This window comes from Coregonus lavaretus (genome assembly GCF_964263955.1).
Source record: "Coregonus lavaretus genome assembly, contig: HAP1_SCAFFOLD_340, whole genome shotgun sequence".
In the NCBI taxonomy this organism is placed as follows: Eukaryota; Metazoa; Chordata; class Actinopteri; order Salmoniformes; family Salmonidae; genus Coregonus; species Coregonus lavaretus.
The window spans coordinates 86,045-225,054 of record NW_028166140.1 but is presented as its reverse complement, the minus strand read 5'-3'; the positions used below and the strand labels follow the sequence as shown (position 1 = coordinate 225,054).

At 45.1% G+C, this 139,010-nt stretch overlaps 2 protein-coding genes and 1 pseudogene across 3 annotated transcripts; all 3 read left to right on the top strand.

Annotated features, from left to right (window-relative positions):
- The first annotated feature begins 5,782 nt into the window (after nt 1–5,782).
- LOC311115022 (uncharacterized protein) lies at nt 5,783–28,589 on the top strand. The gene is made up of 7 exons (XM_084190239.1): nt 5,783–5,858; nt 15,461–15,663; nt 16,071–16,175; nt 23,162–23,257; nt 23,398–23,508; nt 23,897–24,029; nt 24,126–28,589. The coding sequence occupies exons 1-7, from the start codon at nt 5,831–5,833 to the stop codon at nt 26,813–26,815; spliced, it is 3,366 nt and encodes a 1,121-aa protein (XP_084046365.1). The 5' UTR covers nt 5,783–5,830; the 3' UTR covers nt 26,816–28,589.
- A 15,876-nt stretch (nt 28,590–44,465) lies between these two features.
- On the top strand, nt 44,466–67,778 carry LOC311115019 (annotated as a pseudogene). The gene is made up of 11 exons: nt 44,466–44,675; nt 48,584–49,433; nt 55,380–55,559; nt 55,690–55,883; nt 61,049–61,313; nt 61,439–61,596; nt 61,817–61,986; nt 65,989–66,109; nt 67,073–67,144; nt 67,238–67,415; nt 67,467–67,778. The product of its transcript is annotated as an uncharacterized misc_RNA (transcript).
- An 8,751-nt stretch (nt 67,779–76,529) lies between these two features.
- On the top strand, nt 76,530–132,198 carry LOC311115026 (sorting nexin-30-like). The gene is made up of 8 exons (XM_084190243.1): nt 76,530–76,822; nt 101,013–101,201; nt 107,492–107,602; nt 108,515–108,673; nt 120,344–120,533; nt 121,128–121,327; nt 126,809–126,901; nt 131,997–132,198. The coding sequence occupies exons 1-8, from the start codon at nt 76,670–76,672 to the stop codon at nt 132,180–132,182; spliced, it is 1,281 nt and encodes a 426-aa protein (XP_084046369.1). The 5' UTR covers nt 76,530–76,669; the 3' UTR covers nt 132,183–132,198.
- Nucleotides 132,199–139,010: the final 6,812 nt, after the last annotated feature.

The following is a 139,010-nucleotide window of genomic DNA, read 5'->3' as shown; positions in this document are numbered from 1 at the left end:
CAGACAGATGGAGACATAGCTAGCCAGTAACTAGCTAACACCAGACAGATGAAGACCTAGCTAGCCAGTAACTAGCTAACACCAGATACAGATGAAGACCTAGCTAGCCAGTAACTAGCTAACACCAGACAGATGAAGACCTAGCTAGCCAGTAACTAGCTAACACCAGACAGATGGAGACATAGCTAGCCAGTAACTAGCTAACACCAGACAGATGAAGACCTAGCTAGCCAGTAACTAGCTAACACCAGATACAGATGAAGACCTAGCTAGCCAGTAACTAGCTAACACCAGATACAGATGAAGACCTAGCTAGCCAGTAACTAGCTAACACCAGATACAGATGAAGACCTAGCTAGCCAGTAACTAGCTAACACCAGACAGATGAAGACCTAGCTAGCCAGTAACTAGCTAACACCAGATACAGATGAAGACCTAGCTAGCCAGTAACTAGCTAACACCAGATACAGATGAAGACCTAGCTAGCCAGTAACTAGCTAACACCAGACACAGATGAAGACCTAGCTAGCCAGTAACTAGCTAACACCAGACAGATGAAGACCTAGCTAGCCAGTAACTAGCTAACACCAGACACAGATGAAGACCTAGCTAGCCAGTAACTAGCTAACACCAGACACAGATGAAGACCTAGCTAGCCAGTAACTAGCTAACACCAGACAGATGAAGACCTAGCTAGCCAGTAACTAGCTAACACCAGACAGATGAAGACCTAGCTAGCCAGTAACTAGCTAACACCAGACAGATGAAGACCTAGCTAGCCAGTAACTAGCTAACACCAGATACAGATGAAGACCTAGCTAGCCAGTAACTAGCTAACACCAGACAGATGAAAACCTAGCTAGCCAGTAACTAGCTAACACCAGAGACAGATGAAGACCTAGCTAGCCAGTAACTAGCTAACACCAGATACAGATGAAGACCTAGCTAGCCAGTAACTAGCTAACACCAGACATATGAAGACCTAGCTAGCCAGTAACTAGCTAACACCAGACACAGATGAAGACCTAGCTAGCCAGTAACTAGCTAACACCAGACAGATGAAGACCTAGCTAGCCAGTAACTAGCTAACACCAGACAGATGAAGACCTAGCTAGCCAGTAACTAGCTAACACCAGACAGATGAAGACCTAGCTAGCCAGTAACTAGCTAACACCAGACACAGATGAAAGTGGAAACATAAGTATCTTTGCCATAGATGAGTAGGGTAAACTTTTAATCATATTTGCTGACACCCTACAGTCAAGTTGTGGCACCAGTAGAGTAGCTATCTAGTTCAGTGCATTCAGAAAGTATTCAGACCCCTTCCCTCCTTCCACATTTTGTTAATTTCAATCTACACACAATACCCCATAATGACAAAATGAAAACAGGTTTTTAGAAATGTTTGCACATTTATAAAAAATAGGGAAAAAATAGCTTATTTACATAAGTATTCCGACGTAACGTAACAAAATGCAGAGAAAGTCATGGGGTCTGAATACTTTCTGAATGCACTGTATAAACCACGCCCCGCTGCAAACATGCCTTCTCTGATGTTGGTTACAAGGTGGTACTTATTTCAATTAGGTAAGAGAATATCAAAGTAACCAATGTGTTACCTGACTGTGTAGACATCACGTGTAAAGGAACCAATGTGTTACCTGACTGTGTAGACATCACGTGTAAAGGAGACAATGTGTTACCTGACTCTGTGTAGACATCACGTGTAAAGGAACCAGAGTCAGGAAACACATTGTCTCCTTTACATGTGACGTATACACAGTCAGGTAACACATTGTGTAGACATCACGTGTATAGGAGACAGAGTCAAGTAACACATTGGTTCCTTTACACGTGATGTCCACACAGAGTCAGGTAACACATTGGTTCCTCCGTGGTGTCATCTGCTTCATGGCCCTCATACAACTCCACCAGCTCCATCCCAGGGCTGAGATTTGACGGGGGTGTCGCTATACAAGATGAACCTCCAGCAGAGGATAATCTAATAAGTAATCTAGGTAATTTAAATGGATTTTTATTTGGATTTCATGTAATGGACATTCACAAAATAGTCAAAATTGGTGAAGTGAAATGAAAAAAATACCTAGTTTCAAAAAATTATACAAAATAAATAACGGAAAAGTGGTGCGTGCATATGTATTCACCTCCTTTGCTATGAAGCCCCTAAATAAGATCTGGTGCAACCAATTACCTTCAGAAGTCACATAATTAGCTAAATAAAGTCCACCTGTGTGCAATCTAAGTGTCACATGATCTGTCACATGATCTCAGTATATATACACCTGTTCTGAAAGGCCCCAGAGTCTGCAACACCACTAAGCAAGGGGCACCACCAAGCAAGCGGCACCATGAAGTCCAAGGAGATCTCCAAACAGGTCAGGGACAAAGTTGTTGAGAAGTACAGATCAGGGTTGGGTTATAAAAAAAATATCAGAAACTTTGAACATCCCACGGAGCACCATTAAATCCATTATTAAAAAATGGAAAGAATATGGCACCACAACAAACCTGCCAAGAAAGGCCGCCCACCAAAACTCACGGACCAGGCAAGGAGGGCATTAATCAGAGAGGCAACAAAGAGACCAAAGATAACCCTGAAGGAGCTGCAAAGCTCCACAGCGGAGATTGGAGTATCTGTCCATAGGACTACTTTAAGCCATACACTCCACAGAGCTGCGCTTTACGGAAGAGTGGCCAGAAAAAAGACATTGCTTAAAGAAAGAAATAAGAAAACATTTTTGGTGTTCGCCAAAAGCCATGTGGGAGACTCCCCAAACATATGGAAGAAGGTACTCTGGTCAGATGAGACTAAAATTTAGCTTTTTGGCCATCAAGGACAACGCTATGTCTGGCGCAAACCCAACACCTCTCATCACCCCGAGAACACCATCCCCACAGTGAAGCATGGTGGTGGCAGCATCATGCTGTGGGGATGTTTTTCATCGGCAGGGACTGGGAAACTGGTCAGAATTGAAGGAATGATGAATGGCGCTAAATACAGGGAAATTCTTGAGGGAAACCTGTTTCAGTCTTCCAGAGATACCTTCACCCTCCAGCAGAGGATCATCTCCATACGGTCAACATTCACCCTCCAGCAGAGGATCATCTCCATACGGTCTACCTTCACCCTCCAGCAGAGGATCATCTCCATACGGTCTACCTTCACCCTCCAGCAGAGGATCATCTGCATACGGTCTACCTTCACCCTCCAGCAGAGGATCATCTCCATACGGTCAACCTTCACCCTCCAGCAGAGGATCATCTCCATACGGTCAACCTTCACCCTCCAGCAGAGGATCATCTGCATACGGTCTACCTTCACCCTCCAGCAGAGGATCATCTCCATACGGTCAACCTTCACCCTCCAGCAGTGGATCATCTCCATACGGTCAACCTTCACCCTCCAGCAGAGGATCATCTCCATACAGTCTACCTTCACCCTCCAGCAGAAGATCATCTCCATACAGTCTACCTTCACCTGTCACTTCCTCTCTGGGTTTTGCTGCTCTCCAGCTGCTTGTGGTTGAGGCCTCTTCTCTTCCTATCCTTCCTCCTCTTCTTCCTGTCCTTTCTCGTTCCAGTGTCCAGGGACTGGAGGAGTTATCAGGTCATATTGACTAGGCTCATTCACTACAAATGGACACGGTGCAACCTTTGGTTGGTAGGTAGGCTGCTGGCAGGCTTCGGCTGCGGTAAAGCAAAGCAAAGTCAGCCAGTGCTCATGGTTCTCAAAGGGGAAGTGAAATGATAGGATACAATGACTTTGTTCATGATCATGCGTGCCGCAAATGACATGTAACTAGACTGAACAAAAATATAAACGCAACATGTGAAGTGTTGGTTCCATGTCTCATGAGCTGAAATAAAAGATCCCAGAAATGTTCCATACGCACAAAAAGCTTATTACTCTCAAATGTTGTGCACAAATGTGTTTACATCCCTGTTATTGAGCATTTCTCCTTTGCCAAGATAATACACCTGACAGGTGTGGCATATCAAGAAGCTGATTAAACACCATGATCATTACACAGGTGCACCTTGTGCTGGGGACAATAAAAGGCAACTCTAAAATGTGCAGTTTTGTCACAACACAATGCCACAGATATCTCAAGTTGAGGGAGTGTGCAATTGGCATGCTGACTACAGGAATGTCCACTAGAGCTGTTGCCAGAGAATTCAATGTTCATTTCTCTACCATAAGCCGCATCTAACGTCGTTTTAGAGAATTTGGCAGTACGTCCAACTGGCCTCACAAATGCATTTTGTTTGTTAGGGGTGCCAGGTAGGTTGTGCCTACCAGAGAAAATATTGGTTTCTCCTTTTTGTTTGAGAGTGAGTCCCGTCCGTTCTACACCAATACAAAGGACTCATGTAAAAGTCAGAATGGAGATACAAGTTTCATAAACCCTTAAAACATTGGAAATAACTTCCAAACCACTGTTCTTTTGCGTTTGTTGGATTATCACAATAAACACACAATCAATGTCACAAAACAATAAAATAACCTTGGTTCACTGGTAAATGAGTGCAGTGAACTCAAATGACCTTAATCGCGCAGTGTTTGTCCGTTCATAAAGTGTAGTCAGTCTCAGTCATACAATCAAAATCTCAAACTCTTTTACCACACAACCATAAAGAGCATCAACTCTCAGTAGTCTTCAACTACAACTCACCACATAAATCAACACGGTATAAATCACACCAACAAAAAAAATAGATACCGTATGCAAAAGGATGGTGGGGGTTCTTGCAGGAACCTAACTGCCCAACTGCAACATTTGGATTTGAATTTGAGATGACAGCAGGTGCAGACGCTTAACTGAAAAATGGAAAGATCTCAATGTAAGGTAAGGTTTCTCCCTTGTATGATCTAAATTTAACATTTACATAATTTAGCAGACGCTCTTATCCAGAGTGACTTACATTACATTTACCAGGCACGAGCTACAGGACATTTACCAGTGAACCAAGGATGTTATTGTTTTGTGACATTGATTGTGTGATAATCCCCCTATTGATGAGGGGATTGGCGGTTTTGTATTCCCTGGACTCTAGTGAGTAGACTGGACCCTGGTTTTATGGACACACAATCAATCGTTTTGCCTGTACTGTGTAATATTTGTACCGTATATAGTGTCCAATGGCTTCATTTTAAGTCGTTTGACGTTATTTGTCAGGCCAAAATGCATTTTTTTGGCATAGGTCAAGGCTGGCCTTGGGCTGATTTAAATATGTAAAAGGCAACAACTGGCTCTTCATCATTAGGTTAATCTAGGTCGTTAACAGGTATGCCAGTCCATCACCTATAGGCCTACAGTGTATTGCATTGGGACCAATGGAGTGGGTGGAGTAGAAAGTGTTGCTGGGCAAATATAGACCTCAGTCCCCCAAGAAATAACACCATATGTGGATTCTACAGACCCTAGTGAGTAATCCCAACCCCACTTTTCCTTCAGCACCTACCTACAATAGTATTCTCTCTATAAACCAATATATACTTAATAAACAGTGTATTGCATTGGGGGCATTTATTTGACCTAGGAAGATGTTTTAAAACCCACATTTAAATGTCACTTAAATATGAACAAATATGAACAAATATGATAATTGTTGATGTTTAGACAATCGTTTTTCAAAATCCATAATTGTAATAAAGGTTAATGACACTCTTTCTACTATTAAAAAGGGGGGACTTTTATTTAGAACATTTTCGAAATTCCGTGACCCGGAAGTACCTTTTCTTAGTGTTGCTGATGAGACGCTGGTGCTGACCAGACGCCAGTAATATTAAATAGTAACAAAGGTCGAAATGGAACAGCAACATCTGAAGGAAGAAGGTAATTAGCTCATATATTTACTAGCTAATGTTTCACTCTTTGGCCTTTCGTCCCATGGTTAGCTAGCTAACTAGCTAAAGTTTACTAGCTATTAAGCTAAGTTGCCTTCAAGTGATAGCTAGCGAGGCTAACGTTAGCTATATAAACCAGACTACATTATGAATTTGGCAGGAAAACGTGGTAACGTTAGTCTAGAATCTGTTCCAAATGTTTAAATTGCCAACGCTCAGATTATTCATCAAGTATGCTAACTTGCTAATGGCCTAGAAGATATTAATACAAATAATATTCTGGTGCATTAAAGCATTAAAGTTGCAATATGTAACTTTTTGGGCGACCTGACCAAATTCACATAGAAATGTGAGTTATAAATCGGTAATTCTCATTGAAAGCAAGTCTAAAGGTCTTTTCACTTATAGTTGTCTTTAAAATAACCAATCTCAGTCCTCTTTAAAGTGAACTCAGGGGTAAAGCAGCAAAATAACTCGGTTCTCACTGCATTCACACTGCCCTTGAATGAGGACTCAACTCTTTTGCCAGTTCACTTCACCTATTTTGAGATCCGAGTCTTTGCATTCACATTGTTATGTGGCACCAGTGTGAGGGGTTTATGGCAGGGGAAACGGTGTTGCAGTAGTCTAGTGTGTGGTGCGGAATTAATGACAAGCGAACCTGGGGAGCTTTGTGTTCACTTTGTCCTAAAAAAGGGAACCAGACCGCGGAATTCAAGCGAACCGAACTCAGACCACCTCTCCAGATTGTCTCAGTTTGGTTCGCTCCGGGGGCTCTTGAGGGTTCTGAGTTCCTTTGGAGTGTTCACACAGGTCAAAAAAATTAAGTGAACCACACTGTGTTCACAAAAATGGTCTTAAAGGGACCAAGTGTGAGAACATCCAGAGAAAGCGGTAGATCTGTTCTATGCGCAATATTTCTATATTTCCCATTCTTACATTTCGTTTTTGCGTCTTTTACTTTTGGTTTTGTACACCAGCTTCAAACACAATATTTTGGGTTATGGAAAATATATTTCACAGTGGTTTAGATGGTACAATGATTCTCCACGTTATAGTTGCATGTTTTGTCACATAAACTGAAATTAGGTGAACTTTTAGAATTTTTGTAACCAGGAAATGTATCTTTAAGGCTAAGTTCATCTATAGAACCTTAGTAGAAGCATCGTTAAATCTCAGAGCTGTTTCCCAAAACCATCTTTATTAACGTTGCACTTGAAAACGCGCCTGTTTTAACGGCTGTGTGGGTACGATTATTAAAAAATATATATATTGAAGGTTTTCAATTTTGATTTAATTTTTCAAAACATTAAATGTACTATGCATTATGTGGGTTGAATGCTATAACACAGAATAAAACGATTAATAAAAGTCCCATGAATGTAGTGACTGCCCATAACTGCATATCACTTACTAACATTAATACAATATTTCAGTTGTTGTGTATATTACATTTGTTTATTAGATGACTTTATTATTTCATTCCAAGTCATCATCTCATCTCTATAGAGCTGCTGCCTGTACTGTCTGACAAAATCACAATTTTAGTAGTTCTTCAAAGTAAATGAGGCATACTTGTATGACTGCTGAATATCAATCACTTAGATCATGTATTTTCAGGTAGAGATACATCGGGAAGCAACAGCTGCTTTACGGTTGCGCATTCTTCGGGTCTCTTCCGTAGCAGGCGTAAAAGACCGGACAAGTAGATGCGCAATGGATTATGGTCATTGTAGTTAATTACCATGTTTTAATGCGCTAAACTATGTAGAATATTGGCCTGTTGGAAACTACAACTCCCTACTACATCTCACAGTTCCGGCTGGATCTGATTAATCTCTAGAGAAACTGTGAGATGTGCGCGTTGAGCTCACAGAAGAAAAAACCAGAACGAAATGGCATTCAAATAATTGAACCAATGTTGGTCAATTAGTTGTTTAAAAGCCCCCAAAATAACTGACATTTCAGATCATCTCTCAGCACTAGATGTGTTTTTTTTGCCCTCCCGCATCACTTTATACACAGAAGATCTCTGCTAAACATAGGTGGTGTATATTCAGTATAGCTGACAAGACGATGCTTCGATGGGGCAGAAGTCGGCGAGTTGTGATTCTGGATGGCCAGATAGCTACCAACGATGACAGGAAACTGCCATGTGGGGAATCGTAACTCACTCGTTTCATCTTGTTCTTGATACCATGTCTTGTTTTGATGTGTTTTTGACTGATTTCATGTCAATGCTAATATGGCAAAATTCACTAGCTGGCTAACGAACAACTGTAACTATGTATTTGAGACAAGTGCGCATTGTGCAAATATATTTGTTTTCAACAAACATTGGAGACTAAATACAGTTTACATGTTGTCAACAATCTAAGCCAACCTTGTCTATGTTGAGCACAAGTCGGTGTTGTTGCTGAACAACCACCCCTCTATAGAATCACATGGTTTATCCGTCTCTCTGTGACCACTGATCACTTCAGAACAAAGTGGACTACAAATACAAAGTTGCCAATGTCCTTGCAATTGATACAAACAAGTGACATGAAATTATGCTTCAAATGAAAACTGAGATGACTGCAGTATAAACAGTAGGCTATAGACCTATTTCAATCATTGAAATACATTTCATGTTCAATAAATTGAGTTATATTTACCTACTTGTAGGCTACTATCTGTAATTTGTCTCAATATATTTCATGTGTAGCCTAACGTGCGCAATATTGTGCCAAATCTGTGATTAAGTGAATTTTTATTGGGTAAGCATTAGAATAAGCCGCCTCAATATTTGCAGCCGTAGGTGGTAATATCTCTCTAGGACCTGGTCTGCCTTCAGTATTGTGAAATAATTCTAATGTTGGTAAGATTTGAATGGAGAAAGTCGATCCGAGAGCAGCGCTCCCTTTCTTCCGATCCTCTCAGTATCGACACATGCTCCAACGACGCACTTAGCGACCGTTCTCGGCGTGGTGTTTTGGGAAACGCATGTTACAACTTCGGCCGTTGTAGGAAAGATGCATCGTTAAAACGCTCGTAAGCCTAAGTTCCATCGCTATGGGAAACCACCGGGCCCAGGTCACCAAACACTGGAGTATGCATCCCTTTAGCTAGCTCATTCATAGACCTTTAGCTAGCTCATTCATAGACATTTAGCTAACTCGTTCATAGACATTTAGCTAGCTCATTCATAGACATTTAGCTAACTCGTTCATAGACATTTAGCTAGCTCATTCATAGACATTTAGCTAACTCGTTCATAGACATTTAGCTAGCTCGTTCATAGACATTTAGCTAGCTCGTTCATAGACATTTAGCTAGCTCGTTCATAGACCTTTAGCTAGCTCGTTCATAGACCTAAAGCTAGCTCATTCATAGACCTTAACATGCATCGCTTGAGGTAAGGTTTTGGAAACGTATCTTTCATATCAGCGAGAATTAATTTCCCAAAAACAAAAGGTTAAATTACTACACACCTTTACAGGACCTGGTTGGCCAACTGTTGAAGATACTGTAGCCTGGAGTGAGATTTCCTATCGTGAATGTCATTGGCTCCACCCCGTGGTCACACTCCCCCATGAAAAAAAAAAAAAAATCAGTTTTAAAGCTAATTTCCTGCAATTCTACATATTGTCACATGGCTTAGGCCCATGACCAGGGCAGAATGAAAATGTTAAAAAATCACAGGTCCGGTGTATTCAGGATTGTTTTAAAGTTGAATACACTCAACTCGACAACTTGGTTTGAAGTTACTTTTAGATTATGGGCATGGAATTTAGGTATGCTAACTGATTTTTTTGGGGTTAGAAAATGCTCATAACCATAGGATGGATTGCAGTCTCTCAAACTTTGGGTGAACTAACCCTCTAAAATAGGACCGTAGAAAATCCTGCCTAGAGGTTGGCCTCCAAGAGTGTTGGCCTCCAAGAGTGTTGGCCTCCAAGAGTGTTGGCCTCCAAGAGTGTTGGCCACCTCTGATCTATGTTTCCCAAATACTGAGGGGTTTGAATATGTTCATGTGACATTCTACGAATTACCCCACATTTTAAGAAAATTCTAATAAATATCAATCATCAGGTGGTTGAGGCTGATCTTACTCAACAAAGGCAAGATCTTTCGCATTTCTGCCTAACGTTTCTGGCTAGCAGCTTGTGCACAATACTAAAATGACAAAACGGGATATTTGAGGCAAGGGGCATTTCAATGTAGCCTGTTCTCATTTTATGACTTGGCCTATATTCAACACTGTCCGTAAAATGCTTACAAAAATACATAGCCCTCATTGAACTTTTTAATTGTATTTATTTTGAAAGGCACAAGTTGGCATATCAGATTTCAAATAGCCTAATTACACCAGCAACATGGGTAAGAAGTTAAATAATCAAAGTATGGGGAATAACAGTAGTGTTCTTGCTGAGATAAGCACACTAAGTAATTATTGTATATTTTAGCCCATTGACTTACATCAGCTATTGTGAAAGACCAAATAAACTAAAGAGAGAAAATAGCCTAAATCTGCCCCTACACCCAACCCAAATTATCTTTCAATGTATTGTCCCCCCACTACAACCAGTTAGACATTTGGGTTCACAATCTGTTTTGGGGTACAATAAGGTTCATAATGCGGTGACATAAATCAGGTCACCAGAATCCCTGCTGAACGTTGCCTTTTCATTGCTACAGTTATCAGGTCACCAGAATCCCTGCTGAACGTTGCCTTTTCATTGCTACAGCCTTATGAATGTAGTGCTAAATTGCCAAATGACCAAAGGAGGTGAATAATAATGGATCTGGGCTCATGCAAGTCAATCACTAGTAGTAGACTATATTATCACATGATGTCATAATCACTAGTAGTAGACTATATTATCACATAATGTCATAATCACTAGTAGTAGACTATATTATCATTATGATGTCATAATCACTAGTAGTAGACTATATTATCATTATGATGTCATAATCACTAGTAGTAGACTATATTATCATTATGATGTCATAATCACTAGTAGTAGACTATATTATCATTATGATGTCATAATCATTAGTAGTAGACTATATTATCATTATGATGTCATAATCACTAGTAGTAGACTATATTATCACATGATGTCATAATCACTAGTAGTAGACTATATTATCACATGATGTCATAATCACTAGTAGTAGACTATATTATCATTATGATGTCATAATCACTAGTAGTAGACTATATTATCACATGATGTCATAATCACTAGTAGTAAACTATATTATCATTATGATGTCATAATCACTAGTAGTAGACTACATTATCACATGATGTCATAATCACTAGTAGTAGACTATATTATCACATGATGTCATAATCACTAGTAGTAGACTATATTATCATTATGATGTCATAATCACTAGTAGTAGACTACATTATCACATGATGTCATAATCACTAGTAGTAGACTATATTATCACATGATGTCATAATCACTAGTAGTAGACTATATTATCATTATGATGTCATAATCACTAGTAGTAGACTACATTATCACATGATGTCATAATCACTAGTAGTAGACTATATTATCACATGATGTCATAATCACTAGTAGTAGACTATATTATAATTATGATGTCATAATCACTAGTAGTAGACTACATTATCACATGATGTCATAATCACTAGTAGTAGACTATATTATCACATGATGTCATAATCACTAGTAGTAGACTATATTATCATTATGATGTCATAATCACTAGTAGTAGACTACATTATCACATGATGTCATAATCACTAGTAGTAGACTATATTATCACATGATGTCATAATCACTAGTAGTAGACTACATTATCACATGATGTCATAATCACTAGTAGTAGACTATATTATCACATTATGTCATAATCACTAGTAGTAGACTATATTATCATTATGATGTCATAATCACTAGTAGTAGACTACATTATCACATGATGTCATAATCACTAGTAGTAGACTATATTATCACATGATGTCATAATCACTAGTAGTAGACTATATTATCACATGATGTCATAATCACTAGTAGTAGACTACATTATCACATGATGTCATAATCACTAGTAGTAGACTATATTATCACATGATGTCATAATCACTAGTAGTAGACTACATTATCACATGATGTCATAATCACTAGTAGTAGACTATATTATCACATGATGTCATAATCACTAGTAGTAGACTATATTATCACATTATGTCATAATCACTAGTAGTAGACTATATTATCATTATGATGTCATAATCACTAGTAGTAGACTACATTATCACATGATGTCATAATCACTAGTAGTAGACTATATTATCACATGATGTCATAATCACTAGTAGTAGACTATATTATCACATTATGTCATAATCACTAGTAGTAGACTATATTATCACATGATGTCATAATCACTAGTAGTAGACTATATTATCACATGATGTCATAATCACTAGTAGTAGACTATATTATCACATTATGTCATAATCACTAGTAGTAGACTATATTATCACATGATGTCATAATCACTAGTAGTAGACTATATTATCACATGATGTCATAATCACTGGTAGTAGACTATATTATCACATGATGTCATAAGGAAGATTTTTGTGACAGGGACAGGAGTGACCGCAAATTAATTTGATGACAATTATGTGTACAAAACAGCTCTACAAGTCGCGGTGCTCAGCGGAGAACGGACGTGCCGGTCCAGTCTGCCGTGCTCAGCGGAGAACGAAAGGGCCGGTCCAGTCTGCCGTGCTCAGCGGAGAACGAAAGGGCCGGTCCAGTCTGCCGTGCTCAGCGGAGAACGAAAGGGCCGGTCCAGTCTGCCGTGGTGCACTCCACTCTAGCCTTTTCGGTAGAAATGGGCTTCCAATCTCCTTGGTCCCCGACCTTTACTAAACTAATCACAAGCTTCAGTCTGCTGTGGTTCACAGCGCGGTTGCAGGAAAATTATGGATCTCCTGTGCTTGACTTAGGCAGGAGCTCACCAGGACTGAGTACCGGCACCTCAAATTTTCTACTGCTTGAGTTCCTTTTATAGAATATTAGCTCAAAAAAATGCGTGGAGTTCCTGCCCCTAAATATAAACAGTATCGGGACCCAAAATGAGTACTGGCACCTATTTCAGTCTAAGTCAAGCACTGTGAATCTCCCCGGTGAAGCTGTTACAATGCTTGTGATGTAGAATTGCAAGCGCATCAGGGTTTCCGTTAGGAAAATGTGTTTCCAGACATTTGAACGGCAACATTTTAATTTACCGGACATTCGAGAAATTTACCGGACCAATATGCATTGGGTGCGTGACCTGATTAGGGTGTCCACCCACGGCGCTCAGGACAGAAATCACGTTTTAGAATATGGTAATTCATATTAACAGAACATGCAAGTCGAGGATATAACGATGTGCGGTCATTCTTACAGAATTCTGATGCGCACTTTGAACATGTTAGAATAACAGTCCCCATTTACTTTCCCTCCTCCAACAAGACGAGTAACGAACAGCTAAATCACCAGCCTATTGTCAATCTACTATAGTAGAAACGTTTAGACCACCTATTCTATTGGTCAGCTTGTCAAGAAAGAAATGGCCTATTCCAAACCGACTCTGGGACAGTTGTGGGACGATAGATCCCTAATTCATACAACCAGTCGGCCTCGGCTACGTAATAAAAAATAAAATAAAAAAAACGTTAAAAAGCAACGAGTCTGAATCAACAGATCAGAACGTTTAGCGTAAAATGTTGATCAACTATTATTTCTTCGCATTATAAGCGCAGCAATGCGCACAAGCAGTAGACTACACGTGAATGTCCGTCCCATAATGCAGTTAGCTGGAAAACACTGTTGTCAAAAGGCCGCTGCACATGCCAGCAGTTTCATGTGACAAATATCCGTTAGAAATGTTGAGAGGAGATCTAATAGGCTACTTGGAAGCAAGGTAAGACATGCCTCATAATATGAAGGAAAACGTTCAGGTTTGAAACGTGTTAAGTATGTTTTCAAAATGCATACTGCCTCCAGCTCGTTGCAAAGTGGTGTGTGTGAAGCGCTGATGAAGCCTGCCTTCCGTTGCCGTTTGATGCCAGATTTAAAACACCTGGGAACTCGGAAAATCTCCGACTTCCGACATCAGTACGTTCAAGACATCCTCGAAACTGGGGGAAAAAAATAGCTCAGACTGGGGAAAAAAACATATTTTGAACGTTCATCCAACTCGGAATTCCAACTCGGGAACTCTGGCCTCTTTCTAGAGCTCCGACCTGAAGATCCGTGACGTCGTGATTTGACCTGGTATTTTCCCAGTTGTCTTTGAAAGCACCACAAGATGAATGATGCAGCAGATCTCCTGCTGTCTGACAGGTTTTCCACTCCAAGGCTCTGTATCTGTATGCTTTTATGTATGTGATAAATAAGAGACGAAGTGAATATACTGGACATGAGCTTTAATTCCACTACATTATGCAAATGAACCTATAGACCGATAAGCATGACCAGTCAAATGTATTTCTATTGGCTGGTATTTCCATCAGTCAAGAGGCAATAAGGTATTATTTCACAATGGGATTTTCTCTTCTCCCAGATAATTGGCCTGTGGCAATTTTATTTATCGGCTTTTCATTTATTTTTTTATCTGACAGAAGCCGGCTATTACCAGCTAACGGCCAAAGAGCCGTATTTTCATGTCATCCAACAAGTCTAAACGACCTGGCGTTTGTTTAATGGCATTGGGTTGTGGGTTGTAACCGGTGCTATGATCAGATGGCATGGAAATACAGCTCTCTGGCTATGCACACCAGTGGTGCGTTTTGCTTCAAATTAAAGATGGCATCTGCAGAAAAATATGGTGGTAGATCTTTGATGTGATGGGGCTATTTTGCTTCCACTGGGGGCCCTTGTTAAGGTCAACGGCATCATGAACTTGACCCAGTACCGGGACAGTTTTAGCCATAAACCTGGTTGCCTCTGCCAGGAGGCTGAAACTTGGCCGCAAGTGGATCTTCCAGAAAGACAATAACACCAAGCACACATAAAAATGAACGAAGAAATGGTTAATTGACCACAACATTTTACATTTGACAATAGCCAAGTCTCCAGACTTGAACCCCATTTAAAACCTGTAGTTTGAATTGAAGAGGGCAGTCGATGGATATAAAGGATCTGAAGGGATTCTAGAATGGTCTAAAATCCGCCTAGATGGGGGGCCTCTTCATTATTTTTTAAAATTCCGCCATGCCTGGCTGACCGCGCCCATTGCCACGCCCCACCCTGCCACGCCCACCACCTAAGCCCCTTTTTGAACCAGGAAAAACCCTGCTATTGAAAACGGGTGGCCCAAAATTTTTTGCCTATCTTTTTTTTTTAGAAATAAATATATTACTTCTTAAACAAAATATTTTTCTCTGATCAATTGTATTAGTGTAATTGTCCCTTGTTTGGAGCATACAGCAGGATTTGGATGATTTATTATGATTTGGATGATGATTATTATTATAATTTTTTTGCTCATCGTTATCAAAGGTGCCAATCATTTTGGACCTGAGCATGGATGTCTCCTTTTCAGAATGGGTGTCTCCTCTAGGTCGTCCTCTGCCCCCAGCGTCTCTGCGTCTTTTGGTTCCTCCACTGCGGCTGGTGTCTGCAGCTCTATGGCAGGTGGTTCAGCGGAGAGACGTCGTGGACTACGGCTTGGTGGAGGAGTTTGTCACCACTGTGTTGGACATAGTCCCAGATCTGATGAGTTACAGAGAGAAAGTCCAACTCCTCATGGGTCTGAGAGCACAGGTGAGCGATATGGGGGGGGGGGGGGCTGATGGGTGGAGAGTGTGAAGGGAGGGATGAGACTCAGGAGAACGTCTTGTTTCAACACCGGGGGGGTCACTTCATTAGATGCATGTCGTTTGGTTATAATCTGGGTAATTCTATATGACATAATTAGCCTGTCAACTAGGCTATACAGTGTTGTATTGCTATAGAAATTGGTATAGTCCCATGAAAAAGTATTCTCCCACTTGCACATTTGTCATATTTTCTGAAACATGATGCGTCTACCACCATGATTGAAATTAGGAATGGTTCCATAGGAAAAGGTTAATCTCTGCTGCAGTCAATATGCTGTTTATTTTTTGCTGGCCCACCCACCAGTCTAATTTGATTGAATTCTTAAAAATCTTTTACTTTTACTCCATCAGTTGGTTCTGGAGTTGTGTCGCTCAGATCAACTAGCCGACCGTGACACCGTCCAGCCGCACCTGAACAGGATGAAGACCTGTATCATCACTCATGGGGACAACAAGGTGAGTGCCACTCGGGTGACAGAACTTGGATCTGATCTGTGGAGAACGGAAACCAAATTTAGAACGGATAAATGGTTGGTTACGTGCGCTTGTGGAGCGTGTAATTGGCTAACGCATCCCATTGGCCCGTCAAAAGTTCAACTCACCTGAACTTTTCGTCTGTGAAAATGGGTGGAAATTGAATGGATAAGGACGTGTCATCTCCGCTGACCATCACCATAGGACTCCCATTGAGAAAGCATCGGAAATCCCAGATACGGATAAAATCACCGGGCCAGTTTGGCTGCGGCCTAACTCTGCTGGTGTTCTATATGGTGGTTAATACCAAACCATAGAGAGAGAACGAGGCCTTATCTGGGCCATGATGCAGGTTGAGGTTTATTGTCATGGGTCTTGTCCTGGAGGCAGAGCTGAGTGATTTCCCCTTAGATAGGCCAGCTGCAAAGTCAAAATTGAAAACAAAAAATTTGCTTTTTGGGCATAATTGAAGGTTAGGTATTAGGAGTGTGGTTAGATTGTATGACTTTATGGCTGTTCCAGCCAGTGAGCTCTCCGCAGAGCTGCCTCCAGACCAAGAGGTTAATGTTTACCGCTATCTGCAGTGCTAGAGTCCTGAACTAGCTATTGTGTCATTCATTTGTTGTGGTCAGCAGATTGGCGTTGAGAAGGGCTGTGCTTTTACACCGGTCGGTTTTTCCTCTGTATCTCTCTGCTTCAAACACCTGCACAGAGCCTCTGAGCGCCGCCCTCTGCTTTACAGCTGTTCGTTTTCAACATAGAGGAAGAGGCTCATTTTTGTATTTGTTTAAATGGTTGAGTCCTGAACTAAATTGTGTGCGTGAAAGAGGCCACTAGATGGCAGTGATAAAATGGCTTAAAGCCATTATCGAACCATAGACAACCCAGTTTGAAGAAGACAATGCTCTGATCATCGGCTGGTAGCGATCAATCCATAGGAATCCACACCCAGTTGGCTACTTAAAAATGGTGGAAGCCTTCAAATAGCATTATCCAGGTTATATCCATCCAGAGCCCTCTTTGTCTCTATGGTTTTTCAAATCAAAACAGCAGTCTCAACCCCTCAGGTGGAAAAGTATTGTGATAACCAGTGATGTAATGGTCAAACAAATAGGTGGGTCAATGGTAAGGTAATGCTCCCTTTACATTCAAGGCATTGTTCCACAAAAGTTGGGTGAAGGCTTGTGCAAAATTAGAGAGGTGGGTCAACCTCGTTCACACGGCTCACGTCATACTCCACAGTCTGATAAAGACCTCGTTCACACGGCTCACGTCGTACTCCACAGTCTGATAAAGACCTCGTTCACACGGCTCACGTCGTACTCCATAGTCTGATAAAGACCTCGTTCACACGGCTCACGTCGTACTCCATAGTCTGATAAAGACCTCGTTCACACGGCTCACGTCGTACTCCATAGTCTGATAAAGACCTCGTTCACACGGCTCACGTCGTACTCCATAGTCTGATAAAGACCTCGTTCACACGGCTCACGTCGTACTCCACAGTCTGATAAAGACCTCGTTCACACGGCTCACGTCGTACTCCATAGTCTGATAAAGACCTCGTTCACACGGCTCACGTCGTACTCCACAGTCTGATAAAGAGGAAGGTTGCAGAATTTAAAGGTTGGTGTTAAACATTCTGATTGGTTTCATCCTTCCAACTAAAAGTCCCAGTACGACATATCACTTTACATTTGGATTTGGGGATTTGAGTAAAAGTAAAGATACCTTTTAATAGAAAATGACTCAAGTAAAAGTGAAAGTCACCCAGTAAAATACTACTTGAGTAAAAGTAAAAGTATTTGGTTTTAAAACTACTTAAGTATCAAAAGTAAATGTAATTGCTCAAATATACTTAAGTATAAAAAGTAATAATTCCTTATATTAAGCAAACCAGACGGCACCATTACATATTTATTTATTGTTAGTTACGGATAGCCAGGGGCACACTCCAACACTCAGGCATAATTTACAAACGTGTGTTTAGTGAGTCCGCCAGATCAGAGGCAGTAGGGATGACCAGGGATGTTCTCTTGATTAGTGCGTGAATTCAACTATTTTCCTGTCCCGCTAAGCATTCAAAATGTAACGAGTACTTTTGGGTGTCAGGGGAAAATGTATGGAGTAAAAAGTACATTATTTTCTTTAAGAATGTAGTGAAGTAAAAGTAAAAGTTGTCAAAAATATAAATAGTAAAGTACAGATACCACAAAAAAACTACTTAAGTAGTACTTTAAAGTATTTTTACTTAAGTACTTTACATCACTGCATGTTGGAAAATGTTAAGAGGAGCACTACAGGAGAAGAGGAGCACTACAGGAGAAGAGGAGCACTACAGGAGAAGAGGAGCACTACAGGAGAAGAGGAGCACTACAGGAGTAAAGCCACTGTCCACATTGTATTACTTCGTTGGTTACAGCGAGCAAAGACGACTGTCACCATCAATCATAGTTAACAAGTTTTAATGTTCTTTCGCCATTACCACACATACACCACAGGTGTTGTAAAAGAGTGTCGTAAAACATTAGTCAAAACCACATCAATACATCTTCCTTTTTTTCACAGACGTGTATATACACATTTCATCAACAAGCAATGTCCATTCACAAATACCAATTCAAACATCCTCACTACTGTCAGACTCCCAGTACCTGGTGTCAGAGAAACATCCCCACTTGTTCTCCTTTCTTTGTCCTGTGTGTCCAGTGGCAGCATGACTGTGTGTCCAGTGGCAGCATGACTGTGTGTCCAGTGGCAGCATGACTGTGTGTCCAGTGGCAGCATGACTGTGTGTCCAGTGGCAGCATGACTGTGTGTCCAGTGGCAGTATGACTGTGTGTCCAGTGGCAGCATGACTGTGTGTCCAGTGGCAGCATGACTGTGTGTCCAGTGGCAGTATGACTGTGTGTCCAGCATGACTGTGTGTCCAGTGGCAGCATGACTGTGTGTCCAGTGGCAGCATGACTGTGTGTCCAGTGGCAGCATGACTGTGTGTCCAGTGGCAGCATGACTGTGTGTCCAGCATGACTGTGTGTCCAGTGGCAGCATGACTGTGTGTCCAGTGGCAGCATGACTGTGTGTCCAGTGGCAGCATGACTGTGTGTCCAGTGGCAGCATGACTGTGTGTCCAGTGGCAGCATGACTGTGTGTCCAGTGGCAGTATGACTGTGTGTCCAGTGGCAGCATGACTGTGTGTCCAGTGGCAGCATGACTGTGTGTCCAGTGGCAGTATGACTGTGTGTCCAGCATGACTGTGTGTCCAGTGGCAGCATGACTGTGTGTCCAGTGGCAGCATGACTGTGTGTCCAGTGGCAGCATGACTGTGTGTCCAGTGGCAGTATGACTGTGTGTCCAGCATGACTGTGTGTCCAGTGGCAGCATGACTGTGTGTCCAGTGGCAGTATGACTGTGTGTCCAGTGGCAGCATGACTGTGTGTCCAGTGGCAGCATGACTGTGTGTCCAGTGGCAGCATGACTGTGTGTCCAGTGGCAGCATGACTGTGTGTCCAGTGGCAGCATGACTGTGTGTCCAGTGGCAGCATGACTGTGTGTCCAGCATGACTGTGTGTCCAGTGGCAGCATGACTGTGTGTCTAGTGGCAGTATGACTGTGTGTCCAGTGGCAGTATGACTGTGTGTCCAGTGGCAGCATGACTGTGTGTCCAGTGGCAGCATGACTGTGTGTCCAGTGGCAGTATGACTGTGTGTCCAGTGGCAGCATGACTGTGTCTCCAGTGGCAGTATGACTGTGTGTCCAGTGGCAGTATGACTGTGTGTCCAGTGGCAGTATGACTGTGTGTCCAGTGGCAGTATGACTGTGTGTCCAGTGGCAGTATGACTGTGTGTCCAGTGGCAGTATGACTGTGTGTCCAGTGGCAGCATGACTGTGTGTCCAGTGGCAGCATGACTGTGTGTCCCGTGGCAGTATGACTGTGTGTGTCCAGTGGCAGTATGACTGTGTGTCCAGTGGCAGCATGACTGTGTGTCCAGTGGCAGCATGACTGTGTGTCCAGTGGCAGTATGACTGTGTGTCCAGTGGCAGTATGACTGTGTGTCCAGTGGCAGCATGACTGTGTGTCCAGTGGCAGCATGACTGTGTGTCCAGTGGCAGCATGACTGTGTGTCCAGTGGCAGCATGACTGTGTGTCCAGTGGCAGCATGACTGTGTGTCCAGTGGCAGCATGACTGTGTGTCCAGTGGCAGCATGACTGTGTGTCCAGTGGCAGCATGACTGTGTGTCCAGTGGCAGCATGACTGTGTGTCCAGCATGACTGTGTGTCCAGTGGCAGCATGACTGTGTGTCTAGTGGCAGTATGACTGTGTGTCCAGTGGCAGTATGACTGTGTGTCCAGTGGCAGCATGACTGTGTGTCCAGTGGCAGCATGACTGTGTGTCCAGTGGCAGCATGACTGTGTCTCCAGTGGCAGTATGACTGTGTGTCCAGTGGCAGTATGACTGTGTGTCCAGTGGCAGTATGACTGTGTGTCCAGTGGCAGTATGACTGTGTGTCCAGTGGCAGTATGACTGTGTGTCCAGTGGCAGTATGACTGTGTGTCCAGTGGCAGCATGACTGTGTGTCCAGTGGCAGCATGACTGTGTGTCCCGTGGCAGTATGACTGTGTGTGTCCAGTGGCAGTATGACTGTGTGTCCAGTGGCAGCATGACTGTGTGTCCAGTGGCAGCATGACTGTGTGTCCAGTGGCAGTATGACTGTGTGTCCAGTGGCAGTATGACTGTGTGTCCAGTGGCAGCATGACTGTGTGTCCAGTGGCAGCATGACTGTGTGTCCAGTGGCAGCATGACTGTGTGTCCAGTGGCAGCATGACTGTGTGTCCAGTGGCAGCATGACTGTGTGTCCAGTGGCAGCATGACTGTGTGTCCAGTGGCAGCATGACTGTGTGTCCAGTGGCAGTATGACTGTCCTGAGTGTCCTCAAACTTCTCCTGTGTCAAAAGGCTTTGTCTATTGCGCCAATACACAGCCCCATCTTCTGTTCTGACTGTATATGACCGAGGCACAACCTCCAAGACAGTAACCTTTCTATCCCATGAATCCAGACTCCGAAATCTAACCACATTCTTAGCTGCCAATGGTGGCAACACTGTAGGAGTTTTATCATAGTAGATTTTAGTTTTGCCTTCAACTGCAGGGCCCTGTCCTGCACAGCTGACGGGCAGTCATTCCTGCAGAGGCCAGGCCACATTTCAAGGGCGCTGCTCTGTAAGACAATACAGTCAAGTATGGATCAGTCCGACTGTGTGCTGCCTTGTTTAAGAGTCTCTTCACGATTTGCACCTTTTTCAGCCTTTCTGTTACTTTTAGGATATAGAGGATATGTCTGAAGTCATAATGCTCTGCAAAATCACTGCAAGCAAACTGGGGTGCATTATCAGAAACCGAAAAAGTAAAAATAATTTAAAGTACTACTTAAGTATTTGTTTTTGGTATCTGTACTTTACTATTTATATTTTTGACAACTTTTACTTCACTACATTGCTAAACGATATATACATATTCCCTGACATTTTTTATGCTTAGCAGGACAGGAAAATTGTCAAATTCACGCACTTATCAAGAGAACATCCCTGGTCATCCCTACTGCCTCTGATCTGGACTCACTAAACACACAAGCTTAATTTATAAATGATGTCTGAGTGTTGGAGCGTGCTCCTGGCTATCAGTAAATTAAATAAAAGCAAAGAAATGGTGCAGTGTGGTTTGCTTAATATAAGAAATGAGAAATGCTTTATACTTTAACTTTTGATACTTAAGTATATTTTAGCAATTACATTTACTTTTGATACTTAAGTATATTTAAAACCAAATACTTTTAGACTTTTACTCAAGTAGTATTTTCTGGGTGACTCACTTTTACTTGAGTCATTTTCTATTAAGGTATCTTTACTTTTACTCAAGTATGACAATTTTGTACTATCCTTACTTTCACTCAAGTATGACAATTTAGTACTATCATTACTTTCACTCAAGTATGACAATTTAGTACTATCCTTACTTTCACTCAAGTATGAGAATGTAGTACTTTTTCCACCTCTGACTATGGTTGCTCAATGTCAGAATGTATATTTTGCCAATAAAGATCAGGCTGTTCAGCTAAAATAAAGACATACCTTGAAATGAACAATGACATTAATCTGAATTGGTATTTGACCATTTTTATTTCTGTGAAAACGCTTGCTTCTGTAGATCGCTTGCTAGCTAGCTAGCTAGCGTATTCCATTCCCAAACACCATGCTAGATCCGTGTGAGCGGGCCACTTAGTTTTGCATTGCCCAGTGCACTTAGATAGCCGGCTACCTTTTTTGTTTTGTATCATCTACTAGCAACATATGATAACTCTTTTGGGCGCTAGTACCTACTGAACCTGATTGACCTCCATCACTGAAGCGGGCCACTGCCATGTCGTAGTAACACAGTGGACTTGGAGCCTACATTCACTGGGGGCACGGAACCGATTTTTTTTAAATATTTTTTTTAGCCTCAGCTTCATGGTGAATCAACTCTTCCGCTGTTGGTAGCCATCGTAGTCATTTGGGACCAAACGAAAACCGTCTGTCCGCCACATCCTCACGAAGCGGTCCCACTTTCTTCTCGCATTTCGGCCAAAACATGCTACAGTTGCTGTAGTGCCTCCGGCAGGCCGTTCCCTACTTGATGTCAAAGCTGCAATGTATCGTTGGTTTAGGAGTTTTTCATAAACGTAATTTTAAAATTGTGAAAATATTGAAATATTAACTTTTGCATAAAATACCATTTTAGGTGGAATATCATCAATCTACGTTGTTAGATTTGTGGAAATATATCGTGCAACCTGCCCTTTTAACCTCGCAAGCCGCCTGATCTTGCTGCAAGCTCGTGAGATCAGGCGGCTTGCGAGGCTGTGGTTAACCAGGCAAGGTTTTATATGCTGGTTTCGTTGATTCGTTGTGTTATCCATACTTGCTGTAGATTTCTGATCCTGAGGTGGAGGCATCAGAATCAAACTTCCTGAAGCTGATTCAAACGCTGCTGGAAGACCCCTTTGAGAGAGAACACTTCTTTCAGGTCAGTAGCTGATGATGATGATGATGATGATGAACAAGGAGGATGATGAAGCCAAAGGAATTGAATGACAAGGCAGTATTCAATGTTTTAGATTTAAAAGCACTGACATTCTCGACTTGTTTGGTTGGTTGTTTTCTTAGAAAGTGTTTCCAGAGGAATTTGGGCCGAAGTATGACTCAGCACTGAAGACTCTGGTGTGGGAGTTCCTCTCCAGCCTGGAGAAGCTGCTTCCAACACCAACCCTTCAACAGGTACCACCGTGACCTCAGACTGAGGGTAACCTTTATACGTCAGGGTTATACCAAACAGGGTTATACCAAACAGGGTTATACCAAACAGGGTTATACCAAACAGGGACTTTGCACAAATGCAAAAATGTCCATTCATTGGCTGAATAGATGCATAAATACATATTTTAATCTATACTATTATGTGTTTTATACCAGTCATGCATATTGTCAGCATCCTGGAAAAACTATATTTTCATAATCTTATTAATGAAAGTTCATTAGGTGTTTTGAAATACTTTTTATTTTTTGTCCAAGAGTCATAAAGTGAGAAACAAGGTTTTTTCTAGGACAACAAGGTTGTGATATTTTAGAACTGGGATCCATTGTCGTGCCGTTCTCTTTCTATCAGACTGCATCGTGTTTCCTACCTGACCCCTCTGTCCTGATGGAGTGTGTGCAGTCTGTGAGTCACCCTCAGTCTTTGAGGACCCTTCTCCAGTACCACACCAAGCCTTCTCCAGGACCACATGTAGAGGCCAATGGTAGGCGAAGTAGACTTTGAAAATGAAGTGAAGTTAATTTTAGAATGTCAATGGTTTTTATGGTTGACTGACTTTTCCTCTTCTCCCCGACCTCAGCTCTGTCTGGAGACGACCACATCCTCTCCTCGCCGCCTCCCTCTCCCCTAGAGACCGTGGAATCATCCACTGACCAAGCTGACCCAGAGATCCAATCAGAACCCGTACAGGGATTCATGACCATTCAAAGGCCTGCATCATCTGACATTGAGTCAGAAATGACACCGTCGTTGGAATACAGGGAGAGCGGACGGGGGATGAATTTAGACCGCTCTGCAAATGTTGACATTTTGCCTTTGAATGAAGCGGTGGAGCCTGCTTTTGTAAACAAGGAAACTGCAGAGAGAAACGTTAATGATGGGACACTTGACAAAGAGTCAGCAGAAGAGTGGAAAATGGATGAAGCTTTTCTCCGCCTTCATACTGACAGTGGGCTGAAAATCCAAGGAAGAGTTTGCAGCCAACCGGAGGTGCAAGACATTTCTAGTTTATCTACTTCCGGTCGGCTCCGTCAGCCCATAGTGCTGCTGCAGAGACTTGACGTGACTGATATGCTGTTACCAGAGGTCTCTTCAACACAGAGGAGAGAGAGGCTTCAGCTTGACAAAGTGGGATCCCAAGGACCGAGAGGAGGACGGGTCATATCACAAAAGAGTGAGAGGAATGTCAACGGAGAGCCCTCGGATAGTAAGCCTCAGTGTTCTCTGGTCCCTGGCCCGTCACATACGAAGGGTCAGCCTAAAATAAGCAAGCGTGTCAAAATATGCTCCTTTTGTGGGAAAACTTTCAGGGAAGCAAAAGATTTGACAGCACACATGAGAACTCACACGGAGCAGAGCCCTCGCCTGATTGGACAAGACTTTGACTTACAGGATGGGGTGGCAGTTCAACCAGAAGAGGATAACATGTCCGCCGCATCTTCGGAGGATTGGACGGAGACGCCCCAAGACACTTTACCCCAGAGAAGACGCGTGAAAAGCCAACATGGTAAACCAAGACAGTCTTCCAAAGTCAGCAAATGCTCCCTGTGTGACCGGACCTTCAGTAAGGTGGCACACTCGAGACAGCACATGAGATACACTCATGGTAAGCTCCTGTGCCTCAACTGTGGGGAAGGTTTTGAGAACTCAGATTTTGAGAAACATAAAGAAGAGTGCTTGAAGACAAAGAAACGTCTCTCTTGCCCTCTGTGCGGTGACACCTTTGAACTCTCTGAGCCAAACGAGGACGTGAACCAACAGAGACTTCCAAGAGAGGCTCACCCAGACGCAAGCACGCTTTTAGCAGCAGTAGAAAATGTGGAGATGGAGATACCTCTTCCCTCAAACGCTACACCCCAGAACCCAACAACCTCCAATGCTCTGCCATTTCAGTTAGCTAATAATTACAGAACGTGCCTTTTGTGTAAGGAAGCGTTTGATAATGGAGACGACCTGAGAATGCATCTGAAATGTCAACATGATGTACTTCCTTACCCGTGCTTTAAATGTGGGGAGAGCTTCCAAAGCACATTTGATTGGCAGAAACACTTAAACGAGTGTTCGGGACAAAACATTCCAGACTTCAGAAAGTGTCCGGGGTGCAGGACAAGGACTTGTCAATATACACAGCAGGGAATGACAAGTCAGGAGGTGAACTTTAAACGACACCAGACGCACTGGCCACTACATACAGAGGAAAATGAGATCCCACAGTCCGGCAGCACAGACGTTGACTTCTCAAATGACTCTCAGCAACACCAGCCAAACCAATCAGTCAATCAATCAAACTTATTTGTAAAGGACTTTTCCAATCAGCAAACTGCTCTTACAGTAAGCCGGCCTAGACCCCAAAGGGCAAAAGAGTGTGATGAGATTAACTTTCAGAGACGGCAAGACTTGAGTGAGGAAGTCAGTCCCCGCCAACACCTAAGGGAGGTTGATCCAGCAGATGGAAGCACAAGGGGTAATGGGATAGAGACTTTCCAGCCCCACAGTACTGAACCCCAGAACCCAACAACCTGCGACGCTTCCCCCACTCTGCCCCGCGGTGTGGATTTAGATTCTAGAACATGTCACGTGTGCTCAAAGAGTTTCCGTAGGAAACAATCCCTGACTTTGCATCTGAGACGTCACGGTGAGGGGGCCATTAAGTGTCCCATATGTTCAAAGTGCTTTGGTCGCAACAGGGATTTAAAGTTTCACCTGGCCAACAAAACAGGCTGTGGGCCGATGCGCCGTAATCGTACCGTCGTAATCGTTCCCACAAAAGACACGCCGGTCTTCACCTGCTCTGATTGTCTGCAACAATTCACGAGCGAAAATAAACTGAAATTACACACGGTATGTCACACGGGAAAAGGGTTCTCCTGTAGTTTTTGTGGCAGAATGTTTGCCGAACATAATTATTTAGAAGTTCATATTCGTTCTCATACTTACAGGCCTTATCTATGTGATATGTGTGGTAAGGATTTCCCATCTCAGTCTGTATTGGAATCACACCAACGGGTACACACAGAGGAGCGCCCATTCTGTTGCACAGACTGTGGAAAACGTTTTAAAGATAAGGGTACCCTGAAACAACATCGAATGATTCACACAGGAGAGCGGCCGTTTGCCTGCGCTCTTTGTCAACTACGCTTCAGAACGAATAGACATCTAAAACGACACATGATGTTCCACACAGGGGAAAGGCCTTATAAATGTCCAGTTTGTGGGAAGGGCTACACGCAGAAAAGCGATATGAGGCAACATCAGGCTTCGTGTTCCTAGTTGTCTTGGGGCTCAGAGTTATAAGATACGAGTTCTGCAGCTACTCTTATCTGTCAGCATTCGGACTAATTCACTCTCTTATGTTGTGTTCGTGACATGTTGTAAATTCGTAAATACCAGCATACGACTAGGAAATGTCCACTTGAACGCCCCTCCAACTGCTAATTACTAGTGGGAAACTCGTTTATCATCTCTGAGCTCCGACTTCTCCCAACTCTGAGGTCACTAAAAAGTATTTAGTACGACATGAATGGCCTCCCGAGGGGCGCAGCGGTCTGAGGCTCTGCATCGCAGTGCTTGAGGCGTCACTACAGATCCGGGTTCGATCCCGGGCTGTGTCGCAGCCGGCCGCGGTTGGGAGACCCATGAGGCGATGCAGAATTGAACCCAGCGTCGTCCGGGTTAGGGGAGGGTTTGGCCGGCCGGGATGTCCTTGTCCCATCGCGCTCTAGCGACTCCTGTGGCGGGCCGGGCGCCTGCAAGCTGACCTCGGTCGCCAGTTGTACGGTGTTTCCTCCGACACATTGGTGAAGCTGGCTTCCGGGTTAAGGCAGCAGTGTGTCAAGAAGCAGTGCGGCTTGGCAGGTTCGTGTTTCGGAGGATGCGTGGCTCTCGACCGTCGCCTCTCCCGAGTCCGTACGGGAGTCGCAGCGATGGGACAAGACTGTAACTATCAATTGGATATCACGAAATTGGGGCGAAAAAGGGGTAAAAAGTACATTAATTGTTTGATTTCTTTATGATGCACAATTTGTCGATGGTTGTCTTATGAGAACAATCCATAACTTTGTGGGAGGAGATAAATATCTGAATAGAGCCCTAGTCATTTTTATTTGGGATATACAGTGCATTCGGTATTCAGACCCCTTCACTTAGTACTTTGTTGAAGCACCTTTGGCAGCAATTATAGCCTTGAGTCTTCTTGGGTATGATGCTACAAGCTTGGCACACTTGTATTTGGGGAGTTTCTCCCTTCCTTCTCTGCAAATCCTCTCAAGCTCTGTCAGGTTGGATGGGGAGCGTCGCTGCACAGCTATTTTCAGGTCTCTCCAGAGATGTTAGATCGGGTTCAAGTCCGGGCTCTGGCTGGGCCACTCAAGGACATTCAGAGACTTGTCCCGAAGCCTCTCCTGCGTTGTCTTGACTGTGTGCTTAGGGTTGTTGTCCTGTTGGAAGGTGAACCTTCGCCCCAGTCTGAGGTCCTGAGCGCTCTGGAGCAGGATTTCATCAAGGATCTCTCTGTACTTTGCTCCATTCATCTTTCCCTCGATCCTGACTAGTCTCCCAGTCCCTGCCGCTGAAAAACATCCCCACAGCATGACGCTGCCACCACCGTGCTTCACCGTAGGGATTGTGCCAGGTTTCCTCCAGACGTGACGCCTGGCATTAAGGCCAAAGAGTTCAATCTTGGTTTCATCAGACCAGATAATCTTGTTTCTTATGGTCTGAGAGTCCTTTAGGTGCCTTTTGGCAAACTCCAAGCGGGCTGTTATGTGCCTTTTGCTGAGGAGTGGCTACATTTGATAACATTACGGGTGGAGGGCTCTTATCAACAGACTAAAGACATATAGTTTTTCTACAAAATAAAAAAAAACGGAGTTAATTTTGAATTCTCCCTATTGAATTAATGTAGAAAATGTCAAATATTTTTGTGAGTTGAAAAAGGTTTATTTTTAATGTTACTCTAACTCCTCAGCTGTAAAACAGCCCTTATAGTCTTTAGAAACTGCAAATATAAGTCTACAATAATGTTAATAAACAGAACAGAAACCCATGCATTGTCCTCAATGTTTTTCATCCTTCCATTTTGTATATGGTACAAATTGTTCTACAATGATGATGGCCTATCCCAGTAATGAACGGTTAAACGCGTAAATTAATAATTTTGTCATCTTTCCCCAAATGTCTTAGCGAAAAGGAGTCTAAAAGAGTTTCTGAATTTATATCCATTGTACAGATATAATTTTTTGTACAGTGTTTTTATTTGCTTTGTCATGTTGTTGTTGTTGGGGTTCCAATAGTCATGTCAATTTACACAGTTAATACCACATGTACCCGTAGGCTGCCACTCCAAAAAAAAAAAAATCCATACCGAGAAATTATCATATTGATCACACAGGATTCTGTCATAATAAAATTGGTAAATATGCAGGTGCTTCTACACCTGCATTACTAGCTGTTTGGGGTTTTAGGCTGGGTTTCTGTACAGCACTTCGAGATATTAGCTGATGTACGAAGGGCTATATAAAATAAAATTGATTGATTGATTGAAATAAGACAAACAAAGAGGTGTGCCTCCACCCCCAACTCCCCATCTCATTCCCCCAACTCCCCATCTCATTCCCCCAACTCCCCATCTCATTCCCCCAACTCCCCATCTCATTCCCCCAACTCCCCATCTCATTCCCCCAACTCCCCATCTCATTCCCCCAACTCCCCATCTCATTCCCCCAACTCCCCATCCTCGTCAGCCCAACATCACTCCCAACTCCCCATCCCACCCCCCCCCCTCAACTCCCCATCCCACCCCCCCCCCCTCAACTCCCCATCCCACCCCCCCCCCACCTCAACTCCCCATCCCACCCCCCCCCCCCAACTCCCATCCTCGTCAGCCCACCCCCCCCCCCAACTCCCCATCCTCGTCAGCCCACCCCCCCCTCAACTCCCCATCCCACCCCCACCCCCTCAACTCCCCATTCCCACCCAACTCCCCATCCCATTCCCCCCCCAACTCCCCATCCCATTCCCCTCAACTCCCCATTCCCCCCCAACTCCCCATCCCATTCCCCCCCAACTCCCCATCCCATTCCCCCCCAACTCCCCATCCCCCCCCAACTCCCCATCCCATTCCCCTCAACTCCCCATCCCATTCCCCTCAACCCCATCCCATCCCTCAACCCCCCACCCATTCCCCCCAACTCCCCATCCCCCCCCCAACTCATCCCCCCCAACTCCCCATCCCATCCCCCCCAACTCCCATCCCATTCCCCTCAACTCCCCATCCCATCCCTCAACTCCCCATTCCCCCCAACCCCCATTCCCCCCCAACCCCCATCCCCCCCCAACTCCCCCAACCCATCCCCTCAACTCCCCATCCCCCCCCCCCAACTCCCCACCCATTCCCCCCCAACTCCCATCCCCCCCCCCCAACTCCCCATCCCATCCCCCCCACTCCCCATCCCCCCCCCCCAACTCCCCATCCCATTCCCCCCTAACTCCCCATCCCATCCCATTCCCCCCCAACTCCCCATCCCATCCCCTCAACTCCCCATCCCACCCAACACCCCATCCCATTCCCCCCCAACTCCCCATCCCATTCCCCTCAACACCCCCATCCCATTCCCCCCAACACCCCATCCCCCCCAACTCCCCATCCCCCCCCCAACCCCCACCCATCCCCCACTCCCATCCCATTCCCCTCAACTCCCCATCCCACCCACCCAACATCACCCCAACTCCCCATCCCATTCCCCCCCAACACCCCATCCCATCCCCCCCAACACACCCATTCCCCCCCCCCCAACTCATTCCCCCCCAACTCCCCATCCCCATCCCCCCCAACTCCCCATCCCATTCCCCCCAACTCCCCATCCCATTCCCCCCAACTCCCCAACCCATCCCCCCCAACTCCCCATCCCCTCAACCCCCATCCCATCCCCCCAACTCCCCATCCCATTCCCCCAACTCCCCATCCCATCCCCCCAACTCCCCACCCATCCCCCCCAACTCCCCACCCCCCCCCCAACTCCCCATCCCATTCCCCTCAACTCCCCATCCCATCCCCCTCAACTCCCACCCAACCCACCCCCAACCCCCATCCCCCCCAACCCCCATCCCCCCCCAACTCCCCACCCCCCCAACTCCCCATCCCATTCCCTCCCAACCCCCATCCCATCCTCCCAACCCCCATCCCATCCCCCCCCAACTCCCCATCCCCCCCCCTACACCCCCATCCCATTCCCCCCCACCCCCATCCCCCCCCCCCCAACACCCCATCCCATCCCCCCAACTCCCCATCCCATCCCCCCAACTCCCCCATCCCATTCCCCTCAACTCCCCATTCCCACCCACTCCCCCATCCCCCACCCCCCCCCAACTCCCCATCCCATTCCCCCCTAACTCCCCATCCCCATCCCCCCCAACCCCCACCCATCCCCTCAACACCCCATCCCACCCAACTCCCCACCCATTCCCACCCAACTCCCCATTCCCCCCCAACTCCCCATCCCATTCCCCTCAACTCCCCATCCCATTCCCCTCAACTCCCATCCCATCCCCTCAACTCCCCATCCCATCCCCCCCAACTCCCCATACCCCCCCCCCCAACTCATTCCCCCCCAACTCCCCAACTCATTCCCCCCAACTCCCCATCCCATTCCCCCCCAACTCATTCCCCCCAACTCCCCATCCCATTCCCCCCAACCTCCCCATCCCCCCCCCAACTCCCCATCCCATTCCCCTCAACTCCCCATTCCCCCCCAACTCCCCATCCCATTCCCCTCAACTCCCCCCCCCCCCCCCAACTCCCCATCCCATTCCCTCCCAACTCCCCATCCCATTCCCTCCCCAACTCCCCATCCCATTCCCCCCAACTCCCCATCCCCCCCCCCCAACTCCCCATCCCATTCCCCCCAACTCCCCATCCCCCCCCCAACTCCCCATCCCATTCCCCCCTAACTCCCCATCCCATTCCCCCCCAACTCCCCATCCCATTCCCCTCAACTCCCATTCCCACCCCAACTCCCCATCCCATTCCCCCCAACTCCCCATCCCATTCCCCCCCAACTCCCCACCCATCCCATTCCCCTCAACTCCCCATTCCCACCCAACTCCCCATCCCATTCCCCCCCAACTCCCCATTCCCCCCCAACTCCCCATCCCATTCCCCTCAACTCCCCATCCCATTCCCCTCAACTCCCCATCCCCGCCAGCCCAACATCACCCTCAACTCCCCATCCCATTCCCCCCCAACTCCCCATCCCATTCCCCCCCAACTCCCCATTCCCCCCCCAACTCATTCCCCCCCAACTCCCCATCCCATTCCCCCCCAACTCCCCATCCCATTCCCCCCAACTCCCCATCCCATTCCCCCCAACTCCCCATCCCATTCCCCCCCAACTCCCCATTCCCTCAACTCCCCATCCCATTCCCCCCCAACTCCCCATTCCCTCAACTCCCCATCCCATTCCCCCCAACTCCCCATCCCATTCCCCTCAACTCCCCATCCCATTCCCCCCAACTCCCCATCCCCCCCCCCCCCCCCCCCCAACTCCCCATCCCATTGCCCCCCAACTCCCCATCCCATTCCCCCCCAACTCCCCATCCCCGCCAGCCCAACATCACCCTCAACTCCCCATCCCATTCCTCCAGCCCAACATGTCTCCATCCATAACACTTTGTATTCAGGACAAAAAGTGAATTTCTTTGCCACATTTTTTGCAGTATTACGTTAGTGCCTTATTGCATTTAGGATGCATGTTTTGGAATATTTGTATTCTGTACAGGCTTCTTTTTCACTTTAGTATTATGGAGAAGATGGCTGCCGTTTTACAGCCCTCTAACCAATTGTACTATTATGTGTGTTTTTCCGCGTTATTTGTAATTTATTTTGTACATAATGTTTCTGCCATCGTCTCTTATAACCAAAAAGAGCTTCTGGATATCAGGACAGCGATTACTCACCTCGTATTGGACGAAGATTTTTTCTTCAACGAGGTGGCCGCGAAGGATATCCTACAGACACCCGACAAGGCCCAAATCCCCGTCATTCGCATGAGGAAGAAACTGAGATATTGTGGACGTAGGTCGGGGTGCCTTGTAAGGATCCGACGGCGAGTGAGTAATCTGCCTCTTCCATCAATCCTATTAGCCAATCTTCAATCATTGGAAAATCAATTGGATGACCTAAGATTACGGTTATCCTACCAACGGGACATTCAAAACTGTAATATCTTCTGTTTCACCGAGTCGTGGCTGAACGACGACATGGACAACATACAGCTGGCGGGATATATGCTACATCGGCAGGATAGAACGGCTGACTCTGGTAAGACAAGGGGTGGAGGTCTGTGTATATTTGTAAACAACAGCTGGTGCACAAAATCAAATACTAAGGAAGTCTCGAGGTTTTAATCGCCTGAGGTAGAGTATCTTACGATAAGCTGTAGACCACATTATTTACCAAGAGAGTTTTCATCTATATTTTTCATAGCTGTCTATTTACCACCACAAACCAATGCTGGCATTAAGATTGCACTGAATGAGCTGTATAAGGCCATAAGTCAACAGGAAAACGCTCATCCAGAGGCAGCGCTCCTAGTGGCCGGGGACTTTAATGCAGGGGAACTTAAATCCTAATTGTTAAATGTGCAACCAGAGGGAAAAAACACTCTAGACCACCTTTACTCCACACACAGAGACGCATACAAAGCTCTCCCTCGCCCTCCATTTGGCAAATCTGAACATAACTCTATCCTCCTGATTCCTGCTTATAAGCAAAAACTAAAGCAGGAAGCACCAGTGACTCGGTTAATAAAAAAGTGGTCAGATGACGCAGATGTTAAGCTACAGGACTGTTTTGCTAGCACAGACTGGAACATGTTCCGGGATTCTTCAGATAGCATTGAGGAGTACACCACATCAGTCACTGGCTTCGTCAATAAGTGCATCGATGATGTCGTCCCCACAGTGACCGTACGTACAGTGGGGAGAACAAGTATTTGATACACTGCCGATTTTGCAGGTTTTCCTACTTAAAAAGCATGTAGAGGTCTGTAATTTTTATCATAGGTACACTTCAACCGTGAGAGACGGAATCTAAAACAAAAATCCAGAAAATCACATTGTATGATTTTTAAGTAATTAATTTGCATTTTATTGCATGACATAAGTATTTGATACATCAGAAAAGCAGAACTTAATATTTGGTACAGAAACCTTTGTTTGCAATTACAGAGATCATACGTTTCCTGTAGGTCTTGACCAGGTTTGCACACACTGCAGCAGGGATTTTGGCCCACTCCTCCATACAGACCTTCTCCAGATCCTTCAGGTTTCGGGGCTGTCGCTGGGCAATACGGACTTTCAGCTCCCTCCAAAGATGTTCTATTGGGTTCAGGTCTGGAGACTGGCTGGGCCACTCCAGGACCTTGAGATGCTTCTTACGGAGCCACTGCTTAGTTGCCCTGGCTGTGTGTTTCAGGTCGTTGTCATGCTGGAAGACCCAGCCACGACCCATCTTCAATGCTCTTACTGAGGGAAGGAGGTTGTTGGCCAAGATCTCGCAATACATGGCCCCATCCATCCTCCCCTCAATATGGTGCAGTCGTCCTGTCCCCTTTGCAGAAAAGCATCCCAAAAGAATGATGTTTCCACCTCCATGCTTCACGGTTGGGATGGTGTTCTTGGGGTTGTACTCATCCTTCTTCTTCCTCCAAACATGGCGAGTGGAGTTTAGACCAAAAAGCTCTATTTTTGTCTCATCAGACCACATGACCTTCTCCCATTCCTCCTATGGATCATCCAGATGGTCATTGGCAAACTTCAGACGGGCCAGGACATGCGCTGGCTTGAGCAGGGGGACCTTGCGTGCGCTGCAGGATTTTAATCCATGATGGCGTAGTGTGTTACTAGTGGTTTTCTTTGAGACTGTGGTCCCAGCTCTCTTCAGGTCATTGACCAGGTCCTGCCGTGTAGTTCTGGGCTGATCCCTCACCTTCCTTATGATCATTGATGCCCCACGAGGTGAGATATTGCATGGAGCCCCAGACCGAGGGTGATTGACCGTCATCTTTAACTTCTTCCATTTTCTAATAATTGTGCCAACAGTTGTTGCCTTCTCACCAAGCTGCTTGCCTATTGTCCTGTAGCCCATCCCAGCCTTGTGCAGGTCTACAGTTTTATCCCTGATGTCCTTACACAGCTCTCTGGTCTTACCCATTGTGGAGAGGTTGGAGTCTGTTTGATTGAGTGTGTGGACAGGTGTCTTTTTATACAGGTAACGAGTTCAAACAGGTGCAGTTAATACAGGTAATGAGTGGAGAACAGGAGGGCTTCTTAAAAAAAACTAACAGGTCTGTGAGAGCCGGAATTCTTACTGGTTGGTAGGTGATCAAATACTTATGTCATGCAGTAAAATGCAAATTAATTACTTAAAAATCATACAATGTGATTTTCTGGATTTTTGTTTTAGATTCCGTCTCTCACAGTTGAAGTGTACCTATGATAAAAATTACAGACCTCTACATGCTTTGTAAGTAGGAAAACCTGCAAAATCGGCAGTGTATCAAATACTTGTTATCCCCACTGTACATACCCCAACCAGAAGCCATGGATTACAGGCAACATCCGCACTGAGCTAATGGGTAGAGCCGCCGCTTTCAAGGAGCGGGACTCTAACCCGGACGCTTATAAGAAATCCCGCTATGACCTCCGCAATTTTATTGGCCACATGCACCTGTTGTATTCGGCGCATGTGGCCAATAAAATTTGATTTGATTTGATTTAACTACAATGTTGTTGATCCATCCTCAGTTTTCCCTATCACAGCCATTAAACTCTGTAACTGTTTTAAAATCACCATTGGCCTCATGGTGAAATCCCTGAGCAGTTTCCTTCCTCTCCGGCAACTGAGTTAGGAAGGACGCCTGTATCTTTGTAGTGACTGGGTGTATTGATACACCATCCAAAGTGTAATTAATAACTTCACCATGCTCAAAGGGATATTCAATGTCTGCTTTTTTTTTTTTTACCCATCTACTAATAGTTGCCCTTCTTTGGCGAGGCATTGAACACATCCCTGGTCTTTGTGGTTAAATTTGTGCTTGAAATGTACTACTCGAATGAGGGTCCTTACAGATAATTGTATGTGCGGGTTACAGAGATGGGGTAGTTATTCAAAAATCATGTTAAACACTATCATTGAACAGAATGAGTCCATGCAATTTATTATGCGATTTGTTAAGCACATTTTAATCCTGAACTTATTTTAGCCTTGCCATAACAAGTGGGTTGAATACTTATTGACTCAAGACATTTCAGCTTTCAAATGTATTAATTTTTTTAATGTTCTACAAACAAAATTCCACTTTTACTGTATTGTGTGTAGGTTGTTTCATTAATCTCAATTTAATAAATGTTTTAATTCAGGCTGTAACACAACACAATGTGGAAAAGGTAAAGGGGTGTGAAAACTTTCTGGTTACTGCGCCTGGAAATACATTTTGAAGTTTGGGACGGATAGTCCTACGTCTTTCCCTCTTTGCAAGTTTGTTCATTTTTATCAGGGCTCGCTTACATTTTAGTCATTTAGCAGACACTCTTATCCAGAGTGAGTGCATACATTTTTTTTAAAACTTTTTTTTTTATACTGGCCCCCCGTGGGAATCGAACCCACAACCCTGGCGTTGCAAGCGCCATGGTCTACCAACTGAGCTACCTTGCCATATCAATTTTGAAACAGCACTGGATCCCATTAGCCAGAAGGGGGAGACATGGGAAGCATTGAACTACAGAAATTCAGCCGTGGCAATGTATTCATTTTGACAATAGATATTCTACAGGTTAAAGCAAATTTGATATTATTCCATCTACTGAGGTCGGATTGATTTGAGCCTTCTGTTAAAGTTTCTGGCAATGGTTTTATCTAAGGAAGGAAATATATCTACTCCCAAATATTTAAAATGGGAAACGACTGGGATTCCATAAGTAAAGATGTAGTCCTCCATCGGGGTCTTGAGGCAGTAGGGCAGATTTGGTTAGATTTCTTTTATTACTTGAGATGGAGCGTAGTTGAATTTGTCTGATCTTCAAAGCTTTTTGGAGGGATTGAGATACATTGTTTAGATAAAGTAAGATATTGTCGGTGTACAATGAGATGACGTGATTCGTAGAATTGAGAGATGTAATTTCTTTCGATTGTCGAAATTGCCAATAAAAATAGCAGTTGTGAGATGGTATCACCTTGCCTGCTACTTGTAGTTATTCTGAATAGAACAGAGCAGGTACAGCCTGTTATAACTATGGCTGAGGGACTGAGGGATTGGCATATAGCATTTTTAATCATATTAATGAAATTGAAGCCAATTCCCATATGTTCCAAGACAGACCAGAGTTATGACCATTCTAGTCTATCAAAAGCTTTTTCTGCATCGAGAGATAATACAGACCAAGGAACTGGTGTTTCTGAGGAAGCATCTAAGATGTGTAAAAGTCGACGGATGATATCCGAGGTTAATCGTTTTTTTTTTTAACAAACCCGCTTTGGTCCAGAAGTACCAATTTGGGTAAGTACGTTTTCGAAAACGGGACTACATAATTTTTGAAAATAGTTTAATGTGTTTATCAATGATTGTGGGCGATGTTTTTTTTGGTGTTTAAAAAAAAAAAAAAATCTAAATTTGAGCTCTTACATCCATTCATCATTTCAACTGACAGTGGACCTAATTGGTTCCAAAATGTTAAATAGACCTCAGGAGGAATACCGCCACAACATTTACATTTAAGTCATTTAGCAGACGCTCTTATCCAGAGCGACTTACAGTTTAGTCACAATATTATTATACTTTTGTATTTATTTTTTATTTTTCATACCCCCTGTGGGAATCGAACCCACAACCCTGGCGTTGCAAACGCCATGCTCTATCAACTGAGCTAGGTGATTTACAACTGATTTACAACTGAGCCAGGTGATTTACCTTTACTCATGTTATCCAATGCCCTTTTGAGTTCATTGGGAGAGATTTGGCCTCCCCGATAGGCTCATATGTCAAATTTATATTTTCTTGATGAAAGAAAATAGAGTAGATACACTACAGTGCATTCGGAAAGTATTCAGACCCCTTGACTTTTTCCACATTTTGTTTGGTTACAGCCTTATTCTAAAATTGATTAAATTAATTTTTTTCCCCTCATTAATCTACACACAATACCCCATAATGACAAAGCAAAAACTGGTTTTCAGAAATTTTATTTAAAATAAAAAACTGAAATATAATATTTACATAAGTATTCAAACCTGTTACTCAGTATTTTGTTGAAGCACCTTTGGCAGCGATTACAGCCTCGAGTTTTCTTGGGTATGACGCTACAAGCTTGGCACACCTGTATTTGGGGAGTTTCTCCCATTCTTCTCTGCAGAGGAAACCTGGCACCATCCCTACGGTGAAGCATGGTGGTGGCAGCATCATGCTGTGGGGATGTTTTTCAGTGGCAGGGACTGGGAGACTAGTCAGGATCGAGGCAAAGATGAACAGAGCAAAGTACAGCGATATCCTTGATGAAAACCTGCTCCAGAGCGCTGAGGACCTCAGACTGGGGTGAATGTTCACCTTCCAACAGGACAACGACCCTAAGCACACAGCCAAGACAACGCAGGAGTGGCTTTGGGACAAGTCTCTGAATGTCCTTGAGTGGCCCAGCCAGAACCCGGACTTGAACCCAATCGAACATCTCTGGAGAGACCTGACAATAGCTGTGCAGCAACACTCCCCATCCAACCTGACAAAGCTTGAGAGGATCTGCAGAGAAGAATGGGAGAAACTCCCCAAATACAGGTGTGCCAAGCTTGTAGCGTCATACCCAAGAAGACTCAAGGCTGTAATCGCTGCCAAAGGTGCTTCAACAAAGTACAGAGTAAAGGGTCTGAATACTTATGTAAATGTGGTATTTCCAGGTTTTTTTTTAAATATAGAAATTAGCAAAAATGTCTAAAAACCTGTTTTTGCTTTGTCATTATGGGTTATTGTATGTAGATTGATAAGGGGAAAAAACAATTTAATCAATTTTAGAATAAGGCTGTAACCTAACAGAATGTGGAAAAAGTAAAGGGGGCTGAATACTTTTCGAAGGCACTGTATATACAAAGTATGTGGATATCCCTTCAAATTAGTGGATTTGGCTATTTCAGCCACACTTGTTGCTGACAGGTGTATAAAATCGAGCACACAGCCATGCAATGTCCATAGAAAAACATTGGCAGTAGAATGGCCTTACTGAAGAGCTCAGTGACTTTCAACGTGGCACCGTCATTGGATGCCACCTTTCCAAAAAGTCAGTTAATAAAATTTCTGCCCTGCTAGAGCTGCCCCGGTCAACTGTAAAGGCTGTTATTGTGAAGTGGAAACGTCTAGGAGCAACAACGGCTCAGCCGCGAAGTGGTAGGCCACACAAGCTCACAGAATGGGACCAACGAGTGCTGAAGGGTGTAGCGTTTAAAGATTGTCTGTCCTCGGTTGCAACACTCACTACCGAGTTCCAAACTGCCTCTGGAAGCAATGTCAGCCCAATAACTGTTCGTCAGGAGCTTCATGAAATGGGTTTCCATGGCCGAGCAGCCGCACCAAGCCTAAGATCACCATGCGCAATGCCAAGCGTCGGCTGGAGTGGTTTAAAGCTCGCCGCCATTGGACTCTGGAGCAGTGGAAACGCGTTCTCTGGAGTGATGAATCACGCTTCACCATCTGGCAGTCTGACGGACAAATCTGGGTTTGGCGGAGACTTTTGGTAGTGTAGTGTATTTCTGTCATGCTGCTTTGTTGACAAGTTAACTCCATCCACCCCCCGCATTCAGCCAATCAGCAGCCGCCACTGCATTGGCTTTAATACTCTGATTGGTTAGAGATGATCCGATCGCTGATGACTTTGTTTTGTGAAACACCCCTAATTTTGACGTCATCACAAATGACTTCATGAGCTAGGTTTCCGTCCAATGTCAATAGATGCGGTAAAGAAGTAAATCGTACTCGACCAAAAACATTGGAATAGCCATGGATTCGCGTGGGGGAAAGATCCCAAATCTCCCCTACATGTAGGCTATTGTTTCAGGCCTGCTAACTTTTGAAGAAAGCAAATCTCACTCCAAGTTATGGGAATTTGATTGCCCCCTGGCACAACCCCTAGACAGAAAATGTTACTGTTTTAACGCTAATTTCCTGCAATTCTACGTATTTTGACATGGGTTAGGTGTAAGACCAGGGTGAAAAATTGGAACATTAAATTAATACTCAATTGGACGACTTTGTTACTTTGAGAATTTTTTTTGAGGGGATTCAATTTAAAGTAACATTTTAATATTAATGGTTGACGGCAGTGGGTAACCAAATCATATATTGCAGTCTCCTTGTCCATAGACTGCTTTCAAGGTAAGGACGCAACCATTTTGTAATTTTGGTGAACAATCTCTTTAAAATAGGGCTGGAAGAAAATCCTGCTTGCTCTCCAGGAGGGTTGGCCTCCCCTGATGCGTGCTGGGTGTTTGAAAAATCTAATGAATATCAATATTCAGGTGGTTTATGCCTATTAGTTGAAGATCCCTGCCTTCTTCTTAATCTACACAGACACAATATGATCTGAGTTGTGAATCCCCCTACCGTCTCTACCTAGCATGGGCACAATACTAAAATGTCAAAAAATTATATTTGATTCCTGAAGCATTTACTATCCAATTCTTATTTGTATGACTTATTCAAAACTGTCCATGAATGGCTGCAAAAATACATAGCCTCGTAATTCATTTTCAAAGACAAGTAGGCATATGAGATTTCAAATATGAGATTACACTGGCAACACTGGGAAGAAGCGGAATAATAAGTGTGGGGAATAACAGCAGTTTTCTTGCTGACAATCACAGTAATTACCCTATATTTTAGCCAATTGTTAAGAATGAGAATTGTTCCACTGATCAGACTAAATAAAGTAAATAAATAAAATCTCCTGAAGACTAGATTACATTAATCTGCTCCTACACCCTAACCTCCTGAAGACTAGATCACATTAATCTGCTCCTACACCCTTTTTTTTATTATTGTCCCCCCTCTAGAATCAAACGTACACTTTTGGGTTCACAATCTGTTTGACAAAAGGATTTTAATAGTTACAAATCAGGTCACCAAACGTCCTGCTAAAACATCCCATAGGTCTGTTTGCTGCTGCCTTTTCCGTTGTCACAGCCTAAACTCAGCAGAGAACGTTCTCCACTCTGTTCTTTCTCTCTGCGTTGTTGGGAAGCGCTGTAAGGAAGCGTTTCACTGTTAGTCTACACCCGTGTCGACGAAGCATGTGACAAATAACATTTGATTTGATTGGACTTTACACAGATATGGGTGTCTTAGCCCTTATTGCAGGACTTTGACTGTGGGAGGTCACCTTCCCAGTCAGGCTGTGTGTATTGAACATTCTTATTGAACTTATTGCAGGAATTTAAATTAATTTACTGTTGTGTTGAAAAACAAAATAATGTTCAATATAATTATTGACAGTAAAGGACACTACATTTAACATTTTAGTCATTTAGCAGACGCTCTTATCCAGAGCGACTTACAGGAGCAATTAGGGTTAAGTGCCTTGCTCAAGGGCACATCGACAGATTTTTCACCTAGTCGGCTCGGGGATTAGAACCAGCGACCTTTCGGTTACTGGCACAATGCTCTTAACCACTAAGCTACCTACCACTAAAGGGTAAAGTAGTGTTGTTGTATAATTTTTTTTTTTTTACATAACTGCAAACTTCAAGCAGTAGGCCAGGGCATTCAAGGAGTTGGTTTGATGGTGCCCGCTGATGTAATAGGCTTAATGTGGTTGATTTCACACTGTTTTTTAGAGTCCCACAATAAGAGCTAACACAATCATATTTGTGTAAATTCTACATAGTTGTTCTGTGGGTGCCACTGAGTTTGCTGATACCCCATGTCATGGGTGTACCATTTCTAGTTTAGCCTGTAAAGTGCATATTAGTATGCCCCCAATGCAATTCTAATATATAGTGCGATTTCAACAGCTTTTTCTGTTTTATTGACAATCATTTATTTCATTTTAAATAATGTAACAACATTACACAACCTTTTTTTGTTGTTGTTGCCTTATCTAGTCCAAAAATGGCTTGATTCCACCGTTTGTATCACTTTCAATGGGGGACTTTTATTTTGAAGGCAAACCTCAAATCCCCCTATTGTGGCTTGATTCACACAGGTCCAGTTACTTTAATAATAATAAATAATAATATGCCATTTAGCAGACGCTTTTATCCAAAGCGACTTACAGTCATGCGTGCATACATTTTTTTTTGTGTATGGGTGGTCCCGGGGATCGAACCCACTACATTCTTTATGTTTTGGGGGGAAATTATCTGGCCAGACGCCATCTAGTCGGAGTTGTGTTTTCTTGCCTTGACTGCTGTATTGCAATAGTAATATTAGCCAAAATAATAATTTCCTTTACGTTAGAAGACATATGAAGTGTGTCTCCGGTGTAAAGGTAAGTGTTCTTCTGACAACACAAAGAGGTGTCTTTTTGTTCTATGACCTGAGTCTGTCTGATCATCATAGCCAGCCAGGTTAGCAGGTTGATTGCTAACGCTATACCTTGCTACCTACCTAGCTAGTTGACCATTTTAAACATTCAGCTAAGTAGTGATAAATAAATAAAAAATAAACTCTAACTAGAGAAGTGGCGAGATTGATAGCTCACGGGTCCTTCAAACGTTAGCAGGCGAGAGTCATGGTTAGCTAACTGCTGAATAATTGCTAACTGCAGAGTCATTATCGTCGGCTACAGTAGATAACGAAATTCAAAGCGTTTCCTTAACCTTATCATAGTCAACCATCAAGACAATTTATATAATAGATCAGGCCATTCTCAGCCTGCTGTGTTGTGGTCTTGTCTTTACTGTCTTCTTCAGGATGCGAGCTGACTGGTTTCATAATTCACCTCCAATCACCAGGATCATGTGTTTGGGGTTTGAAATGGCTTTACTGTTTTGAAAGGTTGTGTTGGAGCCTGGTTTAATGTATAGACAAGACCCACACAAATGTGATTGTTTACTCTGAGTCTGGGTACTATAGGCTACCTTCGATGCAACCAAGATAGTTTTTACATTGTGCTGGACTCTCTTGGTTGCGAAAAATGGAGACAGAAAATAACCCTAATACAATATAACTGGCTACACCAAAAAACACGTTTCCTGTCTACAAAGGCAAATCTATACTGAACAAAAATATAAACGCAACAATTTCAACGATTTTACTGAGTTACAGTTCATATAAGGAAATCAGTCAATTGAAATAAATTCATTAGGCCCTAATCTATGGATTTCACATGACTGGGCAGGGGCTCAGCCATGGGTGGGCCTGGGAGGGGATAGGCCCACCCAATGAGGAGCCAGGCCCAGCTAATCAATTAGTTTTTTCCTCACAAAGGGCTTTATTACAGACCAAAATACTCCTCAGTTTCATCAGCTGTCCGGGTGGGGTGTCTCAGACGATCCCGCAGGTGAAGAAGCCGGATGTGCAGGTCCTGGGATGGCGTGGTTACACGTGGTCTGCGGGTCTTCTTGATATGCCACACCTGTCAGGTGGATGGATTATTTTGGCAAAGGAGAAATGCTCACTAACAGGGATGTAAACAAATTTGTGCACAAACGAAATACGCTTTTTGTGCGTATGGAACATTTCTAGGATCTTTTATTTAACGTCATTATATTTTTGTTCAGTGTAGTAGTGACTTATCTCATGACTTCAGAACCAACTCTGAAGAAGGCAGATTTTGCCGTTTTAATTTTCAGTAGCTCTCTGAATGCATGTACATACAGTGTGTATTGCACTAATAAATCCTGCAATTTGGCTTTTTTCACTCAATGTCATAGTCGAGTAAGTACAATCACAGACGCCACAATGGAGGACAGACGCCACAATGGAGGACAGACGCCACATTTATTCAGTTGTATTTTTTGTTGCGACCATCGGTGGCAGCGCTGAGCCCATTCTACGGGAACTCTGTCTTTTTCAGCCACTAAAGATGTAGAAGAAGCGAGTATCAGGTGGAAAATGTCAGTAGTACTCGTTGGAATAGATGGATTGGTTGTTAAGCAACAAAAACCGACGCGTGCACAACTATGGGACAAAACAGACGGTGTTGGCTTAGCTAGATTGTTGACATGTAAACTATATTTAGTCTCCAATGTAATACTTTTGCACAATGAATACTTGTCTCTCAAATACATTGTTACAGTTGTTGGTTAGCTAGTGAACTTTAGCCATATTAGCATTGACATGAAATAAGTCAACGCCTCAAAACAAGACATGGTATCAAGAACAAGAGTAACGATTCCCCACATGGCAGTTTCCTGCTTCCTGTCATTGTTGGTAGCTGTCTGGCCATCCAGAATCACAACAACTAAGACTTCTGGCCCACTGATGCGTGCGCATCGTTTTCCTGACGTTGTGAGCTAACCCATCTATGGACCAACCTGAATAAAACCTGGTTTTAAAATGCATTTTTTTGATAGTGAGGGACACATTTCACTTTTAAGGCTAATAAGTTGAGTTCTTAAAGATTGTAGATTTGCCTTTGTAGACAGGAAACATTTTTTTGGGTGAAGCCGGTAATATTGTACTAGGGTTATTTTCTGTCTCCACGTCCCTAATTTTTGGCAACCAAGAGTCTAGCACAATGTAAAAACTATTTTTTGCATCAAAGCTAACCCACCCTAGCCTGAGTGCCAGTCTGTGCTATCTTGCCAACTGTTTGTCACCCATTGACTTGACAAGGACAATGATGGTGTTGACAAGAGCACAAACCGTTCTGGCACTCAGGCTACCCACCCCCTAATATGAATAACCAATATACAATTTTTCAGCAGAGGAAACGGCTCCAACTCGTTATGGAAGACTGCTTGCACACGTCTTCAGTGAAACTGTCTAAGTTGGTCCGATGGGCCCACAGTCACGGCACCATCTGTGCTCTCATCCCGAACCTCAAACACCTGCTCACTGAGGGGTCCCACGGGAACCTGACCGCCATGTGGGGGTGCAGCGCGGGCCACGCCTACCACTGGCCCCTCAACGTCACCTGCAAGATGGGCCCGAAGGTGGGCATTTCTGTCTCTGCAAATGTATATATACACTGAGTGTCCAGAGCGTTCCACAGAGATGCTGGCCCATGTTGACTCTAATGCTTCCCACAGTTGTTTCAAGTTGTCTGGATGTCCTTTGGGTGGTGGGCCATTTTTCATACACACGGGAAACAGTTGAGCGTGAAAAACCCAGCAGCCTTTGCAGTTCGTGACACACACAAACCGCTGCGCCTGGCACCTACTACCATACCCCGTTCAAAGTCACTTCAATATTTTGTCTTGCCTTGGATTCAACTGGTCAGTCTGTCTTGAAAAGAGCAGGTGTTCTTAATGTTTTGTACACTCAGTGTATATGTCCTCACTTTATATAGTATGTTATGCAGTTTCTGATCGTGTTCTGATCTAACTATCTCTACTGTATGTAGATAATAGGTACATTCCTGTCTACAGTGCATTCGGAAAGTATTCAGACCCCTTGACTTTTCCCACATTTTGTTACGTTACAGCCTTATTCTAAAATTGATTAAATTGTTTTTTTCCCCCTCATCAATCGACACACAATACCCGATATTGACAAAGCAAAAACAGGTTTTTAGAAATTGTTAAAAATGTATTAAAAATAAAAAACAGATAGTACATTTACATAAGTATTCAGACCCTTTACTCAGTGCTTTGTTGAAGCACCTTTGGCAGCGATTACAGCCTCGAGTCTTCTTGAGTATGACGCTACAAGCTTGGCACACCTGTATTTGGGGAGTTTCTCCCATTCTTCTCTGCAGATCCGCTCAAACTCTGTCAGGCTGGATGGGGAGCATCGCTGCACAGCTATTTTCAGGTCTCTCCAGAGATGTTCAATCGGGTTCAAGTCCGGGCTCTGGCTGGGCCACTCAAGGACATTCAGAGACTTGTCCCGAAGCCACTCCTTTGTTGTCTTGGCTGTGTGCTTAGGGTTGTTGTCCAGTTGGATGGTGAACCTTCGCCCCAGTCTGAGGTCCTGAGCGCTCTGGAACAGGTTTTCATCAAGGATCTCTCTGTACTTTGCTCTGTTACCGTATTGGTCCGAATATAAGACGGCCTTTTTTCCCCTCGAAATAGGTCCAAAAAAGTCGGGTCGTCTTATATTCGGGGTCTAGTATTCAGAGCGCAGTTTCTCTTCTTCGGCGCTCCCTTTAAATGTCAATACACATTCGCGGGCACAGATGGCGCCAAAAATTCGTTCCGGACGGAGGGAAGAGGCGTCCTTAACAACCAGCCCGTTACCGGTGTTTAAAGATGGAAAGACAGGCTGACCATTTAGAGACAAGTGGCTCAAAAGTGGGCCAGGTCAATAAACAACAGCGGAGGAGCTATGATGCCAATTTCAAAATAATGGTTGTCAATAAGGCAGAGTCATCTAACAACTGCCAAGCTGCCAAGACATTCGGGGTCACTGAGTGTAATGTAAGAAGATGGCGAGCAGAAAAACAACGTCTAAAAGATGCTAACAGTCAGCGAAAATCCTTCCGTGGTCCTCAAAGTGGTCGTTTCATTGAGGTTGACCGGAGGGTTTTTGAATATGTCAGGGAAAAAAGAGTTGAGGGAATGCCCATTACCAGAGCTGTCATCCAGGTTAAGGCCCTGGAAATCGCCAGAGAGCTCAACATCACTGGATTTAAAGCCAGCCTCGGCTGGTGTCGTAGGATGATGCGGCGTAATGGACTGTCACTTAGACGGAGAACGAGTTTGGCCCAACGCCTGCCGTCAGACTTCGGAGAGAAGCTGCTTTCGTTTCAGCGCTTTATTATCAACCTGAGGAAGAAGCACTCCTACCCGCTGGATCAGATCGGCAATGCTGATCAGACACCCGTTTATTTCGACATGCCAACATCGGTGACTGTCAATAGAAAGGGAGAAAAGTCTGTGTTGGTGAAATCAACGGGCAACGAGAAGAGCCGCGTCACTGTCATGTTGACATGTCTCGCTGGTGGCAGCAAACTCCCCCCGTATGTCATTCTTAAGCGTAAGACTGTGCCAAAGGACCCAATGCCAGCTGGCATTATTGTGCGCGCCCAGGAGAAGGGCTGGATGGAGTCGGGGCTTGTAGTGGACTGGCTAAAGGTTGTGTGGGGCGCACGCTACGGGGGACTGAGGAAGAGGAGGAACATGCTCGTTCTGGATGCGTTCCGCGGACATCTGACTGAGCCCGTGAAAAGTCAGGTGCGAGCAATGAACGGGGATCTTGTGATCATACCAGGGGGAATGACAAGCCAGCTACAGGTGTTGGACGTAGTTGTGAACAAGCCTTTCAAGGATAACCTGCGAAAAAAATACACAGAGTGGCTCCTGTCTGGCAACCACGCACTCACACCGACCGGGAAAATACAGAAGCCGTCAGTCCGTCTACTGTGTGAATGGATCCTGCATGCATGGGATGCTATTCCCTCACAGAGCATCATCGATGGCTTTAAAAAATGTTGCATCTCAAATGCATTGGACGGCAGCGAGGACGACGTGCTTTGGGAGGAGCCGGTGGAAGCGGAGCAGCTGGGGAGCGATGACAGCGAGAGCGAACACAGCGGGGCAGAGGACGTGTGTGAGGGATAGAGAGACATCGGAGGAGAAGTTTGGCGAATTTTTGTTAAGTTTAGTTAAATGTGTGGCCTGTATTTTCTCTGTTATTTAAAAATGTTGCTTTATTATTGCTTGATATTAATTTTGAATCATACTGTACATAGTTTGCCTTTGTGTTTAATTCACTGTGTTTTTAATATTGTTATTTTAAAATAAAATGAAGTTCTTTGTTCGGCAAATCTAGTCTGCAAATCTGTTTTTCTAAATGTTTGTGTTGAAAAACGGGGGGTCGTCTTATAATCAGGGTCGTCTTATATTCGGACCAATACGGTAATCTTTCCCTTGATCCTGACAGTCTCCCAGTCCCTGCCACTGAAAAACATCCCCACAGCATGATGCTGCCACCACCATGCTTCACCGTAGGGATGGTGCCAGGTTTCCTCCAGACGTGGCGCTTGGCATTCAGGCCAAAGAGTTCAATCTTGGTTTCATCAGACCAGAGAATCTTGTTTCTCATGGTCTAAGAGTCTTTTAGGTGCCTTTTGGCAAACTCCAAGCAGGCTGTCATGTGCCTTTTTACTGAGGAGTGGCTTCTGTCTGGCCACTCTACCATAAAGGCCTGATTGGTGGAAAGCTGCAGAGATGGTTGTTCTTCTGGAAGGTTCTCCCATCTCCACAGAGGAACTCTGGAGCTCTGTTAGAGTGTCCATTGGGTTCTTGGTCACCTCCCTGACCGAGGCCCTTCTCCCCCGATTGCTCAGTTTGTCCGGGCGGCCAGTTCTAGGAAGAGTTTTGGTGGTTCCAAACTTCTTCCATTTAAGAATGATGGAGGCCACTTTGTTCTTGGGGACCTTCAATGATGCAGAAATGTTTTGGTACCCTTCCCCAGATCTGTGCCTCGACACAATCCTGTCTCGGAGCTCTACGGACAATTCCTTCGACATCACGGCTTGGTTTTTGCTCTGACATGCAATGTCAACTGTGGGACCTTATATAGACAGGTGTGTGCCTTTCCAAATCATGTCCAATCAATTGAATTTACCACAGGTGGACTCCAATCAAGTTGTAGAAACATCTGAAGGATGATCAATGGAAACAGGATGCACCTGAGCTCAATTTCGAGTCTAATAGCAAAGGGTCTGAATACTTATGTAAATAACCTGTTCGCTTTGTCATTATGTGGTATTGTGTGTAGATTGAGGAAAAAAATGTATTTAATCCATTTTATAATAAGGATGTAACGTAACAAAATGTGGAAATAGGGAAGCGGTCTGAATACTTTCAGAAGGCACTGTATTGTTGTCTGCATGATTCCATCAAGTCAAATTCCTGGTACATGTAAATGCTGAATAAAGGTGATTCTGATTCTGAAGGAGCGAGGTGGCTGCTACCAAGACAGCCGCAGCATCAACTCAGACAGCCTCAGTCTCCAGGGAGGGACCTCTGCCTGCCAGAGCAGCCCAGGAGGAGAGAGGTTTCTGGGCCTCTCCAGCCAAGCCAAGTGGGGCGACAGCAGCCAGACCCGGGACTCCTGCGACTTCTCCAACTGCAGCGACGATAACACTGAGGCGGACGACAGCAACCTGTTTGATATTGTCTGTGAGTCCTCAGCCACAACGGACGAGGAAGGAGATGCAGACTACGAGCCTCATCACAGACTCAGGAAGAGGGGTCCCCTAGGGGGACCAGGGTCTGAGGACAAATCAGTGAAGAAGATCAAGCAGGAGACTGCTGAGGAATATTACACAGGACCTAAAGACCAGCTAGCAGCAGGGGGAGGTACTGACTCTGGCCTGGCCTCTCACTCAGTCTCCCAGTCCCCAAAGCCTAATAACTCTCAGTCCCAGTTGTCCCTGTCCCACGCTTCACCACACAAGCCCTCCCTGAAGGACGCAGACTGTTTGGGTGGTGGTGTGTCGTGGTCTCCGCTGGGGTGCTCCTCTCCTCACATACCCATGCTAGCCAAACCGCTACGAGGCTTTACTTCCAGCTCTGTCTCCAAGCCCTCCGTGATGAGCTCTGGTTCCCCCAGACATCAGGACCCGTCCTCTGGGTCGACTCAGCGCCTGAGAACCCTCCCTGGGGCAGCCGGTGAGCTGATGGAGGACCTGCTGAAGCCTGGCGGTTCTGAGGGGCCCTTTGGGGACCTGACTCCCTCCTGCCTCAGTGGGATGAACCCTGACCTGGACCTGATTGGGGCAGAGACCAAAGGAGAGGCTACAGGTACAGATACATCTCTGTCTCTCTCTCTCTCTTTCTCTCTGTCTCTCTCTCTGTCTCTCTCTCTCTCTCTCTCGCTCTGTCTCTGTCTCTCTGGCGCTCTCTCTCTGTCTCTCTCTCTCTCTCTCTCTGTCTCTCTCTCTCTCTCTGTCTCTCTCTCTGTCTCTCTCTCTCTCTGTCTCTGTCTCTCTCTCTGTCTCTCTCTTTCTCTGTCTCTCTCTCTCTGTCTCTCTCTCTCTCTGTCTCTCTCCCGCTCCCTGTCTCTCTGTCTCTCTGGCGCTCTCGCTCTGTCTCTCTGGCGCTCTCTCTCTGTCTCTCTCTCGCTCTGTCTCTGTCTCTGTCTCTCTGGCGCTCTGTCTCTCTCTCTCTCTCTCTCTCTCTGTCTCTGTCTCTGTCTCTGTCTCTGTCTCTGTCTCTCTCTGTCTCTGTCTCTCTCCCGCTCTCGCTCTCTCTCTCTGTCTCTCTCTCCCTCTCCCTCTCTCTCTGTCTCTGTCTCTCTCCCGCTCCCTCTCTCTCTCTGTCTCTCTCCCGCTCTCTCTCTCTCTCTCTCTCTCTCTCTCTCTCTCTCTCTGGCTCTCTCTCTCTCTCTCTCTCTCTCTCTCTCTCTCTGGCTCTCTCTCTCTCTCTCTCTCTCTCTGGCTCTCGCTCTGTCTCTCTGGCTCTCTCTCTCTCTCTCTCTCTGGCTCTCTCGCTCTGTCTCTCTGGCTCTCTGGCTCTCTCCCTCCCTCTGTCTCCCTCCCTCTGCTCTTTCAACAATGTCATCACACTAGTTCTGCTGTCAAACGAACAAACAACCAATTCTCACAAAATGCCCACTGAAATGTTAAATTGTATGGCAAGTTCAACATTCCTGAGTGGTATACCTGTGAGGTTTATGGACCTAGCTACCAATTAAAGAGATTCTCCAGTACTTTTGTATTGCAGATACAGTATGTGAACCATGTCATTGCTCAGATACAGTATGTATCTCTCTCTCTCTTGCTCTGCTGTGTGTGCACTCAAATGGCGAGGGGCTGAAGCTCATTGGCTAGAACTCAAATTGTTAGGGGGCTGGCCCACATTGGGGGGAAAATGGAGGGAAAATGGAGCCTTTAAACTAGGGATTTGGTGGCTAATTGAGGTAAACCGTCATTCTGCTCATAGATTATACATGTATGAAATACACATTGACACATCCAGCCCAAAGCAGGAGGTTTAAAGAATACTTAGTAGAAAGTTCTGGAGCATGTCTTTTAAAGAAGTGTCAATTGAAGATTATCCTTTACAAATAGCCTAGGCCTATTTAGAATATAGTTTTCACTGGTGTAGAAAATGTGCATGTGTGTCTGTAGGCCTAAAGTATGGGGATAGTTCTTCTGGAAGGTTCTCCCATCTCCACAGAGGAACTCTAGAGCTCTGTCAGAGTGACCATCGGGTTCTTGGTCACCTCTCTGACCAAGGCCCTTCTCCCCCGATTGCTCAGTTTGGCCGGGCGGCCAGCTCTAGGAAGAGTCTTGGTGGTCCCAAACTTCTTCCATTTAAGAATGATGGAGGCCACTGTGTTCTTGGGGACCTTCAATGCTGCCGACATTTTTTGGTACATTTTCCCAGATCTGTGCCTCGACACAATCAGGTCTCCGAGCTCTACAGATAATTCCTTCGACCTCATGGCTTGGTTTTTGCTCTGACCTGCACTGTCAAATGTGGGACATTATATAGACAGATGTGCCTTTCCAAATCATGTCCAATCAATTGAATTTACCACAGGTGGACTCCAATCAAGTTGTAGAAACATCTCTCAAGTATGGTCAATGGAAACAGGATGCACTGGAGCTCAATTTCAAGTCTCATCAAATGGTCTGAATACTTATGTAAATAAGGTATTTCCGTTTTTTAATTTGTAATTAATGTGCAAAAATGTCTAAACCAGTTTTCGCTTCGTCACTATGGGGTATTGTGTGTAGATTGAGGACATTTTTCTTTTTAGAATAAGGCTGTAATGTAACAATGTGGAAAAAGTCAAGGGTTCGGAATACTTTCCGAATGCACTATATACACAGTGTACAAAACATTAGGAACAGCTTAATATTGAGTTGCACCCCCTTTTTCCCTCAGAACAGCCTCAATTCATTGGGTCATGGACTCTACAAGGTGTCGAAAGCGTTCCACAGGGATGCTGGCCCATGTTGACTCCAATGCTTCCCACAGTTGTGTCAAGTTGGCTGGATGTCCTTTGGGTGGTGGACTGTTCTTGATACACACGGGAAACTGTTGAGCGTGAAAAACCCAGCAGCCTTTGCAGTTCGTGACACACTCAAACCGCTGCGCCTGGCACCTACTACCATGCCACGTTCAAAGTCACTTAAATCTTTTGTCTTGCCCATTCACCCTCTGAATGGCACACATACACAGTCCATGCCTCAATTGTCTCAAGGCTTAAAAATCCTTCTTTAACCTGTCTCCTCCCCTTCATCTGCACTGACTGAAGTGGATTTAACAAGTGACATCAATAAGGGATCATAGCTTTCACCTGCATTCACCTGTTCATAATGTTTTGTTCACTCAGTGTATATGTACAGTACCAGTCAAAAGTTTGGACACACGTACTGCATTCTGCAGCGATACGCCATCCCATACTCATTCCAGGGTTTTTCTTTATTTTTACTGAACTGGCTCTCATGAGGACCGCCACAGGAAAGGAAGACCCAGAGTTACCTCTGCTGCAGAGGATAAGTTCATTAGAGTTAACTGCACCTCAGATTGCAGCCCAAATAAATGCTTCACAGAGTTCAAATAACAGACACGTCTCAACATCAACATCAGAGGAGACTGTGTGAATCAGGCCTTCATGGTCGAATTGCTGCAAAGAAACCCCTACTAAAGGACACCAATAAGAAGAAGAGATTTGCTTGGGCTTAGAAACACGAGCAATGGACATTAGACTGGTGGAAATCTGTCCTTTGGTCTGATGAGTCCAAATTTGAGATTTTTGGTTCCAACCGCCGTGTCTTTGTGAGACGCAAAGTAGGTGAACGGATGATCTCCGCATGTGTGGTTCCCACCGTGAAGAATGGAGGAGGAGGTGTGATGGTGTGGGGGTGCTTTGCTGGTGACACTGTCAATGATTTATTTAGAATTCAAGTCACACTTAACCAGCATGGCTACCACAGCATTCTGCAGCGATATGGCATCCCATCTGGTTTGCGCTCAACAGGACAATGACCCAACACACCTCCAGGCTGTGTAAGGGCTATTTTACCAAGAAGGAGAGTGATGGAGTGCTGCATCAGACGACCTGGCCTCCACAATCCCCTCGACCTCAACCCAATTGAGATGGTTTGGGATGAGTTGGACCACAGACTGAAGGAAAAGCAGCCAACAAGTGCTCAGCATATGTGGGAACTCCTTCAAGACTGTTGGAAAAGCATTCCAGGTGACCTACCTCATGAAGCTGGTTGAGAGAATGCAAAGCTGTCATCAAGGCAAAGGGTGGCTACTTTGAAGAAAATGTTTTTGGTTACTACATGATTCCATGTGTTATTTCATAGTTTTGATGTCTTCACTGTTATTCTACAATCTAGAAAATAGTACAAAAATAAATAAATAAAAACCCTTGAATGAGTAGGCGTGTCCAAACATTTGACTGGTACTGTGTGTATGTGTGTGTGTATATATATATATATATATATATATATACAGTTGAAGTCGGAAGTTTACATACACCATAGCCAAATACTTTTAAACTCAGTTTTTCACAATTTCTGACATTTAATCCTAGTAAAAAGTCCCTGTCTTAGGTCAGTTAGGATCACCACTTTATTATAAAGAATGTGAAATGTCAGAATAATAGTAGAGAGAATGATTTATTTCAGCTTTTATTTCTTTCATCACATTCCCAGTGGGTCAGAAGTTTACATACACTCAATTAGTATTTGGTAGCATTGCCTTTAAATTGTTTAACTTGGGTCAAAAGTTTCGGGTAGCCTTCCACAAGCTTCCCACAATAAGTTGGGTGAATTTTGGCCCATTCCTCCTGACAGAGCTGATGTAACTGAGTCAGGTTTGTAGGCCTCCTTGCTCGCACACGCTTTTTCAGTTCTGCCCACACATTTTCTATAGGATTGAGGTCAAGGCTTTGTGATGGCCAATCCAATACCTTGACTTTGTTGTCCTTAAGCCATTTTGCCACAACTTTGGAAGTATGCTTGGGGTCATTGTCCATTTGGAAGACCCATTAGCGACCAAGCTTTAACCTCCTGACTGATGTCTTGAGATGTTGCTTCAATATATCCACATAATTTTCCTTCCTCATGATGCCATCTATTTTGTGAAGTGCACCAGTCCCTCCTGCAGCAAAGCAACCCCACAGCATGATGCTGCCACCCCTGTGCTTCACGGTTGGGATGGTGTTCTTCGGCTTGCAAGCTACCCCCTTTTTCTTCCAAACATAACAATGGTCATTATGGCCGAACAGTTCTATTTTTGTTTCATCAGACCAGAGGACATTTCTCCAAAAAGTACGATCTTTGTCCCCATGTCCAGTTGCAAACCGTAGTCTGGCTATTTGATGGCGGTTTTGGAGCAGTGGCTTCTTCCTTGCTGAGCGGCCTTTCAGGTTATGTCGATATAGGACTTGTTTTACTGTGAATATAGATACTTTTGTACCTGTTTCCTCCAGCATCTTCACAAGGTCCTTTGCTGTTGTTCTGGGATTGATTTGCATTTTCACACCAAAGTACGTTCATCTCTAGGAGACAGAACGCGTCTCCTTCCTGAGCGGTATGACGGCTGCGTGGTCCCATGGTGTTTATACTTGCATACTATTGTTTGTACAGATGAACGTGGTACCTTCAGGCATTTGGAAATTGCTCCCAAGGATGAACCAGACTTGTGGAGGTCTACAATTTTTTTTTTTCTGAGGTCTTGGCTGATTTCTTTTGATTTTCCCATGATGTCAAGCAAAGAGGCACTGAGTTTGAAGGTAGGCCTTGAAATACATCCACAGGCACACCTCCAATTAACTCAAATGATGTCAATTAGCCTATCAGAAGCTTCTAAAGCCATGACATCATTTTCTGGAATTTTCCAAGCTGTTTAAAGGCACAGTCAACTTAGTGTATGTAAACTTCTGACCCACTGGAATTGTGATACAGTGAATTATAAGTGAAATAATCTGTCTGTAAACAATTGTTGGAAAAATTACTTGTGTCATGCACAAAGTAGATGTCCTAACCGACTTGCCAAAACTATAGTTTGTTAACAAGAAATTTGTGGAGTGGTTGAAAAACGAGTTTTAATGACTCCAACCTAAGTGTATGTAAACTTCCGACTTCAACTGTATATAACAACTAAAGCCATAAACCCTTCTAACTTAACATGTTTCTGTTGAGCTTTAGGTCAATTCTTATTTCTGTATGTTAAGGTGTCATATTAGTGGTGATGAATAGCTGCATATTATTATTTGAATTTTTCCCCAACTCCCTTTCCTTATTAAAACATATAAACATGCTAACTGTATGACATTTTTAAAGCTAGTGGGAAAAAAAGCACCTCACCTTGTTAATGGAAAAATGCACTTCATGGCCAAGTTAACTGCACCAGTATTTTAACTGCACCAGTATTTTAACTGCACCTGTTTTGAGTAGCAGGCAGGTAGGCTCCAGTTTCTCTTGGATGTTTTTCATTTAAAAAAATATATTTGTCCATTTATGCACTGTAGCATGTTTTCTGCTATCTTATGTTGGAACAAGGGTGGGTTTCTCTCTGCCTACCCTGTATGTTCTCGGAACAGAGGATGTAGGCCTAATGTTACACAATGGGTTCACTGTTCAATCTGACTAGAGACACTATTCAATCTGAATCTGAAAATGCTATACAAGTTGAATAAGTGATGACGATTATTATTATTATTATTATTATTATTATGTACATATTGAAAACGGTACAGTCTTTGTCTCGTTGTTCTATCAGTGGGATGGGCTCTCTGTGAGATGGAGCGTCTGCGGGCGCTGCTGAGTGTGGAGCGGAGCCTCAGTCATCAGATGGGAGACACCATCAGTAGCCTGAAACAGGACAAGCAGCTGCTGCAGCAGGAACTCACCAAGAAGGCTGAACTCATCTGTGACTTCCTGCAAGACCAGCTGCGACCAGGTACGCTCCTCCCATTCCCGCCCAGGTATGCTACGATCTTACTGGTGAATTCTTTTGCACACTGTAGACTTTTTTTATAGGATTTAGAAAACAATATATTTTGGGTTTTCATTTCTTATTTTCCCCTTAGAGAAGAGGCGTGGTCATTCTTCCATCCAGATGGAGGTGGGGCTGGGCAGCTCCACCCACATGGGGGTGGGGTTCCCTGACGAGGGCATGGCGTTGGAGAACTCTGCCCTGTTCGAAAGCTTCGAAGAGGTGGAGACCCACCCCCTGGACCGACGCAGGGAGATGAAGAGGAGCAGAGATGGAGAGAACACACGAGTCAGGAGTAAGTACTGTAGATACCCCTTAAACAGAGTCAGGAGTACAGTACTGTAGATACCCCTTAAACAGAGTCAGGAGTACAGTACTGTAGATGGTCCTTAAACAGAGTCAGGAGTACAGTACTGTAGATGGTCCTTAAACAGAGTCAGGAGTACAGTACTGTAGATACCCCTTAAACAGAGTCAGGAGTACAGTACTGTAGATGGTCCTTAAACAGAGTCAGGAGTACAGGACTGTAGAGACCCCTTAAACAGAGTCAGGAGTTCAGTACTGTAGATGGTCCTTAAACAGAGTCAGGAGTTCAGAACTGTAGATGGTCCTTAAACAGAGTCAGGAGTACAGTACTGTAGATACCCCTTAAACAGAGTCAGGAGTTCAGTACTGTAGATGGTCCTTAAACAGAGTCAGGAGTACAGTACTGTAGATACCCCTTAAACAGAGTCAGGAGTACAGTACTGTAGATGGTCCTTAAACAGAGTCAGGAGTACAGTACTGTAGATGGTCCTTAAACAGAGTCAGGAGTACAGTACTGTAGATGGTCCTTAAACAGAGTCAGGAGTACAGTACTGTAGATGGTCCTTAAACAGAGTCAGGAGTTCAGTACTGTAGATACCCCTTAAACAGAGTCAGGAGTACAGTACTGTAGATACCCCTTAAACAGAGTCAGGAGTACAGTACTGTAGATACCCCTTAAACAGAGTCAGGAGTACAGTACTGTAGATACCCCTTAAACAGAGTCAGGAGTACAGTACTGTAGATACCCCTTAAACAGAGTCAGGAGTTCAGTACTGTAGATACCCCTTAAACAGAGTCAGGAGTACAGTACTGTAGATACCCCTTAAACAGAGTCAGGAGTACAGTACTGTAGATACCCCTTAAACAGAGTCAGGAGTACAGTACTGTAGATACCCCTTAAACAGAGTCAGGAGTTCAGTACTGTAGATGGTCCTTAAACAGAGTCAGGAGTTCAGTACTGTAGATGGTCCTTAAATAGAGTCAGGAGTACAGTACTGTAGATACCCCTTAAACAGAGTCAGGAGTTCAGTACTGTAGATACCCCTTAAACAGAGTCAGGAGTTCAGTACTGTAGATGGTCCTTAAACAGAGTCAGCAGTACAGTACTGTAGATGGTCCTTAAACAGAGTCAGGAGTTCAGTACTGTAGATGGTCCTTAAACAGAGTCAGAAGTACAGTACTGTAGATACCCCTTAAACAGAGTCAGGAGTACAGTACTGTAGATACCCCTTAAACAGAGTCAGGAGTTCAGTACTGTAGATACCCCTTAAACAGAGTCAGGAGTTCAGTACTGTAGATGGTCCTTAAACAGAGTCAGCAGTACAGTACTGTAGATGGTCCTTAAACAGAGTCAGGAGTTCAGTACTGTAGATGGTCCTTAAACAGAGTCAGAAGTACAGTACTGTAGATACCCCCTAAACAGAGTCAGGAGTACAGTACTGTAGATACCCCTTAAACAGAGTCAGGAGTACAGTACTGTAGATGGTCCTTAAACAGAGTCAGGAGTACAGTACTGTAGATGGTCCTTAAACAGAGTCAGGAGTTCAGTACTGTAGATACCCCTTAAACAGAGTCAGGAGTACAGTACTGTAGATACCCCTTAAACAGAGTCAGGAGTTCAGTACTGTAGATACCCCTTAAACAGAGTCAGGAGTACAGGACTGTAGATGGTCCTTAAACAGAGTCAGGAGTACAGTACTGTAGATACCCCTTAAACAGAGTCAGGAGTACAGTACTGTAGATACCCCTTAAACAGAGTCAGGAGTACAGTACTGTAGATGGTCCTTAAACAGAGTCAGGAGTACAGTACTGTAGATACCCCTTAAACAGAGTCAGGAGTTCAGTACTGTAGATGGTCCTTAAACAGAGTCAGGAGTACAGTACTGTAGATACCCCTTAAACAGAGTCAGGAGTACAGTACTGTAGATGGTCCTTAAACAGAGTCAGGAGTACAGTACTGTAGATGGTCCTTAAACAGAGTCAGGAGTACAGTACTGTAGATGGTCCTTAAACAGAGTCAGGAGTACAGTACTGTAGATACCCCTTAAACAGAGTCAGGAGTACAGTACTGTAGATGGTCCTTAAACAGAGTCAGGAGTACAGTACTGTAGATGGTCCTTAAACAGAGTCAGGAGTTCAGTACTGTAGATACCCCTTAAACAGAGTCAGGAGTACAGTACTGTAGATACCCCTTAAACAGAGTCAGGAGTACAGTACTGTAGATACCCCTTAAACAGAGTCAGGAGTTCAGTACTGTAGATACCCCTTAAACAGAGTCAGGAGTACAGTACTGTAGATACCCCTTAAACAGAGTCAGGAGTTCAGTACTGTAGATACCCCTTAAACAGAGTCAGGAGTACAGTACTGTAGATACCCCTTAAACAGAGTCAGGAGTACAGTACTGTAGATACCCCTTAAACAGAGTCAGGAGTACAGTACTGTAGATACCCCTTAAACAGAGTCAGGAGTTCAGTACTGTAGATGGTCCTTAAACAGAGTCAGGAGTTCAGTACTGTAGATGGTCCTTAAATAGAGTCAGGAGTACAGTACTGTAGATACCCCTTAAACAGAGTCAGGAGTTCAGTACTGTAGATACCCCTTAAACAGAGTCAGGAGTTCAGTACTGTAGATGGTCCTTAAACAGAGTCAGCAGTACAGTACTGTAGATGGTCCTTAAACAGAGTCAGGAGTTCAGTACTGTAGATGGTCCTTAAACAGAGTCAGAAGTACAGTACTGTAGATACCCCTTAAACAGAGTCAGGAGTTCAGTACTGTAGATGGTCCTTAAACAGAGTCAGGAGTACAGTACTGTAGATACCCCTTAAACAGAGTCAGGAGTACAGTACTGTAGATACCCCTTAAACAGAGTCAGGAGTTCAGTACTGTAGATACCCCTTAAACAGAGTCAGGAGTTCAGTACTGTAGATGGTCCTTAAACAGAGTCAGCAGTACAGTACTGTAGATGGTCCTTAAACAGAGTCAGGAGTTCAGTACTGTAGATGGTCCTTAAACAGAGTCAGAAGTACAGTACTGTAGATACCCCCTAAACAGAGTCAGGAGTACAGTACTGTAGATACCCCTTAAACAGAGTCAGGAGTTCAGTACTGTAGATGGTCCTTAAACAGAGTCAGGAGTACAGTACTGTAGATGGTCCTTAAACAGAGTCAGGAGTTCAGTACTGTAGATACCCCTTAAACAGAGTCAGGAGTACAGTACTGTAGATGGTCCTTAAACAGAGTCAGGAGTTCAGTACTGTAGATACCCCTTAAACAGAGTCAGGAGTACAGTACTGTAGATGGTCCTTAAACAGAGTAGGAGTTCAGTACTGTAGATGGTCCTTAAATAGAGTCAGGAGTACAGTACTGTAGATGGTCCTTAAACAGAGTCAGGAGTACAGTACTGTAGATACCCCTTAAACAGAGTCAGGAGTACAGTACTGTAGATACCCCTTAAACAGAGTCAGGAGTTCAGTACTGTAGATGGTCCTTAAACAGAGTCAGGAGTACAGTACTGTAGATACCCCTTAAACAGAGTCAGGAGTACAGTACTGTAGATGGTCCTTAAACAGAGTCAGGAGTTCAGTACTGTAGATACCCCTTAAACAGAGTCAGGAGTTCAGTACTGTAGATACCCCTTAAACAGAGTCAGGAGTTCAGTACTGTAGATGGTCCTTAAACAGAGTCAGGAGTTCAGTACTGTAGATGGTCCTTAAACAGAGTCAGGAGTTCAGTACTGTAGATGGTCCTTAAACAGAGTCAGGAGTTCAGTACTGTAGATGGTCCTTAAACAGAGTCAGGAGTTCAGTACTGTAGATGGTCCTTAAACAGAGTCAGGAGTACAGTACTGTAGATGGTCCTTAAACAGAGTCAGGAGTACAGTACTGTAGATACCCCTTAAACAGAGTCAGGAGTACAGTACTGTATATGGTCCTTAAACAGAGTCAGGAGTTCAGTACTGTAGATGGTCCTTAAACAGAGTCAGGAGTACAGTACTGTAGATACCCCTTAAACAGAGTCAGGAGTACAGTACTGTAGATACCCCTTAAACAGAGTCAGGAGTACAGTACTGTAGATACCCCTTAAACAGAGTCAGGAGTACAGTACTGTAGATACCCCTTAAACAGAGTCAGGAGTACAGTACTGTAGATACCCATTAAACAGAGTCAGGAGTACAGTACTGTAGATGGTCCTTAAACAGAGTCAGGAGTACAGTACTGTAGATACCCCTTAAACAGAGTCAGGAGTACAGTACTGTAGATACCCCTTAAACAGAGTCAGGAGTTCAGTACTGTAGATACCCCTTAAACAGAGTCAGGAGTACAGTACTGTAGATGGTCCTTAAACAGAGTCAGGAGTTCAGTACTGTAGATACCCCTTAAACAGAGTCAGGAGTACAGTACTGTAGATGGTCCTTAAACAGAGTCAGGAGTACAGTACTGTAGATACCCCTTAAACAGAGTCAGGAGTTCAGTACTGTAGATACCCCTTAAACAGAGTCAGGAGTTCAGTACTGTAGATGGTCCTTAAACAGAGTCAGGAGTTCAGTACTGTAGATGGTCCTTAAACAGAGTCAGGAGTACAGTACTGTAGATACCCCTTAAACAGAGTCAGGAGTTCAGTACTGTAGACGGTCCTTAAACAGAGTCAGGAGTACAGTACTGTAGATGGTCCTTAAACAGAGTCAGGAGTACAGTACTGTAGATGGTCCTTAAACAGAGTCAGGAGTTCAGTACTGTAGATGGTCCTTAAACAGAGTCAGGAGTTCAGTACTGTAGATACCCCTTAAACAGAGTCAGGAGTACAGGACTGTAGATGGTCCTTAAACAGAGTCAGGAGTACAGGACTGTAGATGGTCCTTAAACAGAGTCAGGAGTTCAGTACTGTAGATGGTCCTTAAACAGAGTCAGGAGTTCAGTACTGTAGATACCCCTTAAACAGAGTCAGGAGTTCAGTACTGTAGATACCCCTTAAACAGAGTCAGGAGTTCAGTACTGTAGATACCCCTTAAACAGAGTCAGGAGTTCAGTACTGTAGATACCCCTTAAACAGAGTCAGGAGTTCAGTACTGTAGATACCCCTTAAACAGAGTCAGGAGTACAGTACTGTAGATGGTCCTTAAACAGAGTCAGGAGTTCAGTCCTCTGTCAGGCGGTCAACAGCATCGTCCTCTGTCAGGCGGTCAACAGCATCGTCCTCGGTCAGGCGGTCAACAGCATCATCCTCGGTCAGGCGGTCAACAGCATCGTCCTCTGTCAGGCGGTCAACAGCATCGTCCTCGGTCAGGCGGTCAACAGCATCGTCCTCGGTCAGGCGGTCAACAGCATCGTCCTCTGTCAGGCGGTCAACAGCATCGTCCTCGGTCAGGCGGTCAACAGCATCGTCCTCTGTCAGGCGGTCAACAGCATCGTCCTCTGTCAGGCGGTCAACATCCCCATTATCCCTCACCAGGAAAAGAAAGAGTTGGGCAGACAGCTTTTGAAACATAAATGAATTAGTCTTGGTAGTTTAACAAACTCCTCCTCTTATCTCTCTCCCCAGTGAAGAACGTGGTGGGCGTGATCGCCAGGTACATGGCGGCCCTGCAGGAGTTCAGACGCAGCGTCTCCATGAAGGTGGCGTTCGACCGCGTGGGCGTCGACCGGAACACCATCTCAAGGACGGCGGCCATCGCCGAGCTGAGCCTGGCAGCTCCAGAGGTTTGTAATTCCTGTTGACTGTCCGCTATGAGACTTTTTAATGTTTCTATCTGAGCTATATGAACATGCTTTGATGATGCGCTGTCTTATTAAGCCTAGTTCTAGAGAATCTCCATTGGATTTGAGTCCCAGGCTAGGCTTAATCTATCAACGGGAAATGTAGTTTCTGTTTTTTGTTGTTGTGTATTTATAGTATTATATGTATCTAATCTTATCCTAGGTGTTCCACGCCCTGCCGCCGTGGGACGAGAAGGAAGAGACGCTGGCTCACTACGCCCACCGCTGCCGGCAGGCCATGGACGACACCATCCACGCCAAGATCAAAACCATGAAAACCAAGGGAGACCTGCTGCCTATAGTCAGCAAGCAACACCAAACTGAGACTGAGGGGTGTGTCCTATAGGACCAGACTGAGGGGTGTGTCCTATAGGACCAGACTGAGGGGTGTGTCCTATGATGTTCTATAGGACCAGACTGAGGGGTGTGTCCTATGATGTCCTATAGGACCAGACTGAGGGGTGTGTCCTATAGGACCAGACTGAGGGGTGTGTCCTATAGGACCAGACTGAGGGGTGTGTCCTATAGGACCAGACTGAGGGGTGTGTCCTATGATGTTCTATAGGACCAGACTGAGGGGTGTGTCCTATGATGTCCTATAGGACCAGACTGAGGGGTGTGTCCTATAGGACCAGACTGAGGGGTGTGTCCTATAGGACCAGACTGAGGGGTGTGTTCTATAGGACCAGACTGAGGGGTGTGTCCTATAGGACCAGACTGAGGGGTGTGTCCTATGATGTCCTATAGGACCAGACTGAGGGGTGTGTCCTATGATGTCCTATAGGACCAGACTGAGGGGTGTGTCCTATAGGACCAGACTGAGGGGTGTGTCCTATGATGTCCTATAGGACCAGACTGAGGGGTGTGTCCTATGATGTCCTATAGGACCAGACTGAGGGGTGTGTCCTATAGGACCAGACTGAGGGGTGTGTCCTATAGGACCAGACTGAGGGGTGTGTCCTATAGGACCAGACTGAGGGGTGTGTCCTATGATGTTCTATAGGACCAGACTGAGGGGTGTGTCCTATAGGACCAGACTGAGGGGTGTGTCCTATAGGACCAGACTGAGGGGTGTGTCCTATAGGACCAGACTGAGGGGTGTGTCCTATGATGTCCTATAGGACCAGACTGAGGGGTGTGTCCTATAGGACCAGACTGAGGGGTGTGTCCTATAGGACCAGACTGAGGGGTGTGTCCTATAGGACCAGACTGAGGGGTGTGTCCTATAGGACCAGACTGAGGGGTGTGTCCTATAGGACCAGACTGAGTGGTGTGTCCTATAGGACCAGACTGAGGGGTGTGTCCTATGATGTCCTATAGGACCAGACTGAGGGGTGTGTCCTATGATGTCCTATAGGACCAGACTGAGGGGTGTGTCCTATAGGACCAGACTGAGGGGTGTGTCCTATAGGACCAGACTGAGGGGTGTGTCCTATAGGACCAGACTGAGGGGTGTGTCCTATAGGACCAGACTGAGGGGTGTGTCCTATAGGACCAGACTGAGGGGTGTGTCCTATGATGTCCTATAGGACCAGACTGAGGGGTGTGTCCTATGATGTCCTATAGGACCAGACTGAGGGGTGTGTCCTATAGGACCAGACTGAGGGGTGTGTCCTATAGGACCAGACTGAGGGGTGTGTCCTATGATGTTCTATAGGACCAGACTGAGGGGTGTGTCCTATAGGACCAGACTGAGGGGTGTGTCCTATAGGACCAGACTGAGGGGTGTGTCCTATAGGACCAGACTGAGGGGTGTGTCCTATAGGACCAGACTGAGGGGTGTGTCCTATAGGACCAGACTGAGGGGTGTGTCCTATAGGACCAGACTGAGGGGTGTGTCCTATAGGACCAGACTGAGGGGTGTGTTCTATAGGACCAGACTGAGGGGTGTGTCCTATAGGACCAGACTGAGGGGTGTGTCCTATGATGTCCTATAGGACCAGACTGAGGGGTGTGTCCTATAGGACCAGACTGAGGGGTGTGTCCTATAGGACCAGACTGAGGGGTGTGTCCTATAGGACCAGACTGAGGGGTGTGTCCTATGATGTTCTATAGGACCAGACTGAGGGGGTGTGTCCTATAGGACCAGACTGAGGGGTGTGTTCTATAGGACCAGACTGAGGGGTGTGTCCTATGATGTCCTATAGGACCAGACTGACCAACACAAACATTGGCCGTGCGCAGTAGATCAGTTTCAATGAACGGCGGCAATTCAACATTACATTTTAGTCATTAACGCTCTTAACCACTAAGCTACCAGAATGGTCTGGAAACGAACAGAAAACGTCAGCCGATGTCCTGTAGTCAGAGGAGATGGGACTGCTACCTGCTCCGTGCGACCGACGGACGTTCGTGTTGCTGCGTCTTGTCCTTATGATAGTCTGGCCCCAGATCTGTCAGTTTGTGATGTCTTGCCAAGTTGGCACAAACCACTCTGGGACCAGGCTAGTCCTGTGATTCCCCTGTGGTTGTCATGGGGATTGTGCTCCAATTCCTTTTGAAAACAAGCGGTCTGTCCTTATTCCTCCATTCCACATCTGTCTGTCCAACCCACCACCATTGCAATGATAAAACACAGAAACTATGTAGGCTGCACACTTGACTATCATTAAAACACCTTGCTGTGTACATAAATGGTTGATTTGCTGTTCATCATTACTGTAATGGTCTACTACTATGTGAAAAATGAATTCTGTTTCTTGGATGATGTATTTATGCTTAGACGTTTTTTTTTAGAAGAGGAGAAACCTCAGGAAAATACTATTCAAATAAGAATCTTATTTTAGTAGAGAAACCTCTTATTTTTGTTTAATCTTATTATTTTTTTAAATCTTATTTTTGTTAAATCTTATTTTTGTTAATGCATGTTGATCTTTTCACTATAGTGACATTACACATTGTATTCTGAACTGTATCTCTTGACTCCTGTCCCTGCACAACTCCAGGACCTACGAATGGCTATAACCTGGTTATAGCCTGTTATGACAACACCTCGGTAGTCTGAAACATCTGTTTATGTAAAAAGAAAGAAAGAAAATGTCAAAGTATTACAAAATATATATATATAATTATACAAGACTCCACATTGAAAACAATGGAACAGTAGAGTTCTAGAATAGATTCTGAAGCATGTCGATGTCTGCTGCACTTTGGCAACATAACCTGGGTTGTTCCAAATGGCACCCTATTCCCTACACAGTGCAATGGTCAAAAGTAGTGCACTATATAGGGAATAGAATGCAATTTGGTACGCACATTATCAGTGAATCATCATCATCATCATTATTAAAAACGGAGACTTCAACAAGAAGAAACATTCATTGTTGCAGATGTCAAATGCACTGCACATAACAGTTCTCAATTCTCCTTCCTCATGACTAAAGTCATATCCCTTCTGTGTAAGGTATGATTACTGCAAGGCCTCAATACTAACTTCAACACTGCAGTATAAAATGCATTCATCCACAAGATTTAATAAACATTCTGATGAACCTCTTCCCTCAGAGTTTGACAGTGTGCCAAATGGCACCCTATTCCCTATACAGTGCACTACTTTTGACCAGGGCGCATAGGGCTCTGTTCAAAAGTAGTGCACTATTATTTTTTTACATTTTTAGTCATTTAGCAGACGCTCTTATCCAGAGCGACTTACAGTTAGTGAGTGCATACATGATTATTTTTTCATACTGGCCCCCCGTGGGAATCGAACCCACAACCCTGGCGTTGCAAACGAACCCACAACCCTGCCGGCCATTCCCTCCCCTACCCTGGACCAATTGTGCGCCGCCCCATGGGTCTCCCGTTCGCGGCCGGCTACGACAGAGCCTGGATTCGAACCAGGATCTCTAGTGGCACAGCTAGCACTGCGATGCAGCGCCTTAGACCACTGCGCCACTCGGGAGTCTATATAGGGAACAGGGTGCCATTAATCACCAGAAGCTCTGTGTGACTCCAGTTGTTTTGACAGAGATGGAGGAGAGCGAGAGACAGGAGCAGAATGAGACCAGCTCTTCGGAAACTTCAGAGACTTCCTGGTGTCCAAGTATCCATCTGAGAGCCAGGAGATCTACTGCCTCCTCTGCAGGTTATTTCCAAAACCAAGAGAGAAACTTACAGTTTTGTACTGGCGTCAGTATTTTAAATGAAAATGTATTATTTTTTTGTAGACTTATGTTCTCTTGTATCTACCGTATCTAGTATAGCATTTCCATGTTATGTGTGAATGTTACTGTAATACGTTGTTTAATATACAGTGCCTCTACACCTTATCTGACTTGCCACGACTGAAGTTCCCTCTGGGGAGAAAATAAACTTATTTTATTTTATTCTGCCCAGCCAGCTGGACTCCTACCTGGCCTCCTTCAGGGCGGCGAGGCAGAAGGACGGCTGGGAGTATGAACCCAACAGCCAACTACCAGTGTGGTCTGGAGTGTCACCTGAAGGAGCAGCGATACAGGTCATCAGAATCGAATAAAAATCCAAAGTTATTTGTCACCAAATACAACAAGTGACTTTACCATGAAATAATTATTTATGATACCTTTCCCAAACAATGCAGTTATAAAGTAAGAAAATTAACAAATAGATCAAAAGAAAATAGGAACATTATAATAACACCAACTAGGCTATATACAGGCGTACAGGGTAGTTGGGGTGATTGAGGTACTATGGACATGTAGGTAGGGTGTGAAAAGCAGAAAGCCCGGGTAGCCGTTTAATTACGTATTGATGTGATTGGAGTGAAGCCAAATCCAAACTGGCTTCTCTTGACACTTTTTCCTCCTACAGTTGAGCTCAATCAGTTTAGCTCAACGCTGATTGGCTATTTTTTCTTTTTTCTTTTTTATTATCAATGGAGGCCAAATGCTCGCAGGCTTTCCTTGCATTCAATGCTAGGGGCGGCAACAATGTCATACTCTTTTTGACCAGAAAGCATCAGGGCGTAGCGGGATTTCTTATAACGTCCGGATTAGTGTCCCGCTCCTTGAAAGCGGCAGCTCTAGCCTTTAGCTCGGTGCGGATGTTGCCTGTAATCCATGGCTTCTGGTTGGGGTATGTACGTACTGTCACTGTGGGGACTACAAAGTCGAAGCCGGTGTTAATGGCAGGTTAGAGAACTGGGACAGAAACCTAAAGGTTGCCGGCTCATGTCCGACAGGGAAAAAAATCTGGTCAGGATTGTCCTGCCGTTGTCTTGTGCTGTTGTGTCCTTGAGATAGACACTTAACCTCCAAACTGATCAATGGGTGCCTTAGTATGGGTGCCTTAGTATGGCTACCCTCTGCTCCAACCTCTCTGTCGTATGGGTGAAATAAAGCAGAAGACAAGAAGAAGACATCTTCTTCTTCTACAGCTACAGCATCACCAGAGACAAGGAGGCCCTGAAACAGAAGCCATGAAGCTTCTCTGACGAGCTGAGAAAGAGGGACCTGCTGAGCCGCTTCAACCATGATAGGACTGGCTCAACTTAGTGTGGCTCAACAACACAGAGGTGAGGTTACATCTGAAATGGCGTGTTTGTGTGCGTATGCAGGCAAACATGGTATGGTTTTAATACTAATGTGTGATGTATACCCCCATCAAGACGTTTGTCCACTGCACCGGCTTCCATGGCTCCTCGCTGACCACGCCCACCGGCCTGGAGTGGACCTGCCAGGACTTCTCAGACGTCTCTGCTGAGACCCGCCCGGCGGGGACAGATTGTCGGATCTACGCCACGCCTCACGCCCCCCCCCCCCCCTGACCCTGTACAGGACTTCAAGGTAATCTAATGTGTTTATCGGAGAAGACAAGCTGCTGCTTCTTCTTCTAAGGAGCATGCCCAGAGGAGACCCATGCTGTACGGGGACGCTCCCTTCTACCTGTCCATCAGACTTGTGGTCAACCTGGCCGCCCTCCACTGGTACAACCGCCAGGCCCTGGGTAAGAACAAACAGGCTATGATGGTGAGGAGGGCAACATACCTGGGAGGAAGACTCACTCCAGAACAAACAGGCTATGATGGTGAGGAGGGCAACATCCCTGGGAGGAAGACTCACTCCAGTGTATACCAGAGCTGCAGTACCCTGTCAGAAGCTCAGAACAACCAGCTGATCTGTAACTACATTTACATTTACGTCATTTAGCAGACGCTCTTATCCAGAGCGACTTACAAATTGGTGCATTCACCTTATAGCCAGTGGGATAACCACTTTACAATATGTATCAATTTTTATTTTTATTTTATTTCATTTTTGGGGGGGTGGGGTAAGGGGGGGTAGAAGGATTACTTTATCCTATCCCAGGTGTTCCTTAAAGAGGTGGGGTTTCAAGTGTTTCCAGAAGGTGGTGAGTGACTCCGCTGTCCTGGCGTCGTGAGGGAGCTTGTTCCACCATTGGGGTGCCAGAGCAGCGAACAGTTTTGACTGGGCTGAGCGGGAACTGTGCTTCCGCAGAGGTAGGGGGGCCAGCAGGCCAGAGGTGGATGAACGCAACAACCTTGGTCAGGCCAGTCAGTCTACCGGAGGATCCCACTCTGCTACTAAATTTGTTATCACTGGATCGTTCGACTCCTCAGACAACATGTGAGCCCCAGAGCCATGGTATGCCAAATGACACCCTATTCCCAATTTAGGACGCATGTTTCTCGAGATATGCTATGTGTCTGACAATACTGTTTTATTAATGTAATAATGAGGTAATATTCAGTCATGCTATTATATAATCAATATCATCAGTGCTATATGTAGTCTTGACTTGACTTAAGATCCTACACATATTATAGCCTGTAAATCTGTGAATGTAATTTCTTATTAATCAGTCAGGTTTAATGTTCACTCACCTACTATTCTGAATATACAGTACCAGTCAAAAGTTGAGACACTTACTCATTCAAGGGTTTTTCTTTATTTTTTTACTATTTTCTACATTGTAGAATAACAGTGAAGACATCAAAACTATGAAATAACACATATGGAATCATGTAGTAACCAAAAAAAGTGTTAAACAAATCAAAATAGATTTTAGATTCTTCAAAGTAGCCACCCTTTGCCTTGATGACAGCTTTGCACAGTCTTGGCATTCTCTCAACCAGCTTCATGAGGAATGTTTTTCCAACAGTCTTGAAGGAGTTCCCACATATGCTGAGCACTTGTTGGCTGCTTTTCCTTCACTCTGCGGTCCGACTCATCCCAAACCATCTCAATTGGTTTGAGGTCAGGTGATTGTGGAGGCCAAGGTCATCTGATGCAGCACTCCATCCCTCTCCTTCTTGGACAAATAGCCTTTACACAGCCTGAAGGTGTGTTGGGTCATTGTCCTGTTGAAAAACAAATGATAGTCCCACTAAGCCCGAACGAGATGGGATGCCATATCGCTGCAGAATGCTGTGGTAGCCATGCTGGTTAAGTGTGCCTTGAATTCTAAATAAATCACTGACAGTGTCACCAGCAAAGCACCATCACACCTCCTCCACCATACTTCACGGTGGGAACCACACATGCAGAGATCATCTGTTCACCTACTCTGCGTCTCACAAAGACACGGCGGTTGGAACCACAAATCTCACATTTGGACTCCAGACCAAAATGACAGATTTTATTTATTTTATACATTTGCAAACATTTCTAAAAACCTGTTTTTTGCTTTGTCATTATGGGGTATTGTGTGTAGATTGATGAGGAAAAAACCTAATTTAATTCATTTTAGAATAAGGCTGTAACGTAACAAAGTGTAAAAGGGAAGGGGTCTGAATACTTTCTGAATGCACTGTATATACTCCCACTATTCTGAATATAAACTCACCTACTATTCTTAATGTTACTGGAGTTCCCAGTCTATAGTCCGTATTCTGATTGTTCATGTATTCAATAAAAACATTGCAAAGAAAAAGCCATTCATGTGAAGACCAGGCATCTGTTAATATTATAGTGATAGCTAAGCTAGCTAAACTGTGTTCATAGTTCCATGTTTTAATGATATCTAAGCTAGCTAAATGATGTTAATAGTTCCATGTTTTAATGATATCTAAGCTAGCTAAATGATGTTAATAGTTCCATGTTTTAATGATATCTAAGCTAGCTAAATGATGTTAATAGTTCCATGTTTTAATGATATCTAAGCTAGCTAAATGATGTTAATAGTTCCATGTTTTAATGATATCTAAGCTAGCTAAATGATGTTAATAGTTCCATGTTTTAATGATATCTAAGCTAGCTAAATGATGTTAATAGTTCCATGTTTTAATGATATCTAAGCTAGCTAAATGATGTTAATAGTTCCATGTTTTAATGATATCTAAGCTAGCTAAATGATGTTAATAGTTCCATGTTTTAATGATATCTAAGCTAGCTAAATTATGTTAATAGTTCCATGTTTTAATGATAGCTAAGCTATGTCAGTTCAATGTTATAACCTCTGGATTTGCCAATCCCCAAATGTTGGTGTTGTTGACTTGATCTTTATTTTATTATGCCTTAATGTATAAAAATGTTACAAAAACAACAACTAATTGTCTTTCACTTCTTTTTAAATGATGTACGCTGTACTGTTACCACACACAGACTGAAATAATATGACCCTTATCTTCAACAAACAATGAGACCTTCTTCAAAAAGAGAGAAACTTGCAACAAAGAGTGTGTTGTCACTTTGCTCCGGGAGGAAGTTTCCCCAGGGTACAGGTCTAGGACCAGCTTCCCCTCCCCCAATCCTAGCCTTAACCAGTAGTGGGGAAAATGCTAAACAGGTCTAGGACCAGCTTCCCCTCCCCCAATCCTAGCCTTAACCAGTAGTGGGGAAAATGCTAAACAGGTCTAGGACCAGCTTCCCCTCCCCCAATCCTAGCCTTAACCAGTAGTGGGGGGAAATGCTAAACAGGTCTGGGACCAGCTTCCCCTCCCCCAATCCTGACCTTAACCAGTAGTGGGGAAAATGCTAAACTGACCCAGGATCAGTGTCTAGGGCAACTTCACCCTACACCGCTGGTCTCCATTAGGGGTGTGAACATTTAAACGTTAAAACGTTTTTCAAACGAAATTGGGATCCTTAAAGTTAAGAAAAATCCCTAACTGACCCCCCCCACCAAATTTTCATCACAGTGCAGTTATCACAAAACATATTTTTCCCCCCCGTGTAATAGCCTAACTATTTGATAGGCTATAAAGGCCTGGGCCTAACTATATGATAGGCTATAAAGGCCTGGGCCTAACTATATGATAGGCTATAAAGGCCTGGGCCTAACTATATGATAGGCTATAAAGGCCTGGGCCTAACTATATGATAGGCTATAAAGGCCTGGGCCTAACTATATGATAGGCTATAAAGGCCTGGGCCTAACTATATGATAGGCTATAAAGGCCTGGGCCTAACTATATGATATGCTATAAAGGCCTGGGCCTAACTATATGATAGGCTATAAAGGCCTGGGCCTAACTATATGATAGGTTATAAAGGCCTGGGCCTAACTATATGATAGGCTATAAAGGCCTGGGCCTAACTATATGATAGGTTATAAAGGCCTGGGCCTAACTATATGATAGGTTATAAAGGCCTGGGGAAAGATGTGTAATAAAACCAGAGAGGAAGAGGTGAACTTCAGGCTACTTTGGTGAATTTGCAAGGTACAATCAAGACATTGCGAGATACAGATTACGTCTGGTTCTTCCTGTCCGGCCCTTCCCCTCTATCTCCCTCGCGCTGGCTCACCTGCTCTCTCTTCACTAACGATGCCTGTTCATTCTTTGCTCTGTTGCATGCAGAACATCATAGCCTATTGGAAGTCAAGGAGTCGAGGAATCAATTATTTTGGAGTCGACTCTCCACCACTACATCACCGTAGTTAACAGTTGGAAAAACGGCAAAGGCAAGCAACAGCAGCAAAGTCCTGTATGGCGATACTTTGAGAAGTTTAAATGAGAAGGAAATGTTAACTTTGTGAGGTGGAATTGAGGTACAGTAGTGGTAGTACAGGTGCAATGCTTCACCATTTGAAAGGGGACGCACCGTGAGACCCAAACCATCTGAAAGGGGACGCACCGTGAGACCCAAACCATCTGAAAGGGGACGCACCGTGAGACCCAAACCATCTGAAAGGGGACGCACCGTGAGACCCAAACCATCTGAAAGGGGACGCACCGTGAGACCCAAACCATCTGAAAGGGGACGCACCGTGAGACCCAAACCATCTGAAAGGGGACGCACCGTGAGACCCAAACCATCTGAAAGGGACGCACCGTGAGACCCAAACCATCTGAAAGGGGACGCACCGTGAGACCCAAACCATCTGAAAGGGGACGCACCGTGAGACCCAAACCATCTGAAAGGGGACGCACCGTGAGACCCAAACCATCTGAAAGGGGACGCACCGTGAGACCCAAACCATCTGAAAGGGGACGCACCGTGAGACCCAAACCATCTGAAAGGGGACGCACCGTGAGACCCAAACCATCTGAAAGGGGACGCACCGTGAGACCCAAACCATCTGAAAGGGGACGCACCGTGAGACCCAAACCATCTGAAAGGGGACGCACCGTGAGACCCAAACCATCTGAAAGGGGACGCACCGTGAGACCCAAACCATCTGAAAGGGGACGCACCGTGAGACCCAACCCATCTGAAAGGGGACGCACCGTGAGACCCAAACCATCTGAAAGGGGACGCACCGTGAGACCCAAACCATCTGAAAGGGGACGCACCGTGAGACCCAAACCGTTGCCGGGAGCAGCACAGCGGAATTTTATGCATTTTGTCTTTATCTTGGAAAACCTATTAAAAAATGGCAGTTTAAAAGTTAACAAAAATTCTCAATTTGTCACATCCCCAGTCTCCATGGTGATGGAAGGTCTAGTGGCCTCTGGAAGAGAAGAAACAGCTAAATGGCTAAAAGTACTTCAACGCCAGCGGGTGGCAGTCAATTTCATATCACCTCTGAACAGAATATCGACTCCATATTTCAGTTCATTTCCCGACGATTCTACATGTTCAATCGACGCCGTTCGTCGACGTCCAACAGCTGATCTGTAACACACCATTGCCAACTGCTGCTTGTAGCCGTTGGTCTTTCTGCTGTTGTTTCCTTAAGGTTCTGTTATTCTGCTGTTTACATTTAAGTCATTTAGCAGACGCTCTTATCCAGAGCGACTTACAGTTAGTGAATACATATATATATTTTTTTAATTTTAATTTTTTCATACTGGTCCCCCGTGGGAAACAAACCCACAACCCTGGCGTTGCAAACGCCATGCTCTATCAACTGAGCTACATCCCTGCCGGCCATTCCCTCCCCTACCCTGGACAACGCTAGGCCAATTGTGCACCGCCCATGAGTCTCCCGGTCGCGGCCAGCTGCGACAGAGCCTGGATTCGAACCAGGATCTCTAGTGGCACAGCTAGAACTGTGATGCAGTGCCTTAGACCACTGCGCCACTCAGGAGACATGTTGTTTCCTTAAGGTTCTGTTATTCTGCTGGAGGAGGAGGAGGTGGGTCTAGTCGTGGGAGGATGAGGTTCCCGAAGGAAGAGTCTTGAGTGATGAAGAATCCAGAAGAGTGAGCATGTGCGTGCTAAAACAGGAAGGTTAGCTACACATTATGTATGAGAACAAACAAACAACAGTTTAAAGGATGGAAGTGGAAAGAAAGAAGAACAAATGGAGGGAAAGGGTCAAAAGGTTGAATCAACAGACCCCCCCCCAGACAGACACCCCCCAGACAGACACGCCCCAGACAGACCCCCCCAGACAGACACCCCCCAGACAGACCCCCCCCAGACAGACCCCCCCCAGACAGACCCCCCCCAGACAGACACGCCCCAGACAGACACGCCCCAGACAGACACCCCCCAGACAGACACCCCCCAGACAGACACGCCCCAGACAGACACCCCCCAGACAGACACCCCCCAGACAGACACCCCCAAGATAGACACCCCCCAGACAGACACCCCCCAGACAGACCCCCCCCAGACAGACACCCCCAGACAGACCCCCCCCAGACAGACACCCCCCAGACAGACACCCCCCAGACAGACCCCCCCAGACAGACACCCCCAGACAGACCCCCCCCCAGACAGACACCCCCCAGACAGACACCCCCCCAGACAGACACCCCCCAGACAGACACCCCCCCAGACAGACACGCCCCAGACAGACACCCCCCAGACAGACACCCCCCAGACAGACACCCCCCAGACAGACACCCCCCAGACAGACCCCCCCCAGACAGACACCCCCCAGACAGACACCCCCCAGACAGACATGCCCCAGACAGACACCCCCCAGACAGACACGCCCCAGGAGAGCAAAGGGCCTGTTTAACTGGAGACTACTGTTAACAGAAATGCATGGACTAAGTTTGAAGTTGGTTCAGTTCATAATGTACTACGTAGTCGTTTTCTCTACATCATAAAACACCCATAACTTTTTGAATGTCCCCGGGACCACCCATACGTAAAAATGTATGCACACATGATCCTCTGTAGCTCAGCTGGTAGAGCACGGCGCTTTGTAACGCCAGGGTAGTGGGTTCGATCCCCGGGACCACCCATACACAAAAATGTATGCACCCATGACTGTAAGTCGCTTTGTATAAAAGCGTCTGCTAAATGGCATATTATTATTATTATGTCCAAACTCAGAATCAAATTGGATTCGCAAAAATAACATGGTCACTGCGGTAGAACGTCTATTTTGATTGATCAGGTAGTGGACTAAACTGGTCATTGAGAAGATGCTCTCAAAATGACCTGTAGGAGATACGTTTCTGAGGTGAGCAGGACAATTATGAGATGGAGTTACATCGGAATGCCACCAGGCCGCAAGCAAAGTCGGGAGAACAGGAGTATTGGGACACAGAAAGGTGGATTTCTGAGGATGAACGGAGGGGAAAAGAGGAAGAGGAGGTTGAAGAGAATGAGGAAAGCTTTGAGTTGTGAGGAGGAAGATGAAGAGCTCAGAACAATGGACATGATAAAGAAGAATCTGGTCCAATAGGAGTGACATTTTTTTGAGAAGGTGGACCCTTGCCTTTTGGCGGATCCATTTGTGGTTTCAGGGTGGGTGGAAAAGGAGTTGGGTGCAGTTGAATCAGTGAAGGTAACCTGTAGTGGACTTGTGATATTTCTTTGTGTTTCTTCTGACCAGAGGGAGCGGGCACTCCATGTCACGCAACTTGGATCAAGATCTGTTTCTTGCTTTGCTCTTAGGAACAGGGCACCATTGAAAGGAGTGATTTCTGGGGTAGCGTTAAGTGTGGAGGTGGGAGCAATTGAAGTTGAAGATTCCTGGTGTTTTTGATGCTCGCCGTTTCGTGCGACGCAGATCCGGTGGTGAGCATGGTGAGACAGAGGAGTCACTGTCAGTCCTTTTGAGTTTTGAGTCGGAGTCTTTACCCGACAAGGTCATGTTAGGATATATCAGTTATCCTGTTAGTGCTTTTGTGGCGAATCCACTGCACTGTTTCAGGTTGCAATGTTTATGGTCATGCCGCAGGAGTGTGTATGAGGGAGATTCCAAGACGTGGGAAGTGTGAAGGAGGGCATGGGATAGAGGATTGTGTAGTTACGGTGGATAAAGTTGTGTGTGTCAACTGTAGGGGTGCACATGTTGCTGGGGATCGGAAGTGTCCGGTGCGAGAGAGGCAGGTTGAGGTGGCCAGAGTCAGAGCAGTGCAGAGGGTGTCGTATGCTGAGGCAGTGAAGAGAGTAGAGGAGGATGGGTCAAGGGTCAAGGGTGAGGAATCCTGAGAGGATCCCTGTGAATAATAGATCTGTGCCAGCAGAGAGGAATAGGCCAGTGAGTGATATATGCTTCAGTAAGGTTGGCTGCTTAGCGTTTTACAGCAATGGTTATCAACTGTACCGCAGAAATGGAATGTAAATCACGGAAAATAGATGTTGTGGTGGCAGCTGCAGAGAAGTACTTGGGGGTACGAGATTTGACTTCAGAAGAGCTACAGGGTGTGTAGAGTGGTGGTGTCCGGTCCTCCCAGGCCGTTGGCATGGTGCAGGATCAGATAGGGTTAAAGCAGTGGAATAAGGTGATGGGATTTAATTAGTGTAGGGTTAGTTGGTAGGGGAATTAAAATATATGTAGATTTTTATTTAAATTTTTTCCTGGTTCGCCTTTCCCATCACAAAGTGTAATAGATTTATACTATAGTTCAGTTGGTGGCGGTAAAGCAACATATTGGATACCAAACGCCATTAAACCTCACAGAAGAAGAAGAAGAAGAAGAAGAAGAAGACTAAACTCCACAGTGAAGGAAGTTTAATAATTAGGTAGCCATTTCAGATGTGTCCATATAAACAGGACTATTAGGGAAATCGTTCTTCTTGCAAAGCATGTAAACGTTTTGAACTAACTATTATATTAATCTGACTATCTCCGATTTGACAGCTCCAACGCAGTTACACCACTGAGGTATAAATAACTGTATTTCAAGCGATGCGGATTGAATAGAGCCCTAGGACTCGGCATCAGCAAGCCGCACAAAACGCTCTGGACGAGAGCTATCTGCTATACTACCCCGCCTTTTGCTACTTGATTTACCTGGTGCAGGCGATGCCATGTCAGAAAGACTGGTTGCAGCCTAAACAATATGAAACATAGAGCCAGCTATCACAGTGTTAGCTAGCTAGTTAACATTTGCACTGGGGACAGACGAATTGACAAGGGATAGCAGGTGTTTCAGATTTCCCCCATCGTTCAAATAGCAACACAACTATCACAGATAATCGTATGTTTGACTTCAACTGAACTACTTTGCTAGATACAGAAACAAACACCGCTAAATAACTTTTTACTCTGCTCTTGTGTATCAACAAAAGTCACGTGACTGCTCATAGTGTTATTACTTCCGGTAGTGTTATTGTACTTCCGTGACTGCGCGGTGCAAGTCAGCTGACAGCTGTGTGGTTACAGCTAGCGTGTCCAGCATTTGATACACAGGATTGGAAATAATCACAAAACAACCTATCATTCCAGGCCCAAAAACGAAAATATTTCCCGGCAAATCCGTTAGCGGATTCCCCTCGCTTGCACAATGAGTGCTGGCACCCCTAAATCGCTAGCATCGTCGGGGCAAAAGCCCATTCAGGAGATCTGCCATCCGCTCGGAGCCGAGGAGGCAGCGGCAGCCGGAGTCCTCACACCCAGTCCAGATATCGGAAACACCACTGGCAGCATCGGAGGGAAGGTAAGAGAGATATAGATAGCTAGATAACCTAACTAAATAGATACTTTGGCCCTTATTCCATACTTTCATGTGCTGAGGTAGTTTTGGGATGATAGATAATCTAATTTAGGGCATTTCCATCTAAAAGGACACGAGCGCCAACGAATCAAATCAAATGTTATTTGCCACATGCGCCGAATACAATGCAGTTTTAAGAAAATAAAAAAGTGTTAAGTAAAAAATAGATTAAAAAAAATAAAAAGTTCATAGGAGCATGTCAAATGAAACCTAATTGTCTATATATATTTTTTTAGAAATTAAGTCATATATACTTTTTTCAACCATTTTCCGTCCTAAAAATGAAGAATAAGCAAAGGCTTTGATTTCTGGTCAAACAGACGGATAAGGGGTCTTAGACAACATCTACCAGAAAAAGTCTTAAAAGCTATTAGAAATACATCAAATCACAATAATGTTGAAGTAAAGCCCCCTGCCAACTAATATCTACACTTATATTTAGTTTTGGAGAATTTTTTGGCCTTCTGTAAATTGAAGAAACTGCCTTGTAATTTTGTTACCAAAGACCCACACATATCATTAAGATATTTTCTAATATCATGAGGAGGGAGGATAATGAAAGTTAACAGAAGTAACAAGTAAAGGCAGACCTATCCATTAGTTAGTTGTTTTTGAATTATTAAGTGATTCAAACTCGTAATTCTGTTACCAAATCGGTAATGGAATTACTGAATAATCCATTTTGGAATTACTGCAATTGAATACTCAATGGGAAATCACAGTAGTCAAACCACAGTTGGGTCTCCTGCTACTGTCCTCCTGCTACTGTCCTCCTGCTACTGTCCTCCCTTCCACTGGTATACTGTTATGTTCAGCTCATAGGGTCTCCTGCTACTGTCCTCCCTTCCACTGGTATACTGTTATGTTCAGCTCATAGGATCTCCTGCTACTGTCCTCCTTCCACTGGTATACTGTTATGTTCAGCTCATAGGGTCTCCTGCTACTGTCCTCCTTCCACTGGTATACTGTTATGTTCAGCTCATAGGGTCTCCTGCTACTGTCCTCCCTTCCACTGGTATACTGTTATGTTCATCTCATAGGGTCTCCTGTTACTGTCCTCCTTCCACTGGTATACTGTTATGTTCAGCTCATAGGGTCTCCTGCTACTGTCCTCCTTCCACTGGTATACTGTTATGTTCAGCTCATAGGGTCTCCTGCTACTGTCCTCCCTTCCACTGGTATACTGTTATGTTCAGCTCATAGGGTCTCCTGCTACTGTCCTCCTTCCACTGGTATACTGTTATGTTCAGCTCATAGGGTCTCCTGTTACTGTCCTCCTTCCACTGGTATACTGTTATGTTCAGCTCATAGGGTCTCCTGCTACTGTCCTCCTGCTACTGTCCTCCCTTCCACTGGTATACTGTTATGTTCAGCTCATAGGGTCTCCTGTTACTGTCCTCCTTCCACTGGTATACTGTTATGTTCAGCTCATAGGGTCTCCTGCTACTGTCCTCCTTCCACTGGTATACTGTTATGTTCAGCTCATAGGGTCTCCTGCTACTGTCCTCCTTCCACTGGTATACTGTTATGTTCAGCTCATAGGGTCTCCTGCTACTGTCCTCCTTCCACTGGTATACTGTTATGTTCAGCTCATAGGGTCTCCTGCTACTGTCCTCCTTCCACTGGTATACTGTTATGTTCAGCTCATAGGGTCTCCTGCTACTGTCCTCCTTCCACTGGTATACTGTTATGTTCAGCTCATAGGGTCTCCTGCTACTGTCCTCCTTCCACTGGTATACTGTTATGTTCAGCTCATAGGGTCTCCTGCTACTGTCCTCCCTTCCACTGGTATACTGTTATGTTCATCTCATAGGGTCACCTGCTACTGTCCTCCCTTCCACTGGTATACTGTTATGTTCAGCTCATAGGGTCTCCTGCTACTGTCCTCCTTCCACTGGTATACTGTTATGTTCAGCTCATAGGGTCTCCTGCTACTGTCCTCCTTCCACTGGTATACTGTTATGTTCAGCTCATAGGGTCTCCTGCTACTGTCCTCCCTTCCACTGGTATACTGTTATGTTCAGCTCATAGGGTCTCCTGCTACTGTCCTCCTTCCACTGGTATACTGTTATGTTCAGCTCATAGGGTCTCCTGCTACTGTCCTCCCTTCCACTGGTATACTGTTATGTTCAGCTCATAGGGTCTCCTGCTACTGTCCTCCTTCCACTGGTATACTGTTATGTTCAGCTCATAGGGTCTCCTGCTACTGTCCTCCCTTCCACTGGTATACTGTTATGTTCAGCTCATAGGGTCTCCTGCTACTGTCCTCCTTCCACTGGTATACTGTTATGTTCAGCTCATAGGGTCTCCTGCTACTGTCCTCCTTCCACTGGTATACTGTTATGTTCAGCTCATAGGGTCTCCTGCTACTGTCCTCCCTTCCACTGGTATACTGTTATGTTCAGCTCATAGGGTCTCCTGCTACTGTCCTCCCTTCCACTGGTATACTGTTATGTTCAGCTCATAGGGTCACCTGCTACTGTCCTCCCTTCCACTGGTATACTGTTATGTTCAGCTCATAGGGTCTCCTGCTACTGTCCTCCTTCCACTAGTATACTGTTATGTTCAGCTCATAGGGTCTCCTGCTACTGTCCTCCCTTCCACTGGTATACTGTTATGTTCAGCTCATAGGGTATCCTGCTACTGTCCTCCTTCCACTGGTATACTGTTATGTTCAGCTCATAGGGTCTCCTGCTACTGTCCTCCTTCCACTGGTATACTGTTATGTTCAGCTCATAGGGTCTCCTGCTACTGTCCTCCCTTCCACTGGTATACTGTTATGTTCAGCTCATAGGGTCTCCTGCTACTGTCCTCCTTCCACTGGTATACTGTTATGTTCAGCTCATAGGGTCTCCTGCTACTGTCCTCCTTCCACTGGTATACTGTTATGTTCAGCTCATAGGGTCTCCTGCTACTGTCCTCCTTCCACTGGTATACTGTTATGTTCAGCTCATAGGGTCTCCTGCTACTGTCCTCCCTTCCACTGGTATACTGTTATGTTCAGCTCATAGGGTCTCCTGCTACTGTCCTCCTTCCACTGGTATACTGTTATGTTCAGCTCATAGGGTCTCCTGCTACTGTCCTCCCTTCCACTGGTATACTGTTATGTTCAGCTCATAGGGTCTCCTGCTACTGTCCTCCCTTCCACTGGTATACTGTTATGTTCAGCTCATAGGGTCTCCTGCTACTGTCCTCCTTCCACTGGTATACTGTTATGTTCAGCTCATAGGGTCTCCTGCTACTGTCCTCCCTTCCACTGGTATACTGTTATGTTCAGCTCATAGGGTCTCCTGCTACTGTTGTGTTCAGCTCATAACTGTTTTCTTTATCTTTCTGTCGTCTGGTGGTCAAAGCAAGACTGTGAAAACCCTCCCTCTCTCTGCCGCTCTATCTCAATTCAGTTCCATTCAGTTTCAATTCAAAGGGCTTTATTGGCATGGGAAACGTATGTTAACATTGCCAAAGCAAGTGAAGTAGATAGTAAACAAAAGTGAAATAAACAATAAATATTAACAGTAAACATTACACTCAGAAGTTCCAAAAGAATAAAGACATTTCAAATGTCATATTATGTATATATACAGGGTTGTAACAATATGCAAATAGTTAAAGTACAAAAGGGGAAATAAATATACATAAATATAGGTTGTATTTACAATGGTGTTTGTTCTTCACTGGTTGCCCTTTTCTTGTGGCAACAGGTCACAAATATTGCTGCTGTGATGGCACACTGTGGTATTTCACCCAATAGATATGGGAGTTTATCAAAATTGGATTTGTTTTCAAATTCTTTGTTGGTCTGTGTAATCTGAGGGTAATATGTGTCACTAATATGGTCATTCATTTTGTGAGCAGTGTGCACATAGCCGGTCTTCTCTTGAGAGCCAGGTCTGCCTACCTTTCTCAATAGCAAGGCTATGCTCACTGAGTCTGTACATAGTCAAAGCTTTCCTTAAGTTTGGGTCAGTCACAGTGGTCAGGTATCCTGCCACTGTGTACTCTCTCTGTTTAGGGCCAAATAGCATCCAGTTTGCTCTGATTTTTTTGTAATTGTTTTCCAATGTGTCAAGTAATTATCTTTTTGTTTTCTCATGATTTGGTTGAGTCTAATTGTGTTGCTGCCCTGGGGCTCTGTGGGGTCTGTTTGTGTTTGTGAACAGAGCCCCAGGACCAGCTTGCTTAGGGGACTCTTCTCCAGGTTCATCTCTCTGTAGGTGATGGCTTTGTTATGGAAGGTTTTTGGGAAGCACTTCCTTTCAGGTGGTGGTAGAATTTCAAGGCTCTTTTCGGGATTTTGATAATTAGCGGGTATTGGCCTAATTCTGCTCTGCATGCATTATTTGGCATTTTCCGTTGTACACAGAGGATGTTTTCACAGAATTCTGCATGCAGAGTCTCAATTTGGTGTTTGTCCCATTTTTTTGAATTCTTGGTTGGTGAGCGGACCCCAGACCTCACAACCATAAAGGGCAATGGGCACTATAACTGATTCAAGTATTTTTAGCCAGATTCTAATTTTGATGTTGAATTTTATGTTCCTTTTGATGGCGTAGAAGGCCCTTCTTGCATTGTCTCTCAGATCGTTCACAGCTTTGTGGAAGTTACCTGTGGCGCTGATGTTTAGGCCGAGGTATGTATCGTTTTTTTGTGTGCTCTAGGGCAACGGTGTCTAGTTGGAATTTGTATTTGTGGTCCTGGCAACTGGACCTTTTTTGGAACACCATTATTTTTGTCTACTGAGATTTACTGTCAGGGCCCAGGTCAAGACAATTTTGACTTTTGCTCAGTACATTGTTTTCACTGAGGAAATGTACGAGTCTGCTGTTAATGATAATGCAGAGGATTTTCCCAAGGTTGCTGTTGACGCATATCCCACGGTAGTTATTGGGGTGAAATTTGTCTCCACTTTTGTGGATTGGGGTGATCAGTCCTTGGTTCCAAATATTGGGGAAGATGTCAGAGCTGAGGATGATGTTAAATAGTTTAAGTATAGCCAATTGGAATTTGTGGTCTGTAGATTTTATATCATTTCATTGAGGATACCAACACCACAGGCCTTTTTGGTTGGAGGGTTTGTATTTTGTCCTGTAGTTCATTCAATGTAATTGGAGAATCCAGTGGGTTCTGACAGTGTTTAATAGCGGACTCTAAGATTTTTAATTGATCATGGATATGTTTTTGCTGTTTGTTCTTTGTTATAGAGCCAAAAAGACTGGAGAAGTGGTTTATCCATACATCTCCGTTTTGGATAGATAACTCTTCGTGTTGTTGTTTGTTCAGTGTTTTCCAATTTTCCCAGAAGTGGTTCGATTCTATGGATTCTTCAATTCTGTTCTGTTTTAGTGAGTCACCATAGTGAAGGCGTAGGCTCAGGTTTTCTGGGTCTCTGTGTTTTTGGTTGGATAGGTTCCTCAATTTCTTTCTTAGGTTTTTGCGTTTTTCATCAAACCGTTTGTCATTGTTGTGAATTTTTCTTAGGTTTTCTGCTTGAAATGTTTAGATTTGATAGGGAAGCTGAGAGGTCAAATATACTGTTTAGGTTTTCTACTGCCAAGTTTACACCTTCACTATTACAGTGGAACGTTTTGTCCAGGAAGTTGTCTAAAAGGGATTTAATTTGTTGTTGCCTAATTGTTTTTTTGGTAGGTTTCTACACTACTTTCCTTCCATCTATAGCATTTGTTAATATTGTGAAGTTCCTTTGATGCCTCATGATTGAGCATTGCTCTGTTCAAGTAGACTGTGATTTTGCAGTGATCTGATAGAGGTGTCAGTGGGCTGACTGTGAACGCTCTGAGAGACTCTGGGTTGAGGTCAGTGATAAAGTAATCTACAGTACTACTGCCAAGAGATGAACTATAGGTGTACCTACCATAGGAGTCCCCTCGAAGCCTACCATTGACTATGTACATACCCAGTGTGTGACAGAGCTGCAGGAGTTGTGACACGATTTTGTTGGTTATGTTGTCGTAGTTGTGTCTAGGGGGGCATATGGGGGAGGGAATGCTGTCACCTCCAGGTAGGTGTTTGTCCCCCTGTGTGCTGAGGGTGTCAGGTTCTTGTCCAGTTCTGGCATTTAGGTCGTCACAGACTAGTACATGTCCCTGGGCCTGGAAATGGTTGATCTCCCCTTCCAGGATGGAGAAGCTGTCATCGTTAAAGGGATTCTATTGGGGGGGATATTCAGTGCATTCGGAAAATATTCAGACCCCTTGGCTTTTTTCCACATATTGTTACATTACAGCCTTATTCTAAAATGGATGAATTTGTTTTTTCCCCTCATCAATCTACACACAATATCCCATAATGACAAAGCAAAAACAGTTTTTGTTTTGTTTTTTGCAAATGTATATAATAAGAAACTGAAATATCATATTTACATAAGTATTCAGACCCTTTACTCAGTACTTTGTTGAAGCACCTTTGGCAGTGATTACAGCCTCGAGTCTTCTTGGGTATGACGCTACAAGCTTGGCACACCTGTATTTGGGGAGTTTCTCCCATTCCTCTCTGCAGATCATTTCAAGCTCTGTCAGGTTGGATGGGGAGCGTCGCTGAACAGCTATTTTCAGGTCTCTCCAGAGATGTTCGATCGTGTTCAAATCTGGGCTCTGGCTGGGCCACTCAAGGACATTCAGAGACTTGTCCTGAAGCCACTCCTGTGTTGTGCTTGGGGTCGTTGTCCTGTTGGAAGGTGAACCTTCGCCCCAGTCTGAGGTCCTGAGTGCTCTGAAGTAGGTATTCATCAAGGATCTCTCTGTACTTTGCTCCGTTAATCTTTGCCTCGATCCTGACTAGTCTCCCACTCACTGCTGCTGAAAAACATCCCCACAGCATGATGCTGCCACCACCGTGCTTCACCGTAGGGAGGGTGCCAAGTTTCCTCCAGACATGACGCTTGGCATTCAGGCCAAAGAGTTCAATCTTGGTTTCATCAGATCAGATAATCTTATTTCTCATGGTCTGAGAGTCCTTTAGGTGCGTTTTGGCAAACTCCAAGCGGGCTGTTAAATGCCTTTTACTTAGGAGTGGCTTCCGTCTGGCCACTCTACCGTAAAGGTCTGATTGGTGGAGTGCTGCAAAGATGGTTGTCCTTCTGGAAGGTTCTCCCATCTCCACAGAGGAACTCTGGATCTCTGTCAGTGACCATCGTGTTCTTGGTCACCTCCCTGACCAAGGCCCTTCTCCCCCGATTGCTCAGTTTGGCCGGGCGGCAAGCTCTAGGAAGAGTCTTGGTAGCTCCAAACTTCTTCCATTTAAGAATGATTTTTTGGTACCTTTCCCCAGATCTGTGCCTCGACACTCTACGGACAATTCCTTCGACTTCATGTCTTGGTTTTTGCTCTGACATGCACTGTCAACTGTGGGACCTTATATAGACAGGTGTGTGCCTTTCCAAATCATGTCCAATCAATTGAATTTACCACAGATGGACTCCAATCAAGTTGTTGAAACATCTTAAGGATGATCAATGGAAACAGGATGCACCTGAGCTCAATTTCGAGTCTCATCGCAAAGGGTCTGAATACTTATGTAAATAAGGTATTTCTGTTTATTTTTTCATAAATGTGCAAAGATTTCTAAAAACCTGTTTTTTCTTTGTCATTATGGTGTATTGTGTGTAGATTGATGAGGGGGAAAAAATAATTGAATCCATTTTAAAATAAGGCTGTAACGTAACAAAATGTGGAAAAAGGGAAGGGGTCTGAATACTTTCCAAATGTATTGTAGGTAGCACACATGATGACATTTGTGACCGACCGGCTCGATTCGGTCTTATGTAGCAAAATTTGAAATTGTGTTTTTTATATTGGATAAAAGTAGAGACTCAGAGCTAGAAAATGGTATATCATACACTACAGTTGAGGAACAATGGGAAAGTAAGTCTGCTTTGAAAGTTGATTAACTTGTAACCCCAATTTTTGAGAAAATTGCCCTTTTTAAGATTTTGATAGGGCTACTGGAGAGCTCTTCTTCAGCATCGTTCACGCCCTCTTAAGCCTTAGCCCCGCCCATCTCTTTATGTGAGGCCATGTGCTAAACAGAGTGAGGAAGGTAGTGTATAAAAAAAACAAAGATTTCAAGACTAAAGACTGATTTTATACTACGTCTATCGACATGTCTGTAGACAGTTGTCGCAGTGACTTAATGAACATTGTATTGTCGTCAAACTTGTTGTTGTTGTTATGAAAAAGTATAAACACAAAAACGACAGGCTGCATGACACCAGCAGCCTGGTGGTCCATAACAGGTGTATTATAACACCAATAAACCCATCCGTTTCAAAATGAGTTTAGTATATGTCAATCTAGCAAACCAGGCAACTAAAAGCAACTTTCTAAACAATGTTTTGTTTCATTTCTAGCTTGCTAGCTAGATAACGTTAAGTTAGTATCAAATAAAATCTAAATTTATTTGTCACATGCACAGGATACAGAAGGTGTAAACGGTACAGTGAAATGGTGACTGTAGTCTTTTGTTTAGATATGTAGTTAGCTAGCTAAACAATGAACCATAATCCCAATTTATAACGGTACAACCCTGCATGAATCTACAGGTAGCTAACCAACTAGGTTCAATGTTAGCTTGCTAGCTAACATTAGGCTATAACTAGCAATGCAAATGGCTCTGAGATACAAATAATATTACTACACAGATCATACAAGTAACGTTAGTTAGCGAGCCAGCCAGCCAGCTAACGTTAGCTAGCTAGCTAACAGTACACTTTAACTTGCAATGAAAATGACTTTTTTCGTATAATATCGTAATTAGAAACGTATAATATCTGACAATGTAGCTAGCTAGACTATCTTACCCGTATACATGGATGAACACTTCTCCATCTCTGTCAAGGATGCCATGGTTGCCCTTAGTTTGAAGATGTAATCCGTAGAGACGGGTGTTTTATACAACAGCCTTCTGTGTTTTCTTTTCGACTCCCTCCGCATTTGACAATGAAACGCCTGAATTTTCTCCATTTTCTTAGCTATCATACTCTGCTTCCAACGGGCATTCCACTGATTTCAGAACTCGGTCCTCCAGAAAGTGGAGAGCCTTAGCAACACTTTTGCAGTTCTTCGTGATATCGTAAAAAGAATCAGCGTTAGAATGGATTACCTACATATACTGAGCAGCTCATGTTAGACAGAAGCCGGCTACATGGCAGACCAATCCAAACTCATCTCTCGGCATGTCCAGCCCATCGATTATCTCAGCCAAGCATGGCTAGTGGGAAGGTTCCTGTCTTTCACCGTGGCTAAACCAACTAAGCTCGTAATTTAACAATTTTATTAGTAATTACAGATGGCGTACACGTTTGTTATTAAGGCACATGACAGTTCACATGTTCCAGAAGGCACGTTGAAATGCCTCTCCTGTGAAGTAGTGATGCGCGACATATGCCTAGTTTCCTGAACGAGTCACATTTTTCTCTCCCCCTCTCTCTCTTCCCCTCTCTCTCTTTCTCTCTCTCCCCCTCTCTCTCTTTCTCTTTCTCTCTCTCTCCCCCATCTCTCCCCCTCTCTCTCTCTCTCTCCTCTCTCTCTCTCTCTTCCCTGTCTCTCTCTCCTCCACCCTCTCTCTCTCTTCCCCCCCTCTCTCCTCTCTCCCCGTCTCTCTCCCCCCCTCTCTCTCTCTCCTCTCTCTCCCCCGTCTCTCTCCCCCTCTCTCTCTCCCCCCTCTCTTTCTCTCTCTCCTCTCTCTCTCTCCCTCCCCCTCTCGCTTTGTCTTCCCCTCTCTCTCCCCCTCATCCTCTCTTTCTCTCCCCTCTCTCTCTTTCCCCCTCTCTCTCGCTCTTTCTCTCTCTCTCTCTCGCTCTCTCGCCCTCTCCCTCTCTCCTCTCTCTCTCTCCCCTGTCTCCCTCTCCTCTCTCTCTCTCCCCCGTCTCCCTCTCTCCTCTCTCTCTCCCCCGTCTCTCTCTCCTCCCCCCTCTCTCTCCTCTCTCTCCCCTCTCTCTTGCTCTGTCTTCCCCCCTCTCTCTATTTTTCTTTCTCTTTCTCTCTCGCCCCCCCTCCCCCTCTCTCTCTCTTTCCCCATCTCTCTCTCCCCCCTCTCCCCCCCCCCCCCTCTCTTCTCCCCCTCTCTCTTTCTCCCCTTTCTCTCTCCCCCTCTCTCTCTCTCCCCTTTCTCTCCCCCCTTTCTCTCCCTCTCTCTCTGCCCCTCTCTTTTCCCATCTCTCTCTCCCCCCTCTCTCCCTTTCTCTCTTTCTCCCTTTCTCTCTTTCTCTCTCTCCCTCTCCCTCTCTCTCTCTTTGCTGGACTGTAGTGAACTCTACTGGGCTGTTCTGTAGTGAACTCTACTGGGCTGGGCTGTTCTGTAGTGAACTCTACTGGGCTGTTCTGTAGTGAACTCTACTGGGCTGGGCTGTTCTGTAGTGAACTCTACTGGGCTGTTCTGTAGTGAACTCTACTGGGCTGTTCTGTAGTGAACTCTACTGGGCTGTTCTGTAGTGAACTCTACTGGGCTGTTCTGTAGTGAACTCTACTGGGCTGTTCTGTAGTGAACTCTACTGGGCTGTTCTGTAGTGAACTCTACTGGGCTGTTCTGTAGTGAACTCTACTGGGCTGTTCTGTAGTGAACTCTACTGGGCTGGACTGTTCTCTAGTGAACTCTACTGGGCTGGACTGTTCTCTAGTGAACTCTACTGGGCTGGACTGTTCTCTAGTGAACTCTACTGGGCTGGACTGTTCTCTAGTGAACTCTACTGGGCTGGACTGTTCTCTAGTGAACTCTACTGGGCTGTTCTGTAGTGAACTCTACTGGGCTGGACTGTTCTCTAGTGAACTCTACTGGGCTGTTCTGTAGTGAACTCTACTGGGCTGTTCTGTAGGGAACTCTACTGGGCTGTTCTGTAGGGAACTCTACTGGGCTGTTCTGTAGTGAACTCTACTGGGCTGTTCTGTAGTGAACTCTACTGGGCTGTTCTGTAGTGAACTCTACTGGGCTGTTCTGTAGTGAACTCTACTGGGCTGGGCTGTTCTGTAGTGAACTCTACTGGGCTGGGCTGTTCTGTAGGGAACTCTACTGGGCTGTTCTGTAGTGAACTCTACTGGGCTGGGCTGTTCTGTAGTGAACTCTACTTGGCTGTTCTGTAGTGAACTCTACTGGGCTGGGCTGTTCTGTAGTGAACTCTACTGGGCTGTTCTGTAGTGAACTCTACTGGGCTGTTCTGTACTGAACTCTACTGGGCTGTTCTGTAGTGAACTCTACTGGGCTGTTCTGTAGTGAACTCTACTGGGCTGTTCTGTAGTGAACTCTACTGGGCTGTTCTGTAGTGAACTCTACTGGGCTGTTCTGTAGTGAACTCTACTGGGCTGTTCTGTAGGGAACTCTACTGGGCTGTTCTGTAGGGAACTCTACTGGGCTGTTCTGTAGGGAACTCTACTGGGCTGTTCTGTAGTGAACTCTACTGGGCTGTTCTGTAGTGAACTCTACTGGGATGTTCTGTAGTGAACTCTACTGGGATGTTCTGTAGTGAACTCTACTGGGCTGTTCTGTAGTGAACTCTACTGGGCTGGGCTGTTCTGTAGTGAACTCTACTGGGCTGTTCTGTAGGGAACTCTACTGGGCTGGGCTGTTCTGTAGTGAACTCTACTGGGCTGTTCTGTAGTGAACTCTACTGGGCTGTTCTGTAGTGAACTCTACTGGGCTGTTCTGTAGTGAACTCTACTGGGCTGTTCTGTAGTGAACTCTACTGGGCTGTTCTGTAGTGAACTCTACTGGGCTGTTCTGTAGTGAACTCTACTGGGCTGTTCTGTAGTGAACTCTGCTGGGCTGTTCTGTAGTGAACTCTACTGGGCTGTTCTGTAGTGAACTCTACTGGGCTGGACTGTAGTGAACTCTACTGGGCTGGACTGTAGTGAACTCTACTGGGCTGGACTGTAGTGAACTCTACTGGGCTGTTCTGTAGGGAACTCTACTGGGCTGGGCTGTTCTGTAGGGAACTCTACTGGGCTGTTCTGTAGTGAACTCTACTGGGCTGTTCTGTAGTGAACTCTACTGGGCTGTTCTGTAGTGAACTCTACTGGGCTGTTCTGTAGTGGGGGGGGGGCTTATATTCATGAGCTCGCCTTGACTGACAGCTCTATGAAACACCCTTGTGGTCGTTGCCAGGTAACAAGGTAAACGATGGACCCCGTGTCATTCCGAGCCTAAGTAGTATGCCTTAACCCATGTTCTCTGCAAATTGCTCTCATGGTCAACAGAGTAGATCGTGGACTGTTGGATATCAGACAAACAGCAGCAATGCACAATTTCATTTCTGTTGTTTTGTAACTAATTACAGAATACAGTTCACTGATACACTTCTTCACCAGAATTAGTAAAGCCAGAGTCACCTTAGAAGCTTAGACATACGGGAATGTACATGAAAACAGCACACAATAAGTGGACTGGACAATTTATTGGTGCCTCTGCATTATCATTATAAATGCCAATATGTTCAGAATTGTGTGTATTGATCAGACATTTATTTGATCATTTACAATATGCCAGCATAGCCACGATATTGATCAACATAATAAAGGTGAGAAATAATGGTGAGACGTCATTTGACAAAACAAATTCGAGCCATAAGCCTAATACAGGCACCCAGCCGCCCTACAGGACCCATTGGTTCATACAATTTGTAACACTCATCTCCCGTCCAAATGCTTGAAGAAATCAATTCAAAGTAACATAATGTTTGTTTTTGGAAATGTCTGTGTGCCTGAAATGCTCAATTGATGCAGATTTTAAATGAATAACTCTGACTTACAGAATATTGGGTCTGTCTTCAGTCTTCACAGTATATCCCCCCTTCTTTGGTCTGTCTTCAGTCTTCACAGTATATCCCCCCTTCTTTGGTCTGTCTTCACAGTATATCCCCCCTTCTTTGGTCTGTCTTCACAGTATATCCCCCCTTCTTTGGTCTGTCTTCAGTCTTCACAGTATATCCCCCCTTCTTTGGTCTGTCTTCACAGTATATCCCCCCTTCTTTGGTCAGGCTTCACAGGCTTCACAGTATATCCCCCCTTCTTTGGCCTGTCTTCACAGTATATCCCCCCTTCTTTGGTCTGTCTTCACAGGCTTCACAGTATTACCCCCCCCCCCCCCCACCCTCCCCATTTTGGAATGGCAAAATATTATTTTCAGGAGTAAATTACAAATACTATAGACATTACAACTCCTTTTGTGGACAACATTCCTTCATGCCAGCTTTGTGCTGGCAGTTCTTAGACTCGGTGTAGGGGGCTTAGGGACGGAAGAACAACAGCCTTTATAGTGACTATCAGGAAAACTATTACTATTACAGAAAATATATAGCGTTCACAAGTCAAAGCAGCCACAGTTGCATTATCTAAAGTTAACCCCCCCTGTCCCCCAAAATGGCTACCGTGTCATACTCCTCAAACTGAGACTTACATTATGGTCAGCGCTGGCAGGAGCCACTGTGAATGATGGTACAGCATCCGTCTTCAGGATCAGCTTCCTGGCAAGACCCATAGAACGTTCTCCCCAACTGATGGATCAACTTCACTGGAAATGTGCACTACACACGCGTGACCTGATGGTCATTTTCGGTGCAGCCTTTCCACCTTGAATTGAAAAGCAGCCACTGCTGTCGGACGTCTACTTTCTTCGGAAAATAATGTAACTTTAAATCTACACTATGGTATCCAGTCACAACACAGTGCTGGCATGCTGGGAAGTAGCTTGCTAGCTGCAGTGCCTTCGGAAAGTATTCAGACCCCTTGACTTTTTCCAAATCTTGTTATTTTACAGCCTTATTCTAAAATGAATTAAATTAAATTAAATCCTCAGCAATCTACACACACTACCCCATAATGATAAAGCAAAACGGGTTTCTAGAAATTTTTGCAAAATCTATTAAAAATAAAAAACAGAAATACTCTGTATTCAGATCCTTTGCTATGAGACTCGAAATTGAGCTCAGGTGCATCCTGTTTACATTGATCGTCCTTGATGTTTCTACAACTTGTTTGGAGTCCACCTGTGGTAAATTCAATTGATTGGACATGATTTGGAAAGGCACACACCTGTCTATATAAGGTCCCACAGTTGACAGTGCATGTCAGAGCAAAAAACAAGCCATGAGGTCAAAGGAATTGTCCATAGAGCTCCGAGACAGGATTGTGTCGAGGAACAGATCTGGGGAAGGGTACCAAAACATGTCTGCAGCATTTAAGGTCCCCAAGAACACAGTGGCCTCCATCATTCTTAAATGGAAGAAGTTTGGGACCACCAAGACTCTTCCTAGAGCTGGCTGCCCGGCCAATGGGGGAGAAGGGCCTTGGTCAGGGAGGTGACCAAGAACCCAAGGGTCACTCTGACAGAGCTTTAGCGTTCCTCTGTGGAGATGGGAGAACCTTCCAGAAGGACAACCATCTCTGCAGCACTCCAAGCACTCCACCAATCAGGCCTTTATGGTAGAGTGGCCAGACGGAAGCCACTCCTCAGTAAAAATTTCTAAAAATCTGTTTTTGCTTTGTCATTATGGTGTATTGTGTGTAGATTGATGAGGGGGAGAAAAAAAACAATTTAATCTGTTTTAGAATAAAGCTGTAACGTCATTTTTGGGGGAAAAAGTTAAGGTGTCTGAATACTTTCCGAACACACTGTAACAGTCACACCACAGATGAAAGGTTACCAGAATCTAACAGTCACACCACAGATGAAAGGTTACCAGTATCTAACAGTCACACCACAGATGAAAGGTTACCAGTATCTAACAGTCACACCACAGATGAAAGGTTACCAGTATCTAACAGTCACACCACAGATGAAAGGTTACCAGTATCTAACAGTCACACCACAGATGAAAGGTTACCAGTATCTAACAGTCACACCACAGATGAAAGGTTACCAGTATCTAACAGTCACACCACAGATGAAAGGTTACCAGTATCTAACAGTCACACCACAGATGAAAGGTTACCAGTATCTAACAGTCACTCCACAGATGAAAGGTTACCAGTATCTAACAGTCACACCACAGATGAAAGGTTACCAGTATCTAACAGTCACACCACAGATGAAAGGTTACCAGTATCTAACAGTCACACCACAGATGAAAGGTTACCAGTATCTAACAGTCACACCACAGATGAAAGGTTACCATTATCTAACAGTCACACCACAGATGAAAGGTTACCAGTATCTAACAGTCACACCACAGATGAAAGGTTACCAGTATCTAACAGTCACACCACAGATGAAAGGTTACCAGTATCTAACAGTCACACCACAGATGAAAGGTTACCAGTATCTAACAGTCACACCACAGATGAAAGGTTACCAGTATCTAACAGTCACACCACAGATGAAAGGTTACCAGTATCTAACAGTCACACCACAGATGAAAGGTTACCAGTATCTAACAGTCACACCACAGATGAAAGGTTACCAGTATCTAACAGTCACACCACAGATGAAAGGTTACCAGTATCTAACAGTCACACCACAGATGAAAGGTTACCAGTATCTAACAGTCACACCACAGATGAAAGGTTACCAGTATCTAACCGTCACACCACAGATGAAAGGTTACCATTATCTAACAGTCACACCACAGATGAAAGGTTACCAGTATCTAACAGTCACACCACAGATGAAAGGTTACCAGTATCTAACAGTCACACCACAGATGAAAGGTTACCAGTATCTAACAGTCACACCACAGATGAAAGGTTACCAGTATCTAACAGTCACACCACAGATGAAAGGTTACCAGTATCTAACAGTCACACCACAGATGAAAGGTTACCAGTATCTAACAGTCACACCACAGATGAAAGGTTACCAGTATCTAACAGTCACACCACAGATGAAAGGTTACCAGTATCTAACAGTCACACCACAGATGAAAGGTTACCAGTATCTAACAGTCACACCACAGATGAAAGGTTACCAGTATCTAACAGTCACACCACAGATGAAAGGTTACCAGTATCTAACAGTCACACCACAGATGAAAGGTTACCAGTATCTAACAGTCACACCACAGATGAAAGGTTACCAGTATCTAACAGTCACACCACAGATGAAAGGTTACCAGTATCTAACAGTCACACCACAGATGAAAGGTTACCAGTATCTAACAGTCACACCACAGATGAAAGGTTACCAGTATCTAACAGTCACACCACAGATGAAAGGTTACCAGTATCTAACAGTCACACCACAGATGAAAGGTTACCAGTATCTAACAGTCACACCACAGATGAAAGGTTACCAGTATCTAACAGTCACACCACAGATGAAAGGTTACCAGAATCTAACAGTCACACCACAGATGAAAGGTTACCAGTATCTTTGGTCTTGTAAACAAAGCAAGGCGAAGGAACACATGTGAGGATGGTTTTAAGGTGGTTCATATTTAAATGAGTTAAGATGATAAGACGCTACCATTGGTTTATTACATTTCTGGCTTTATGTGACGTTGCATAAAGCCAGAAGTAAATCCTTGGTAATACCTGCCTCCTGAATCCAAGTGTTTGACACGGGGGAAGGGACCAGTAACTTTATGATCAGACTTTATCAATGTACCAGCAACATTCATTTTTCATACTTAGGTCACCCTACTTTGAACTGGTTTCATCGAAATTTGATGGAAAACTTTATTTTCACTGTTCGGTACCTTTTAATCTTTGAAATCAATGTTTTTTTACATTTTTAAAGTGAAAATCTGAGTCAAAGAGTAAATCCATTAGCGTAGATTTACCCCCTACACATCAGATGTTTTTCTAAATGCCCACCTGCTTTGCCACACCACACATACTAATAAATAATAATAATAATATGCCATTTAGCAGACGCTTTTATCCAAAGAGACTTACAGTGATGTGCGCATACATTTTTACGTATGGGTGGTCCCGGGGATCGAACCCACTACCCTGGCGTTACAAGCGCCGTGCTCTACCAGCTGAGCTCTTTTACATTGTAGCTGAGTCTACCGCAACATTGACTGTAGACTTGGAAATAAATCTGTGTGGCAGAGATGTTGGGACAATGATTTTATCTTGATAACTTGTCTTGTAGCTACAGCGATTCATTGTGGCACTAGAGATGCTATAATCATTTGATATCAATTCCTACCAAGGGCTCTCTAATCACAGGTGAGCAAGCTGGATATTTAGTTTACCAGCTTGTAAAGAACAAACTGTATCCTCTGGCCTGAATAACTTTTCATCTGTAGATGAGATGGCACAGAGCTGTCATTTAAAGCCATAAAATGTCAAAATGTCCCCTTTTTAATAGTATTATTTCAAAATGGCCCCTTTAAATAGTATTATTTCAAAATGGCCCCTTTAATAGTATTATTTCAAAATGTCCCATTTAATAGTATTATTTCAAAATGGCCCCTTTAATATTATTATTTCAAAATGGCCCCTTTAAATTGTATTATTTCAAAATGGCCCCTTTAAATAGTATTTTTTTCAAAATGGCCCCTTTAATAGTATTATTTCAAAATGGCCCCTTTAAATAGTATTATTTCAAAATGGCCCCTTTAAATAGTATTATTTCAAAATGGCCCCTTTAAATAGTATTATTTCAAAATGGCCCCTTTAAATAGTATTTTTTCAAAATGGCCCCTTTAATAGTATTATTTCAAAATGGCCCCTTTAAATAGTATTATTTCAAAATGGCCCCTTTAAATAGTATTATTTCAAAATGGCCCCTTTAAATAGTATTATTTCAAAATGAATGAAACACAAATAATAACAAACACCAATTTGGCTTCTTTAGTTTTCTGTTGGTTACTGCATCTTACTGCAGGTTACTGCGTGTTACTGTTGGTTACTGCAGGTTACTGTTGTTTCAGCGTGGGATGTCAGTGGCAGTCATGGGGCGCTCAGCCAAATGCCTGACAATACCTGTTCTGTGTTATCACCTGGGACATCTTGTCATTCTACACCTGTTCTGTGTTATCACCTGGGACATCTTGTCATTCTCTATGGGGAATGTTTATTGTACATAACTTTTAGTTTGTGAGATACTCAACAAAAAGCTTTGTTATTGCGAGAGAACCAACTCATTGGTTTTGTGGTCAGAGTATCCCTATAGAGAATGATGAGTATCCACCCTGAGATTGGTGTTCGATCCCTGGTCGAGTCATACCAAAGACTCTAAAAAATGGGACCCAATGCCTCTGCTTGGCGTTGTAGGTCGACATCACCCTGCCTCACAGTACAGAAACAGGGCTCCTGCCCTGGGCTCCTGCCCTGGGCTCCTGCCCTGGGCTCCTGCCCTGGGCTCCTGCCCTGGGCTCCTGCCCTGTGGGTCGTCGTGGCAACACTTTACTATTGCAAGAGAAGGAGGAACACTTTATGGATGCCATTAATCTTGGTTCAGCCATTCCTGGCGTTCCACAATCAAACGCATCACTAGCCTAATGTTGACCCTTAGCTCTCTAGGGGAACTAGATTGGCTTACATCACCCCCTCCTTAAACCTGTGCATTGGACTGAACATCAAGAAACACTTCCAAGAATGTGTTCTGCTGGGTTTTAGTTTCTTGGGTCAGTTGGCCTGGCCTAAATGTGAACGACTTGATCCGAAGGTCATCGGAGTTTGTACACAATGAGGAACATCACGCCTATACTTAGTTTCAGCTCAGGAAATATCTGGAGGCTGTTTTTCCCTTATTTGCCAAGTCTCTACCAGGTAATGAATGCATGCGGAGCGACACAGGGTGCAGTCCAAATAGCACCCTATTCCCTATATAGTGCGTTACTTTAGACCAGTGCCCGGAGGGTGCCATTTGGTATGTAGATTAGAATGTGTGACAGAAGGTCTTGTGATTAACATGGAGCCATGAAAGTTTATTTTGAGCTTGAAGTTCACCGCTGTCTGAAAACCTGAGGGGGACTCCTACATGTGAATAGAGGCTAAAGAGCCGAATAACTTTGACCTGCTAAGCCTGGTTAGTAGCTGTTTTTAAATGTTCTGAGGCACGGCCCTTTCTTCAGAACATGGCCCTTTCTCTCTCCCCCTCTCTCTCTCTCTCTCTCTCCATTTCTCTCCCTCTTTTTCTGCCCCTCTCTTTTCCCATCTCTCTCTCCCTCTCTCTCTCCCCCCTCTCTCTCTCCCTCTCTCTCCCTCTCCCTCTCTCTCTCCCCCCTCTCTCTCTCTCTCTCCCCCCTCTCTCTCTCCCTCTCTCTCTCCCTCCCCCTCTCTCTCTCCTCCACCCTCTCTCTCCTCCCTCTCCCCCCTCTCCTCACCCTCTCCCTCTCTCTCCCCTCCCCCCCTCTCCTCCCCCTCCTCTCTCTCCCTCTCTCCTCTCCTCCTCCTCTCCCTCCTCTCTCTCTCTCCTCTCCCCTCTCTCTCCCTCTCCTCTCCCTCCCCCTCTCTCTCCCTCCCCTCTCTCTCCCCTTCTCTCCCTCCCCTCTCCCTCTCCCTCCTCTCCCTCTCTCTCTCTCCTCTCTCCCTCTCTCTCTCCCTCCTCTCCCTCTCCCTCTCCCCTCCCTCTCTCTCTCTCTCCCTCTCTCTCTCCCCTCTCTCCCCCTCTCTCTCTCTCTCTCTCTCTCTCTCTCTCTCTCCCTCTCCCTCTCCTCTCTCTCCCTCTCTCCCTCTCTCCCTCTCTCCCTCTCTCTCTCTCTCTCTCTCTCTCTCTCTCTCTCTCTCTCTCTCTCTCTCTCTCTCTCTCTCTCTCTCTCCTTGGGGTGTGTCCCTTTCTTCAGAACATGGCCCTTTTTATACTATTTGTTATATTACAGAACAGGAAACAACTCTTGAACCACTTTTTTTTTTGTTCCAGTGTAAACTACGTTTTCCACTGTTTTACTTCTAGTCCTCCAGAAACGACAGAACAAATAATGCAACAAATGTTGTTGTTAAACTCAAATATGCTAATTGGTGAAAAATCTTTCGGTAGGACTGGTGGAGTTATGTCGCACATGCAGCTAACAAAAATTGCAGCCTTACCGCAAAAATGGAAGAGGAAAGTGGAAGGGGGAGAAAGTAAGGAACTTGTCTGTCGGCCCTGCATTAAAGAACATAATTGGTTAAGGAAAACTGTGATAAATACAAAAGTATATCAGTTTCATTTAAGGACCAAAGGATTGACAGCCGTCCCATATAGATTGCAAAATAGTTGGGAAGAGATTTTTGACGTACCGATTCCATGGCATAGTGTTTATGAACTGATACGCAAAACGACACCGGATTCAAAACTTAGAATCTTTCAATTTAAATTACTATATAAAGTTATTGCTACCAATATAATGTTATTTATATGGGGGATACAACCATCCCAGCTCTGCAGATTTTGCTGCGAAGAGACAGAATCATTAGATCATTTGTTTTGGTACTGTCCGTTTGTAGCTTGTTTTTGGACACAGGTCCTGGAATGGCTAAAGGATTGCAATATTTAGCTGGAGCTAACCCTGCAGTTAGCACTACTGGGTGATCCGAAAAGTCACAGTCAATCATTCAATAATATAATAATACTTTTAGCAAAAAAAATTATTTTCAATTTACAATCTGTAGAAACAATGAGAATAGAAAGGTTCAGAACTTTTGTAAAACATCACAGTACAGTTGAAAAATATATGGCAAATAGAAATCCAATATGGATGGTGTTACGAGATAGATGGGTGGTGTTGAATGGAATTGAAGGATGGGACTAATAACAACTAACAACAACTAACAACAACAAGATAACTAATGTAAAGCATACTGTGTCCATAATAAGTATATAGGTTATAGGTTGAGAGCTTTGTTGAAAGAGCACAGTTAGAAAGATATGGCATATAGAAGCAAACCGGATGGACATCATGAAAATGATCGGAGAGGTTGAGGGTAGGGGAAGTTCAGGAGGAAAAACAAACAAAATAGAACTATTGTAAAATTGACTGGGTCCATAAGGTGTATATAGTATGTACAAACTGGAAGTCGAGGCCTAAGCGTTGTTGTTCACAAGTTTACTCCAATTAGGGAAGGGGTGGTGGGGTTGGAAAGGAATAAAGGGAAATATATATATATTTTTTTAAAGGATATGTACAGTTGAAGTCGGAAGTTTACATACACCTTAGCCAAATACATTTAAACTCAGTTTTTCACAATTCCTGACATTTAATCCTAGTAAACATTCCCTGTCTTAGGTCAGTCAGGATCACCACTTTATTTTAAGAATGTGAAATGTCAGAATAATAGTAGAGAGAATGATTTATTTCAGCTTTTATTTCTTTCATCACATGCCCAGTGGGTCAGAAGTTTACATACACTCAATTAGTATTTGGTAGCATTGCCTTTAAATTGTTTAACTTGGGTAAAATGTTTCGGGTAGCCTTCCACAAGCTTCCCACAATACGTTGGGTGAATTTTGGCCCATTCCTCCTGACAGAGCTGGTGTAACTGAGTCAGGTTTGTAGGCCTCCTTGCTCGCAAACGCTTTTTCAGTTCTGCCCACAAATCTTCTATAGGATTGAGGTCAGGGCTTTGTGTTGGCCACTCCAATACCTTGACTTTGTTGTCCTTAAGCCATTTTGCCACAACTTTGGAAGTATGCTTGGGGTCATTGTCCATTTGGAAGACCCATTTGCGACCAAGCTTTAACTTCCTGACTGATGTCTTGAGATGTTGCTTCAATATATCCACATAATATTCCCTCCTCATGATGCCATCTATTTTGTGAAGTGCACCAGTCCCTCCTGCAGAAAAGCACCCCCACAGCATGATGCTGCCACCCCCGTGCTTCACGGTTGGGATGGTGTTCTTCGGCTTGCAAACAACCCCCCTTTTCCTCCAAACATAACAATGGTCATTATGGCCAAACAGTTCTATTTTTGTTTCATCAGACCAGAGGACATTTCTCCAACAAGTACGATCTTTGTCCCTATATGTGCAGTTGCAAACCGTAGTCTGGCTTTTTTATGGCGGTTTTGGAGCAGTGGCTTCTTCCTTGCTGAGCGGCCTTTCAGGTTATGTCGATATAGTACTCGTTTTACTGTGGGTATAGATACTTTTGTACCTGTGTCCTCCAGCATCTTCACAAGGGATCACTGTGTGGATATATATATATTACACACAGTGAGGGAAAAAAGTATTTGATCCCCTGCTGATTTTATACATTTGCCCACTGATAAAGACATGATCAGTCTGTAATTTTTATGGTAGGTTTATTTGAACAGTGAGAGACAGAATAACAACAAAAAAATCCAGTAAAACGCATGTCAAAAATGTTATAAATTGATTTGCATTTTAATGAGGAAAATAAGTATTTGACCCCCTCTCAATCAGAAAGATTTCTGGCTCCCGGGTGTCTTTTATACAGGTAACGAGCTGAGATTAGGAGCACACTCTTAAAGGGAGTGCTCCTAATCTCAGCTTGTTACCTGTATAAAAGACACCTGTCCACAGAAGTAATCAATCAATCAGATTCCAAACTGTTCCCTGTTAACAAACTATGCATGAGATTTTGTTGTCGGTAAAAGGCATCGGTGTAGGATTCTATTGCATTGACAGGCACTACTCAGCCCCTACTCTACACAGACTGGTGCGGCATAACCAATCAGAGCTGCAGTAGGCCTATACGCAAAATGACCTTTGCCATATATGGACCTGTGCCATTTACTTTGAACTGGACCGTGTTTACAGCGTGAGCGGTCGTGAGTAGATGCACTTGTTTTGAGATCAAAGTGAGACCTGCATGTAGTCACGTGTGCATATAGCTTTTTTTTTGTCTTAAAGGGGCAGTGTTGTGTTTTGAGACAGGCTTGAATAACCTAAGTAGCCAATAGGCAGAGGGTAGAGTAATTTTTCTGATACTCTGTTGTAATGGTATGGGAATTCTAATGCATTTTATTTTGTAAAGTCGTTTCTTGCATCAAACAACAAAACAACATTTTCAGTCACCTCCTTGTCTGAAGGACCAGTGGATAAACAGGTTAATGCCAAGCCCTGCATGTTTTTTGTTGTTGTCAAAAGTCTCATGGAATGTAGCCCTACGTTGAACACCACACGCTGACTGCTACTGTAGGCTGAATGATTGAACAGATATTTCCATGTTAAAATGTTATGGGATGCATTTTCTCCATTGTTTTTGATGGTAGGCCACTCTGGCAGGCCTACATTATGATCAAATAGCCACAGTAGCCTACTGGGCCACTGTTAAAACTGGAACTTAAAACGGGTACAGCCTCAGTGTTCAATTTAAACGCGTGCGCTGGAAGTTGCACAGAATTTTCACAAAGTTTCAGTTCGCACTCAGCAGACCTGACATTTTCTCAGTGCCAAAAAGGATAGAGGGACATTGGGGAAAGACCAACTCAGAGAGATAGGTAGGAGCAAGCCCATGTAATGCTTTGTAGGTTAGCAAGGAGCACCTTGAAGTCAGCACTAGCCTGAACAGGAAGCCTAGCACTGGAGTAATATGATCACATTAACATTTTTTTGGTGGGTTCTAGTCCAGATTCTAGCAGCCGTATGTAGCACTAGCTGAAATGCATGTAGTGCTTTATCTGGCTAGCCAGACAGTAGAGCATTGCAGTAGTCTAATTTATGAAGGCAAACTTGCCTTGAGGCCACAGATGTGACGCCGCAGTCAGACGAGCTTCCGAAGCAACCACAGAACATGGAATCCAAAGCTCCGATAGTGTAAAAACAAACATTTGTTTTCCAAACAAAATAAAAGCAGTAACACCTTGATGTCAGCACTTTAGACCAGAGACCACAGGGTGCCACTTTAGACCAGAGACCACAGGGTGCCACTTTAGACCAGAGACCATAGGGTGCCACTTTAGACCAGAGACCACAGGGTGCCACTTTAGACCAGAGACCACAGGGTGCCACTTTAGACCAGAGACCATAGGGTGCCACTTTAGACCAGAGACCATAGGGTGCCACTTTAGACCAGAGACCACATGGAGCCATAAATGTTAATGTGGTCCTCTGTAGCTCAGCTGGTAGAGCACGGCGCTTGTAACGCCAAGGTAGTGGGGTCGAACCCCGGGACCACCCATATACAAAAAAAAAATGTATGCACGCATGACTGTAAGTCGCTTTGGATAAAAGCGTCTGCTAAATGGCATATTATATTATATTATATATTATATTTATATTTATTATATTATATTATATTTGGGATGCAGACATACTAATGATGTTGCTATTTACTTCCTGTTTCCTGCTTCTAGGACCTGAGTCTGCCCAACGGGACGCCGGTGGAGACATCTAGTCCCGCCTCCTCATCTTCCCTCCTGAACCGGCTGCAGCTGGACGACGACCTGGACGGAGAAACACGTGACCTCTTTGTTACTGTCGACGACCCGAAGAAACACGTCTCCACTATGGAGACCTACATCACCTACAAGGTCGCCACTAAGGTAACCCTAACCCTAACCCTAACCCTAACCTGTAATGTGGATGGAAGCTGAAGGTACACTGAACAAACATATAAATGCAACATGTAAAGCTCATGGTCCCATGTTTTCATGAGCTGAAATAAAAAGATCCCAGAAATGTCTCTCAAATGTTGTGCACAAATTAGTTTACATCCCTGTTAGTGAGCATTTATCCTTTGCCAAGATAATCCATCCACCTGATATGTGTGGCATATCAAGAAGCTGATTAAACAGCATGATCATTACACAGGTGCACCTTGTGCTGGGGACAATAAAAGGCCACTCTAAAATTTGAAGTTTTGTCAAACAACACAATGCCACAGATGTGTCAAGATTTGAGGGAGCATGTAATTGGCATGCTGACTGCAGGAATGTCCACCAGAGCTGTTGCCAGAGAATTGAATGTTCATTTCTCTACCATATGAACTGAGGCTCGCATCTACTACAAGACCATGGTGCTTGCCTACGGAGCTGTGAGGGGAACGGCACCTCCTTTCCTTCAGGCTCTGATCAGACCCTACACCCAAACGAGGGCACTATGTTCATCCACCTCTGGCCTGCTAGCCCCCCTACCTCTACGGAAGCACAGTTCCCGCTCAGCCCAGTCAAAGCTATTCGCTGCTCTGGCACCCCAATGGTGGAACAAGCTCCCCCATGACAGTGGAGTCACTGACCACCTTACGGAGACACTTGAAACCCCACCTCTTTAAGGAATACAGTGAGGGAAAAAAGTATTTGATCCCCTGCTGATTTTGTACGTTTGCCCACTGACAAAGACATGATCAGTCTATAATTTTAATGGTAGGTTTATTTGAACAGTGAGAGACAGAATATCAACAAAAAAATCCAGAAAAACGCATGTCAAAAATGTTATAAATTGATTTGCATTTTAATGAGGGAAATAAGTATTTGACCCCTCTGCAAAACATGACTTAGTACTTGGTGGCAAAACCCTTGTTGGCAATCAGAGGTCAGACGTTTCTTGTAGTTGGCCACCAGGTTTGCACACATCTCAGGAGGGATTTTGTTCCACTCCTCTTTGCAGATCTTCTCCAAGTCATTAAGGTTTCGAGGCTGACATTTGGCAACTCGAACCTTCAGCTCCCTCCACAGATTTTCTATAGGATTAAGGTCTGGAGACTGGCTAGGCCACTCCAGGACCTTAATGTGCTTCTTCTTGAGCCACTCCTTTGTTGCCTTGGCTGTGTGTTTTGGGTCATTGTCATGCTGGAATACCCATCCACAACCCATTTTCAATGCCCTGGCTGAGGGAAGGAGGTTCTCACCCAAGATTTGACGGTACATGGCCCCGTCCATCGTCCCTTTGATGCGCTGAAGTTGTCCTGTCCCCTTAGCAGAAAAACACCCCCAAAGCATAATGTTTCCACCTCCATGTTTGACGGTGGGGATGGTGTTCTTGGGGTCATAGGCAGCATTCCTCCTCCTCCAAACACGGCGAGTTGAGTTGATGCCAAAGAGCTCCATTTTGGTCTCATCTGACCACAACACTTTCACCCAGTTCTCCTCTGACTCATTCAGATGTTCATTGGCAAACTTCAGACGGCCCTGTATATGTGCTTTCTTGAGCAGGGGGACCTTGCGGGCGCTGCAGGATTTCAGTCCTTCACTGCGTAGTGTGTTACCAATTGTTTTCTTGGTGACTATGGTCCCAGCTGCCTTGAGATCATTGACAAGATCCTCCTGTGTAGTTCTGGGCTGATTCCTCACCGTTCTCATGATCATTGCAACTCCATGAGGTGAGATCTTGCATGGAGCCCCAGGCCAAGGGAGATTGACAGGTATTTTGTGTTTCTTCCATTTGCGAATAATCGCACCAACTGTTGTCACCTTCTCACCAAGCTGCTTGGCGATGGTCTTGTAGCCCATTCCAGCCTTGTGTAGGTCTACAATCTTGTCCCTGACATAATTGGAGAGCTCTTTGGTCTTGGCCATGGTGGAGAGTTTGGAATCTGATTGATTGATTGCTTCTGTGGACAGGTGTCTTTTATACAGGTAACAAGCTGAGATTAGGAGCATTCCCTTTAAGAGTGTGCTCCTAATCTCAGCTCGTTACCTGTATAAAAGACACCTGGGAGCCAGAAATCTTTCTGATTGAGAGGGGGTCAAATACTTATTTCCCTCATTAAAATGGAAATCAATTTATAACATTTTTAACATGCGTTTTTCTGGATTTTTTTGTTGTTATTCTGTCTCTCACTGTTCAAATAAACCTACCATTAAAATTATAGACTGATCATTTCTTTGTCAGTGGGCAAACGTACAAAATCAGCAGGGGAACAAATATTTTTTTCCCTCACTGTACCTGGAATAGTATAAAGTAATCCTTCTGTGATAAGGGTTGTATGGCAGGTGATTGATGAACTCAGTCAGTGTTATTCTCAGAGAATCCCGGAACATATCCCAGTCCGTTTGATCAAAACAATCTTGAAGCATGGATTCCGATTGGTCAGACCAGCGTTGAATAGACTTTAGCACGGGTACTTCCTTTTTTTAGTTCCTGCCTATAGGATGGGAGGAGCAGAATGGCGTTGTGACCTGATTTGCCAAAGGGAGGGCGGGGGAGGGCCTTGTAGCCATCCCGGAAGGGAGAGTAACAGTGGTCGAGAGTTTTTGAAGCACGACTGCTACTTCGGTAGCTTTTTCCTCATAGTTGCTTTGTTAAAGTCCCCAGTTTCAATAAATGCGGCCTCAGGATATGTGGTTTCCAGTTTGCACAAAGTCCAGTGTAGTTATTTTGAGGGCCGTCGTGGTATCGGCTTGAGGGGGAATATACACGGCTGTGACTATAGCTGAGGAGAATTCTCTTGGGAGGTAATACGGTCGGCATTTGATTGTAAGGTATTCTAGGTCAGGTGAATAAAAGGACTTGAGTTCCTGTACGTTATCACAATCACACCATGAGGAGTTAATCATGAAACATACACTGCTGTCGTGGAAAATTCTAATCAAGTGAGAGAGACTTTGTCATTTTTTTCAAACAATCTATCTTTATTTGATATCGATAAATTATCGCAAAAATGGAGCTTGTCAGCGACCACCCGTAGGTGATTCGTGTTGGGGCGTGGCTTATATAGCCCAACCTGGTTACATGTCCTTAATCCACCACACCTGTGTCAATGTGTCAAACCAACGGATATCTACTGAATGAGTTGGCCCTAACCCCTGACCCTGACCCTGACCCCTGACCCTAACCCGTATTAGGTACAGATATCTACTGAATGAGTTGGCCAAATAGTCGGTGTCCTCTGTGTTCTCATGCGAGTACTAAGAACTGTTAGGATGAGGAGAGACTTCGTTTGAACAGACACCTCGTTCCGAACATGCAAGTTTCAGAGTACAGAGGGTAAGAACACGATGTGCACAGCCTAACCCTGACCCCTGACCCTAACCCTAACCCCTGACCCTGACCTGTATTAGGTACAGAGTTATGTTAAAACAGCAACTTACACAACCAGAGTAACAGGATTGAACCTACCATTTACATAAACCTTAAAGTAATGCTAATACTAATTTTTCCCCTTTTTCTTAACGGGGACAGTATATCCCGAGAGAGAGCAATGATTCCGTGAAACAGAGAATGTTACAGTCCCTGATGTGTCTCTGGAAGGAGATCCTCGCCCTGAGCTCGTCTACTTTATTGTCCAGGGACTGAACATTAGCGGGTATTATGCTCGGAAGCGGTGGATGGTGTGCGCGCCTCCTGAGTCCGACTAGAAGTCCTCTTGGTTCTATTTGTGACGCTCAACGCGCTGCAAGTCCCGCCTCGCCCATCTCCTCATTGGTTTTTAGGAGCATCTACCCACTTGGGTGATTGAAAGATGAACTGAGGTCTACGCTCCAGTCCAACGGAGTGCTTATGGATAACCCTGACCCCAACCCCAACCCCTAACCCCAACCCCAACCCCTAACCCCTGACCTTAACCCTAACCCTAGGTCTACGCTCCAGTCCAACGGAGTGCTTATGGATAACCCTGACCCCAACCCCAACCCCTAACCCCTAACCCCTAACCCCAACCCCAACCCCTAACCCCAACCCCAACCCCTAACCCCTGACCTTAACCCTAACCCTAGGTCTACGCTCCAGTCCAACGAAGTGCTTATGGATAATGTGAACGAGGCTTTGCCCATAAGCACTCCGTTCCGTTTCACCAGATGTCATGAATTTCAAATGGGGACGTCCACTACTGAGTGGAATCGCAATGCCCCCTTGCAGTTCAAGGCTCCGTTGGAGACTTAGACACATTTCTAACTTTGCGTCCTCTTCAGTCCAGCCAGAGTCTGTCGAAAAACAGGAAGTTACTAAACCACAGAAGAAGATAAAAATATGTGTGGCTTTATGGGATAACTAACAACTTGTAAACAATTACCCATTCCTATAAGTGAGCACTATTTTAATAGTAATGTTAAATAATACACACATTGGCTGTAATTCCAATGATATTATGACTGTTACCTCCCTTTTGAAGTTGATTGTGATGGTAATGAGGTTTTGTTTTTGATAATTTGTAAGTCGCTCTGGATAAGAGCGTCTGCTAAATGACGTAAATGTAAAATAATTATTAGGTGGAGGTCGCTTGCTACAATGGTATCTTTAGCCTAGCTTTTAGCTAGCTAGCTCTGCAGTGCAAGCTAGCTTGACTTGCTATAAAGTTAGAGAAACAAGTTTAGGAAAAAGTAACTAAACAAAACATGTTTTATTGTCACCTTGTATGAAAATATCATATTTTGCAATCTCCCAAAATAAATGCGTTCTCTGACGAGAGACAGGCTCTTCTCCATCTTGCGTTACAAACACTACACTTGTCCATTCAATAGCGGAGCAAGACTTAGTGAATGCATAATGAAATACACTATAAATACAAAAGTGTGTGGAGACCCCTTCAAATTAGTGGATTCGGCTATTTCAGCCACACCCGTTGCTGACAGGTGTATAAAATCGAGCACACAGCCATGCAATCTCCATACACAAACATTGGCAGTAGAATGGCCTTACTGAAGAGCTCAGTGACTTTCAACCTAGCACCGTCATAGGATGCCAGGAGAACGCTACCTGCCCAAATGCATAGTGGCAACTGTAGTTTGGTGGAGGAGGAATAATGGTCTGGGGCTGTTTTTCATGGTTCAGGCCCCTTAGTTCCAGTGAAGGGAAATCTTAACGCTACAGCATATATTGACATTCTAGACGATTCTGTGCTTCCAACTTTGTGGCAACAGTTTGGGGAAGGCCCTTTCCTGTTTCAACATGACAATGCCCCTGTGCACAAAGCGATGTCCATACAGAAATGGTTTGTCGAGATCGGTGTGGAAGAACTTGACTGGCCTGCACAGAGCCCTGACCTCAACGAACACCTTTGGGATGAATTGAAACGCAGACTGCGAGCCAGGCCTAATCGCCCAACATCAGTGCCCGAACTCACTAATGCTCTTGTGGCTGAATGGAAGCAAGTCCCCGCAGCAATGTTCCAACATCTAGTGGAAAGCCTTCCCAGAAGAGTGGAGGCTGTTATAGCAGCAAAGGGGGGACCAACTCCATATTAATGGCCATGATTTTGGAATGAGATGTTCGACGAGCAGGTGTCCACATACTTTTAGTCAAGTGGTATACATCACAATGTAAACGGGATGATTTTTTGAGGGAAAGTTGGTGGAGTGCTGCAGCAATGCGTCTCTCCAACAGCACCCTGGATTTACAAGATAAATATTTTGCGCCGTTGCCTTTGACAAAGTGAGCACTGCTTATCACAGGGCGGCATCACCTAAAAAGCCCATTTGCCACTGGTTGAGAGAGAATGTCATTGTTTTTGGGCAGAATGATGTGAGGTGTTACGTGTTGTTGGACGTGTTCTTGGACGTGTTGTTGGACGTGTTGGAAAATCTACCACCTAGTCCTAATAGCCGGGATAGCCGGCCCCTCTCCCTGCGTCTCCCTCCAGAACACCTGGGTGGAGTTTGACCTACCAGAGTACCCTGTCAGGGTTTAGAGTCAGGGTTAGGATTAGGATTAGGTAACACAGTGTAACCCTCTCTCTCTCTCTCTCTGTCTCTCTCTCTCTGTCTCTCTCTCTCTGTCTCTCTCTCTCTCTCTCTCTCTCTCTCTCTCTCTCTCTCTCTCTCTCTCTCTCTCTCTCTCTCTCTCTCTCTCTCTCTCTCTCTCTCTCTCTCTCTCTCTCTCTCTCTCTCTCTCTCTCTCTCTCTCTCTCTCTCTCTCTCTCTCTCTCTCCCCCCCCCCCCCCCCCCCCCCCCCCCCCCAGACAACGCGGGTGGAGTTTGACCTACCAGAGTACTCTGTGAGGCGGCGTTACCAGGACTTTGACTGGCTCAGGACCAAGCTGGAGGACACTCAGCCCACACATCTCATACCAGTAGGTTAATCCTGACCCTAACCCTAGACTACACATCTCATACCAGTAGGTTAATCCTGACCCTAACCCACACATCTCATACCAGTAGGTTAATCCTGACCCTAACCCACACATCTCATACCAGTAGGTTAATCCTGACCCCTAACCCTGACCCTAACCCTAGACTACACATCTCATACCAGTAGGTTAATCCTGACCCTAACCCACACATCTCATACCAGTAGGTTAATCCTGACCCTAACCCACACATCTCATACCAGTAGGTTAATCCTGACCCCTAACCCTGACCCTAACCCTAGACTACACATCTCATACCAGTAGGTTAATCCTGACCCTAACCCACACATCTCATACCAGTAGGTTAATCCTGACCCTAACCCTAGACTACACATCTCTTACCAGTAGGTTAATCCTGACCCTAACCCTGACCCTAACCCACACATCTCATACCAGTAGGTTAATCCTGACCCTAACCCTAGACTACACATCTCATACCAGTAGGTTAATCCTGACCCTAACCCTAGACTACACATCTCATACCAGTAGGTTAATCCTGACCCCTAACCCAAACATCTCATACCAGTAGGTTAATCCTGACCCTAACCCTAGACTACACATCTCATACCAGTAGGTTAATCCTGACCCCTAACCCAAACATCTCTTACCAGTAGGTTAATCCTGAGCCTGACCCTAGACTACACATCTCTTACCAGTAGGTTAACCCTGACCCCTAACCCTGACCCTAACCCTTGACTACACATCTCAGACCAGTAAGTTATGTACTAGCGTAACTGGTAGGATCTGAACCCCAGTTTCCCACTCGGAAAACCAACGTCTTAACCATTAGAATGACTCTCTCTCTCTCACTTTCTGTCCCCTATCTCTCGCTCTCTCTCGCCCTGCCCCCTCCAGCCCCTCCCTGAGAAGTTTGTGATGAAGGGGGTGGTGGACCGGTTCTCTGAGGAGTTTGTAGAGACGAGGAGGAAGGCTCTGGATAAGTTCCTGAAGAGAGTGGCTGACCATCCTGTCCTGTCGTTCAACCAACACCTCAACGCCTTCCTCTCTACCAAGGTATGTTATAGGCTTGGGCAGTATACCGTATATATACCCTATACCGGGGTATTTTGAAACAGCCACGGGATAATTTTTCAATAACGTCAATACTGCCATTTGAATTTTTTATTATTTTTTTAAATACATTTTAATACACTGCTCAAAAAAATAAAGGGAACACTTAAACAACACAATGTAACTCCAAGTCAATCACACTTCTGTGAAATCAAACTGTCCACTTAGGAAGCAACACTGATTGACAATAAATTTCACATGCTGTTGTGCAAATGGAATAGACAACAGGTGGAAATTATAGGCAATTAGCAAGACACCCCCAATAAAGGACTGGTTTTGCAGGTGGTGACCACAGACCACTTCTCAGTTCCTATGCTTCCTGGCTGATGTTTTGGTCACTTTTGAATGCTGGCGGTGCTTTCACTCTAGTGGTAGCATGAGACGGAGTCTACAACCCACACAAGTGGCTCAGGTAGTGCAGCTCATCCAGGATGGCACATCAATGCGAGCTGTGGCAAGAAGGTTTGCTGTGTCTGTCAGCGTAGTGTCCAGAGCATGGAGGCGCCACCAGGAGACAGGCCGGTACATCAGGAGACGTGGAGGAGGCCGTAGGAGGGCAACAACCCAGCAGCAGGACCGCTACCGCCACCTTTGTGCAAGGAGGAGCAGGAGGAGCACTGCCAGAGCCCTGCAAAATGACCTCCAGCAGGCCACAAATGTGCATTTGTCTGCTCAAACGGTCAGAAACAGACTCCATGAGGGTGGTATGAGGGCCCGACGTCCACAGGTGGGGGTTGTGCTTACAGCCCAACACCGTGCAGGACGTTTGGCATTTGCCAGAGAACACCAAGATTGGCAAATTCGCCACTGGCACCTTGTGCTCTTCACAGATGAAAGCAGGTTCACACTGAGCACACGTGACAGACGTGACAGAGTCTGGAGACGCCATGGAGAACGTTCTGCTGCCTGCAACATCCTCCAGCATGACCGGTTTGGCGGTGGGTCAGTCATGGTGTGGGGTGGCATTTCTTTGGGGGGCCGCACAGCCCTCCATGTGCTCGCCAGAGGTAGCCTGACTGCCATTAGGTACCGAGATGAGATCCTCAGACCCCTTGTGAGACCATATGCTGGTGCAGTTGGCCCTGGGTTCCTCCTAATGCAAGACAATGCTAGACCTCATGTGGCTGGAGTGTGTCAGCAGTTCCTGCAAGAGGAAGGCATTGATGCTATGGACTGGCCTGCCTGTTCCCCAGACCTGAATCCAATTGAGCACATCTGGGACATCATGTCTCGCTCCATCCACCAACGCCACGTTGCACCACAGACTGTCCAGGAGTTGGCGGATGCTTTAGTCCAGGTCTGGGAGGAGATCCCTCAGGAGACCATCCGCCACCTCATCAGGAGCATGCCCAGGCGTTGTAGGGAGGTCATACAGGCACGTGGAGGCCACACACACTACTGAGCCTCATTTTGACTTGTTTTAAGGACATTACATCAAAGTTGGATCAGCCTGTAGTGTGGTTTTCCACTTTAATTTTGAGGGTGACTCCAAATCCAGACCTCCATGGGGTTGATAAATTTGATTTCCATTGATAATTTTTGTGTGATTTTGTTGTCAGCACATTCAACTATGTAAAGAAAAAAGTATTTAATAAGATTATTTCATTCATTCAGATCTAGGATGTGTTATTTTAGTGTTCCCTTTATTTTTTTGAGCAGTGTATATATGTTTACATGACTTATTTGATTGATTTCCATTTTATAAGTCAGAAGACAGCCATCCAGACCTTCCTAGGACCATGTAAAGGTCCTCTGTCCAATAAACGTGTATTTGCCTCCCTCTGGTGGTCGGCTGCATCATTACATCAATTTGTGTCACCAGTGCAATATTTTTATGTTCCTGTAGCGGATCGCCTGCGCCTCATTTCACATTCATAAACCATGTCGTGGGCCGTTCTGAAACTACTCACACATCAACGTTGTTAACCATTTGTTGACACTCTGTTCAGTCCTGTTACCTCATTGGCTAGCTAGTTACCATTCTGGTATCTTGACCAGTACATGTAAACATTCAGGGACACAGACAGAAAGGAAAAAGGGATATCTTCTTCAGGAGATCAATGATCATAGCTGAATCATGAATGAATGACTGATGTCTTGCATGTCATCATCACAAACCTGACGTTTTTTAAAGAGACAGTGTAACATTTTCTATGTAATGCATCTCAATAGGATATTAGTGCTTTTACACAACGTATTCGTATCAACATTTTAGCTTTTATAATAAATTAATGTATTTACATATTCGTTTCTGGGGCACAACGTGCTTCAAAAGTAGCTAGAATATTTCATATAGGCCCAACATAGCTGTATCTAAATCAATTTAAAAAATCATATTTTCTGCTGCTCCTAAGTTTCATGTGGTGCTCCTAACTTTTTAAAGTTAGGAGCACCAGTGCTACCAATGAAAATGTTTAATTTATAGCCCTGTCTGCAATTAACTTGTGCAATACTTTAGAAGATAAAGCACATCGCGTTCTTCATTTCACCCGTCACATTATTTTTCATTATGAATCTTACCGGTAGTCCCCGGTCACCATGTGTTAGGGATTAACATGGGTAACCGGGATCCTGCGATTCCCCCATCAACACTTCACTTTTACTGAAAAAAAATGGAATGACAAGACCCGGGAAATTACAACATTTTCCCCCAACATGAGCAGCATTAGATTAGCAAAAACTAAAATAGCACATTATCCATGGAAGACTTTAGCCTAATGTTTTTACTTCACACTAAGTCGCCATGAATTCAAAGCTTTATTGACACTGCACACACGACCCGAATAAATGCTTCACGGAGTTCAAGTAACAGACACATCTTCAATTTGGAGATTTTTGGTCCAAATGAGAGATTTTTGGTTCCAACCGCCGTGTCTTTGTGAGACGCGGTGTGGGTGAACGGATGATCTCTGCATTTGTATTTCCCACCATAAAGCATGGAGGAGGTGGTGTGATGGTGTGGGGGTGCTTTGCTGGTGACACTGTCTGTGATTTATTTAGAATTCAAGGCACGCTTAACCAGTATGGCTACCACAGCATTCTGCAGCGATACGCCATCCCATCTGGTTTGGGCTTAGTGGGACTATCATTTGTTTTTCAACAGGGCAATGACCCAACACACCTCCAGGCTGCGTAAGGGCTATTTCACTGTTCTGCAGCACGAATTCACAGCTAAATGTTTTCCAGCTAGATGCACTACATTACCAAAAGTATGTGGACACCTAATCGTCGAACATCTCATTCCAATATCATGGCCATTAATATGGAGTTGGCCCCCCCCCCTTTGGCTGCTATAACAGCCTCCACTCTTCTGGGAAGGCTTTCCACTAGATGTTGGAACATTGCTGCGAGGACTTGCTTCCATTCAGCCAAAAGCGCATTAGTGAGGTCGGGCACTGATGTTGGGCGATTAGGCCTGGCTCGCAGTCGGCGTTCCAATTCATCCCAAAGGTGTTCGATGGGGTTGAGGTCAGGGCTCTGTGCAGGCCAGTCAAGTTCTTCCACACACAAACTATTCTGTATGGACCCCGCTTTGTGCACGGAGGCATTGTCATGCTGAAACAGGGAAGGGCCTTCCCCAAACTGTTGCCACAAAGTTGGAAGCACAGAATTGTCTAGAATGTCATTGTATGCTGTAGCGTTAAGATTTCCCTTCACTGGAAATAAGGGGCCTAGCCCGAACCATGAAAAACAGCCCCAGACCATTATTCCTTCTTCACTAAATTTTACAGTTGGCACTATGGTAGCATTCTCCTGGCATTCGCCAAACCCAGATTCGTCCGTCGGACTGCCAGATGGTGAAACGTGATTCATCACTCCAGAGAATGCGTTTCCGCTGCTCCAGAGTCCAATGGTGGAGAGCTTTACACCACTCCAGCCGACGCTTGGCATTGCGCATAGTGATCTTAGGCTTGAAGCGGCTGCTCGGCCATCGAAACCCATTTCATGAAGCTTCCGACGAACAGTTATTGTGCTGACGTTGCAGTTTGGAACTCAGAAGTGAGTGTTGCAACCGAGGACAGCCGATTTTTACTTGCTTCAGCACTCGTCGGTCCTCTTCTGTGGCCTACCGTTTCGCAGCTGAGCCGTTGTTGCTCCTAGACGTTTCCACTTCACAATAACAGCACTTAGTTGACCGGGGCAGCTCTAGGAGGGCAGACATTTGACGAACTGACTTGTTGGAAAGGTGGCATCCTATGACGGTGCCACGTTGAAAGTCACTGAGCTCTTCAGTAAGGCCATTCTACTGCCAATGTTTTTCTATGGAGATTGCATGGCGGTGTGCTCGATTTTATACACCCGTCAGCAACGGGTGTGGCTGAAATAGGGGTGTCCACATACTCGATATTCTGGATGCAGTAATTGCAAAATTACTGCAGTAAAAAAAACGAATTTTGGACACAGTATTTGAAGCATACTGCAGTTATACTGCACTCTGACTGCAATATTTTTCCGTAAGGGCATACTTTTGTATGTAAAGTGTATCTTATAACTTTTAAGTTAACTGTTTAAAATCTGCTTGTAGTAACCTGGTATATTTATGTTAAGTATTATGTTTACCAATCGATGGCAGTATTGACTCAATACCACGTTTGCTTTCCGCCATCCCGTAACCGTTTAAATAGCTGAAATTATATTTTTTGTTGTTGCCTGTTTTGTATGTTATTTTGGCATTAATACGTGTCACATATCAGTTTGCAAACAATGTAAAAACGAAAAAACATTGAGTTAATAAAGCCGCATGCAAACATGGTCTCTTTTTTGCTTTCTTGAGTAAAGGCAGCTCCAAAATGCAGGTGTTTCAGCCTAGCTCAGTGCTTTCTGTGGTGGTGGTGGGGCAGCCAGCGGAAAATACAAAGGGTAAGGGTTGGTAATGTTCTCTAAGTATGATGTTGACATGATCAGTCCAATCAAAGCTACTGTAGATATAACGTGATTTGACGTCATTTTATCTGTGGCCAAAGACCCTTGAGCCTTCTTGGATGGGCACTTCTAATGTAACTCTATGGCAGCACCCAAGGGGCTTGAATTTTCGAGCTCTACCCTTAGATTTGGCAGACATAGTGTCCCCATGAGTGACAGAACACTGAGCCAATCACGGCGCAACTACAGAACATTACCAACCCCTACGCTCCGTATGTTCCGCTGGCTGCCCCACCACCACAGAAAGCACTGAGCTAGGCTGAAACACCTGCATGTTGGAGCTGCCTTTCCTCAGCTAGGCTGAAACACCTGCATGTTGGAGCTGCCTTTAAATAATAAATAAAATAAATAATATGCCATTTAGCAGATGCTTTTATCCAAAGCGACTTACAGTCATGCGTGCATACATTTTTGTGTATGGGTGGTCCCGGGGATCGAACCCACTACCCTTGGCGTTACAAGCGCCGTGCTCTACCAGCTGAGCTACAGAGGACCAGCTAGGCTGAAACACCTGCATGTTGGAGCTGCCTTTACTCAGCTAGGCTGAAACACCTGCATTTTGGAGCTGCCTTTACTCAAGAAAGCGAAAAAAGAGACCATGTTTGCATGCGGCTTTATTAACTTTGGGTCTCTGCCCCACTTGCCCTGAATGACTGGTCACCACTGACTGAGAGACACCCCCCATTAAACTCATAACATACACACGGGAGAAAATTACGGTGATTTGGAGTTGCTGATGTTCAAGTGGAATATCAAGGACAAAAATAAAAGTCTGCCTCTTTTAGTAGTGGGTACTGGCCCCAGCTTACTAGGGAGAGGTCGGTTGGAGGAAATCAAACATGTCACCACAGAGACATTGACAGTGCAGCAGGTGCTATCAAAGCATGAGTGTGTTTTCAAAGAAGAGCTAAGGAAATTTAAAAGGGGTCCAAGCTACCATTCATGCTGCTGCAGATGCTACTCTCAGATTCATTAGGCCAAGATCAATTCCATATGCCATGAACCCTAAAGTGGATATGGAAATTGACACTCTTAAAAGAGGATATAATTATTCCTGTCAAGTTCTCTGAGTAGGCAGCACCAGTTGTTCCCATACTCAGACCAAATGGTTAAATCTATGTGGTGACTCTCTGGAGCTGTACCTCATACCCAGAGTGGAGGACTTGCTTTCAGCGTTAACTGGAGGGCAACAGTTCACAAAACTGGATGGAGAATGACGCAGAGAAACCTATCGGGTCCATGTCAAGAACATTGTCGCCAGCGGAGGAAAAAGTACACCCAGCTGGACAAGGAAGGACTGGCTGTCAAGTGCTAATAGTTGAAACTTCACAGAAGTACCTGACCATAAACACCCACAGAGGGATGTTTACCTACAAACGTTTACCTTTCAGGGTGTCCTCCGTGCCAGTTATCTTCCAAAGAACCGTGGAGGGAGTTCTGCAGGGGATACCCAAGGTAGCAGTTTACCTCGACGACATTCTTGTCACGAAGGAGGAGCATCTCAGAAACTTGGGTGAAGATTTGAGGAGGATAGAAGAGGCCGGTCTCCGGCTGAAGAGGAGCAAGTGTACGCTGTTTGCTGATGAAGTGCAGTACCTGGGTCACAAGGTGGACGCCAAGGGGTCCTTATACACAAGTACTTATACGGGAGAACATTCACTATTGTGACCGACCAGAAGCCTCTGTTCTCTCTGTTCCATGAACAAAAGCCAGTACCAGAAATGGTCTCTCCAAGAGTTCAACGTAGGGCTGTGTGGCTCAGGGCCTACGAGTACAGAATAATCTACAAGCCAGGTAGATACAATGAGAACACTGATGCTCTAAGTAGGCTGCCCGTTCCAGAAATAATCCCTCAGGAAGGAGAAAATGACTAAGTCTTGAAGATCGATGTGTTGGATGATGCTTAAACAAGCAGGATAGGACATTGGAACGTTCCCCAGAGTTGCAGTTGGACAAACAACCTGAGACCACCAGGACATTGGAACGTTCCCCAGAGTTGCAGTTGGACAAACAACCTGAGACCACCAGGACTTTGGAACGTTCCCCAGAGTTGCAGTTGGACAAACAACCTGAGACCACCAGGACTTTGTTGTGGTGAAGTGGTGAAGTGCTGTTGGCACCAGCTACACCACCTCGGAGACGCTCCATTAGAGAGAGAGACATCCGCCAGACTATTTCAGATCCTAAGGAAGATCATGTTCCTAGAGGTCACTGAAGTAAAAAAAATAAAAACAAGTAAATATATAAATAATGAATTATGAATAGGATTGTAAAAAACAAACAAGAAATGTGATTGTTATGAAAAATCATAAATGTTTAGTTGGCAGCCTAGCTCAGAAAGGAATTAAGTTGATTTATTAGCCAAAAAGGGGGGAATGTAGTAACCTGGGAAATGTATGTTAAGTATTATGTTTACCAATAGATGGCAGTATTGACTCAATACGGGGTTTGCGTTCCGCTATCCGTAGCCATTTCAATGTCTGACCATATAACCGTGCTCAGATAGCTTACACCAGGTGAATTCCTGTAATGTTATTCTAAGTTACAATTAAATACTAAAACGTACGTACTTGTCCGGTGTCATCGATCTAAGAAGCATCCTAAGATACCACAGTGCTAAATGCTCTGAAGTGGTGCATTTGGTTTGCTAACTTAGTAGGTATCTAGCTCAGGGGTCTTCAGACAACTTTTTTTTTTTATAGCTTTCGATGTAAGGCACATTCTTCTCTACCCTGAAACTCTTCCCCGGGTCCGTGATATACAAGAGATGTGTTTTCTGTCAATATACCTGGTACAGTAATGGTTAATAAACAACTCTTAAGGGGGCCCCATCAAATATTTGTGGGTATTTTCCGGAATTCTGTTTTATATTTCCAGTTTTTTTTTCCTTCTTCAGTTTTTTACTCTAATGGATGTTCTGAGTCTATGTCAATGCTTAAATCACATCAGAAGACCAATTTGTGAGCTCTCAGGAAAAAAAAGCAAACACATTTAGATTTTTGAGTGTGATTCCCGTTTAATTGTGTATTAAGCGAAAGCGGAACGTGTCGGTCTAGTGATGTTTCTGCTGTTAGCCCCACTGCTACAGAACATGTCACGGCAGAGTTTGCAAAACAATGGCCACCCAATTGATACAAATATTCATGAGATCTTTGTCAGGTAAGCCTACTTTGCAGTTCACATTTAATTGAGAAGGTTTTTGGGGAAAGTATTTGTCTACCCACAAAACGGTTATCATTAGCATTGCTTACTGGCTACATACGGAGTGATAGACAAATGCGTGCACCAAACAGAAAGACGGGCAATATTGCTGGAAATTAATTGGCAGATATTGTTACGTTTGGCTTTTTAAGCCAATAGTGGCTAACCAGGAGTGGGATAATGTTGATGTAGCTTTGATTAGATAGTTGCTGGGAGCTTTATATTTATCACAGTTTGCGATTGAACACATGAAAAAAAAAATACTTTCAGCTTGGCGAGCTACTGGTAGCTGGTGATCTGCCTGTTGAAGGCCCCTGATGTAGCTGGTGATCTACCTGTTGAAGGCCGATGATGTAGCTGGTGATCTGCCTGTTGAAGGCCCCTGATCTAGCTGGTTAGCTTCTTGCGAAATCAAACTCCTCTTGGTAACACCAGAGAATCCCCTCCTGGATCAAGAGCCTTGCTGTCTAATATTTGTTTTGTGCGTGCCTGGGATGGCTGTCCTGTAAATAGCTTATGTCAGAGACTGCATAAAATCCCACTTCTGACACCAATGTAGCGAACAGCAGGGCAGGGGAACGAAACCGGGTCGCTGGTGTGAAAGATCACATGTAGCTCAGTTGGTAGAGCATGGTGCTTGCAACACCAGGGTTGTGGGTTCGATTCCCACGGGGGACCAGTATGAAAATGTAGGTACTCACTACTGTAAGTCGCTTTGGATAAAAGTGTCTGCAAAATTGCATATTCTTCTAATCTGAACAAAAATATAATCGCAACATGTGAAGTGTTGGTCCCATGTTTCATGAGCTGAAATAAAAGATCCCAGAAATGTTCCTTACTCACAAAAAACGTATTTCTCAAAAATGTTGTGCACAAATTTGTTGACATCCCTGTTAGTTAGCTTTTTTTTTTTTTTTTTTTTTTTTTAATGCCATTTAGCAGACGCTTTTATCCAAAGCGACTTACAGTCATGCGTGCATACATTTTTGTGTATGGGTGGTCCGGGACAATCCATCCACCTGACAGGTGTGGCATATCAACAAGCTGATTAAACAGCATGATCATTACACAGGTGCACCTTGTGCTGGGGACAATAAAATGCCACTAAAAAATTTGCAAAGATGTGTCAAGTTTTGAGGGAGCGTGCAATTGGCATGAAGATTGCAGGAATGTCCACCTGAGCTGTTGCCAGTGAATTGAATGTTAATTTCTCTAACATCGTTGTTTTAGAGAATTTGGCAGTACGTCCAACCGACCTCACAACCGCAGACCACGTGTAACCACGCCAGCCCAGGACCTCCCCAGACCACGTGTAACCACGCCAGCCCAGGACCTCCCCAGACCACGTGTAACCACGCCAGCCCAGGACCTCCCCAGACCACGTGTAACCACGCCAGCCCAGGACCTCCCCAGACCACGTGTAACCACGCCAGCCCAGGACCTCCACATCGGGCTACTTCACCTGCTGGATCGTCTGAGACCAGCCACCCGGACAGCTGATGAAACTGTGGGTTTGCACAACCGAATAATTTCTGCACAAACTGTCAGAAACCGTCTCAGGGAAGCTCATCTGCGTGCTCGTCGTCCTCACCAGGGTCTTGGCCTTACTGAAGTCCGGCGTTGTAACCGACTTGTGGGCAAATGCTCACCTTCGATGGCCACTGGCACGCTGGAGAAGTATGCTCTTCACGGATGAATCCCGGTTTCAACTATACCTGGCAGATGGCAGACAGTATATGGCGTCGTGTGGGTTCGAGCGGTTTGCTGATGTCAACGTTGTGAACAGGTTATGGTATGGGCAAGTCTAAGCTACGGACAACTAACACAATTGCATTTTATCGATGGCAATTTGAATGCACAGAGATACCGTGACGAGATCCTGAGGCCCATTGTCCTGCCATTTATCCACCTCCATCGCCACATGTTTCAGCATGATAATGCACAACCCCATGCCGCAAGGATCTGTACACAATTTCTGGAAGCTGAAAATGTCCCAGTTCTTCCATGGCCTGCATACTCCCCAGACATGTCAGTCATTGAGCATGTTTGGAATGCTCTGGATCGACGTGTACGACAGCATGTTCCAGTTCCCACCAATAGCCAGCAACTTCGCACAGCCATTGAAGAGAAGTTGTTTTCTGATCCACGCCCCTACTTTTTTTTAAAGGTATCTGTGACCCAACAGATGCATATCTGTATTCCCAATTATGTGAACTCCATAGTTTAGGGCCTAATGAATTTATTTAAATTGACTGATTTCGTTATATGAACTGTAACTCAGTAAAATCTTTGAAATTGTTGCGTTTATATTTTTGTTCACTGTATATTCTTCTAAAATATTTGCAAATCATAAATTAGCATTTAACTAGCATTCGCTATGGGATTTTACGTTTACTTGTTAGCATTGCTAACCTTCGGATTACAGAGACTCAGTGGGGTTTGAAAATAGCGGCCCTTATATTCAGTGCCGGTATTACTGAATATCCCGGTTTGGCACAAGGTCGGTATGAAGGTATGACAATATGGATACCGCCTAGTATGTTAGATGGGAGAGAAATGAGCAAATACTGTAGGCATTACAGTCCTGTATGTATTTCTGACTCGTACCTCCCACAGTGAATAAAGCTTGAAGGAATCTCCAATCAAAGTCTCTGAGACATCAAATCAAATCACATGTTTATTTGCCACATGCGCCGAATACAACAGGTGTAGACCTTACAGTGAAATGCTTACTTACAAGCCCTTAACCAACAATGCAGTTTTAAGAAGAAAAAAATAGTGTTAAGTAAAAAAATACAATAATTTTTTTTTTAAAGAGCAGCAGTAAAATAAAATAACAGTAGGGAGGCTATATACAGGGGGTACCGGTACAGAGTCAATGTGCGGGGGCACTGGTTAGTCTTCATCTGTTGGTGTAATGTTGTAACCGTGGTGGAAGGCTCTAAACGTTGTGTTTTGTGTGTGATTGCGTGTTGAGGTGGTAACCTGTGTGTTGAGGTGGTAACCTGCGTGTTGAGGTGTTAACCTGCGTGTTGAGGTGTTAACCTGCGTGTTGAGGTGTTAACCTGTGTGTTGAGGTGGTAACCTGCGTGTTGAGGTGTTAACCTGCGTGTTGAGGTGTTAACCTGCGTGTTGAGGTGTTAACCTGCGTGTTGAGGTGGTAACCTGCGTGTTGAGGTGTTAACCTGCGTGTTGAGGTGTTAACCTGCGTGTTGAGGTGTTAACCTGTGTGTTGAGGTGTTAACCTGCGTGTTGAGGTGGTAACCTGCGTGTTGAGGTGGTAACCTGCGTGTTGAGGTGGTAACCTGCGTGTTGAGGTGGTAACCTGCGTGTTGAGGTGGTAACCTGCGTGTTGAGGGGTTAACCTGCGTGTTGAGGTGTTAACCTGCGTGTTGAGGTGGTAACCTGCGTGTTGAGGTGTTAACCTGCGTGTTGAGGTGTTAACCTGCGTGTTGAGGTGTTAACCTGCGTGTTGTGTTTTCTCCCCAGGACCTGAATAAGAGACAAGGCCTAGCCCTGCTCTCTAAGATGGGGGAGTCGGTGAAGCACGTGACAGGAGGGTACAAGCTGAGGGGCCGACCCATGGAGTTTTCTGTTATGGGAGACTACCTGGATTTGTTCACACAGAAGCTGGGTACCATCGACAGGATAGCGCAGAGAATCATCAAAGAACAGTCCGGTAGGTAACAGGGAGGTAAAGGTTATTGCTGGGTCTTTTCTGACTGTCGCTTTGCCTCTAGCTGGGCTGTGACTCTCTGTCTGACTCTGTGTCAGTGACTCCCTGGTGTGTGTGTGTGTGTGTGTGTGCAGCTAACTCTCTCTCTGTGTATGTGTGTGTGCAGCTAACTCTCTCTGTGTGTGTGTGTGTGTGTGTCTGTGTGTGTCTGTGTGTGTGTGTGTGTGTGTGTGTGTGTGTGTGTGTGTGTGCAGCTAACTCTCTGTGTGTGTGTGTGTGCAGCTAACTCTCTCTGTGTGTGTGTGTGTGTGTCTGTGTGTGTCTGTGTGTGTGTGTGTGTGTGTGTGTGTGTGTGCAGCTAACTCTGTCTGTGTGTGTGTACCTGGTAGAGCTGCGTGAGTACGGTCCTGTCTACACCACCTGGACTGCCTCCTCTTTCCTCTCTGCTCTCTCTGACTACTGTGTCCCTCCTCCCCTGTGTACTCAGAGTACCTGGTAGAGCTGCGTGAGTACGGTCCTGTCTACACCACCTGGACTGCCTCCTCTTTCCTCTCTGCTCTCTCTGACTACTGTGTCCCTCCTCCCCTGTGTATTCAGAGTACCTGGTAGAGCTGCGTGAGTACGGTCCTCTCTACACCACCTGGGCGGCGTCGGAGGCGGAGCTACAGGAGCCCCTGGAGGGCGTGTCCGGCTGCATAGCTAACTGCTCCAGCGCTCTGGACGAACTCACCGAGGACATGAGCGAAGACTTCCTGCCTGTGCTCCGAGAATACGTCCTCTACATTGAGTCCGTAAAGGTACAGTAGAATACAGTAGAATGATTCCATGAAGGGACAGTAGAATACAGTAGAATGATTCCATGAAGGTACAGTAGAATACAGTAGAATGATTCCATGAAGGTACAGTAGAATGCAGTAGAATGATTCCATGAAGGTACAGTAGAATACAGTAAAGGACAGTATACCGAAACTTCAGTACGTTTTCAATACTAGAACATGAAACACTTTCAGTACGTCTGTCAAATGTGTCTTATGCCGTCTACTGATTTGAGAGGATCAGTTCTGTCTACCAGCGAAGCCTTTATAGCCTTATAACACCGTGCATGTCTTTTTCCTGCTCCACTTACTGCTGACGAGAAAACCACTGGCAGTCTGGGCTGCATCATGTTAGCTCCCCACTCATACTGGCTCAAGCCTGTTCTGAGGAACCACTGAACCCACTGGCAGTCTGGGCTGCATCATGTTAGCTCCCCACTCATGTTACACTGAAGTTAACACATTTGAATAATGCAACACGGCATGTAGAAATGTTGAATCTGTTAATTACTGTTCGTGAAACAATGTCATTGCAGGCTAGAACACTTTACAATGCAAGAAGATACCGGTAGCTTTCATCTTTGTAGGCTAACTTTCCTTCACTAACATCAATTCACTACCCTAGTACTTTGTTTGTGATCATATGCAAACCACAACACAAAATATGCTGATTTCCTTCACTGACCAAACTGCAGTTCGCGAACGATTTAGTTCTATTTGAACTACTCTTTTTACTGACTGTTGAATCATGATTAATTTTTCTGAGTACATTTTTTGTCATTCGTTTGACCTGCTGGCTGGCCGCAATTAATTCTAAAGCAGGATTAATACGCACTCCTCCGGCTCAGCGGCTCTGGAGACGTGCTCAGTTTTCTCCACACACAGCCATTAAACTCTGTAAAGTCACCGTTGGCCTCATGGTGAAATCCCTGAGCGATTTCCTTCCTCTCCGGCAACTAAGTTAGGAAGGACGCCTGTATCTTTGTAGTGACTGGGTGTATTGATACACCATCCAAAGTGTAATTAATAACTTCACCATGCTCAAAGGGATATTCAATGTCTGCTTTTTTTATTTTTACCCATCTACCAATAGGTGCCCTTCTTTGTGAGGCATTGAAAAACCTCCCTGGTCTTTGTGGTTGAATTTGTGTTTGAAATTCACTGCTCGACTGAGGGACCTTACAGATAATTGTATGTGCGGGGTACAGATGAGGTAGTCATTCAAAAATCATGTTAAACACTTATGTGATTTGTTAAGCACATTAGTACTCCTGAACTTATTTAGGCTTGCCATAACAAAGGGGTTGAATACTTATTGACTCAAGACATTTCAGCTTTTCATTTTTAATTTAATTTGTCAAAGTTTAAAAAAAACATAATTCCACCTTGCCATTATGGGGTGCTGTATGTAGGCCTGTTATAAGCCATTTGCATTTGAATGTGCTGTAACACAACAACATGTGGAAACAGTCGAGGGTTGGGAAATACTTTCTGAAGGCACATATTTCAGTCAAATTGCTTTTCAGCCTGGAGAGTCTGGTTTCCTCTCTCTCTCTCTCTCTAATGTCCTCTCACCTGCCAGACTGCTGAGGAAGCAGACTTTCACCACATCAGGACGTGTCGCTTCCTCTTTCCCTAGAATGACTTTTGCTGACAAGTCATGTTTGTGTTGAGACATAATGAGAGCTGTCTTGGGGTTAAGGTTTCCTCAGGCAATAGAATTTGGTGTTTATCTCAGATTTTCACTTCCACCCATCCTAACCCTAACCTGTCATTGTTTAAATTTAGATTTGGTATACACAACGCCTGCAAAAGTATTCAGACCCCTTTTTAATTTCTTCACGTTTTATTGTGTTACAAAGTGGGATTAAAATTGATTTAATTGTCAGTTTTTGTCAACAATATACACAAAATACTCTGTCAAAGTGGAAGAAAGATTAATAAACATATTATATAACTCAAGTATAGTCGTTGCATAAGTATTCAGCCCCTTTGTTTAGGCAAGCCTAAATGAGTTCAGGAGTAGAATTTGGCTTAACAAATCACTTAATAAATTACATGGACTCACTCTGTGTGAAATAATAGTGGTTGACACTAAATGACTAACCCTTCCTCTGTCCTCCATACATACATCTGTAAGTCCCTCAGTCAAGTATTGAATTTCAAGCACAGATTCAACTACAAAGACCAGGGAGCTTTTAGAAAGCCTCATAAAGAAGGGCAGTGATTGGTAGATGATTAACAATAACAAATCAGACATTGAATATCTCTTTAAGCCGTGGTCAAGTTAATAATGATGCTGTGGATTATATATTAAACCACCCAGACACATCAAAGATACAGTCGTCCTTCGGAACTGAGCTGCAGGACAGGAATGAAACTGCTCAGGGATGTCACCGTGAGGCCATTGGTGATTTTAAAATGGCTACAGAGTTCAACGGCTGTGATGGGAGAGAACTGAGGATGGATCAACAACATTGTAGTGACTCCACAATACTAACCTAAATGACAGAGTGAAAAGAACACAAATATAAAAAATATTCCAAAACATGAATCTTGTTTAGAAAACAAGGCACTAAAGTAATACTGCAACAACAACAAAACATGGCAAAGGAATACACTTTCTGGCATAAATGCAAAGCCTTTGGGGCAAATCCAACACTTCACTGAGTACCACTCTTCGTATTTTCAAGCATGGTGGTGACTGCATCGGGTTATGGGTGTGCTTGACATTGGCAAATACTGGGGAGATTTTCAGGATAAAAATAAACAGGATAGGGCTAAGCACAGGCAAAATCCTAGAGGAAAACCTGGTTCAGTCTGCTTTACACCAGACACTGGGAGAGGAATTCACCTTTCAGCAGGACAATAACCTAAAACACAAGGCCAAATCTACACTGGAGTTGGTTACCAAGACGACAGTGAATGTTCTTAAGTGACCAAGTTACGGTTGCTTGAAATACTATGGCAAGACTTGAAAATTGCTGTCTATCCATAATCAATAACAATAGGCAAATATCGTAGGCTTGGGCGGTATACTGTATATACCGTTTGCTAATTTAGTAGCTAGTTCGCTGTCTAGCTAAGTGGTTAGCTTCTTCCAAAATCAAGCATTTGCTTGGTAACAGCAGAGAATCCCCTCCTAGATCAAGAACCTTGCTGGCTAATATTCATTTTGCGCGTGCAGCTAACTGACTCGCAATTTGGAGTTACTTTTATACTTGTATAGTTTAGGTCACAAAATACAAAATGTTTGCAATGTGCTCGTTAGCATTCTCTATGAGGATTCCTTAGTGTTTGTTAGCATTCTGGTAAGTTATGTTTTTTGGGCATTGAATATTAGTACTTTTTAGAGCAACTTACAGTTATTGAGTGCATACATTATTTTTTTATTTTTCATACTGGCCCCCCGTGGGAATCGAACCCACAACCCTGGCGTTGCAAGCGCCATGCTCTACCAACTGAGCTACATCCCTGCCAGCCATTCTCTCCCCTACCCTGGACGACGCTGGGCCAATTGTGCGCCGCCCCATGGGTCTCCCTGTCGCGGGCGGCTATGACAGAGCCTGGATTCGAACCAGGATCTCTAGTGGCACAGCTAGCACTGCGATGCAGTGCCTTAGACCACTGCGCCAGTCGGGAGGTTAAGAAGGTTTCATGCAGTGTTTTCCCCTTACTGACACAATGACATGCAGATCATTATGCATGTATATTCCTTCCTCCCATTCCTAAGGTAGGCCTTAGCAAATATGATCAAATCAGCCATTTTATGCAGTATTCTATTATACACTGAACAGTGTGAAGTTAAATTCAATGTGTTGTATTGAGTAGAAGTGTGCATTTCAGTGACATGTTTTTGGGGAAGGTTTAGAAAACTTGAAAAAGCGTCCGGGGGACTTGGCGAACATAATGCTAGGCCACTGATTTTTAACCACCGTGTTTCGCGATACTAATCTGTATCGCGATACTTAGCCTGGTATCGTGTCATTTGTAAAATGTTGTTATCGTGACAACACTAGTCCAAATACTTTTGTATATATATAGTGTACTTGCATAACTTTGAGCTGGGTTGTCTCTCCTAGTAGTAAATGTTTGCATGCGCTCGTTAGCATTTGCCTAGCATCCGCTATGAGAATTCCTTAGTACGTGTTAGCATTTTGTTAGCATTCTGCGAAGTGACGTTTATTTGGGGCTTTGAATATTAGTACTTTTTAAATAAATACCTGCAGTCAACTTGTGCACTAGGTAATAGATAAAGCAAAACAAAATATTGCCCCTTGTGTGCATTACTGGTAATACCATATATCCCGGGATGGCACAGGCACGGTAATACCATATATCCCGGGATGGCACAGGCACGGTAATACCATATATCCCGGGATGGCACAGGCACGGTAATACCATATATCCCGGGATGGCACAGGCACGGTAATACCATATATCTCGGGATGGCACAGGCACGGTAATACCATATATCCCGGGATGGCACAGGCACGGTAATACCATATATCTCGGGATGGCACAGGCACGGTAATACCATATATCTCGGGATGGCACAGGCACGGTAATACCATATATCCCGGGATGGCACAGGCACGGTAATACCATATATCTCGGGATGGCACAGGCACGGTAATACCATATATCCCGGGATGGCACAGGCACGGTAATACCATATATCCCGGGATGGCACAGGCACGGTATGGAAATCAGTATACCGTCCAACCCTATGATATTGTACAATCCAGGTGTGCGTAGCGCTTAAAGATTTACCCAGAAAGCCTCACAGCTGTAATCGCTGCCAAAGGTGTTTCTACCATGTATGGACTCAGGGAGATGAATACTTATGCAACAACTATATTTAATTTATTACATTTTTATTAATCTTTTAAAAAATATAAATACTTTTGCAAGGCACTGTAAATGTTGTTTTTATTCAAGATGAAAACGAATATTAAATTATGATTAAACTATGATTTTAATTAAGAAGTTTGGATTGCAATTATGAGCATAATGAATGCCTCCAGACAGGGGGGGATCTCAGAGGTGGATCTCAGAGGGGGATCTCAGAGGGGGATCTCAGAGGGGGATCTCTGAGGGGGATCTCTGAGGGGGATCTCTGAGGGGGATCTCTGAGGGGGATCTCTGAGGAGGGTGTGTGAACCTCAGCCATTCTTAGGCTTCCAAGTGGCTGTAGCGGTCTGGCTTGTCTCTGCAGCCGGCTGCTAACATCTGCCGTGTTTTGCTCTGTCAGGCTGCTCTAAAGGAGAGGGACTGTGTGTGTGTTATTTTACATCTGGGGCGGCAGGTAGCTCAGTGGTTAAGAGCGTTGTCCCCGAGCTGACTAGGCGAAAAATCTGTCGATGTGCCCTTAACCCGAATTGCTCCTGTAAGTCGCTCTGGATAAGAGCGTTTGCTAAATGACTAAAATGTAAATGTAAAATGTGTTTGCTCTGCTGTCAGGCTGTTCTGAAGAAGAGGGACAACATCCAGGCGGAATACGAGGCTAAACTGGAAGCTGCTGCCTTCCAGAAAGAAGAGAGGCCAGCAGCCACAGTGAGTCTAGTCCTGTGGTCCCTAGAGTCTAGTCTACTCAACACCCTGTGGGCCCTAGAGTCTAGTCTGCTCAACACCCTGTGGGCCCTAGAGTCTAGTCTACTCAACACCCTGTGGGCCCTAGAGTCTAGTCTACTCAACACCCTGTGGGCCCTAGAGTCTAGTCTACTCAACACCCTGTGGGCCCTAGAGTCTAGTCTACTCAACACCCTGTGGGCCCTAGAGTCTAGTCTACTCAACACCCTGTGGGCCCTAGAGTCTAGTCTACTCAACACCCTGTGGGCCCTAGAGTCTAGTCTACTCAACACCCTGTGGGCCCTAGAGTCTAGTCTACTCAACACCCTGTGGGCCCTAGAGTCTAGTCTACTCAACACCCTGTGGGCCCTAGAGTCTAGTCTACTCAACACCCTGTGGGCCCTAGAGTCTAGTCTACTCAACACCCTGTGGGCCCTAGAGTCTAGTCTACTCAACACCCTGTGGGCCCTAGAGTCTAGTCTACTCAACACCCTGTGGGCCCTAGAGTCTAGTCTACTCAACACCCTGTGGGCCCTAGAGTCTAGTCTACTCAACACCCTGTGGGCCCTAGAGTCTAGTCTAATCAACACCCTGTGGGCCCTAGAGTCTAGTCTACTCAACACCCTGTGGGCCCTAGAGTCTAGTCTACTCAACACCCTGTGGGCCCTAGAGTCTAGTCTACTCAACACCCTGTGGGCCCTAGAGTCTAGTCTACTCAACACCCTGTGGGCCCTAGAGTCTAGTCTACTCAACACCCTGTGGGCCCTAGAGTCTAGTCTACTCAACACCCTGTGGGCCCTAGAGTCTAGTCTACTCAACACCCTGTGGGCCCTAGAGTCTAGTCTACTCAACACCCTGTGGGCCCTAGAGTCTAGTCTACTCAACACCCTGTGGGTGCTGTCCCCTCCCTACAGCAGGTGCTGTTTCCTGTCCCCTCCCTACAGCAGGTGCTGTTCCCTGTCCCCTCCCTACAGCAGGTGCTGTTCCCTGTCCCCTCCCTACAGCAGGTGCTGTTCCCTGTCCCCTCCCTACAGCAGGTGCTGTTCCCTGTCCCCTCCCTACAGCAGGTGCTGTTCCCTGTCCCCTCCCTACAGCAGGTGCTTAGTTCTGTTCCCTGTCCCCTCCCTACAGCAGGTGCTGTTCCCTGTCCCCTCCCCACAGCAGGTGCTGTTCCCTGTCCCCTCCCTACAGCAGGTGCTTAGTTCTGTTCCCTGTCCCCTCCCCACAGCAGGTGCTGTTCCCTGTCCCCTCCCTACAGCAGGTGCTGTTCCCTGTCCCCTCCCTACAGCAGGTGCTGTCCTCTGTCCCCTCCCTACAGCAGGTGCTGTCCCCTGTCCCCTCCCTACAGCAGGTGCTGTTCCCTGTCCCCTCCCTACAGCAGGTGCTTAGTTCTGTTTCCTGTCCCCTCCCTACAGCAGGTGCTGTTCCCTGTCCCCTCCCTACAGCAGGTGCTGTTCCCTGTCCCCTCCCTACAGAAGATGCTTAGTTCTGTCCCCTGTCCCCTCCCTACAGCAGGTGCTGTTCCCTGTCCCCTCCCTACAGCAGGTGCTGTTCCCTGTCCCCTCCCTACAGCATGTGCTTAGTTCTGTCCCCTGTCCCCTCCCCACAGCAGGTGCTGTTCCCTGTCCCCTCCCTACAGCAGGTGCTGTTCCCTGTCCCCTCCCTACATCAGGTGCTTAGTTCTGTTTCCTGTCCCCTCCCTACAGCAGGTGCTGTTCCCTGTCCCCTCCCTACAGCAGGTGCTGTTCCCTGTCCCCTCCCTACAGAAGATGCTTAGTTCTGTTTCCTGTCCCCTCCCTACAGCATGTGCTTAGTTCTGTTCCCTGTCCCCTCTCTACAGCAGGTGCTGTTCCCTGTCCCCTCCCTACAGCAGGTGCTGTCCCCTGTCCCCTCCCTACAGAAGGTGCTTAGTTCTGTCCCCTGTCCCCTCCCTACAGAAGGTGCTTAGTTCTGTCCCCTGTCCCCTCTCTACAGCAGGTGCTTAGTTCTGTTCCCTGTCCCCTCTCTACAGAAGGTGCTTAGTTCTGTTCCCTGTCCCCTCTCTACAGAAGGTGCTTAGTTCTGTCCCCTGTCCCCTCTCTACAGCAGGTGCTGTTCCCTGTCCCCTCTCTACAGAAGGTGCTTAGTTCTGTCCCCTGTCCCCTCCCTACAGAAGGTGCTTAGTTCTGTCCCCTGTCCCCTCTCTACAGAAGGTGCTTAGTTCTGTCCCCTGTCCCCTCTCTACAGAAGGTGCTTAGTTCTGTCCCCTCCCTACGGAAGGTGCTTAGTTCTGTCCCCTGTCCCCTCTCTACAGCAGGTTCTGTCCCCTGTCCCCTCTCTACAGAAGGTGCTTAGTTCTGTTCCCTGTCCCCTCTCTACAGAAGGTGCTTAGTTCTGTCCCCTGTCCCCTCCCTACAGAAGGTGCTTAGTTCTGTCCCCTGTCCCCTCTCTACAGCAGGTTCTGTCCCCTGTCCCCTCTCTACAGAAGGTGCTTAGTTCTGTCCCCTGTCCCCTCTCTACAGCAGGTGCTGTTCCCTGTCCCCTCTCTACAGAAGTTGCTTAGTTCTGTCCCCTGTCCCCTCTCTACAGCAGGTGCTGTTCCCTGTCCCCTCCCTACAGAAGGTGCTTAGTTCTGTCCCCTGTCCCCTCTCTACAGCAGGTTCTGTCCCCTGTCCCCTCTCTACAGAAGGTGCTTAGTTCTGTCCCCTGTCCCCTCTCTACAGAAGGTGCTTAGTTCTGTCCCCTGTCCCCTCTCTACAGCAGGTGCTTAGTTCTGTCCCCTGTCCCCTCCCTACAGCAGGTGCTGTTCCCTGTCCCCTCCCCACAGCAGGTGCTGTTCCCTGTCCCCTCCCTACAGCAGGTGCTTAGTTCTGTTCCCTGTCCCCTCCCCACAGCAGGTGCTTAGTTCTGTCCCCTGTCCCCTCCCTACAGCAGGTGCTTAGTTCTGTTCCCTGTCCCCTCCCCACAGCAGGTGCTTAGTTATGTCCCCTGTCCCCTCCCTACAGCAGGTGCTTAGTTCTGTTCCCTGTCCCCTCCCCACAGCAGGTGCTTAGTTCTGTCCCCTGTCCCCTCTCTACAGCAGGTGCTTAGTTCTGTCCCCTGTCCCCTCCCCACAGCAGGTGCTTAGTTCTGTCCCCTGTCCCCTCCCTACAGCAGGTGCTTAGTTCTGTTTCCTGTCCCCTCCCCACAGCAGGTGCTGTTCCCTGTCCCCTCCCTACAGCAGGTGCTGTTCCCTGTCCCCTCCCTACAGCAGGTGCTGTTCCCTGTCCCCTCCCTACAGCAGGTGCTGTTCCCTGTCCCCTCCCTACAGAAGGTGCTTAGTTCTGTTCCCTGTCCCCTCCCTACAGAAGGTGCTTAGTTCTGTTCCCTGTCCCCTCCCCACAGCAGGTTCTGTTCCCTGTCCCCTCTCTACAGCAGGTGCTGTTCCCTGTCCCCTCCCTACAGAAGGTGCTTAGTTCTGTCCCCTGTCCCCTCCCTACAGAAGGTGCTGTTCCCTGTCCCCTCCCTACAGCAGGTGCTGTTCCCTGTCCCCTCCCTACAGAAGGTGCTTAGTTCTGTTCCCTGTTCCCTCCCTACAGCAGGTGCTGTCCCCTGTCCCCTCCCTACAGCAGGTGCTGTTCCCTGTCCCCTCCCTACAGAAGGTGCTTAGTTCTGTTCCCTGTCCCCTCTCTACAGAAGGTGCTTAGTTCTGTCCCCTGTCCCCTCCCTACAGAAGGTGCTTAGTTCTGTTCCCTGTCCCCTCTCTACAGAAGGTGCTTAGTTCTGTCCCCTGTCCCCTCTCTACAGCAGGTGCTGTTCCCTGTCCCCTCCCTTCAGCAGGTGCTTAGTTCTGTTCCCTGTCCCCTCCCTACAGCAGGTGCTGTTCCCTGTCCCCTCCCTACAGCAGGTGCTGTTCCCTGTCCCCTCTCTACAGAAGGTGCTTAGTTCTGTTCCCTGTCCCCTCTCTACAGAAGGTGCTTAGTTCTGTCCCCTGCCCCCTCCCTACAGCAGGTGCTGTTCCCTGTCCCCTCCCTACAGCAGGTGCTGTTCCCTGTCCCCTCTCGACAGAAGGTGCTTAGTTCTGTTCCCTGTCCCCTCTCTACAGAAGGTGCTTAGTTCTGTCCCCTGTCCCCTCCCTACAGAAGGTGCTTAGTTCTGTTCCCTGCCCCCTCCCTACAGAAGGTGCTTAGTTCTGTCCCCTGTCCCCTCCCCACAGCAGGTGCTGTTCCCTGTCCCCTCTCTACAGAAGGTGCTTAGTTCTGTCCCCTGTCCCCTCCCCACAGCAGGTGCTGTTCCCTGTCCCCTCCCTACAGCAGGTGCTGTTCCCTGTCCCCTCCCTACAGAAGGTGCTTAGTTCTGTCCCCTTTCCCCTCCCTAAAGCAGGTGCTGTTCCCTGTCCCCTCCCTACAGAAGGTGCTTAGTTCTGTCCCCTGTCCCCTCCCTAAAGCAGGTGCTGTCCCCTGTCCCCTCTCTACAGCAGGTGCTGTTCCCTGTCCCCTCCCTACAGCATGTGCTTAGTTCTGTCCCCTGTCCCCTCTCTATAGCAGGTGCTGTTTCCTGTCCCCTCTCTACAGCAGGTGCTTAGTTCTGTCCCCTGTCCCCTCCCTACAGCAGGTGCTGTTTCCTGTCCCCTCTCTACAGCAGGTGCTTAGTTCTGTCCCCTGTCCCCTCCCTACAGCAGGTGCTTAGTTCTGTCCCCTGTCCCCTCCCTACAGAAGGTGCTTAGTTCTGTCCCCTGTCCCCTCCCTACAGCAGGTGCTTAGTTCTGTCCCCTGTCCCCTCTCTACAGCAGGTGCTTAGTTCTGTCCCCTGTCCCCTCCCTACAGAAGGTGCTTAGTTCTGTCCCCTGTCCCCTCCCTACAGCAGGTGCTTAGTTCTGTCCCCTGTCCCCTCCCTACAGCAGGTGCTTAGTTCTGTCCCCTGTCCCCTCCCTACAGAAGGTGCTTAGTTCTGTCCCCTGTCCCCTCCCTACAGCAGGTGCTTAGTTCTGTCCCCTGTCCCCTCTCTACAGAAGGTGCTTAGTTCTGTCCCCTGTCCCCTCCCTACAGAAGGTGCATAGTTCTGTCCCCTGTCCCCTCCCTACAGAAGGTGCTTAGTTCTGTCCCCTGTCCCCTCCCTACAGCAGGTGCCTGCAGACGTGGAGAAGTGCCAGGACAGAGTGGAGTGTTTCAATGCTGACCTGAAGTCGGACTGGGACCGCTGGCAGAACAACAAGAGACAAGACTTCAGACAGCTACTGACTGGCATGGCCGACCACAACATCCACTACTATGAGAAGGTAAGAGGGGAGACTTCAGACAGCTACTGACTGGCATGGCCGACCACAACATCCACTACTATGAGAAGGTAAGAGGGGAGACTTCAGACAGCTACTGACTGGCATGGCCGACCACAACATCCACTACTATGAGAAGGTAAGAGGGGAGACTTCAGACAGCTACTGACTGGCATGGCCGACCACAACATCCACTACTATGAGAAGGTAAGAGGGGAGACTTCAGACAGCTACTGACTGGCATGGCCGACCACAACATCCACTACTATGAGAAGGTAAGAGGGGAGACTTCAGACAGCTACTGACTGGCATGGCCGACCACAACATCCACTACTATGAGAATGTAAGAGGGGAGACTTCAGACAGCTACTCACTGGCATGGCCGACCACAACATCCACTACTATGAGAAGGTAAGAGGGGAGACTTCAGACAGCTACTGACTGGCATGGCCGACCACAACATCCACTACTATGAGAAGGTAAGAGGGGAGACTTCAGACAGCTACTGACTGGCATGGCCGACCACAACATCCACTACTATGAGAAGGTAATACAGCTACTGACTGGCATGGCCGACCACAACATCCACTACTATGAGAAGGTAAGAGGGGAGACTTCAGACAGCTACTGACTGGCATGGCCGACCACAACATCCACTACTATGAGAAGGTAAGAGGGGAGACTTCAGACAGCTACTGACTGGCATGGCCGACCACAACATCCACTACTATGAGAATGTAAGAGGGGAGACTTCAGACAGCTACTCACTGGCATGGCCGACCACAACATCCACTACTATGAGAAGGTAAGAGGGGAGACTTCAGACAGCTACTGACTGGCATGGCCGACCACAACATCCACTACTATGAGAAGGTAAGAGGGGAGACTTCAGACAGCTACTGACTGGCATGGCCGACCACAACATCCACTACTATGAGAAGGTAATACAGCTACTGACTGGCATGGCCGACCACAACATCCACTACTATGAGAAGGTAAGAGGGGAGACTTCAGACAGCTACTGACTGGCATGGCCGACCACAACATCCACTACTATGAGGAGGTAAGAGGGGAGACTTCAGACAGCTACTGACTGGCATGGCCGACCACAACATCCACTACTATGAGAAGGTAAGAGGGGAGACTTCAGACAGCTACTGACTGGCATGGCCGACCACAACATCCATTACTATGAGAAGGTAAGAGGGGAGACTCCAGACAGCTACTGACTGGCATGGCCGACCACAACATCCACTACTATGAGAAGGTAAGAGGGGAGACTTCAGAAAGCTACTGACTGGCATGGCCGACCACAACATCCAGTACTATGAGAAGGTAAGAGGGGAGACTTCAGACAGCTACTCACTGGCATGGCCGACCACAACATCCATTACTATGAGAAGGTAAGAGGGGAGACTTCAGACAGCTACTGACTGGCATGGCCGACCACAACATCCAGTACAATGAGAAGGTAAGAGGGGAGACTACCCACTGACTTTTGTTATAATATGTCTAATTGGCCCTTACCAAAATCTTAATCCAAACCCAGCCCTTATCTTGACCCTTACATAAATGGTTTGTAGTGGTTTTCTTAGTGTAACCCAGGTGATGATGGTTCAACTAGAAGAAAATGGTCTCAGCTCGGCTTTCCCCTCTGGTCCCTCTAGTACCTCTAGTCCCTCTACCGCCTCTTCCCTCTTGGTCCAGACCTCTAGTCCCTCTACCGCCTCTTCCCTCTTGGTCCAGACCTCTAGTCCCTCTACCGCCTCTTCCCTCTTGGTCCAGACCTCTAGTCCCTCTACCGCCTCTTCCCTCTTGGTCCAGACCTCTAGTCCCTCTACCGCCTCTTCCCTCTTGGTCCAGACCTCTAGTCCCTCTACCGCCTCTTCCCTCTTGGTCCAGACCTCTAGTCCCTCTACCGCCTCTTCCCTCTTGGTCCAGACCTCTAGTCCCTCTACCGCCTCTTCCCTCTTGGTCCAGACCTCTAGTCCCTCTACCGCCTCTTCCCTCTTGGTCCAGACCTCTAGTCCCTCTACCGCCTCTTCCCTCTTGGTCCAGACCTCTAGTCCCTCTACCGCCTCTTCCCTCTTGGTCCAGACCTCTAGTCCCTCTACCGCCTCTTCCCTCTTGGTCCAGACCTCTAGTCCCTCTACCGCCTCTTCCCTCTTGGTCCAGACCTCTAGTCCCTCTACCGCCTCTTCCCTCTTGGTCCAGACCTCTAGTCCCTCTACCGCCTCTTCCCTCTTGGTCCAGACCTCTAGTCCCTCTACCGCCTCTTCCCTCTTGGTCCAGACCTCTAGTCCCTCTACCGCCTCTTCCCTCTTGGTCCAGACCTCTAGTCCCTCTACCGCCTCTTCCCTCTTGGTCCAGACCTCTAGTCCCTCTACCGCCTCTTCCCTCTTGGTCCAGACCTCTAGTCCCTCTACCGCCTCTTCCCTCTTGGTCCAGACCTCTAGTCCCTCTACCGCCTCTTCCCTCTTGGTCCAGACCTCTAGTCCCTCTACCGCCTCTTCCCTCTTGGTCCAGACCTCTAGTCCCTCTAGTCAAATCAAATGGATTTATTAAGCCCTTTTCACATCAGCAGATGTCACAAAGTGCTTATACAGAAACCCAGCCTAAAACCCCAAACAGCAGCAATGCAGATGTAGAAGCACGGTGGCTAGGAAAAACTCCCTAGAAAGGCAGGAACCTAGGAACTAACCTAGAGAGGAACCAGGCTCTGAGGGGTGGCCAGTCCTCTTCTGACTGTGCTGGGGGGAGATTATAAGAGTTCATGGCCATTAAGGCCAGATTGTTCTTCAAGATGTTCAAACGTTCATAGATGACCAGCAGGGTCAAATAATAATCCCAGTGGTTGTAGAGGGTGCAACAGGTCAGCACCTCAGGAGTAAATGTCCTTTGGCTTTTCATAGCCGAGCATTCAGAGGTCGAGACAGCAGTGTTGTGTTCGAGATCACCTAAAGCGAGACTGATTGAAGACCAAGACCGGAGCAAAACAAGTCAGAGTCAAGACTAATACCGGATGGGGGGGTGAGACCAAGTCAAGACCGAGACCAGGAGGGGGACAAGGGGTCCGAGACGGAGTCAAGACCGAGACCAGAAAAATGCGAGTCCAATTCAAGACCATGATTGTAATTTTGTCAATTCACCACCTTAATAAGAGTTCAAAATGTCCAGTATTTCTGTGTTCATATTTCAGAGCAACATATGGGTTCTTTAGACATTCAGAAATAGTGAAAAAAAATACATTCTGAGGGAAAATAGAGCCACTCTAAAAAGTATTACTAACCCAAACACAGTGGAGAACAATGGGCCTTCTGCACCTTCCGAGAAGGGCAAAATATTTATAAAATAATTATTATTATAATATAATAATAGTTCTGATTTATTCTCTTCAGTTTTTGTTGGAAAGGATAGGGTTAAAAAAAGATCCAATCAGGATTATTATTTGCTGGTCTCTGGAGAGATAAATCTAGCTAGCTAAGTCAGCCATTGGCTAGGCCATCAGAAGCTAGATAGAAGGCATCTGCCATTCAACTGTATTAGGGCAACATTTTTGGAGTGACAGTGGAATCAACCAATCACATTTTGACTTAATGGTTGGGACTGGTTTTACAAAAAACTTGGAAACTTCTGCCTTCTTGAAGGCCAACAGGTCACTGCGCAATAGCGAGCAGTAGTTTTCCCACGGTCTAGCTAGCTTTTGTTGTCGGCTAGTTTGCAGTGGCTGCTGCAGGTGTTATCAAAAGGATGTTGTTGCTGATTTGTTAGCTTAGTGAAACATTGTTGTATTTAAAGTGGAACTTGACTGCATTTTGGCAACATTAAATCTTATTAAAATCTGTTCATATACACCCCTAGGAAGAATATGACAACATTTTAAACATTTTCTGACAAGCGACCACTTAGATATGGTCATTTTCACATATTCATAAATTCTTAGGATGTTTGGGAATTATGTATTCTAACACATTTGTGAAAATTCTATAGCAATATAGAGTGGGAAAGCGGCCGTGCGTTTGGACAATAAATAGATGCAGTAAATAAAACCGAATAAAAACATCTGTCTTGTCCAGGACCGCTATAGCCAAGCAGAGCTACAGTAGGCCTTTATACAAACAAGCCATTTGCCCCACGGGCCTGCCGTCATTCACTTTGAACTGGACTGTGTGTTTACAGGCTGTAGCAATAGCGCATCTTTAGATCATTAGAACACATTCGCCAAAAGCCACGAAATACACCTGAATGGATTTCTGCAAATATGTACAGTGAGGAAAAAAAGTATTTAGTCAGCCACCAATTGTGCAAGTTCTCCCACTTAAAAAGATGAGAGGCCTGTAATTTTCATCATAGGTACACGTCAACTATGACAGACAAAATGAGAAAAAAATATCCAGAAAATCACATTGTAGGATTTTTTATGAATTTATTTGCAAATTATGGTGGAAAATAAGTATTTGGTCAATAACAAAAGTTTCTCAATACTTTGTTATATACCCTTTGTTGGCAATGACACAGGTCAAACGTTTTCTGTAAGTCTTCACAAGGTTTTCACACACTGTTGCTGGTATTTTGGCCCATTCCTCCATGCAGATCTCCTCTAGAGCAGTGATGTTTTGGGGCTGTCGCTGGGCAACACAGACTTTCAACTCCCTCCAAAGATTTTCTATGGGGTTGAGATCTGGAGACTGGCTAGGCCACTCCAGGACCTTGAAATGCTTCTTATGAAGCCACTCCTTCATTGCCCGGGCGGTGTGTTTGGGATCATTGTCATGCTGAAAGACCCAGCCACGTTTCATCTTCAATGCCCTTGCTGATGAAAGGAGGTTTTCACTCAAAATCTCACGATACATGGCCCCATTCATTCTTTCCTTTACACGGATCAGTCGTCCTGGTCCCTTTGCAGAAAAACAGCCCCAAAGCATGATGTTTCCACCCCCATGCTTCACAGTAGGTATGGTGTTCTTTGGATGCAACTCAGCATTCTTTGTCCTCCAAACACGACGAGTTGAGTTTTTACCAAAAAGTTCTATTTTGGTTTCATCTGATCATATTACATTCTCCCAATCCTCTTCTGGATCATCCAAATGCACTCTAGCAAACTTCAGACGGGCCTGGACATGTACTTGCTTAAGCAGGGGGACACGTCTGGCACTGCAGGATTTGAGTCCCTGGCGGCGTAGTGTGTTACTGATGGTAGGCTTTGTTACTTTGGTCCCAGCTCTCTGCAGGTCATTCACTAGGTCCCCCCGTGTGGTTCTGGGATTTTTGCTCACCGTTCTTGTGATCATTTTGACCCCACGGGGTGAGATCTTGCGTGGAGCCCCAGATTGAGGGAGATTATCAGTGGTCTTGTATGTCTTCCATTTCCTAATAATTGCTCCCACAGTTGATTTCTTCAAACCAAGCTACTTACCTATTGCAGATTCAGTCTTCCCAGCCTGGTGCAGGTCTACAATTTTGTTTCTGGTGTCCTTTGACAGCTCTTTGGTCTTGGCCATAGTGGAGTTTGGAGTGTGACTGTTTGAGGTTGTGGACAGGTGTCTTTTATACTGATAACAAGTTCAAACAGGTGCCATTAATACAGGTAACGAGTGGAGGACAGAGGAGCCTCTTAAAGAAGAAGTTACAGGTCTGTGAGAGCCAGAAATCTAGCTTGTTTGTAGGTGACCAAATACTTATTTTCCACCATAATTTGCAAATAAATTCATAAAAAATCCTAAAATGTGATTTTCTGGATTTTTTTCCCTCAATTTGTCTGTCATAGTTGACGTGTACCTATGATGAAAATTACAGGCCTCTCTCATCTTTTTAAGTGGGAGAACTTGCACAATTGGTGGCTGACTAAATACTTTTTTCCCCCACTGTAAATACCACGGGAGTCCTCTTACATTTGGGAACTTTACAGTCCTATTGATCAAACAACCATGAAAAGGTAGGCTCTCTCTCCCTCAGTTATGCACATCAACAACAACAAGATCAACAACTAATGCTATCCAGAGCAAGAAGAGCTCAAATCTAAAGAAGGAACATTTGACAAACCCTCTCAAACTTTTTCAGTTGACCTTCAAAATTGCACTGATAAACGATGGGGAATTGTAGCCTGCTCGTCCTTCTGCAGCTTGCCTGCCAATGCATGCTTGCCCCAACCAAGCACCCAAAGCTAACTGGCTAGAGTTGGCTAGCTTGCTAGCTAGCTACTTCTAGGCACAAATGAGAGAACAACTCACTGACCATTTTACTCGCCGTAGCAGAGCTGGTTAGGCTGTTTACATGTTATCTAGAACGTTCTTGACTAACTATTACTTTTTCTGCCTGCATTTACTGACACTGGTCATATTCAGCGGGTATTACGCGTTCGCCAGGCATCAGTTAGCTGCTGCAAATGACTGGAACGAACTGCAAACATCTCTGAAGCTGGAGACTCTTATCTCCCTCACTAACTTTAAGCATCAGTTGTCAGAGCAGCTTACCGATCACTGCACCTGTACACAGCCCATCTGAAATTAGCCCGCCCAACTACCTCATCCCCATATTGTTATTTATTTTGCTCATTTGCACCCCAGTATCTCTATTTGCACATCATCTCTTGCACATCTATCATTCCAGTGTTAATACTATTGTAATTATTTTGCACTATGGCCTATTTATTGCCTTACCTCCATAATTTACTACATTTGCACACACTGTATATAGATTTTCTGTTGTATTTTTGACTTTATGTTTTGTTTTACCCCATATGTAACTCTGTGTTGTTGTTGTTTTTATCACACTGCTTTGCTTTATCTTGGCCAGGTCGCAGTAGTAAATGAGAACTTGTTCTCAACTGGCTTACCTGGTTAAATAAAGGTGAAATAAATA

Coding starts and splice junctions, on each gene's coding strand:
- LOC311115022 (XM_084190239.1), top strand. CDS start 5,831: ATGGAACAGCAACATCTGAAGGAAGAAG. Junction 16,176..23,161: donor TCACTCATGGGGACAACAAG/GTGAGTGCCACT, acceptor TACTTGCTGTAG/ATTTCTGATCCTGAGGTGGA. Junction 23,509..23,896: donor CAACACCAACCCTTCAACAG/GTACCACCGTGA, acceptor TCTTTCTATCAG/ACTGCATCGTGTTTCCTACC.
- LOC311115026 (XM_084190243.1), top strand. CDS start 76,670: ATGAGTGCTGGCACCCCTAAATCGCTAGCATCGTCGGGGCAAAAGCCC. Junction 76,823..101,012: donor CTGGCAGCATCGGAGGGAAG/GTAAGAGAGATA, acceptor TCCTGCTTCTAG/GACCTGAGTCTGCCCAACGG. Junction 126,902..131,996: donor AAGAGAGGCCAGCAGCCACA/GTGAGTCTAGTC, acceptor CCCTCCCTACAG/CAGGTGCCTGCAGACGTGGA.